The 144179-nt window shown below is 48.9% G+C and overlaps 2 protein-coding genes across 3 annotated transcripts; both read right to left on the bottom strand.

Annotated features, from left to right (window-relative positions):
* Window positions 1-42219: 42219 nt before the first annotated feature.
* Window positions 42220-83522, bottom strand: LOC132250102 (C-type lectin domain family 1 member A-like). The gene is made up of 10 exons (XM_059726300.1): window positions 83408-83522; window positions 63864-63957; window positions 60479-60559; window positions 55276-55410; window positions 49467-49565; window positions 46268-46375; window positions 45304-45443; window positions 44742-44884; window positions 42839-42980; window positions 42220-42352 (listed from the first exon to the last, which is right to left on the bottom strand). Exons 3-9 carry the CDS (start codon window positions 60549-60551, stop codon window positions 42839-42841), a joined length of 840 nt encoding a protein of 279 aa, XP_059582283.1. The 5' UTR covers window positions 60552-60559; window positions 63864-63957; window positions 83408-83522; the 3' UTR covers window positions 42220-42352.
* A 3794-nt stretch (window positions 83523-87316) lies between these two features.
* On the bottom strand, window positions 87317-132334 carry LOC102573503 (natural killer cells antigen CD94). Of its 2 annotated transcripts, none has more exons than XM_059726294.1 (9): window positions 132253-132334; window positions 103737-103817; window positions 98804-98938; window positions 95664-95762; window positions 91213-91320; window positions 90249-90388; window positions 89687-89829; window positions 87920-88081; window positions 87317-87449 (listed from the first exon to the last, which is right to left on the bottom strand). In XM_059726294.1, exons 1-8 carry the CDS (start codon window positions 132263-132265, stop codon window positions 87940-87942), a joined length of 861 nt encoding a protein of 286 aa, XP_059582277.1. In that variant the 5' UTR covers window positions 132266-132334; the 3' UTR covers window positions 87317-87449; window positions 87920-87939. The 2 variants fall into 2 exon arrangements, with proteins under 2 accessions (XP_059582277.1, XP_059582271.1); XM_059726288.1 differs by having other exon boundaries at window positions 103737-103820; window positions 132253-132327.
* Between the last annotated feature and the right edge of the window lie 11845 nt (window positions 132335-144179).

Below are 144179 nucleotides of genomic sequence, written 5' to 3'. Positions count from 1 at the left end.
CTTCCTGGAACACGTGTGTTTGGTTCTGGACAAGACGTCGGACACTGGATGTGGTTTTCCTTCTCTTGGCTCAACTCAATGACTGAAACATCAGAACAGCTCAATAGCATCTGCTGTGATACAGGCTTCAGCAGAGATTTGTAGCCATAATGTTCTCTGTGTCATGGTGACTCACAAGTCCTAGTTGTGCTCCATCAAATGGTGGAGCCATTTTCCACTAGGAATGTGATGATTTTTCAAATTGGGCCCTTCTCGATAGTTTGCCACCAGTTCGCCTTCCAACCCACTTTCTTAGCTTTCCATATAGAGGTCTAAAAGGTAGCCAAGGCCCCCAGGCTCCTTAGATGTTTTTGTCTTAGAAGTATTAGAGTAATTGCTGCATGGGCTTCCAGGATCTCCTTGGGGGCTGCCTTGAAGCTGTATAGGGTGGTGGCCATCAGCGAAGGACAATCTGGTTGTCTTCTGTCCTCTATTGATATGAAACCGGACACCTTTATGTCCTCTATATTTTTCTACAAGAGAAAAATAGGGGACATAGACGAGTCAGGTTTCATCTCAATAGAGGACAAAGGAAAGAGTACCAGAAAACTGGAATGTCCCCGTGATGGCCACCCTAGAGTTGTAGCTGCTCTGGCTTCTAAGTAACAAGCCACAGAGGTATTTCATTGCTCCAGAAAAATATCCAAGTTTTGACTTTTAGTCCTGATTTGGAATCAAAATATTTTGATAAGCACAATTATTTTTTTCCTTGCAGAAGAGAAATGTGATCCCTGCCCAGCTCTAGTAGTGCAAATCCAAAGTAGTCCGCCTACAGAAGACCACACTCATTGCACAGCATCTGCTAAAAAGCTGAAGCAACTGTGGAGGGAGTACTGGAAACTACAATGTTGTTGTTACGTCAAAGCTTCAAGACCACAGTGTCAATGCTTCTGTCCAGCGTGACCCAGAGCAGGCTGCAACAGTGATAAAGACTTGTTCTCAGCTAGTGCAATGGCAAGAGTGACCACTAGACCCAGCCAGGAATGTTTGCCAAAATTATTTCTTGAGAGCAAATTCACTGTCTGCAAAACTAGCATCTTCTGTGAGGAAATTTCAGTTTCAAGTTTTTGCATCAGGAAGATCATAACATTTCTGTTTGTTGAAGTGAACTGAATTGGTATCTGTCAAATCAGTTTGGCATTAAAGTCAGAGGAGCAATGGGTAAAGATGATCCGCTGGAGGCAGGCAAGGGAGTCAGGGCTGCAAAGGTTTCCAGGACCCTGCACAGCTTCCTTCAGGTCCTGCCACAGGGCTGGACCTTGAGGGCTTCCAAGCCCCAGTGCAGAATGCTGAGGAATCTCTATCCTGTAAGACACTTCCAGCCTTGGGCTTCACGTCCTGATCTGGAATGAAGAAACTCTCCAAACCACAGCTTGTTTTTGCACATTTTGAACTTGAGGCCCTGGCCAGCTTTCCCTGCCCTGGTTTGGAAGACTCCTTATAATGGTAATGGTGACAAGTACCAGAAGAGCCATGCAGGCTACTACAGACCTGCTGAGATCCTCCCCACAAAACTCCACAGTGCTCTCCAACCAGAAGCATTGCACTGCTGGCCTATAACAGAGATCTGCACCACAGCCCAAGCTCATATCTTCAAATGAGGCACCTTTTGAAGTAGCAGCCCACAAGTAGGGATGTGCAGAACTGCAATTCTGTTTAGAAAGTCCACCAGGTAAAGATGAAGTTTTCGTGTACAAGAACAACATGGATTTTTCCATATTAAATTTCACTGGGGCTCCAGTTTCTAACCAAAAGCAGCAGGGCTCCAGGCCCCATTCTTAGCTAGGGTTAATCAAACTAGCTCTAGTGAGTCCTACAGAGTGACACCCATTCACATCAGCTAAAACAGACATGTGTAAACTTGCAGAATCCCTAGTAGCTTAAAATAGAAATAGCCAGGTATGCAGGAGACCACACACACACTGTATATGATCTGCTAAGGGGACTGAAACCACTAATAGTGGAAACAACACTGCAACAGTGATGTCAGCACTTTCAGACCAGTGTCATTGCTCTGACCCAGCACAGGCTACAGCGGTGGTTAGTAGGCCTGTGTGAGTAGGGAACTATTCGATTTGGATTCAGATTTAGCCTATTCGGATGCCAGAGATACGTTTTGGAGATCCAAATTGTTTTTTCAATTCAATTCAGCTGAATCACTTTGGAAGATTCAGAACTGATTCAGAGCCAATTTGGAGATTTGGCCATAGAGTATAATGGGGAATCAATGAAATATCTATAACTTTGTTGTCTTTTGGCTCATTCAGATGAAACTTGTTGGGATGGTAGCCTCTGCTGTGAGCATAACACATGCCAAGCTTCAAGGTGATAGGTGTAGGGTTTTCTGGGAAACTGCACCTCAAAGTCCTGAAAGCAAAACTCATATCACATGTGTGTATTAGGCCACAGTGGGGAGAAAACTGCAGGGATGGTAGCTGTTGCTGAGGCCACAAAGGGGGCTTCTCACAAGGACAACTCAGTAAGTCACTTCCTCCATCAACACTGGTGGACAAGAATGCCAAAGAAGCCCCCTCATGCTCAAGCGCATCCCCTGGGGTGCAGATGTCCAAGCTGGGGTGGAACTGAGAGGGATACTACTCATCACAGTTAGAATCAGAATCAGATACTTCCTGGGTCACAGCCAGTGGGTTTGTTTGTTTTTTTTTTCTTGAGGTATATTCTCCCAGGGTGATACTTTGGGCTGAGCCATACAACTGGCCCGGCTATTCAGACAGACCCCCTCCTACAGGCAATAGCAAGTTCCTATGCATGACCCTCATATGCAGGCTGTGGCAGAAGACCACCTCTGTTTCTCCCCAAAAACTGTGCTCTGTGACAATTTGGTTAAGATGGGCCCTGCAGAGGGTACACACCTTACCCTATCTCTTTAAGTAACCTGAGCTGGATACATTCCTGAGGGAGGGGGGAAACCTGCTCCCTCTGCCTACATGGCTGGCATCACATACCTGGGTGAGGGGCTTGGGCTCCCTGGTGGACTAGAGACTGCCAGTCTGCCCAGCAACCAGTGATGCATTTCAAATTGATTGGCTGACAGCCAACAGGTGCTGGCCTCCATTGGACCAGGTAAATCAGGTCATAAGGGCTATATAAGTTAAGGACTGCCCAGGAGGAAGAGGCAGCAGCCATGAGGAAGACTCAGAGAGAGAGGAGGTGAACCATCTGAAACTTGCTCTCTCTCTCAAAACTCATGATCAAGGAACTGCCTGCCTCCAGAGGGAATCCACCTGCCTCTGGATGATACTTGTGAGTAAGCGACCTGAGATCTAACTAGATATACAGCTTGCAGTAACTCAGATGTGTGATCAAAGGCTACCCAGCCATGCCAGCTTGCTCTATGGGATTTCTCTGATATTGCTCTACCCTGTACCCTATTGCAACCCTATCCCTTGTAACCAACAAAGTTCTCCTTTGTACCTAGTATGGGAGGCTTATTGTGTGTGGGTCTAGATTATGCCTTGGGGTCCCCTTGGTTTGGCTAACTAAGGGAGACCACTACTTGTGCTTCTGACTGAGAGAAGCACCCCCAAGTGCTTGAAGTGAGTTGAGTACCCTTGAGGGCTACTCAGCCTGTGTTTCCCAGGGTGCACAGAGCCAAAATAAAGCCCAGCCCTGGGTGGTGGCAGTTTTTACTCCAAGCTAGCAGGTGTGCTCCAGGAAGGGGGTTGGTCAGATGTGAGGCACCCCCAGGGAGGCACTTGGAGCCTGGAAGGTGTTTGGGCACAGTGAGGTGGGTGGCTCAACGCAGGAGCACCCCCTACTGGCCCACCACACAGGCAAGTCCCCCATCCTTTGGACAACAATGTATGGCTCAGCTCTCCATTGGTCAGTGATTTTATGCTTGCCTGTAAGTCTGAGGTTCTGCAGAAGCACTTGATCCCCCTAACTCAAACCCTGTTCTTGCACATGGCATCATAGCCTCACTTGTGGCGTAGTTGATTTCTACCTGTGGCATCTGCAGCTAACTGGTGGGCTCTTCTTAAACAATCTCTTAGTTGTTGGGCATATTGCCCATGAGTCACATGCTGATCATAGCCCTTCTCTACTCCAAAACACAAGTCAATGGGGAGCCTGGGTTACTGCCCAAACATCAATAGATACGGACTAACCCCGGTGGCATTGTTGTGAGTAGAATTATAACCATGCACCAAATGGGCCAGATGTTGACTCCATAAAGCCTTTTGTTTGTGCCTTAGGGTGCCAAGCATATTTAATAGCGTGCGATTAAGTCACTCAGGTTGCAGGTCCCCTTGAGGATGGTATGGGGTGGTCCTGCATCTCTTTATCCCTGCAATGGTGAATACTTCCTTCAATAAGCGACTCTCAAAGTCCCACCTGTGATCCAAATGGAGGGCTCAGAGGGTGAGCTCTCACTGACTTTTAGGTAGCACTAGTTACAACGGGGACCTTCCCTTGGGATCTCGAATCTCGCGATGTAATACCCTGTCAATGAGCCACAACTTCTCCCACTCTTTCACCAGGATACAGGCCTTGGGGGTGAAGATCTCGCTGGGAAGGGGGCAGGGGCACTGAGCCCCTTTCTGTCGGGCCCATAACACATCCCTCACATCAGGGTCTTGCTCCTGCACCTGTCACCATTCCGTGGCTGGCATTTGAGGAAGGACAGTCAGGGTCAAAGTGGTCTACTGCACCTAGGCCTGAGGGATTCCCTCAGGGGGTATCCCCAGGATTTTGCTCGTGCACACTGCTTTTCCCCCAGCGGCCACCAACTCTCAAGCAGGCAGATGACATAGTGCTCAGACTGTTTCTTGGGGTATCACATCTTGACCCATGGGCGGAGCCAACCAGGAGAGCGCATCTGCCTCCACGTTTCAGTGGCCTGCCCAATGGTGCAAACTAAAAGAGTAGTTGGCCAGAGCAGCCACCCACTGATGTCCCATGGCATCAAGCTTTGCACTGGTCAGAATATATGTTAATGGATTGTTATCCGTCCATACTTGGAATATAGTCCCATATAGATAATCCTTAAACTTTTCTGTGACTACCCCCTTAAGAACCAGAAACTCCAGCTTGTGGGCCGGATAGCGAGTCTCACTAGGAACCGAGCTCCAAGTACTGGTAGAGGATGGCCCCCAACCCGGGCAAGCTAGCATCCATGTGTAAGATGAAAGGTCTGCTGGGGTCCGGATATGCCAAAATAGGGGTCTTCATCAGCCAACAGATGACTTCTTGAAATGCCTCCTTGCATTGAGCATCCCATTGGGGTCCAAAAGGTTCAGTGGGACTCCGGGCCTTGCATACCCACTGTGCGGTGTGTAGCTCCTCTTGACATTTCAAAGGTCTCCCCCTTTGGAGTAGAGGGGGAGTGGACTCTGTTCCTGGCTCCTCACCAATCACATTTGCAGTCTCCTAAGCCTGGAGAGCCGGGCAAAGCCTAGCAAGCCCACCACATTTGCACAAGTTTTTACATTTGATTCTTTTCTGTAGATTACTAGACATTAGGAAATTTCAATTTCTGGTTTCAAATGTTTTCTTGTTTTGAAATGTAGTTCGGGTCTAACAAAATTGGAATATTGGAATATTTTTTCCTCCTTTAGTCTTTGAAATATTATGTTTGACCTGGAAGCCAATTTATTCCACCTAGAATACCACACACATTTTTAAAAAAGGGAATTGTTTCAAATCTATTAAGCACTGATCATAGAAGACAGAGAAATCCCATTTGAGTCGTCATTTATTTGGAAAAATAGTCACAATTTGACTCCAAGGACACGCTGCCTAGGATACACTCAGCCATGTGATACTGCTTTACAGTGTGCATGTAGCATGTTAAAGAAAAACAGCAATAAATAACCCTTATTGGTTCTTGTTCTGCAAAGAAAGGATTTCCTTTCATGTGAAAAAAATGTATGGGTTGGAACTATTTTGCACTCAGAATCAGACCAAGGAAATGACATTTCAGAATGTTTCATGACACAATCATTTCCAAAACTAGAAATGCTAGTACAGAAAATTTCAAGATGTTAGGTGAAGCTACGTAATTTGATATTAATACATATATTTACAGTTTCCTTTCAGTTGCTGAATTGGAAAGCCCAAACAGTTTAATAAAAATGTAATTTCCTAGTGAGTAAATGTGCTATGAGAAAAATCTAAATCAATTTTAAAAATCATAAGAGAAAATTGAAACCCCAGCACCAGTATTCAAGTAAACACCTCACAGTGCAATCAATTGGAGAAATGCAAGGGAGAGTCATATTGCTCTTTTAGGCTTGTTTACAACGTATCCCCTTGGATTCTGATCCCAGTTTGAGAAACAAATGCAATAGGCAAATGCCTCATTCTTGAGTGAAATGAAAAGGGTTTTGATGTCATTGTTCCCTTCAATATAAACCCATTTTACAATACTCCTTATGCTAAATTTAAGCGGGTTTCACTAACTTCTTTTCAGACCCCCTATTATACAGAGGACGTGGACAAATTGGAGAGAGTCTGGCGGATGGCAACAAAAATGGCTAGGGGGCTGGGACACGTGACTTCTGAGGAAAGTCCAAGGGAACTGGGCTTATTTAGTCTGCAGAAGAGAAGACTGAGAGGGGATCTGATAGCAGCCTTTAATTATCTGAAGGGTGGTTATAAAGCAGATGGCGCTAGACTGGTCTCAGTGGTGGCAGATGACAGAACAAGGAACAATGGTCTCACACTGCAGAAAGGGGAGTTTAGGTTGGATATTAGAAAAAAAATTTCAGTAGGATGGTGGTGAAGCACTGGAATGAGTTACCTAGAGAGGTGGTGGAATCTCCATCCTTGGCTGTTTTTAAGGCCCGACTCAGCAAAGCCCTGGCTGGAATGATCTAGTTGGGGCTGGTCCTGCTTTTAGCAGGGGTTTGGACTAGGGCTGTGCAAGGCTTCAGTAGCCAATTTGATATGGCCAAGATTTGGCCCGATTCGGCCACCGAATCTCTGAATCTGAATCAAATCAGCAGATCCATTAAAAGTTCCAAATCAAATCAGAAGCCTTTGAAATGATTCAGAGAGATTCAGAGATTCGGCCATAGACTATACAGGCAGTTCTCAATGACACTGGACACAGCTGCCTGCAGCTGATGTGCCCAGCTCTGCTGGTAAGTCTGTTGGGGTGGGCAGAGGGGAAAGGGAAGGGGCATGGGAGGGGGCAGATTAATGCTCCCACAGTGAGGGAGGGATTGGGGCTGGGGCTGGGACAAGCTGCCCAGCCAGGGTGGGCAGGCACAGAACTCAGAGAGGGGGGTTCCCACCACCGCGCACCGCTGGTCTGGGAGCTGCTCTTCTGCTGGCTCCTCCAGCAGCTCTTACTACCAGTCCAGGAGGGCATGGGAGTGGGCGTGTGCCCCCAGATCTGCATGGGGCAGGCTGGACTGGGCTGGGCTGGGCTGGGCTGGGCTGGGTATGCCCAGCCACCTTCTGTTGGGCTGCACTCCTCAGGTTGGCTGGAGCCAGTGTTGCGCTCCGGGCAGCAGGCCCCAGGAGCAGCCCAGAGCACAGCCTGGAGCACAGCCCTGACTCTGCCGACCCTGCAGAGCGCAGTGGAGCAGGGCCTATGTGGGGGCTACAGCCACCTTAAAACTCCTTATAACCCCTGCTGCCAGCATTGCCTTAATCCAGGTGCACGCGCCCGCCCCATGCCCTGCCGCTCCTCACCCAGCCAGGGTGGGGCAGACGGAGTGAAGCCACAGCTTGTCCAGGAGGCATAGGCAGGCTGAAGCAGCTTCCACTGTTATGTGCCACTTGTCCAAGGCATCACAGCAGCACCATCCCACACGTCCCTTCCCTGGCTGGGTGAGTGACAAGAGGGCATAGCCCCTGCTCCCAGCACCTTCTGCCTCCCGTTCAGAGTGCAGCCCAGCCCAGCCTGCCCCGCGCAGATCCGGGGGCACACGCCCGCTCCCATGCCCTCCCAGACCAGCAGCAAGAACCACCAGAAGAGCCATCAGAAGAGCAGCTCCCAGCCCAGTGGCACACAGCAGCGCACAGTGGTGGGAACCCCGCTCCCCGAGTCCAGCGCCCCCTCCGCCCTGGCTGGGCAGCTTGTCCCAGCCCCACCTCAATCCCTACCTTTCTGTGGGGGCATTGATCTGCCCCCCCCCCATGCCCTTCCCTCCCCACTCTGCCCACCACAACAGGCTTACCAGGTACAGGCAGCTTGTCCAGTGTCGCCGAGGACTGCCTGTATAACCTATGGTGAAATCTTCAAATCAGCGCCAAATCTCCAAATCTGAATCAGCCAAATCGAATTGGGATAGTGATTTGAATCACCAATTCGAATAACTGTCCCTCCAAATCAGCTGAATCCAAATCCAAAGCAAATACTTGCTGCTTTGCACAGGCCTAGTTTGGACTAGATTACTTCCTCAGATCCCTTTCAACCCTAATTTTCTATGGGCACTTACACACATACCACAAGTCTGCTCCAACTCAATGCAAGTATGCTCTGACACACTGGAAATCCAGTGCATCAGAACAGACTCAATTAGTCTGATGGAGCATGTAGTTGATGTGCCCAGTTCTGCATCAGATGCAGTTGTATAAGTGGTACAATATGCATCAGCACTGAAAAAATGGCAGGTGGTGCGCCTTGAACTAAAACACATTTGACGTGCTTTAGTTCAAAACGTATTGCTGCCATTTGCATGCTGCACCACTTACACACCTGCACCTGACACAGCACCAGATGTTTTTCATTAGGGCGTATTGCTAATTAAAAGTGCCCGATGACGTGTCAGGAGCCTATGTAAAAATGCCTATGATTCTATTCTATAATTCTGTGAATAACCCAAAATTTGTCTTTTTTCTCCAGTGCTCTGGCACTCATGAGTCTGGGCTTGTCACTTACCATGTGTTATATCTAGTAGGGGTATCATTGTCCCTAATTCAATTCAGCCAAATCCGAATCTGAAGATTCAATGCTGAGTTTGGATTAGATTCGGAGAATCAGCACTTTGGACATAGGCACAGTTTTAAACGTTTTTTCTACATGCCTCAAGGTACCAGCATGGCTCGTGAAAGCTGCAATGCTGGGGCAGATGGAGCATCACACAGGAGTGTGGAGGGGCCCTCCACTTGCTTGGCAGCAAAGCCAGAAGTGGAACAGAAGTACTTCCAGTGGACCGGAAGTACAATCAGCCGTGGGGGGACCCCAGGTCCCCTCCCCAGACCCAGGAGGCACCAGTCACTGAGCCAGGGGAGCACGGGAGGCCCCTGCATGCTCCCCGGCAAACCCAGAAGTTTTTTCTACATGCCTCAAGGTACCAGCGTGGCTTGTGAAAGCTGCGATGTTGGGGCAGATGGAGCGTCCCACAGGAGTGCAGAGGGGTCCTCCGCTTGCTCGGCAGCAAAGCCAGAAGTGGACCAGAAGTACTTCCAGTGGATCAGAAGTATGATCAGCCATGGGGGGACCCCAGGTCCCCTCCCCAGACCCAGGAGGCACCAGTCACTGAGCCAGGGGAGCACGGGAGGCCCCTGCACGCTCCCTGGCAAACCCAGAAGTGGACCAGAAGTGCTTCTGGTCCACTTCCAGGTCTGCTGCCAAGTGCACTGGGGAGCCCCCCGTGCTTCTGTGGGACACTCTGTGCACCCCAGCATTGCAGCATTCAAGAGCCACCTGCTACCTGGAGGTATGTAGACAAAACATTTAAAGCTGTCTCTATGTCCAAATCTCTGAATCTTTCTGAATCTTTCCAAATCAATTTGGAGGGTTCCAATTCAATTTGGAGAGATTAAAGGGTCCCCTGATTCAATTCGGATTCTGCCACCAAATTGGGCCAAATATCCACCAAATTGAATCAGGGACCAAAGCTTCACACACCCCTAATATCTAGATCCTAGTAAGCATTAATAAGCAACTTAGAAAGTTTACTAAGTTGCACATTAATGGTCACTAAGCACCAGAGTCTTGGTCCAGTTCCCATGCAGTCCAAGGCCTGAGAATAGAAATCAGCTACATTTTCAGTTGAGACCACGGGACCCACCAAAGCCAGTGGATTGTGAGTCCCAAACCTATGACCCTAATTGATCATCTTATTTCCATGGAACGGTCCCACATTAACGTACCACATGTTACTTAATATGGTCAAGAAATACTCCTCACTTGAAAAGGCCTAAGTTTGCTACATTATGGGAATATTTAGCACCTGTAACCCCGATTGAATGCTCAGGTGCCAGCATTTTAAGTGCACTTAATGTGTTCTAATGGTAACTTCAAAACCCACTTAGGAACATTGAACACATTTAGAATTTCTGAAGAAATGAAATATTCTGCTCCTAAACCTGCCAACTAAACTACCCTTGTTTGCCTCTGTCTCAGTGAATTTTCATGGGGTTCATTACAGTTCTCATGTGCTTCTTCAGTTTCATTCCACACCAAGGAATTTTTCAGCTTCCAGAGCTATTTGAATTTTCCACTGGATTACACTTTGTTTCTTTTACACCTTACCATTGTAATTGTTAAAAGAAAACACTTCCTGAAGTGAAGCTGTGCAGGTAAAAGGAGCAAAGACAGAACATCTACTTCTATTCCTGAGACGTATGTCACCAAGACTTCTACATTTGCTGATCTAACCCCTACCACTCCACATACGCTTACAGAGAAGGATATAAGGAGCTCCAGGTCCCCTTACATACTTACCCACGGCACCATAGATCCTGGCAGTGATCAACAAAAGCAGGCACAGCAACATTATCCCAAGTATCAGTGGAATGGGGGACCATGGGGAAGATCCTGAGGCCGGCTCTAAAAGACAGGGAGAAGAAAAACACAAAAGAGTTGGCAAGGAAACGCATCCCACCTATGAAGTGAGGGTGGGCTGGAGTGCACTGGAGCATTTCCTGAACCTAGAAGCCAGAATACAACAAATCACAGAAGAAGACTCCTCAAGAGTGTCCCCCTCACTGGACAGTCCCTGTGACAGGACAGCAAGGAGGATGTTTTGGTAGAAGTGTGTGTATGGAGCTGCTGGGGCTGGAAGTCAAGCAGTTTTTGCTCCCTCCCCCAGCCCTACCTCTCAGTTAGAAAACTCTCCCTGGGCGAGGAGATGAATTCCAGGTAGCAGTCCCAGATAGATGCATGTATCCCTGTACAACACGGGTGGAGTTCACCAGATTATTCTGCACAACAGACCAGTGCAGGGTTGGATTCAGGAGATGACCTGTGCCCTGGCAGGACTGTAGGCAGGAGCAATCACAGCCATTTACTTCATGTACTGGAGCATTCTTGGCACAAGGGAGCGAGCAAACAGCACTGAGGGGAGAGCTGGGGTATCTTCTTTCTATCTTGTTCTATCATGTACTACCGTGACATAGGGGAATCGCAATGGCTGAGCTCTCATCTGAGCCAAGTGCACCTGATTGCCACACAGCCCCTCTCTGCCCCACGCAGTACCTGTGTGCCCAGCATGCTGCGGCGTCTCTCTCTGCAGCTCTGGAGGAGTTTCCAGTTTGAGCTCTGATGAGGTGCCCTCCTGCCCACGCATTTCCAGCAGGTCCAGTGCAGCTGGTTTAGACATGGCTAGAAGTGATTCAGACCTGGGCTGGGCTGGGCTGGGTTGGGATGAGAGGAGGAATTGGTGGGTCTGTGGGCACTTGCCCACATTACACCTCTCCTGTTACCACATTATGCTTTTCCTGTGTCCATGAGACAAAAAAATCACCATTAAGATAACTAAATAGCATCTGTGTATCCATGCTGTCAACTGATTTATTTAGATGTTTTTTATTGTGGTAATTTAAAACACCTCTGACATGTTTTATTTTTAGCTTCTGAATTTCTTCCATGAGGGTTTTTTTATTGTTTTAAATTTTCAACATGGATCTGACCTATGCCCGAAAACGTGGTTTTCATAGATTTCATAGACACTAGGGCTGGAAGGGACCAAGGGAAGATCATTGAGTCCAGCCCCCCACCCAAGGGGCAGGAAGTCAGCTGGGGTCATAGGATCCCAGCAAGATAAGCATCCAAATTTACCTTGAAGGTGTTCAGTGTGGGTGCTTGAACCACCTCTGACGGTGGGCTATTCCAGACCTTCGGGGCTCAGACAGTAAAGAAATTCTTCCTTAAGTCCAGCCTGAAACAGTCTTGCTCGAGTTTATAACCATTCAACCTTGTCATCCCTTGGGGCGCTCTGGTGAACAATCGTTCCCCCAGATCCTGGTGAACATCCCTGCTTTGCAACTATTACACCCCCAGGTGCCACTTGGTTTCACTTGATAATCCATGGAAATACATTGAATTTCTATTACAAAACTTAAACAAGACTCCAGGGGCTAATCTGGCAAATTTTTACTGGTGATTTCAGTGGCAACACGTAGCTGGTGCATGGGAATGCATGTGTACCCTCTGAGAGAGTTGGTGCACCCCCTGACAGGCTGCACTCCCCGCTTAGGTGACAGGTGGGGGAACAGGCAGGAGTGCCGGTGCCCCCACAGTGAGCACTGCCCGGGGAGTGGGAACACCAGATGAAGCACTGCAGACACTTCTGGGAGCACCGCGGCCACGTCCAGGAGTGCCACGGCTGCTTCCTGGTTGGCGCAATCGGCCACGATGGGACTCCACCCCCACCTGGGTTGCATGTGCCCCCTCTGACTAGTGTGGCACCAGTTGCCCATGGGTGATTTAGTTCAAGGTTCAAATTAATGAAAAATACAACTTTTTTGGATTCAAAAAAAAATTGTTCCCCATGTTCACGTGCACTTTGTGGCAAAGATCAAATTGTTATGGGTCAGGCAGTTCAAGACTCAAGTTAATTAAAATTACTTTTTGTTGAACTGGGTTTTTGGTTTGGCAGGGCTGGGGGGTGCAGGTCAGGAGTGAGAGGGACCAGCAGGGCTGAGACGGTAGTGTAACCTGGGTGGTAAATGTAACCCAGGTGGTACTCAGATGAGGTACCCCCTCTCCAACTGAAGGTGTTTAGCAGGTGTTAGCATGCTATGGGAGGGGAAACTGCTTATGGGAGAGTAGCTCTCCTCCTATCCCCTACAGAGTAGAGCCAAGACCAGCTGGAACTTAGCCATATACAGTTTAATAGGGAAAGAACAGGATGGAATATAACACATATGTTGGGGGGCAAGGGGACCCTGGGAGATAATAGTACCCCCATCCAGGCACCCGGGTGGAGGGTGGGAGCCAGGGGACCAGAGGGGAGTCAAAGGGATTTTAGGTGAACATACACATATAACAGAGACAAATCAACAACCGACTTGAGGCGCAGGGTTCCCAAAATATGAGCTGCAGATCCCACAAAATCTAAGGTGCGGGAACAAAGAGGTGAGGGGAAACCCCCTCCCCAGTGGGGATTCCCTCTTGCAGGTAAATCAACCCTCTGGTGCCTTGGCCAGGAATCAAACCCAATTTGCCTATGCAGCAGGCAGAAAGCGTACCACTGAGCTATGGATGCCAGAGCTCCTTACTGTAGCTCCAGGGTCTAGAACCTCTAGGATGCTCCACTGACCATCTGCACACCAACCTGCCCAGCTTCATGCCAGAGGAGGGTCAGAACAAACCTGAGCTGCTGCCTCCAGCTCGGGACTTTGGTCCCTCTGGGACCCACTGCACACTGCTCCTGGGAGGGTAGGGGGCTGTGGATCAGGAGTGAAGGACCCTAGCAGTATATGGTGAGGGCTGGGCTAAACTGTTATATGTGGCCATTGCACCAGCTCTGGGGTGGATCTCAGTCCTCACCATGCACTGTTAGTTGAAGCTGTTATACCCCAGAACTGGGTGCATATCTGCCATTCCCATGCACTGTTATATGTGCCTATTATACCCCAGAGACAGGGCTACATCATGCCATGCCTCTGTGGCACTGGGAGACTCTCTTGGACCAGGGGCTTCACACCTCATCTGTCAGCCTTGCTGGGGTGCTGGTTTTAGGGTGTCCCCACTGGTCACCCAGGCAGTTGCCTCATTGCCAGGACAGCTCCCCCGGACACTGGCCACAGTAGCAGGCCACGGTACTGTCTCCTGACACAGGTGCATCCAGCTCTGGAGTATAACCCACATGTATGGTGAGAGCTGTGATGAAATGTAATATGTGGCCATTGCACCCAGCTCTGGAGTCTATCTCCGCCCCTCCCATACTGTTATATGTAGCCATTACACTACAAAGCTGGGTGCATCTCTGCCCTTCCCATGCACTCTTATATGTGGCCATTACACCCCAGAGCTAGGGCCACCCCATGCCATGCCTCTGGCATTGGGAACTCTCCTGGACACCCCTGACCATGTGGACTGGCCCAGGAAGGGTTTCCAGCTGTCATCCCAGCCTAAAAACCAGTTCCTTATTCAAGCCCATATACTTAGTATAGTGTGCATGGGGGGCTGTGAGTTTGTAGGCTGGCATGAACAAACAGCGCTTTGGGCCAGGCAAGACTCTAGTCAGAGATGTCCAGGACAGTCCCCCAGTGGCACAGTCATGGTATAGGGGGGCGTAAGAAGGATTTCCATCTCTAATCCCAGCCCAAAAGAAATTCCTTATTCAAGATCATATACTTATTAGTGTGCATTGGGGGTTATCAATCAGGCCACACTTTAGGCTGTGCAAGACTCTGGTCAGAGGTGTCCGGGACAGTCCCCTGGTGGTACACAGGCAAGGTAAATACAGGATATTAATATACATATTATTTAGTAAATATGCATAGCTAATGAAATTCTCTGTCTTTAGAATGTGTAATTCATTAATAAGAAGCTTGTATTGGGTATATGCAAGCTTTGAAAAAGGAACCAGGAACCAGGAATTAGGACCTGGGAATTAAAGGAACAAACTGAACCCTCATAAACTATAGCATATAGCCTTGGTGTTGGCCACCCTGAAACAGTGGATGGTGAAAAGGCCAGTCACTGCCAGTCAGGGGTCCCTGTCCCACACCATGGGCTGTGGAGTTGGGAGGAGGGGGCTGTATGGTGCAGATGTTCCTTGACCTTCAGTAGAGGCAAGCAGTTTGACATTCGGGGAGCAAACGCTAGCATGTGGCCTGGGGTGCCCCAACACAGTAAATGGTGACAGCAGGCCACTCACTGCGAGCAGGGGGGTCCCCCATAGCCTCAGGGCTGGGCAGAGTGGGTATTGGCAAGGAATTTTGCAAGTGAAATGTTCCTGGGACCTAAGAAATGTGGGGGATGGTTGACTGATGAACAGAGAAAATCAAGTACATGACTTGTCAAGTGCAACTCACAGCTAAGCAGGCTTTTGCCAATTCTGGGAGAGAACCCTAACATGTAGCACTGAGTGCATGTGGTACGAGTTGGGTAGCTCTGGGCAATTAATCATGGAATAGGCCTTTGGCATACCACAAGGTAATGCAGGAGAGGGCATTTGTCTCTTTGGACTGCTTGCTAGGGCATGGCTTCCTCTATTCTTAGTGGAGTAAGCGACAAGAAAACAACAATATTGCTGGCCCCAGAACAGTCACATCACAGAATGGTTTATTGAACCGGGTTGTAGGACTCTGAGAAGCTTCGGGTGCTGATTCAATTCGGAGGAGATCTGGGCCGATTTGGCGGCCAAATCTCTGAATCCAAATCGAATCAGGAGACCAGTTGAAAGGTTTGAATCAATTTGAAGCGGGGACCGCCCCCCCACCACCACCCCAGCAGCAACTGGTGAGTGCTGGGCTTTTTTTTTTTAAAGACTCGGTAGCTGAGGCAGCCATTCACAGGGCTGGGAGAGCAGGCAGAGGATGGGACCAATTCAGAGATTCGACTGATTCAGCTGCAGCCAAATCTCTGAATCAGATTCGACTGAATCAATTCAGGGCAGTGATCTGAATCACCAAATCACCTAAATCTGAATCCAAAGTGAATATTAGCCTCTTCACACAGATCTACTGGGCTGGTGTCTGTTCAAACTCCTGGAAAGCCAGGTCTGGAGATCTGCCTCAAGGCACAGACTGATGAGAGAGCAACCCCTGCCCCCCACCCCTGCTGGTGCCATCATCCAGGGCCCCAGCCAAAAAGCAGCTTCATTGGCACACTGTTAATGTAGACAGAGCAACTCGAAGTGGGTCACCACTCCAGGATTTGGCCAGAGTCACTCAGCTGGTTTTACAGGTTCTGTTGAGGAATCTTAAGGTAATGGTCTGAGGGGGAATGGGAAATGGTCCTCTCCAGTTCTACAGAAGGCACAATATACAACAATCACAGAGAAAACATGACCATGCTTTACAGCCAAGCCACTGTCCACCCCCCAGCCCTGCCTGTGTCCCACACTACCAACCTGAAGCCTCCTGCCCGACCAGCCCTGCCACTGCCTCTTATTCCTAGCTAACCTGCTGCCCCACAGCCCAGCCCGTGCCCCTCACTCTTGACCCACAGTCCCCTACACTCCCAGAAAGAGGCAGCAGTATGAGTATCAGGCAGAGCAATAGCAAGCAGAGGGTGGCCAAAGGGGGACAGGGACATGCTGCTGGGGACAAAAATAGGTTTAGAAGGAACAGGAGTACCAGAGAAGAGGGGCAAGCTTTGGGGGTAGAGGACAGGAGGGGGAACAAGTATTGAAGTGATCTGGTTGTAGGCTGGGAGGATATGACTGCAGGCGCTGATGATCTGCCAATGCAGCAGTTAAAAGATTGACATGCAAATAGATTAAGTGATAAGAAAATTCCTCTCATTGAGCCTGGGCTCTTTCTTTCCTCACCTCAACCCACACCATGCCCCTGCTGTGTAGGGGGTGCTGGAGGGTTAGCTCATGCTGGCCACTGTTTGGTAATCGTAGGGGGAGGAGGAGTTGGAGTAGATTGATTGCGGCCCCCCCCACTCTAACCCCACTTTGGGGGAAGCTGTCCTGGGCACGGGGATCCCTGGTTCCCAAGGAATCTTAATCAACCTCAATAAAAACCCCAGTCCACCCCTACACTGGTTCTCAGCTTTGGAAAAAGTCTTGCTTTTTGACATGAGGATACAAAAGAATGGAGACAAGCTTATTTCTGTTTTACATAAAAATTCCTGTAGTAAAGTTTCCATTCAGGCTTTAGCCTGGGTAGCCTGGGTACATGATACCCAGATGCCAACGCACAGGGAGGCGGCGTGGGGGGACAGCCAGACCCTCTGTGTACACTTGTGTAGCCCTAAGTGTACCCAGCACCGGCACAACAAGCATGCAGAAAAAGCGGGGGGCAGAACTGCTTTGGGACCAGGCTTGGGCAGGGGACAGCCCCTTTGGGAGGACTTCAGTACAAAACCTGAATGCCATTCCAGACTTGGCAGGGTGGGGGGGGGGCGGGCAAGCAGGCTCACTCTTGCAGACCTTTGCATGAAAAGATTTCCCGTCCCACCCAGCAGTGCCCCATGAACAAGCAACAAGCTCCCAGAAAAAAGCAGGAGGCTTTGCAGGGGAGATGGGCAGCACTGCTTATTGAACTCAACCCCCCACCAAAAAAACCCCATGGCTCTCAAGCAAAGCCATGAACAATTCCCCACCAAAAAGCAACCCAGCACGACACAAGAAACCAACCAAAATATCAAATCTTGTCCTAAAATGTCACCTGGCAGTAAGGTAGTACTGAAAGGGCAGGAGTGTAAAATTGTTCTGACGTGCCCCCTAGCACAGCAAAATAAGCCATTGTGTGCTAAATCATGTACATGTTACTGAATTAGTCATCATAAACTAAGAAAGGAAAATTAAACCAGGAACATTTTTAGCGGGTCAATGCTGATTACATGGACAAGCGCCCTGACTGACTAAGTGACTCAGGTGCAGCAGAAGGAGCGGCACAAAACTATGGCTGGGAGAGACACAGTTACCTGCCCTGAGAGAAGTGCCACAATGTGCTTCCATTGTGCACTGAGACAATCCAGGACAATAGTTCCAAATATGCCACAAAATTCAAAATGGGAGGGAGAGAGGGAGAAAGGGAAAGAGAGAAAGTTCCCGTGTAGTGGCAAGATCCTCACCGCTCCTATGAGACAGAAGAGATGGAGAAGATCTCTGACAATATTCCCAGCCAGCTGTGACAAGCACTTGGCAGTTTGGTGCATTTGGGAGCAGTGCAGTGATCTCCAGAGCCAGTGCAGCCACGGCAGACTAGAAAGCAAAGTCTTTCCAGTGATCTCACTCCCTCCAACATTTCCCCACTCCCACTACACACAAACACAACCTGACACATGTCTTGGTGCTTGTTCTGAACCCACCATTTTGCTTTCTGAGGTTACAGCTCCCTCAGTGAGTGGCAGAGAGTGTCACTGTCATACGACAGTGCTGCCTCTGGCCATCTAAAATTCAGCCTTTCTGTGCACACCCAGGCAGCCTGCCCTCCAAATCAACACAGTTCCCTTGGCCTGTGACTCATCCCCAAACTGACCCGAGTCCTTGGAAATAAATCCTCCTCCATCCAACATAGGACAGATAAATCCTCCCCACCCTGATGCTCTCTTACAGCTACAACAGCCCTGGGGCCCAGTGGAAGGGATACCTGCGTGGGTCTCCAGGATGGGGAGCAGTGGCCAGGGTTCAGAAGCAGAATGAAGAGCAGTGTGTCCCAAGAACTGGTGAACTGTGTGAGTGTGGGTGTGCACAGAGACAGGAGCTCAGAGGTCATGAGACACAATGGGTTTACAGTCACCACCTTCTGCTTGAACAGCCCAGCCCTCCCAGGACAGGAAGACTGATGGCCTGTCCCCTGTCCAGCACAAACTGCACTGAAAGCTTCCGCTGCAGCTCTGAGATGTGCTGCTCCTACACAAGTGCACAGAGCCATACAGAGTGGGTGACAGCCAAGGTGTGGGGAATACAGCTGGGGCATACTGCACAGACCTGGGCCAGGGCATGGTGAGAAGCTAAACACAGGTGTGGGGGAATAAAATCAAGATTTCACTCATAGTATAATTGCAGCCATTGAAGAGTTGAATGTCAGAATTAGGTTGGTTCTGGATCTAGCCATATGCCAAGTTCAGGGTAAGCACTGTCAGTTGTATGAATAATTGTGTGATTTAGCCCCCTGGCATACATTACGTTAATGGTGTGATGGGATCTGATCCCAACAATTGTATGTCCTGCTGTGCCACACATGCATGGCAGGACACACAAATTTGGGATCAGGGATCACATCCCAGCTGCACCCTTTCTACTTGCCAGCACAGGAGCAGTGTAGGATCATGATTCTTGGTTCCACTTGTACCAGCAAGTTCAAATCTGGCCACCTGCAACCCTGCAGGCACGGCTGTGGGCACATGGCTATGAACCTGCCACATGGAAAAGCTGATCACTCTCTGGCGCTGCAGCCACACACTTACAACCCTGCATACAGGCTGTTGGTGCTCAGCCTTGAACTTGATGCTTAGGGGAAGCTTGATTTGAAAATACTTGTGCACTACAAATAAGAAAAAGGAGTTGGAAATTCAGGAAGTCCCATGACACAATCACTTCCAAAAATTTTAAAACAGGAGTCTCACACCATTGGGCTAGGTGAGCTCTGTGCTACCACATGCAGGTCCCAGGACTCACCCAGAGCCACGCACCACCATGGGTCTCTGCCTGCCATGGGCTGTGACTGCCCTGAGGACCCCTGCCTGCTGCTGCTGCTGCTGCCACTAGCGGCGGGGGCTATGTGCCTTGGGCAGGGGGGGAAGGTGTGGTGGGGGTCCCACACCCACCCACAAACTCCACACCCACCCAGACACAGACCCCCACAAACCCCACACCCACCCAAACACACTCCCACAACCTCACACCCCTTCACAGCCCCCCCATACATGCACCCCCAACAAATCCCACACACACACCCCATACCCACCTCCTACACGACACCCCAAACACCCCCACACACAATATACAAGAGTAAGACTTTACTTAGAGCTATTATGCTATCACTTCTATATACACTATGCAAACACATGTAAATCAGGACAAAAACATTTTTAATAACATTAAAATATGTTATAGTATATGTTTGATTTTTAGTAAATGAATTGGTTCTTTTCCTGGTTCCAGGATGGCAAACCTGCCTCCCAAAAGAAGTATTTATGGGGCAAGGGGAGGGACTTCTCGTGGAGAAGGGCAAGGGTTAGGGGGTGGAACTTCAGGCCCCAAGATGGCAACCAGGGGACAGGGCACCTGTCAAGGGGCGGGGCTAACCTTTCAGCCCCCAGTGGCTCACCAAAACTCATTAAGTTGCCCTCCAGCAGAAATAACTGCCTGCTCCTGGCATAGGCTGTCCCCTTCCTTTCATTCCTGAGCTCAACACCTGCGATGCCAAGAACATCTGACCCCAGCACTCTTTCCTGCCCAGGCAGGGGGTCGGACTCGATGATCTATTGAGGTACCTTCTGACCCTAGCATCTATGAATCTATGAACATGGTGCAGGATGTGAAAGGCTTCATCTTCCATCAGTCTCTCTGGCTGGTGCCATCTCCTTCAGTGGTCAAGGAACAACAGAGTCTGAGCCCTGAGGCATGTAAAGCCCAGCAGTGTCCCAAGGGACTCAGGGGTCACATCCCCCATTGAGCTCCAGCACACTCAGCCTAGAAAACCCATTCTTGGTTTTCCCCCTGATGATCCAGCTACCTTCATCTTGTTAACAAGTGTTTTAGCTTGGGCTACACTGTCCTCCAGATGGCAGCAAAACAACCCTCATTCCTCAGCAGGGCTCCTAAAATGTGAGGAGATAAATGGAGGAGAGGGTTGCCAACAGAAAAACTGACCTTGGTAGAAGGTATTGGAGGGATGCTGTTGCCATGATGGTGCAGAGGAAATAGCAGGGGCCAGGTTTTGTGTGGGTAATATCTTCTTACTTGACCAACCTTATAGATGGACATGCACAGTTTCAGCTGGGACATAGGTGGCCCGGGCTGGGCTTTACATGCCTCAGGGCTCAGACTCTGTTGTTCCTTGACCACTGAAGGAGATGGCACCAGCCAGAGAGACTGATGGAAGATGAAGCCTTTCACATCCTGCACCATGTTCATAGATTCATAGATGTTAGGGTCAGAAGGGACCTCAATAGATCATCGAGTCCGACCCCCTGCCTGGGCAGGAAAGAGTGCTGGGCTCTAAGTAAAGTCTTACCTCTTGGGAGGTACTGAAGGCAAACCAGGAGATCAGCTAGGTGGGGGGACCAGTTACTGAGGCAACAGGTTGGTGTCAGGATCAGTGGAGCACAAGACATGGGCCCAGGTCCCTGGAAAGCCAAAAGGGAGGTACAAAAGACAGTCCAGGATGAAAACTGAGATGAGAAGCCAGAAGAACCAGAAAGCTGGGTGCTGATTTCCAGGGAAGACTGAAGAGCAGGGTCAGGGAAAGCCAAAGCCACATCAGGAATCAGGAGAATCAGAGAGAGCAGTGAATATGAGGCTTGCCAGAGCAGACTGAGGCTCTCCTCAATGCCTGGTGGGAGCCTGAGGCTGCAGGTGTGCTTAAAGGGGCTGAGCAGTGCTCTAAGCATCCAGTGCAGTTACAGAAAACTGGGGCAGTTGCATTGGCCTGACATCAAGGTCAGGTGTAAAGACTCAAGAGCTTGTCCCAGCCAGGCCTGACTGAACACAGGCTTTGACAGGGAGTGATATAGACAAGATTTGGGTACCAAGTACCTTCTTCAGGTCCCTATTTAGTGCCTGAAAGATTGTCTATATCCCTCCCCCAACAGTGGAGTTTATCCAATAGCAGTTCTCCCCAGCACAAATACCTGCCTTGGTAAAATGATCATTTTATGGCTGTTGATGATCACACACTCATGCTATAGACGGGGACTATTTGTAACACAGTCCAATGTTGTATGCACTTACCCAGGCTTGGGCTTTGTGTCCTCAACTGGGGAGAAAAACTCCCAAAAACCCAACAGTTTTTTTTTCATTTTGCAAAAGTACCTTTCATTTCCTACCAGGAAATTATATGCCATAGTTTAGCAGAATTCTTGTGATGGGTTACTGGAAAAGTGCCTGGAGTAGTCATCTTGGATCTGCTAAAATCAGTCCCATGGAGTCCTCAAATGAAAACTGCCTGCCCATATAGAGATCTGCACCTCAACCCAGGCTCAGATCTGCAAATTTTGAAGAAAACCACAGCAGAGGGGTGTGGAGTACTCCACTCCGCTCAGGAAGTCTGTCATATATTTGCAGGCAAGGTTCTTTGGGTAGATGCAATACTTTTTCTTAGACCAGCTAAATAGTTGGGAATTTTTTCTTTGCAAGCTTTCAGGCACAAACACCCTTCTTCCGGCATAGAGAGAGTCTGCTGGTGGTCTCCTGGGTAGAAGAGAAACCAATATGCAAAATGCAGGTCTGTGAAAAAGCAAATGCATGGCAGTGAGGATCAGAGGGATGGGAGACAACAGGTCTGAGACAGATAAGTGGGGTGGGAGAAAAGGGAAAATACTGAACTTACAGGTAATAGGACATTTTTGTCTTTGATAGATTTTTAGTGTGCGTCCATTCTGGTATGCAGTTGTTGTTTGGTTTCTCCTACCTATTTCGTAGAAGAAATGTCATAAATATGTCATAAATTTGAATTTTCAACGCAAAAAATAGCACCAATGTTAGCATGTGTTATGGCACTGGGGTTGCATGGAAATACTTTCCTGTTTCTAAACACTGTCAGAGTTGTAGGCCAAACTTTCAGCTAGTGTCAGTCAACCTAGCTCTAATGAGTTCAGTCAAGCTAGGCTTATTTCCACCATCTATCTGGCCCAGAATAACCATAGTAAAATTGCAGAAGCACTCGTAGCTGAGACAGAAATAGCCAAGCGTACAGAACACTGCCCACATTGCACATCACCGGCTAAACGGGTTGAAGAAGCAAGTACTGGAAACCACAATGGAGCTGCGATCTCTGAGCTTTCTGACCACAGTGTCGCTGCTCCTGTCAAGTGTGACTCAGAGCAGGCTGCAATGGTTACAAGATTGCTCCACATGTGCACCTGCACAAAGGTGGAGCAATCCTCTGAACCTACCAGTCAGGGGCTCAACAGGCTGTGAGCTGCTGAGTCTTCATATGATTTGTAAGGCTTATTCTTGAGCTCTCTGCCCAACTTGCTGATTTTTAAACCTCAGAGCACCCAGCAGAATCGTTTGTAGGAGAGGCTACCCACAGTCACTGCTCAGATGTGGTTCATATCAGGGGGGTGCAAAAACCCCTGGGACTGTAGACCATAGCACTGATAGACAGGCCTTGCAGTGCGGCAGCTGAACTGCTCAAAGAAAAACAACCGTCTGTATGTATTATGTTGTGATATCTGGCTCCTGCACTGCATCACCTTCTTCTGCTTCTTAAAGGAAACAAAACATCAAAAGATATTGGTAACAATAGATGACGGTAGATCATTTACAAAAGCCTCGAGCTCATGCTCTATTGTCTGTATTAAAAACAAGAACAGGAAATGTTCTGAATGGGCTGTTTTCCTGTGCATTGCTTGGAATGAAAAATTTCCATTTCTCAACTGCAATTTGTTCTTGTGTCAATGCAGTGCACATGTCTGTGACCAATGTTGACCACCCACAAGAAAAACATGACCTTTGATCCCTTTGGAAGAATTTTGTTTGAGCAAAAATGAAATGTATTCAACTTTAGATTCTCCAGAATATTTTTAAAAATCTTTTGAATCCTCCAAAACCTTTTTCCCCGATTCTTTGATTCAAAGGCAAATAAATCCTGAAAAAAACAGGATTTTTCTCAGCCACTGAAGAGTTGTGTGTCAGAATTATATTGGCTTTGGATTCAACTAAATGTCAAGTGCTGAGTCAGCACTGCCTGTTGTCTGAGCAATTTTGTGTCTTAGGTACCTGACAGACATTACTTTAATGCTGTGATGGGATCTGATCCCAACACTCGCATCTTCTGCCATGCTACATGTGCATAGCAGGAAACACATCAGATCCCAATCTCACTTTTTCTATTTCCAGCACAGGTGTAACCTGGGATCATGATCCTTAGGTCCACCTGCACCACCAAGTTCAAAGTTGGAAACATGCAGTCCTGTGTACAGGGCTATGGGTTCATGGCTTTGAACTTGCCGCACAGGAGAAGCTGATTAGCTTTCCCCCATACAGCAGCTGTGCGCTTGCCACACCGCATGCAGGCCCCCGGCACCTGGCTTTGAATTTGATGTACAGGGGGAAGCTTGAAAATCCTTTTGCACTATGAATAAGAAAAAGGGATTGGAAATTCAGAAAGTCCCAGGACACAACTGATTGTGAAAAATGTAAACTGAAAGTGTAAAAACAAACAGTTACAGGATTTCTTATCAAAACTAAAAGATTTGCCATATTGAACTAAGATTTCCTAGTTCCTTAATTTACTGATTTGGAAGCCAAATCCCTTCACTAAAGCTGTCATTTACCAGTGAGAAAACTGCTGATGAGAAAAACGTACACAAGTACATAAAATCAATTTAAGAAACATAATTGAAAAATTAGCACCAAAACCCTAATATTCTATTGTGAGGTAAAGAGTGTCTTGGCTTCATTCTATCCCAGAATATAAATGGGTGTTACCTTCCTTCTTAAATTGATACAGATGATTTAAGACTCAAGTGGCATGAAGATTTTTATATTTACATGCCTGAATCCCAGTGGAAATCAGAATTTTAGAATAGTCAGATGTCTCAGTGAATGTCAGAGTGCACCAAATTCAACAAAAAAAAAAAATCTTTCATCGTCACTGAGCTCCCCCTGACCTTAAAAAATGATATATACAGCCAGTAGATAAATGCTGGAGAAGCAATGCATTGCAGGCACTACTTGGTGAGATGTTTAAGTTATTCCTGATTATGAGTTATTTTGGGAAGGTAATTAGGACAAGAGTTAGGATGGTTTTGAAGAATACCACTGATCCCTTTAGCAAGTATGTGTTCTCTTGAATATGCCTAAGAGCTCAAATTGAATTCTTCCCAGTTTCCCTTCCTACAGTGGTCCTTATTAGAGACATACAGGATTGAAGTAGGACATCTCCAAAAGTTGAATCTGGTAGGGTTCAACTACATCCATGGAGGGAATTATGCTTTTCAGATATAGCTGCTTGGAAAAGTTTACTGCAATTAAAAAGATTTTTTAAAATATTTTGACAACTAAATCTTCACGCCATTTTAGTGGATTATCACCCCTACCACACTTCCGTTTTCCTTTGTTATCCTTTAACAAGAACAGTAGTGGGTAAATGAAAGAAGAGACAGGCTAGGGTAACTCCCTTTTGCAAATGGAAAAAGTGGGACATAGTTCTGTAGATACCCCCCTCTGCACTCAGGAGGTCCGGTGCAGTGTGGGAGAAAGAGCTGGATGGAAGAAGGAGATGCCTGGGGAGACCTCCAGGAACAGGGAACAGGAAGGAGAGAGTAGGGAGATGGGGAAAGAAGAGGGACTGTGATTTCATAATGCCAGACTGCAGGACAGTGGGGGCCAGCTTCTCTCCACAGGCCCTTTCTATCAAGGAGAATGTGCAGCAGGATTCATCCTTGGGTCCAACTCACCCAGACTGGCTTCCAGGAATATCCATGTTTCCTGGTCACCCCAGGCTACGGCATTATAACTCTGTAGTTAAATCATCTCGTACAGCAGAAATAGTCAACCATTGGCACATATGACACAAGGGACATGGACAGCAACTGTGTTTCAAACAGATCATGCTGCAGCTGCTCCTTGAGGCTCAAGAACTTGATGCCAGTGCAAGGTCAGGTGCTAGAGGCTCTTTCCTGCAGGGTCTGGCCCACTGCTTTGCAAATATAAGGAAGTGGGAGGCCCACAGTTACCCTGGGACTGGAGAAATCCATGGAGTCCCTTCCCTCACATGCAGATTAGGCCTGAGAAGGATGTGAGAGAGCAGGATATGTCATCCTCTAACATACCAGATATTTCCATACGGTTTTGCACCTTTGAGTTCCAGTCACAGATTGAGCTCGTACCAAGCTGCTAATGTACGTAGCACAACTTCTAATTCATCCTTCCCACCCCCCACTCCAAACTTTAACCCACCTGCTTATCCATCCAGACATTTCTTACTCACCTCTCTAGAGTCCCATCTCTAGTGCCTTGGATCATGAACGACTCGTGCCCCCGGTGAAAGGGGGGGCACGGCAGTAGCAGGAGCACGACAGCAAGAGCGGCGGGAGCAAGGCGGCGGTAAGCAGGGTTGCTCCCACAGACAGAGCCAGTGATGTCAGTGGCGGGGAGGGCGGGGTGGCGACTGCCGAACGAGGGTTGGTGACCACCCACAGCCACTGCCGGCAGTGACCGCAGTGACCAGTGGGGATTGTGGACCACCCGCAGACACCACTGGCAGTGTAGGCAGCGGGGTTTCAAGCAACGACCACCTGCAGGCACTGCTAACACTGTTGGCGGTGCCTTTTTGTAGGGGCTGCACTGTCACGCTCAGGGGGTGCACATGCACCCACGTGCACCCCCTATGCATCACCCCTGCCTTGGAACTCACCTGATCTCTAAACCACTTCCTCCCACTGCTACTCAATGCTAGATCCAAAATCTCATCTTTTTTCTAAACTTCCCTTCCCCTTTATCACCCAGCACTACTCAGAAGGGTCTCCAGGCCCAATGCTCCACCATGCAGAGGCACCACTGGTGACCAGTAAACCACCTGTCTCCCTCAGCCTCCCTGTCTTGGGCAAATACCTAGGGGGGAATCTCAACCAATGAAGCTTCAGACTGCAGATGACCTGGAGTCATGGCTGAAGGTGTGCTGAAGCATCTCTGACATCATAATGTTCAGGGATGACCTGGGCCCTGGCACTAAGCAACAAGGGACAACCAACGCCCCCAAGTGCCAGTCTGTTATATTCCTACCCAAGACTGGTCCCATGAGAGCTGCTCCAAGAGCAACAGGGGCTGCAGAGTGGGAGACAGAAACATCCCATGGAGACACGTGGGTGCTGGACCTCCTTCTGGGGGCAGGAAAAGAGGTGGTGGATGCAAAGCCTGGCTGAGCTCGGCTGGGCGGGGCCTGGAGGCACCAAGGGAGGTGCAGCAGTGCTCTCACCAGATGGAGAGGAGGGCAGCCAGGGACAGGAGTAACTAGTACATGGTCTAATCTGCTGTAGGAAACACACCCGCCCATCTTTCACCAAACCATCCCCTCTGCAATCTCAGCATGAAGGGGCGATGTGTGCCCCTCACATCTTCTAACACAACCACCCATACTCTTCAGACATCCTGATCAAGGAGTTGGTGATGTCTTGGCAGTTCATGACTGGACTAGGGACCCTGATTGCCTTTCCTCACAGTCACTGCTTGAGGGCACTTGCTCAGGGCAAGGGAACAGTGTGAGGGTAAATCACTGCCAGGTTCCCTGGGCAATTGCAGGAGGCAGAACAAGGTTGCTGCAGCCAATGTGGCCCCAGGAGGACTGGCCAGAAACCTCTGTAGCTTGGCAGGGAGTCAAGGGAGCGTGTCACTTGCACACTGACTGGAGCTGTCTCTGTTGCCTCTGCAGAGTTGCAGAGGATGCTGTGGATTTCTACATCGCTCATTTGGAGTCCAGGGACCATGACCACCTGTGGCTCTGCTGGTCTTTACTGAACAGACCAGCATGGATCTGAACTGGGGCATCTTTGAAGTCGACATTCTGGTTCACAGTAGCATGGAGGAAGCTGACCTGCCTGAGATGTGTCCCAGCTGCACAGAAAGAAGGCCAGGCCCATTGAAAACTCTGACCTCCTTGAAAGCCTTGTGAAGCCTGAAGACAACAGGAAACAGGAAGAAGGAGAACTGCTGTCCCCTGTACTGCCATCCCTTGGACACTAGGACCAGGATTAGGGAGGACCCAGGAAGAGCTATGACATGGCTGGCCTGGTCACAGAAGGTGAAGACATCATCTGGAAAGGAAGCTTCTTCCAGCAGTGAGGAGAGATCTACAGGTAAAGGTTTTCACTCACCATGCCAAAAACACTTTGCATGTGGGTGTGTGAGAGTGTCCTACCCCTGACATTTTTCCAGACCTGGGACCTGAGGACTGGTTTTACCAAGAACAGTAGCAGCCTGGAGCATGGAAACATAAGAGGGCCGTGGACACTAGGGAGCTGGTCCTAGGAAGGAGGGAAGCCTGTGGGCATAAAGGAGCCAATAGGCAAGGAAGGGCAGAGAAGTGAGGCCCTGGTTAGAATCCAGAGCCCTGGCAGCATCTCCTCAGCCAGGACTAGCACAAGGTGGTCTTGATCCAGGCCTGAATGGAGGAGGACATGGACCAGCTTCTCCTGCAGGGAGAGCAGCACAGAGATGTGTCCTGACCCCTTCTCTCATGTCATCCCTGTGGGGCAGAGGATCCTGTATGATTCCTGAATTCCTGCTGGCCATGTGCTGCCCCCAGCAGAGTTCATTCATTCCATTAGGTGGAACATGTCATCTGTGCTGCTGTCGGTTGCTTTTGTACAACAGGGCACAAAGTGCTCTCTGCTACCAGACACACCTCGAAGATAGCTGGGGGTGCACCTTTGTAAGGGGTGAAACTGGGAAAATGCCCCTGGGGTTTGGTGAGCCTGATCCTGTGCAGGAATTCTATTGGCTGTGGCTTTATTATGGAGGGACAAGGCCCACTCCTCCAGGGGATGGGGCGGTGTTGAATCTCCTGCTCTTTCACTTCTCAGCACAATGCTGTAACCACCAGTGTAGAAAGGAGGTAATCCCCAGGCCCTTGCCATCCCTCCTCTTGAAGCTGGCCTCCTGTCCCCCTCCCCCATGATGCCATGTTGAAAGAGAACATGAGTGGGTGATGTTTCATACTCTGAAAGTTAGCAGGTCTGGGGGTCTGTCCTGGTCCCTGACTTCTAATAGGCATACTTTTCTGTATTATACTCCATCCATTTTTGGACAAACATGAATTGTGTGGTGCAGAGGCTCAGGTAGAAAGGATGGCCAAAAAGGGAACAGGTCAATGCCCGTCCTGTGACCTTGTGGTGGGAGTGCTGTGATGGGAAGTTGAGGAGAGAGAGATAAAACCCAGAAGCTGGATCTCCTCCTCCCTTAGGCGAGTGCCCTAAATGTACATCCCCTGGGCTAAGGTAAGGGGGGCTGCTCTTCCTCCCCCAGCATCAAACATTCATAGATGATGTGGCTGTCCCTCTGAGCTTGAGCATCGCAGCTGCTCCCAGCATCACTGCAGAGGCCCCAAGAGTGCATGCTTGCCTTAAGCACCTGTTTTAAGATAGTTAAGAACAGTCAAGGCCTTGTGGGGCTGCTGCTGTCCTGAGGGGTGGAAGCTGGTGTTGGAGATGAAGTTCCTTAGCCACAATTCTTGTGCAGCATATTCCTTACTCCGCTGATGGGAGCTCCAAAATGAAGAAGACGTCTTCATCATATGGACTCACGGAAAGGAAAGTCTAGAGAAATTCCACAGGACTTTGACAGGTTCCACCCATCCACAGACTCCTGCCAGCAACTTCATTTCCTACAGTGAAAGTTTGCAATGGCCATGTAGCCAATAATGGAAACCAACTGACCACTTCAGCTACCTCCAGAGGCAGATCCAGGGAGGGAGTAGTGGTGCAGTTGTACCCTGATTTGATTCCTGCTCCACCCAAACTTTAAACCAACTGCCTGAGAGGGGCAGTGGCATTTCTAGTCAGGTGGTACTGAGGGAGTCAATTGAGTTCATGACTCATTACAAATTACCTGATTCCTGCTAATCTCTCTCCACTCTACAAGTGTTTTACCCTCTCTCCCCATTTTTGTGGTCTTAAGGTTCCACTAGTCAAATTATCTTTTCTTCTACAATGTTGCTGTCTGGTACCCATTCCTGGTCATGTCTCTTTTCTGTTCCATAGTCCTGAAGATTTTTTAAATCTCTACCTAAAATCTTTAACTCAGATGTGGTAGCATTAGCTTAGGTGTAGAAATGACTAACAGTAAAGTATTGGAGGCACCACCAAAGTACTCAAGAAGGCTAGATTTTGTTTATAAAAACTGAACAACAGATGTACATTTAACAATAATGACTACAGGATAAATGCCACAATATTTTTGGACAATTTTTACTTTTTTGCCTAGTTTCTAGTTCACAGTCTCCACAGTGGGAAATCAGGACCTCAGGGGAAGCCTGAATGGTAAGCACTCCTGCCTAGACAGACACCTCACAGGTGCAGGCAGAGAATGACTTGTCAGTGGCAGTGGTTCTGGCATTACATCCTGGAGCCATTTCTCTGGGTCTCCTAATCTGCCACCAATCTTCTTGCCCCTCTTTCCAAGCAGACCTTCCCCAGCAAACTCTTCTGTAAGCTAACCTGTTTGCTGCTCCTGATCCTGAAAGGTTCCCTTTCCCCTGCTTAAGCTTCTTCTGCTCATCAAGCTTCCAGTGAAGAGAGGTGAGAGAGTTTCCAGGCAAACTCTCTAGTGAATTCCCCCTTGGTCTGGACTCTAGTTAAACAAGGGACTTAAGTGTTGGCCAAACAGCTGAGTTTTAGCCACTTGTTGCCCTGTGGGGTCAGGCCAACTCTCAGGATCTCAATATTGCGCTGTTAGACAGGAGGGTGTGACACAATTGCACATATACAACCACACAAATCAATTAGGTGCAAACACACACACACTACCAGCTCAGGCACATGCACATCCAAACCAGCCTAGGCACATGCCTATCACCAATTCAAGCACATACACTACACACCCCAAAAGTTAAACACAGATCACTAATTCATATATCATGCCCACAATGCCATACATATATACACAACCCACCTACACATAGGCAAGTCCCTAACTTGGATGGTACAGTGTGTATGTGTGTGCTTGGGGTACTTGTCAGGTAAGAGAATTAAAGCGTAGGGAGTGAAAGTTGCCAGAACCAGGATTAGAACTGGTGGACTACAGAGAAGTGGCTGAGGAACTGAGGCTTGGGTTTACTTAAGGTAGACTGAAGCTGGAAACTGAGGCAGACAGCTGAGATATTGGGGGGGGGACAGATAAGTGGTGGCAAGGAGGAGACAGCCAGGAAGGAAACTGAGGCAAAAACCTGGTTGCTCAGGGAAAAAGGAAAAGGCAGTGGGGATAAGGCAGTGGCAAAGAAACAGGGGGTTTGGAGGCAGAGAGGAGCTCAGGACAGGTGTTAGAGGTGGCAGTGAACCAGAAGCAGGAGAGGGAGAAATGAGACAGAAGTTAGAGGGGCAAGGAGCAGAGATTGGAGCAGGGCCGAACCATAGTAAAGCAAAATCCAACTTAGGCGTCCAAATAACAGTTTTATTAAACAGACAACACACTACACAGCCCCATGAAGTTATTGGTTCTCACACACACACACACACACACACACAATGGCAGCAGGAGAAAGACTCAGTGGAAGGGTTGGAGTCCAAGTAAGGAAGAGAAGCAGAGTCCAAGTCCTTGGTTGAAGGGGGCGGGGGTGATAGCTACCTATCCAGGCTGGAAAGGGGTCCTTATCCAGTAGGTGATGTCTGGGGCTTGGGGGGGCGGGTTGCCAGCAGGGCCTCTGGGTGGATAGGTGGTGTGGCATGGTGCTGGTCCAGATGGAGAGTGTCCCACTGGGTCTGTCTTCACTGCCCCTTTTTATAGGGGCAGACCTTGTGTGACCCTAGTGATAGGAGCATGCCCAGGCAAGGGTCAGCCCCTGGTGTACTGAGTATGTGTGCTCCATGCAGGGATGTGCAGTTTCGGGTGTCTGTAATGGTGAGAGTTGCTGGTTCTGCAGGGTCTTTTGTATTTCAAATGCTGGTCTTGTCTCTGTTCCTGGGTGAGGTCCGTGGTTCCTGGGTGAATCAATGCGAGGTGATGGCCCAGTCGTTATAGGCCATTCAGTAGAGGCCTGCTACCATTGTATTTCAGTCATTCCCAATCACTCTCATTCATCCAGGAACCAATTTACACGGGAGGGGTAACAGGTCACCTTCTCAGGGCCCATCTCACTGTGGCCTGCCCACCTGTTCCTGGGCTAACCACCCACCACGCTTTGTTGGAATTAATTAGCTAATGATGGAATTAAGTAAGACGCTGCCCATTTCCTGCCCCGATGCCAGGGGGTGCTATCTGCAGCTCCATTCCTCCCCTACACTGCAGCCCAAGCCTCGCAGATGGCATCTAGATGTTATCACAATCACTGGCCTCCTACACTGGGCCCCAGAATCCCTCTAATTGAACCCCACCTGGATTCCTCTCCTCATGCGGTCCATTCCACCTTCATACCAGGCAGCATTGCTCCCTGAATTGCTTCCCCTTCGCATGTGGTCCCCCGGGACCTTCGGCTACTAGTCCTGGCCCACCTCCAGGCCAGTCGGAGCCCCAGGCCCTCAGCTCTGGTCATCCCTTGTGGTGGGTCCCCGGCCCTTTGACCCTTCCAGTCCTGGCCCCAGCATGGACCAGTCAGGGGGAGCTCAGACAGGCCCGAGTCTATGGCCTCACTCTTTCTCCTTGGGGTCTACCTTCCAGACCCTCCAACAAGGGGTTACCCACCCGGTGGTGGGGGTAGGGGTTAAGGCACCCCAACCCACCTTTCACCAGGGTGGTAACTGGCCTGGCATTTCCTGGGGGCTCCCACACTACTGAGAGCCCCACCAGCCTGCCCACTCCTGGCACGGCGCAGTTTTAGGTCGTGTCCAGGACCAGGAGCCTCCTAACCATCCCCTACGGCTCCTCCCTTGCCTCCAGATGACACCTGCAGGCAGACAGTGTTGTTGCCTGGCCACCAGCAGCCGAACTGCCCTGTTTATATGGGCAGCCCCCCGATTCAAAATGTCTGCCCTCATCAGGCACCTGGTGGCTGCCAACTCCAGGCCTTTAAAGTGGCAGCACCCGCAGTGCCCTGCCACAGGTACATGAATCATATGGTTGCAACACAGGTGATGCCCGGGCAGAGGACACAATATGGAGGCTTGACATACAAAATGGAAACTTGACATGACTTATGCTAACAATGAGCATATACATGTGCCCAGTGGGAGTGTAGCCAAGGGTGGAGGGAATTTTGAAGCACTGGTTTGGAGCAGCAATTTGGGGAGAAGAGAAGAAGCTCAAGGAAAAGGTCTGTCCACTTTTGATGCAAAGGTGCTGCCTCCACAGGTCAAATAGAGCAGGTTGGCCTCCCAGAGGTTTCTTCTTGGGCTGCAGCGCAGGCTGGGACCAGACATCAAGTTGCATCAGGTCCCTGAGTACGACCTGTCCCTTGGCTAAACCAGCATGTCTGTCTACATTGCTTTTGGGGAACCACAGTTGGAGAAGGGGGTGTAACCATAAGAGAGCTCCCTGCACAAGATGGGCCTAAGAGAAGAACAGCTCTAGGGCCTGGAGTGACACCCAGGGAAGAGGAGCCTCTCCAAGACTCAGACTGGAGACCCAAAGGGTACAGCGACTAGCAAGGCCCTGACAAAGGAAGCTTCAGAACCTGACCAGGTAAGACTCAGCCTGGACATCCCTGTTTTTAGCAAGTCGTAGGGGAAATTAATGTAGTGAAGGAAATTGAGGGAATGAAGTGATGTGCTTGAGCCTACAGTACCAAACATTTTTTATCTCCAAAGAAAAACCACCAGAAGAGACTTCCTTTTCCTTGATCCATCCCAAAGGGACAAACAAATCCAGAAAGAGTCCACCTTTCTCCCACTATAGCATCCTGGGAAGTTTCCTCTTCCTGGAATATTTGCCCTGGTGTGTTTTTCCTTCTGTTCAGGGTGAAGCTAACTGGTAAATGTGCATCAGGAAAGACTTTTCCTTACCTCAGGTTGGCAGAAGCTGTTAGGGATTCGTCCTTCCGCTACAGCAGTAATTCTGAACCAGGTGCTGCAACAACACAAGGTACTGTCATATTCCTTTAAGGGTACCGTGGGGTGCCACACAGTATTACTACTGTTAGGCATGCAAATACTTGCACATAATGATGGTTTAGAAATAGTATTTAAAGGTTTGCTTTTTGGGAGTTGTCTTATGAGTACACACACACATACATATATGCATTAGAATGCTTCAGGATGGGCAGCAGGGGTTAATTCATTTCTAAAAGCCTGCGTCTTTCACACATGGTTTTCTCAGCCTTCAGAAGCAGACAGGCTGTCTAACGACTTGAGAGTAACACAGGACCTGGGTCCTCATCCCTGTCCCCCAGGAGGGATCCCTGAGGCCACCATAGACAGAGGGCACATCACTAGCCTATCTCATCCAGCCCGCTGGGGGGAGGGGTGGGCCTCAGCATCCCATCTCCAGGTTGCTGACATCTGACACCCAAGAGAGAGCCTCAGAGTGAAGACTTCATCCTGACCAGATGTATCTTGACTCTGGTGACAGCCCGAGGATTGGTAGCTATAGAATTGCTTGATTGTTTGTATTGTTTCTTTTCTTTTATCACTGTGTATCAATTCATTTGCTTATTGAATGGAAAGTTCAAGTTCAGTCTGAGGGTGAGGACCAGACATCTGAGCCCAGAACAAGGCATCTGGGTCCGAAATCCAGAGCCCAGTGGTTAGGAATGGGTGTGTGTACCTTGATGGGTCTGTGTGTCTCTGTGGATCCTGCCTGGCACTGCAGGAGTCTAAGTCCTTTCACCATCAGCTCCCTTTTCTCCAGGCCACCCTGTAGAGCTTCAGGGCTTTGGCTTTCAGGGCAGCCCAAGGGAATGACACCCACAGATGTCACTGGAGGCTCATGCAGTTGGGAGGCTGTTTACAGTCCATGCAAGATCCTGCCTTATGGGTCTGACATGCTGGTCTGGTTTTTTCATAAAAGAGAGTTTGGCTCAGAGGAGCATACATGTCACACAGGCTTGTGTCCCACTGCTTCACCATTGTCATCACCCCCTGGTTTGGGCAGCAGCCCCCAGGCCCACTCCTCACTCCTCAGCGGTCACTCCCCATTGCAGGTCCCTTCTTTGTGCAAACTGTGTTCAGGAGCAGCTGTTCTTAAAGCAGCAGCCAAAGCTTCCTGCCGTAAGGGGTATCTGGGGCACAGGCAGGCAGTCTGAAAGGATCGCACTTGGTCAGTGATTTAGTGGAGTGGAAGCCAAGGTCAAATCCAGGCATCAGTGCTAATCCAGGAGAGCAAGCTGAGGAGTGAGACAAGGCCATGGTTAAGGCAAGGGGTTCATCTAGGTCAGGATGTCCAAGAAGAAACAGGAACAACTGGGAACAGGAGCAAGCAGGTACACCAAGATGGTTGTAACAGGGGGCCTACTCAGGGCTGATCTCCGTGGCCTGCCCACCTGTTCTTGGGCCAACCGCCCACCTTCTCACCTGCCATGCCTTGATGTTAATTGATTCACTGATTGATGTCAATTAAGCGGGAGGCTGCCCATTTTGGTGCCCCGATGCCAGGGGGCGCTCTCTGCGGCTCCTTTTCCTCCCCTACACCGCAGCCCAAGCCTTGCAGATGGCATCTTGGTGTTTACATCCTCACCAGCCCCCACGTTGGGCCCCAGAATCATCCTAACAGGACCCCTCTATGATCCCTCCAAGCAGACAGCCTATCCGCCTTCATTCAGGCTACCTAGCCCCCCAAAACCATTTTCCCCTCTCGGGTGTGGTCCCCCCGGGACCTTCGGCTACCAGCCCTGGCCCACCTCCAGGCCAGTCAGGACCCCAGGCCCCTGGCTCTTGAGCATCCCTCACGGTGGGCCCCTGGCCCTTTTGACCCTCCTGGTCCTAGCCCCAGCATGGGCCAGTTGAGGGTACTCTCTTGTTCGGGTCAGGTCTCTAGCCCCTCACTCTCTCCCAGGGTCTGCCCTCTGGGCCCTTCACAAACACTGGGGTTACCCACCCAGTGGTGGGAGCTAGGGGTTAAGGCACCCCAACCCGCCTTTCACTGGGGTGGTAACTGGCCTGGCATTTCCTGGGGCTCCCACGCCACTGAGAGCCTCACCAGGCCATCCACTCCCGGCAGGATGCAGTTTTAGGTCATGCCCAGGACCAAGGAGCCTCCTTTCCAACCCCTACAGCTCCTCCCTTACCTCCAGAGTGTTCTCAGCAGCCCTCCAGCCAGGCAATGTTGCTGCCTGACCTCCAGCAGCCAAACTGCCCTGTTTATATAGGCAGCCCTTGCCTCCAAAATGGCTGCCCTCGTCAGGCACCTGGTGGCTGCCAGGTCCATGCCCTTAAAGTGGCAGGCACACATAGTGCCCTGGCACAATGGTCCAAGCCTGATGTTCAGAATTTGGAGACAGTTTTAGGAGTAACAAGGTGGCCGGGGCCTAGCAAGGTGATCTGGTGTCCAGACTGCTCTGGTGGGGGACAGGCTATGAGAACCCTGGATAAGGGCCTGTATTATCACCACACCCCTGCCCAGCCCTGTAGGGTATGTGTCACACGTCCTCCTGATAAGGTGTCTTTCACCTGTCAAACATCCAGGTCTGCTCTTAGGACCCGTTGGCATGGGGCTGCAGGGGCCCAGGCACCACCAATGTCTCCTCTGCCGAAGGACAGGGGCTCTCACTGAGAGTTTGAGCAGCAGGACATGGTTGGCACAAGCCAAAGCGCCCTAAAAGCGGCTGTACCAACATAGATTAGACTTCCTGCATCCTCCTTCTCTCCCCTCCACCCCACTCCAATCTTAGACCAACCAAGGACCTACCTACCTACCTCTTCTTTTTCCATCCAAATCAGTTTATCCATCTTCAATGGACTGGCAGGTTTTGTCACTGTCCCTGGTAACTCTGTTCTGGGGCTTTGTGGCTCCACAGCTCAGGCCAGCTGACATCTGGTCATGACCACTGTGACATCAGAGCCCTCAACAGCCAATCACAGGGAGAATTCCCTGAAAGTGGGGCAGGCACGTGAAGCTATTGGGTGTGAAGAAAGGAGGTCAGAGGTTCTGGAAACATGTTAGGGCCTTCCATGTGTGTGTGTGTGTGTGTGTATGTGTGTGTGTCCCCTGCCCCTAAACCCTTCAACATATGGGGTACCAGTAGCAGGAAAAATGCAGAACTCTTTCTCTGCCCCGGTACTTAATACATTACTGAATCCTTGTCACTCTCAGTTCACTCCAGGCTGTAGAGCTCTCTTCCCTGTTATCCTCTTTTGAGGTTGTAAAATGGAACCAAGGGCTGGGTTCCAAAATCTGGTGCATGTCACAGATTTGTGGTGCTCTTCAGAGTTCCCCAGAACCAGGAATAGTCAAAGACTTGGACCAGAATGGCGCTTTCGTTATCATGTCCAGTGCACTTCATTTCCAAATAACTTTTATACAAGGAGTTCTCAAAATCTCCACTCTAAATCCTCACATAGAAAACTGCAAGACACAGTAACAGAAAAACAAAGGGCATCTATACACATGCTCTGGGGCACAGGGGGCAGGGCAGGACTCTGTCACAGGCCGGCTGGGCACTGTGAGTGTATCAATTTAGTTGCAGGCTGACTGGGTGCTGCAACTGTATCAACCACTGGCCTGTTTGGTTCGGGATCGAGGAGGCAGAGTTGGGAGTGAAGCAAAGGCAAATTTATTATAGCTTACACACACAACAGTTAACGGAAAGATAAATGTGATAAGCAGATAATTCAGTATTAAAGAGCTAATAGTAAATAATAACAGATAGTAACAACAGACAGATGGATCAATCTGTCGCAGGCCAACTGGGCACTGCGAGGGTATCAGCCACTGGGCTGTTTAAAACAACAAATAGACAGACACGGGTTGGCAACTTATCAATAGTCCCTCGATGCTAGGTGCACACCAAATGTTTCCAGCAAAGTCAGGTGTCCCCGATCAATGCTGTCGGAGAGATTACCGGGGAACATCCCTTGATCAGGATCCGATCCTCACTCACACTGAGAGTCTGGATTCCGGGCTTGGAACAGCAATGACCATTCTGTTCCCTCCTTCCTGCTGGTCACCTGACACACGCGCTTTTTATACCTAGTCTTATGCTAATCTTTTGGCTTTAGAGCCACTCCCAATTTTGCCCTATAGCTATTACCCTATGGGATTGAAAGGTGTTAAAAATTATCATAAAAGGTTACTACCCAGACTCAGGGTTATCCAATAAGCAAATTACAATGCAGCATTTTTAGGTTTGGAATTAACATTACTAAACTCAACCCTTTTAAGTTTTTCTGAATATGCTTTCTTGAGACGTGCTTTTCCAGTGTTGGGTGTGCCACGCAGTTGGATCCAGTTTTTATCATCAAGGCTGAACCCTGAGCAAAAAACCATTAGGTCAGCTAATCTTGCAGCTACAGCTTCGCCTTTGGGGCCCAGTTAGTTCCACGAACAGTTAGTTTTATCATTTTGGTTAAACTTAGGACAGACAAGTTACATTTGCAGGTTACAAACTTACAAGCTTTATATTAGCTAATATTGCCTATTAGGCAAAATACTGAATGCCTCCAAAAAGCACATATTTATTGCTTATTAATTCCTCTGATTCTGGCTGTCACAGGGTGCGTGCTTTCACTAGCAGTCAGTTCACTCCAAGCTGCACAACTCTCTTCCCTATTATCATCTCGTATGTACTTGCCCTCTACCACAAGCCCCTCTCCACTCTCCGAGGCAAGGAAAAAAAACCCTTTGCCATGAAAGTGGGAGGCTGCCACGATCTTGGGGCCCCCTACCACCCGAGCCAGCACCTGCACCCAGGTCTCAATTGAAGATCCTCCCACTTGGGTAGTTGGCACTTCACCCAATACTTGTGGGTGAATGCCAGAAAGGGGGCCCCTCCACCCAAGCTGACCAGCAGTGGGGGGTCCAGGCCCCACAGTTGTGGACTGCCCCACATTTGCCTGTGAATAGATGCAGTTCCCCCACTGGGGGGGCTGCATAGGTGGGGCCAGGTCTAGGGCCATGGACAGGCTGAGTGGGTGTGCTGACAGGTGCACCTGGTCCACTCAGGTGCCCGTGGTCTGGCCTTGGGGACAGGGCCCTTGCCTTTCTCACCACCAGCTGTAGAGGAGGCTAAAGAGGAGCCCTTCCAACTGCCCTTGCCCTGAGTCCCTGATGGTGGGGATGGGGGCTTGGGAGCCCCTACTGGGGGGCCTGGCCAGGGGAGACCTCCTGGTCCTACTGGCTTCCCTCTAGAGTCCCGCTTGCCCCCACAGCTGGGGTTGCACACATGCCTACCTCTGGAGGATCATTTGGACTCTGCCACCAAGGTGGGAGTTATAGGGACATGCAGCCCCTCGGGAGCCTGGATGGAATCTTCCCCCATAGTGAAGGCCACAGGAAGTTCTGTGGGGGCATCTGCCCCCCTGAAGGCTCCTGCCCTGCTATTGCTCCACATACAGGAGAGGGAAACCAATAAAGAAAAATACAAAAAAAACAGCATGGCTAGTGATTTGAATAAGGGCAGGCTGGGGCTGTGGAGGAAGTGTGGAGGGAGGAAAAAGGGGAATGAAGCTCACTGAGCTACAGCCTCACAGGAAACCTGGTGTGCTATGCCTGGGGAAGGTGTGGAGGCAGGGGACACACACACAAGGGCTAGGGAGATTCAAGCTGGCTTACTCAACCACACAACAAAAACCAGCGCAGGGGGAGTGGACCACAGGACTTACCACATAAGGGCAAACCACACAGGAAAGGCTCCTGAGGTAGGTGTAGAAAGATGACTGGAGCGGTGGAGGGGCTTTTGTTTGTTGAAGCTCAGTCAAGGAGCCCCTTAGATCTCCAGCCAGACACTCAGCAGCAGGGCAGCAAAAGGAAAAAGAAAGCACAGGATCAGATGCAGTGAGGCAGCTGTCCGGGAGTGCCGGAGCAGGTAGGAAATTAGGGAAGTAGTCCAGTGCAGGTGGGGTGTAGGGTAGTGCAAAGTGGTGCAGCAGGGAATCCCCCCCTCTCCTGAGAGGGAGCAGCAGCAGTAGAGGCAATCAGCAGCAGCAGCGGAAGCAGCCATCCAGGTTAGCCACTCAAGGCATGTTTCAGATAAAGGTGAAAGAGAAGGTGAAGTTGGGGTGGGGGGGGGGAGTGGCCTGCAGAGGCAGATGGGGCAGACAAGGCACCTTTAGGCACCAGTAGTGATGGTAGGGGAAGGACCCACAGGCAGCCCAGGTCCCCTCCCTAGGCTGTCCCCTGACTGCGCCTTGGCAGCAGGCTAGAACAGGAATGCAGAAGCTGGGGTGCAGTGCTGGGGTGTGGTGCAGTGCAGTGGGCCCCTCCCTGGCAGCAGCATGCAGCAAAGGATGCATACACACCCCTCCGCCACCCCGTGGGGAGGTGCTGGCAACAGTCGCAGCAGCAGCAGCCCAAGGCAGGAAGGAGCACAGCTAACTTCCCCCCAAAAGCTCCTGAGAGCAAGCCAGCAGCAGCTAGAAACAGCAGCACCAGCATTACCAGAGGCAGGAAGGGGCATAGCCATCTTCTCCCCAGAAACTCCTGAGACTAAGATAGAAGTACCCAGCAGCAGCAGCAGCAGCAGCAATAGTAGGCTGGAAAAGGAAGGGGCATGGCCAATTTCCTTCCAGAGGCACCTTCCCAGAAACTCCTGAAAGTGAGTAGCCCTCAGCTGCTCACCAGGGTAACTTTTTGTACAGGAGCTGGCCCCACCCTCTAGCTACCCCTGCCTGCAGATCTGGGAGGAGCAGGGCAGGCTCAGTTTGCCCCAAGTCCTGAACTTAGGACAGCACAATTTTGCCCCACAAAAAAGTGCATGTTCAAGCAAATTTGTGCCACTGATATTTACGTTGTTGCAAGCACACATGCTTGCATGTGTGGACAGGCCCAAAGATTTCAAAAAGAAATCCATGGTATCAAGAATGTTCTGTTGTGGTTTTCCTGCATTCTTTGCAGCAGCAGAAATGCTCTGTTGTTTTTAGGTAGCCAAGAAAATAATTGAGGGCTGGGGTGTGGTGAAAGTACAGATACTTGTCCAGTATTCTCATATCCCATCCCCAGCCACAGAGCTTTCTGGGAAACAGACCACCTTGCCGGGTCCCTGGACACTTCGGGACATCTAAAATTGTCACCATGCTCTGAACCTCAAGCATGGACCATACTGCCAGTACCTCTTTCTCCTGGTCCCAACTGCTCCTGTTCCTTCATGAACATTTCTTGCCTTGACCATGCCCTCATCTCTCTCCTCAGCTTCCTATCCTGAACTAGGACTGATGCCTGGCCTTGAACTTGGCTTCTACTCCTCTAAATCCCTGACCAAGCACCATCCTCTCAAACTGACTGCCTGTGCCCCAGACACCCCTTACAGCAGGAAGGTTGCTTGGAGATGTGATGCTCCTGAACACAGCGTGCACAGAGAAAGGACCTGTACTGGGTGAGTGACTGCAAAGGGGTGGGCCTGGGGAGCTGCTGCCCAGACCAGGGGGGTGGTGACAATGGTGCAGATTCTGGACACTACCATGTATGACACAGATGCTCCTAGGAGTCAAGCTCTGTTTATGAAATGACCCGACCAGCACGTCCGACCCCTTGAGCAGGATCTGTTATTGACTGGAACAGACTTTTTGTTTCATGACCTTTCAGTGACATATGGGGTCCTCATTCCCTTGGGCTGACCTGAAAACCCATGCCCTGAATCTCCACAAGGTTCCTGGATAACAGGGAACCACTGGCAAAAGGACTCAGACTCCTGCAGTGCCAGGTCGGATTAACAGGGCACTCAGCTGCTGGCTCCTTTCAAAGGTCCTCGGGGCTTGAGAGGCCTGAATTCATGTCTGGAGCCTAAATGTAACCATCCCTATTAGTGTCACTGGGCCCAGGTCTTTGACTTGATGTTTTTAGAGTCTCTCCTCCAGCTCAGCACAGTGTCACCAGCAGTGTCCCAGGAACTCCCCTTGGATGCTGCGGGAGGGACAGTGTGTGACTGGCATCCAACACATCAGAGCAGGCAGTGTCATAGCAATGAAGTTTGGCACCTGAGACAAAGCCCACAGCAACAGCCCACCCTCACCCCGGGCACAGATCCAGGGGGCACACACCCCATCCAGGCTTGCCGTGGAGCGCGCACAGCAGTGGGAGCTGCCCTTCCCCCATCCCCACGCCCCCCAAAACGAGCTGCTCATAGCTCTATCCCGTGCCACACTACGACTGAGCTGAGCCTGTTGGCACCCTTCTGCTTCAGCTTCCGACTGTCTTACCTGTAGCCCCACGTGCAGGGCTCATCAGGAACTCCCTCTGCCACAATGCACAGTACATGGGATCAGAGGTGCCCCCCGCCCAGAAGATCTGGTCACTGTTGCTATTTCAGTGATATGCCATACCTAGGCCCAATGGGGGCACAAGGACGACACAGGCTACAGGCAATCACTGTCAGCAAGTGCCCCAATCCCCTTTCCAATGGCACTCCTGGCCAGAGAACACCCCACAGGTCCCTTTGGAGCATAGACCACTTCTTCTCCCATCAGACCAGTCAAGACACGCACACCCCATTAGTCAAGTAGAGAAATGAGGGGGTGGGGGAGATGTTTATTTTCAGAAGCAAATTCCTGTAGCAGATAGATGATACAGAGTATCCCGAAGGCACCTCTGGAAAGCCCAGGCCTCACAGCTTCTGCAGTTCGGCAAGACCAGATTGTTCCCTGTATACAATGGGAGACATCTGTGTTGGACAGAGCAGACACTGGGGATTACAGATTTCTTCCTTGGGCCTGTGATACAGCCCTACAGACCACTGGCTGCTGCTCATGTGGTTGCCAACAAGCCACAAACCCATCACACAGCCTAGAAAATAAGATGTGACAGAAACACAAGTACCCCATCTCTGCTGGCTCCAACAGTTGCAGGTGGGCTGTTGGGGACAGAGTTTATGTCAAATTACACATGCATAAAGTGAAAGAGTTGAGGTTTGCCTGTGTCTCTGCAACATCCCAGAGTGTCCCAGGCTGTTAGTCCCAAGGCCCATGATGGACTTCAGCTCTCAACTGTTGCCCCTGCAAATGGCAGCACAAGAACCCAGGTTGTTTTCTGGTGGGGCCATTTCATTTCCACAGCCACACGCTCCCCATCCGCTATAGCCATCTCCCTCATCAGTCCCCATTGCATCACCTGTCTCTGGGTCAACATACTTAGCTTTTTCCTGCACTTTTCATCTTCTCACAGATGCAGAAGCGAGTTTCTTCACACCTGGCTGGCTTAAATGCCGCACCTTGGACATACACACAAGTGTCACCTGCATCATTTCCATGACTGGGGACCAGGGAATTAATCCTGGAATGAAAAAATCACAGTTTACAGTTCAGGTCCCTGAGCTCAGCACACCATGACACAGGACCAGGAGTGTTCTACCCTGGTTATACTGACAACTGGGGACCCTGAGGCAACGGTCTAACAGAAGGAAGGTCAGAGATGCTCAAGACTAAATGTGTCAGAAGAGAATCTCTCCGCACATGACCCCTGCACCATCATAGCACATGTACAAACGCAGGTGGAGTCCACCTTGTGTCTGGACCAAACTTCACTAAAGGAAAACTTTGACACTCCAGAAACTCCTCCTGGAATCAAACGCACAGAATGGAGGTATTTGTCCTCCTTTTCCTACAACTAAATCCTCTTCCCAGAGGTGTCTCCAGGCCCCAGGCTCCCACATACCATCCACAGACTGCACAAGCGCAGACACTATCCATGAGATAAATTCCTGTATCACATGACTCTCCTGTGTATACTGCACTCATAATGCACCAGACGCCTCTCCTCTCACTGACCCCAGGGGCCCCATGGATCTAACACTGCCAACCTTCGAGCGATCTCAAATGGCGGCTATTGTTTATGGTGAGTCAGCCTACAAGAGACATGGGAATGGCCTTTAACATGGACAGTTTTATGGAGAGAAAGTGATTTTAGGGTAATGAGCAGCTGTCATGACTATTCCAGCTCTGTGCTGTTGGACTTGTAAGCCTAGTCAGTCACTAGGCTTCACACAGATACTGCTGAAGATGTTGAATAACCCACATTACTGAGATGTGTTACTCAGGGTGGGTGAACAGGGCACCAGCCCTGGTAGACACCTCAGCGGGGAGTCAGAATCACCCTCTACCCCACTGGAGGCCATGCCCTGGCCACAAGAGCAGCCCCATGGTGTTGCTCTTGCAGCAACAGGAGTTAGACTTAGACACTGTGGTTTTGCTGTAAGAGCAACAATTGAGGCAGGCAGACCATACTGCAGTGCCAGCAGCAGCCACAACCACCACATCCGGGGACTGTTTTTGAGTCCATATCATGGGTAAGGCTCCTGTACACCTCCACCACCACTGTCCCACAGAGTTTGCCCAGGGCATAAACTCTGCTCCTTATGAGCCTAACACATGTAGCCAGCATACAGCTAATGAAGTTTCATGATATTCCCTCTAGCATCTCTGGAGATGTTTCCTCTGGCATGTCCAACATCAGGAATAGTGAATGGCAGGGAGGATATTGGATAGGAGATAAACCCCTCCAGAGATATCTGGTTCAGTGCTCTCCCTGTCTAGCATCCGCGTCTGCCACTTTCAGAGACAAGGATACTGAGCTAGATGCACCATTGCTCTGACCCAGTGTGGCACTTCCTATGATGTTCTGGTGGGATGGGACCCTCATGCTGTATGAGATGAGCTCACGAGAAGGTCCCTCACAAGCTAATGGACACGTGCCTTGTCCACACATGCTGTCCTCAGCCAACCAGCTGGTCAATGTGCCTGGATGTAGGCCACAACACAAAGAGTGCCACTGCCTTTCTTCACCACCATCCTTGAGCCCTCAGGCCAAATTTGTTTTACAAGAGATCCAGCACACAACTACAGCCTTTCAAACACCTGGGGCCAGTTCAGACGTGTGCTTCCTGCTGGGGCCTGGCACTCACTGAGTCTATTACAAAGTTCACAACTGTGTTTAACGGACCTGTCTGAGACCCTCAGTCCCATGATGAAACTCACTCAGCGACTTGTGCTGCATTTTGGTGCAGAGTTATGGACACCCTAGTTGAGACAGACTTACAGGCCAGGGGAGAGAGCTGTGCCATCCGCCCAGACCCATGTCTTTGTTTCAGAGTTGTACGACAATCCAGTCCAGAATGGGTAGTAGTACGTAGCACTTCCACGTTCTTCAGAATACTCAAATGACTCCTTCTTGGTGAAAGCCTGATTAAATGGGAGAGAAAGCGAGATCTCTCAGGTGCATGACCACACCTGCAGAGTGCCAGGAGTTCCCTATGCAGCATCACCATAGACATCTGTGTAGAGATTATCTCTGCAGACAGCCCTGGTACCCTGTACCTGCCTAAGGTCCTGTGCCAGTACAGCCATGTGTGATCTCAAACACCCTGCAGGTAACACTGTAGTACCTGTCACACATGCACAGCTAAAGAGAAACACAAAATGCAGATATACAATTAAGCTTATACCTGTGCAAAACACCCACTCATGCCCCCCAGTACTCAGAAGCCCACTCCTTGCATTACCTGGTCAGCACTTGGCTGCAGAAACCCAGCCCCAGGACCTGATTCCCAGCTGACCCTATTCACTTGCTGGATATTATGTCAAAAGTAACATGGGCTCACCAGCTCGTCTTGGCTGTCAATCTTGAGTAGGCTGGCAGAGTGAGAACTGCAGAAGGAATTACACTGTGCCCAAGGTCTGTTTTCAGAGGAAAAGAGGTAGGATCTTTTCTCTGTGTGACTCCACCGCACCAGATACATCTCTGGAAAAACATACACTGCATCAGGCCACCTCTCTCCTTGGGGACATTGCCATCAAGAATGAGGGAATTTCACACCCACCATGTTCCTCCAGTGACACGCCTTGTGTTTCATGGGCCCTATGGTGAGGGGAGGTGCTGCCCCATATATCAAAATGGGGATGGTCCTTTCACTTCCAGGAGCAGCAGCTGCTGCAATGCAGAGAACAGCAGGAGCTGGCTTCCCTGGCTCTCTGTGGGACAAGACAAACTAGCCAAAAAGCCACCACCATCCTGGCTGAGGCCAGACCAATCCCTTGAGCCCAGATGGAGCTAGGGAGGGAAAGCTCATCTCTAGTAGGGAAGGTGGGTAAGAAATAAGAGCACCAAACCCTGATTGAGATGCACCAGTCCCAAAGAGGGACACAGGTCATGATCACTAGGGAAAATGTTTTTCCTCTCCTCAAAGGTTCTTGCAAGTCAAAACATTTTCCTGTCCTAAATTCAGACAAAAGGCAAAATCCTAAAAACCTTGTTAAAATAAAAAACCCAGTTTATTCTGTGTTTTCATCAATTGAACATTTCATTTGTGTAATCTGAAACCTTTCCAGATTTGGACTATTTTTCTCCTTTTTGGCTAGTCATCTTTAATCTTGAAATGAAGGATCAGACCAGGAGAGTGCAATCATTCATTTATGCCTTTTCAGAGCATTTTTTGGACCTTTTGGCAGCAACTCCATGGGGATCCCATACCCCTTGCCCACACATTTTTAGGAAGGGAAATGGCACTTTGCAGGGCCAGGGCAGCCCCACATGAACTTTTGGGCCTCTCCCTTCCCACAGTTTACCTTTATCAGGAGGTTGATCCAGTGGCAATCCTGGAACGCTTCTGTTTGGGTCTGGGCAGGACTTCAGACACTGGGTGGGGTCTTTCTTCTCTTGGCTCAGCTCCATGACTGAAACATCAGAACAGCTCAATAGTGTCTGTTGTGATACAGGCTTAGCAGAATTTGGTAGCCATAATGTTTTCTGTATCATGGCGACACACAAGCCCTAGCTCCACTAGTATGATTTGATGGAGTCATTTTCCACCAAGAATGCAATGATTTTTACAGATTGAGCCCTTCTAAATGATTTGCCAACAGCTCACCTTTCCCCCTACCTCCCCAGCTTTCCATATGAAGGTCTAACAGGTAGCCCAGACTTCCTGACTCCTTAGATGTTTTCTCCTTTAAGGTATTAGAGCTACAGCTGCACGGGCTTCCAGGATTGCCTTGGGGGCTGCCACATAGCTGTAGCTGCTCTGGCTTCTAAGTAATAAGCCACTGAGGTATTTCATTTCTCCAGAAAAGTATCTAGGTTTTGACTTTTTGTCCTGATTAGGAATGAAAATATTTCCAAAAGCACAATTATTTTTTTCTTTGCAGAAGAGAACTGTGATCCCTGCCCAGCTCTAGTCACACAAATCCAAAGTAGTCTGGCTACAGAAGACCACACTCATTGCACAGCATCTGCTGAAGAGCTGAAGCAACTATGGAGGGAGTACTGAAACCACAAGGTAGCTGTTTCATGAAAGCTGTTACTGCTTCCAGAACAGTGTCACTGCTTCTGTCCAGCATGACCCAGAGCAGGCTGCAACAGTGACAAAGCTTGTTCCCAGCTAGTGCAATGGTAAGAGTGACCACTAGACCCAGCCAGGGGTTTTGTGCCAACATTATTTCTTAAGAGCAAATGCAATTTCTGCAAAAGTAGCATCTTCTATGAAGAAATTTCAGTTTCAAGTTTTTGCATACAGAAGATCATAACACTTTGGTTTGTTGAACTGAACTGGATTGGTATCTGTCAAGTCAGTTTGGCCTTAAACTCAGAAGAGTAATTGGTAAAGTTTGTGCCCCTGGCCAGCTATGAGAGAGAGAGCTGCTGCTGAGAAGGAGATATTGGCAAGGACAGCAGCCCCAGGGGTAATGCAGAAGGTGCTGGATGTATGAACCCTCTCATGCCTTCCCCCTACTGCAGCTGCCACTGCAGAATCCCTTCCCAAGTGGTGATGGGAAATGCTGAACTGGGCAGCAAGAAAAGTGGTTGCAGGCAGAACCAGCCTTAGAGGAAAAGGCACCCAGGGACAACTTGTTTTTTGGTGCCCTCCCCTCCAGCCCCCAACCAGGGATCACAGCTCTGCCCCTGGCCCCAGCCCCGCATTGTCACCACCTCATGATCCCAGCACTGGCCCAGTGGGACCACATCCCACTCCCCAATGCCATTCCCTGCCCACCTGCAGCCCCATCCTGTCCACCTGGACAAGCGTGCCCTGCATGCGGGGGTCCATGGAGACCCCACCTGCCTGCTCAGTCCAGCACCCCCAGCAGAACGTGCAAGGCAGATGGACCCAAGGCCAGATAGGATCAGTTGGCATCTCCCCACCATCCCCTCTTCCCCAGCCATGCCAGGGAGAGGAAACAGCTGTGACAGGAGGCTGAGTCTTGGTCAGCACCACCCCCACCACCCTCAACAGCTCACCAAAACTCTTCAGCCCAAAGAATTGCCCACCCCTGGGTTGACTCCTACCGCCACTCCCCACGAGCAGAGCCTCAAGCCCCCAACCTCCATTCTGCTGTCCCCCATTCCTTACTCAGCATCTGGGGCTTGTGCCCCACTTGCCCACACCTAAGTACACTACCACTAAAGGGGTCATGAGGCCTCCTGCATGTCACTGTTCATATACTTGCTGCGTCCCTTATCTGCCTGTCAGGGAAAACCTGCCCAGACTATGTCTCTCAGGATGCATCACACTCAGCCGTCTGACGTGATTGATCATCCTGGGAGATGCAGTCCCACCATGACACCTACAAAGGGCACAGATGGCAAATGCACAACTCCACTCAGGCACTGTGTGCCCCTCCCCAACCCCTGCCTTGCTTTCTGCAGGTTAACGTCAAACTGATTCAAAATGAAATATTTTTCATAGGTGAAAAAGAAAGAAAAACGTACAGTGAAGTGAAGTCATGGCTAAGATTACAGGACAAAGCCAGACTCATCACCGTGTGGTGGGTCCTCCCAAATGTCAGTGATGTCTGTGAGCAAGGATGTCCCATAGCAAAGGACTCCAACTAACAGACCCCAAACTGAACTTACCCAGTTTAAATAGAAATTGTTCCGGCAGGGCACGCAGGGGAGGTTTATATTCTCTCCATCTTAGCATGGCACTGCTTCTGTAGACACCAGAACCTTGGCTCTTTTCTACTTTACTGGTGTCACAGGCAAAGCTCCTGGAGTTACCGTCACACCCCCTTGTTGGCCATAACTATCCTGTCATGCTCCCACTCCAGCCTCCCAGGGTCTCACCCTGTTTCTTCTCACCCACCTCACTTTATTGCTACAGTAAGGAGAAGAAGCTGTGCTCTCAGACAGGTGAACCTAGGTGCTCTCAGTATTCACTCTCCAGCCCTATATGCCTTAAGGAATAAATTGGTGATGTTCAGCCACCCCCAAAGTCACATCCATGCCTCACAGGTGTCACTGTAACACTGAAGCCTCCTGGCCCCATGCCCACACTCTCTTCTTCTCCCTTTCCCTTACTCCCCAAGCCTGGGTCCCCTCTTACATCTGGCCATTTTGCTTCAGCTCAGTTTGAATTTCATTTTTGCATTGAAAATTCAGTATTTTCCTTTACAATTTTTATTTCCCCAAATCAAAGGGAGGACTTGGGGCCTAGGGATCTGGGTTACATAGTACCCAATGTCGAGTTCTTTTCTGGCTCCCCGTCTCTGTCATGGAGTCATGGTTTGTCTTGTTCAAGAAGGCACTCACTAAAGAAAGCCACTACAAAGACACTCCACACCGCTCATGTTTGTCTTTCTCATTAACCCAGTCCCACACCCTGCTTTGAACTGCATGCAGCTCACAGAGAAACCTAATATTGTAATGATATCCTGCAAGTAATACAGCATTTAATTCTCCTCCTCAAAATACCAGAAAACAGTGCCTGCTCTCCATAACACTGATATAACTCCTATCAGATTCACAGGGACCTGTCTCTCTCAAACTTACCCTTGATACCCAGAACTCCAGTTGCTACCAATAAAATCAGGCAGAGGATCCCAAGAATAACTGCAGTGAGTCGCCATTGCAGAAGTGGAACTGAGGGATCTGACAAAGAAATGCAAATAATGCCTCATAAGCATATTTCCAACCTACAAAACCACAGGAAACACCATGTCACAAATCAAATAACCTCATGTAGAAAAAGCTATGTAGGCAACTTTTAAAATGTCTCTTAGAAATAGTTGTGCTGGATGGAGGGAAGGGGAAAGGAATAAATAAGTGGAGTAGCAGAAGTGAGCAATCAGTGAAGGCTGGTAGCATAACTAAGGTATGGCACCTGGGGCAGCAGCCCTGTGCCCAACTTGGGTGGGAGGTGAAAAAATAGGCTCATGATTGGGTTGGTGGCAGCTGAAAGTTGTCCCAGCTGCCCAGTCTGCCAGATGACTTGTTACACCTCTGCTTGAAGGTAATGCCCAGTGGTGGCACTGGACATACCAGAATTAAGGGTGGCATTCTATTGTTTTCTGGTCACCAAAGTGGCCGTATCTTAGTCATCTATGGAGCATTTCTGGTATTTACACCTCCAGAATAATTATATTCCTGGGTGCATAGCCTGGCACATGGGGAGGGAGGGGGAGACACCTCCATATTTTCCCCCCAGTAGCTAAGTGACTCATGCACTCACCTGGAAGACCAACGGCCCTGGATTCTAGGTCTCTCTCACTCAAAAGGATTTTGTCTCTGGGTTTCTCTAACTTCACATCACTCTGACCACCACACCAGATCAGCCATCACCCAGTGCTTTTTCTGATGCTTCTTTTGAAGCTGCCCCACTAGGCAGCTATGAGACAGATGTTTCTGGGAGATATGTAGGGCCAGAAAGAAAGGAGCAAGCCACAGGCTGTGGAGCTCAGTCAGGTGGCTTCAGGCCAAGAGAAAAGAAGGCCCTGGATTTTAGCCAGGGCCTGTCTACCAGGTGGGGCAGAAGTCCCCCATCCCTACACTGCCCCCCCCCCCCCAATCCATTTTTTCCAAGGACTTCCTTAGTGGCTCAGCTACAAAAGGAGCAGTGGAGAAGGCAGTAAGTTGTGGCCCATCTGTGCTGTGCTGGTTAGAGTGCTGTCCTGGGAAGAAAAAGAGGCACTAGTGCAAATCCCCCCAGCATCCCAAGGGAGTGCCCTAGCCTGACCCATGCCCTAGCCTGACCCTAGCCTTACCCATGTAAGCATGCTGGGCTAGGAAGCAAAACAGGCACCAATTCAGACTTCCTCTGGCTTAAAGGAGGCCTCCCACATTGCAGGTGAGTGCATAGCCACTAAGCTATGGAAGGTACATACACAGGATCCTTTTTGCTCTGGGACTAAAGCCAGTAGTCACAGGTTCTGCACAATTCCATTTTCAAGCATCTAAGTCTGCTCCATGTCCACAAGGGGCATGTGTAGAGACTACAACACTACTCAGCTGGTGCAGCTACATAGTCCTTCACACACAGAAGTACACATCCAGCAACAGACTTTCCCTGGATGTGTAAGCACACCTCTAGAGAACCAAAATATGCCACTTAGATGACCAGGAAAGAATAGCATGTCACTTGAAATGAGCTGTCTTGATAAAACTGTCTTAAAACTAACCAAACTGGTGCACTTGGATATTGGTGGAAAATCTAACTAAATGACCATAGGAAAAAAAGCCTACTTATCCCTACCATTCAAGCCTTATATATCACACCCAGAACAATTCTTTTCATTGTTCCAACTACTCTCTGTAGTCAAGGAACTAATAACCCCAGTCATTAAAACAGATTGTGCCATTAGTGGGCACAAGTAGATTGTTGCTCTTAGCTTCTTTGCTATAATCAATGGAGTACAGATGGTATTATCGCTACAGCAGAGTACACAGCAGTGCTGTCCAGACAGTGGGAGGTAACCAAGCAGCAGTTTAAGTGGGAGAATGCCAAGTGGGAGAATGCCAGTTAAGTGGGAGAAGGCCAAAATACCTTCATGTGACCAAGTGTGGACTGTGATGTGATTTTTCAGCCATTCTTGAAGTTGTGGACTAAGATGTGAGCTCAAGTTGCAACAATGAAGGTTTAGGTTGGATATTAGGAAAAACTTCTTACTAGGATGGTGGTGATTCCACGTCGATGGTGGGCAACTTACCAAGACAGGTGGTGGAATCTCCACCCTTGGAGGTTTTTAAGGCCCGGTTTGACAAAGCTCTTGCAGGAGTGATCTAATCGGGGAGGGCCTCCTTTGAGCAGGAGGTTGGACTAAATAACCTCCTGAGGTCCCTTCCAACCCTAATTTTCTATGACTATGATTCTATGATTTTAGGATGTTTTCATTTATTGTTTACTTCTCCATTTTTATTTGCAATAAATGATATGTATATGTTATTAAATTATGTGCATGTTGGTTATCCTGAGTATTCTAATATTATAAAAGTCTATGTCTGTCTGTCTGTCCATAACACTTTATTTGCATTCTGATTGGCTGACAAACAGCCAATCAGAGGGCAAAGAAGCGTTCTGACAGAAGGCATCCTACCGCCATGGTGGTGGGGACACAGGGAATGGAGCTGGGGGCACGAGGCCCTGCTCCCTGCAGGTAACATGAAGGGTGGGGGAGTGGGCCTGGGCCCAACAGGGGCGGGGGAGAGTGGGCCCAAGCAGGGGAAAAGCAGACCTACCGCAGTGGGCAGGGTGGGGGAACAGCAGGCCCAGCCTGATGTAGTCATAGCAGCAGCTGGGTGAGGGAAGGAGCAGGCCTCCTCCTCTCCTTGGGCCCGGGCCCACTCCTCCCCCACCCCCGCCCCCGCTCCTCCCATCCAAGAGTAGGCCCCACACACAGGGGGAGGAGCGGGCATGCCATGGCATCGGTGGTAATGGTGCGGCCAGGGAAGGACTGGGCTTGGGTCGATGCAGGGGGAGGGAACAAGCCTGAACCAGGAGAAAGTTGCCCCGCCACAACAGTGGTGGAGAGGGGGGTCAGTGGGCTTGGCCCGGCCCGGCCCAGCCCAACATGGCAGCTGTGGGGGGAGGGGAGGAGAGAGCCCAGGCCCACTCTCCCACTCCCCCACATCGGCCCCAAGCCCGCTCCTCCTGTCCCCCCACCACCATTGGGTCAGCCTGGGCCCACTGTTCCCCCCCACCCAGCAGCCTGGCTTATCCCCACCCTCAAACCTAGTCCTCCCCTGCATCGGGCCTGGGCCCACTCCTCCCTTCTCCCTGCCACTGCGGCGGGGAGGGGGGGAGCAGACCCAGACCCCAAGCAGCAGGAGGGAAGGGAGAGTGGGCCTGGGGGGTGGGGGCACGGGGCTCCATCCCTGCCCACCCCCCTGCCCCCATCATTCCTGACGGACAGTTGGCTAGTATAACATATAACTGTAAACTGCATCCAACTGGAAGGGCTGGTGGCAACATGGTGGGGCTATTTGTGGTGGGATAGCTCCTATAAAATGCCATAATGTTGCAATATTCAAAGTAAAGTTATTATAGGGCAGCATTTCCCAACCTTGACCGGGCCTCTCCCATCCCGCGGCATACGGGCCAAATGCAGAGGAGCAGGGAGAGAGTGGAGAGGCAAGTGGTCGGGCATGAAGCAACAGTGTGGGGTGACACAGCTGAACACAGCACGCGGATGCAAATCACTGGCTGGAGCCACGTCCACCTGTCTGTCTGTGCATCCATGGTGGCAGCAGGCTGGGGGCATGGCTCCAGCCCAAAATTCCACAGTACACCTGGATGTGCCTCACGGCACCCCAGTGTGCCATGGCACATCGGTTGGGAAACACTGGTATAGAGCACCTAAAAGCCCTAGCCCCCATTGCCCTGTGGGTACTCCTTGGTTGAAGACAGGCTGAGGGACATTAACTTTGCAGAAACATTCCCTCATTGAGGTGTTAGGCAGTCTGCAGTAGTTTTTATATGTTGCTCTCTAGAAGAAGCTACAATCATCAAGGGACTGAACATTCGGCCTGTGCAAAGCGGCTAGGATTCGCTTCAGATTTGGATTCAGGCCATTCAGGGGACAGTGATTCAATTCAGTGATTTGAATCACTGTCCTGAAGCGATTCACATGAATCTGATTCAGAGATTCAGCTGCTGCCAAATCTCCGAATCTTCAAATCACCCAGGCCCATCCCCTGCCCGCTCTCCCAGCCCCAGCAATGGCTGTCCCACCCACCCCAGCTCCCTGCACTTTGAAAAAAAAAACCCCCAAAACTCACCAGGTGCTGCCAGGTGGGGGGCGGCAATCCCCACTCCCCCCCACTGCCCCACACCATGTGGGGGGCTCTTCACAAGCCCTCCGAAGCCCAGGGGCCATCCAGGAGCAGTGAGTCCTGGGGTTTTTCTCATTTGTTTTTTTCTTAAAGGACCAGAGCTAGGGCAGGCGGGGCAGCCATGGGGGGCCTGGGGGAATGGGGGGCAGGGGGCTCATTGCAGAGCTCATGTGGCATGGGGCAGTGGGGGGCAGCAGGGATCACCCCCCCACCACCACCCAGCAGCACCTACTGAGTGGGGCTTTTTTTATAAAGCACAGGGAGCTGGAGCAGGCGGGGCAGCTATGTGGGGGGCTGGGGAAGTGGGTGCAGTTAAGTGGGGCTGGGGGAGTAGGCAGGGATGGGGCCCCCTGGCAGTGGTCCCCCCATGGTACCTCCCCCCTCCTCTAGCCCCCCTCTCCCCTGCCCCTGCTTACCAGCTCCGAGTCCAGCTACAGCTCCCTCCTGCAGCTAGCGGGGACTGTCCCAATTATCAAAGCTCTCCAAATCTTTTCTGAAGATTCAGAGAGCTTCCAATCAATTCAGACCTTTTAATTGGTCCCCTGATTCAATTTGGATTTGGAGATTGGGCTGAATCTCCACCTAATCGAATCAGCACCCAAAGCTTCACACAGCCCTACTGAACATCTGGACTTTGTCTGGCCTTTGGATTCTGTCTCAATGGTCTAAAAGAGGGATGGTAAGTCTCTACTTCTGCATACATTTGCCTAGGCATACACAATGAAGGTCTTGGTGGCTAGACCTCATATGCATACTCCATGATCCAGAGGATCAACAGTTGCCTACTATCACAGAGGTTCATATCCTTAGGGGCACCGTCATTATGGTAACTGGATTATGAGTCACATTAGAAGTAGGAGTAACTCAAAATAAGCCAGGTTAGGAGTCATGGTGATGCATTAGGTCTTGACTCCAAAGGTCTAGAGCTTAAGATTCCTTCAAATATAAATACTTGGGAAGGCAGACCAGGTGGTTTCTTTGGCCTTAATAGTTATGAAATAATAATATGATTGCAGAAGCTGGGAGTTTAAAAAACAAATGATTAATAATGATAATTAATAATTACATTATGATAAACGTGAAACTAAATTGCACATTTGCAAAACTACTCACTGTATATATCCTCATGGGAAAAACTCATGTAATTATTTAGAGAGATCATACTTTATCTGAGAATCCCAATTTTACTATAAAATACAAGTAAGAATCTTTTGCTGATTCATTGTGGAAAAAACCTGACCCCCTAAATGAAAAGAATATACTTAGAAGAGGTTTGATTACAGACAAAAAAGGAATAGCATGGCGAGGAACAGAGCACTTGCATTGTAGAAGCAGTAAAAAGTTGGTTACAAGCTGCAGGGCTGATCTGTGCTAGTGAATATTTCAGATGAGAAGTCCCATAGAGTATGTATCACCTGGCAGGTGAATTTAGTTCAAAAAGAAGAACCCATGAATTACACGTTTTTTTTATTCTGATGGTGATAACAGAAAGATAAGATGTCCCAGGACAGCTCTAAAACCAGGACAAGGTTACCTTTATTTCTCCTCAGTGGGGTTGGGCTTCCCTCAGCCCCTCTGCCTTCTGCTTGCTGAGGCCTTGCACTTCTCTGCTGCTCATATGGTTTCTGAAACTTCAGCTCAGAATAAGTCGTCATTTCCTTCTGTGCCCCTGGTGAGAAAAAAGGAACACGTTGTTTAGACTTGGCTTTGCAGAGGGCAATAACACAGTGTGGCAGGAGACAAAATAGTATTACAGCAGGGCAGGGTTCAAATTACACTCTGACTCTTGCGGGGGGGCTGCGGTGGTGGCAGCTAGAAGCTGGAAGGAGCCATGACCCCCACCCCTGCTACTGCCACCTGAGCTGCTTAGAAAGGTCTGGGGCAGGCCAGGGGCTCACATCTCTTATGGGGGACTCATGGGGGTTCTCGGCTTTTATGCGTGGCTCGCGTGTATTTCAAACCCTACAACAAGGTTCCCTGTTCATCTGTAATCCCATACAGATGAAGAAAAGAATTGGAAAGGATCAGAGAAGACACCTCAGGTCAGTACAGGAGTCCAAGTCAAATAGTCCCCAGAATTATCCCATCTCACTTTTGGGAGAAATGATAACCAAAAGAGGGCACATAAGAGAGAAGTTACCAGTGAATGGGATATCGGCAAAGGAATGACTGTGAATAACTAAGAATTAATAATTAGGGTAATGTGTAAAAAATCATTGTGTGGACAAAATGAAAGTTCTCTTGAAGGACTGAACATTGAGTTTGATTAAATGGTCTGCACTGAGTAGATATGGGAGAAATTGTTGCGGGCAAATGTTAAATTGAAAATAATTATGAAAAATGCAGTTTCACAAGGGCTGAAACTATTGACAAAATTCATAGATTCATAGATTCATGGGTCAGAACGGACCTCAGTGGGCCATCTAGTCTGACCCCCTGCCCCAGCAGGCAAGAAAACAGTCACCAAACCTGGGATTATGTGATCCCAGCCAGGTGCCTGTCCAGTCTCCTCTTGAAGACCCCCAAGGATGGGGCGAGCACCACCTCCCTTGGAAGCCCATTCCAGAGCCTGGCAACCCTGACTGTGAATAACCTTTTTCTAATGTCCAGTCTAAACCTACTCTCCAATAGCTTATGGCCATTGTGCATTTCAGGCCAAACTCAGTAAGGAGTTCTGATCAAAGAATGGGGGAAATGTTTATTTTAAAAAGAGATTAAATACTTTGTTTTGGTGTTGCTGAAGAAAAAGGTTTCAATTTCTCATTTCTAAATTATGTCATGTTACTCTTTAGAATTTGGTCTATATTTATTAAAGGAATGAGGCAGGGAAATGTTAAGTGACCTAAAAACTCTTTCTATTTGTGTTAAACAAAATGTTTCTGATGGACCCAAACCAATTTTATTCATAGATTCATAGGCTGGAGGGGACCTTGGAAGATCATTTGATCCAGCGCCCTGCACCAAGCAGGGAAGACAACTGGGGTCAAGTGACCCCAGCAAGGTGACCATCCAGTCACCTCTTGAAGATTTCCAGGGCAGGTGAATGCACCACCTCTGGAGGGAGCTTATTTCACTGTCAGGACACGCTGACAGTAAAGACTTTCTTCTAATGTTGAGCCTGAAATGGTCTTCCAGGAGTCTGTGGTCATTACTCCTGGTTCTCCTCAAGGGTGCCCTCGTGAACAGTTGTTCACCAAGCCTTTGATGTACTCCCCTAATGTAGTGGTAAGCTGCTACCAAGTCCCCTCTCAGCCTTTCTTTTTCAGGCGAAATAGTCCCAGGTCCCTCAGCCTTTCCTCATATGGGTTGCCATGCAATTAATTTTTCCAGGATTCTCCCTGGGATACAAGTTAGGCTAATTGGCCTATAGTTACCCGGGTCCTCCCTCCTCTGTTCCTTGTGGATGGACATGACAGTGGCCCTCTTCCAGTCCTCAGGGACCTCTCCAGAGCACCACAAGTTGTGGAAGAGTTTCACCTGGGGTCCCACAATAACTTCAGTCAGCTCCTTCAGCACTCTTGGACGAAGTTCATGCAGTCCTGCTGACTTATATATGTCTAATTTTTTTAATTGATGCACCAATTCTACAACAATAGTAGAAAGGTGATAATTCCTACTGTGCTCATTCTGTACCATACCTGGCATGATGTTCCCCTTGACCCAGTGAAATACAGCAAAACCTCTGTTATCTGGCACCCATGGCAAATGGGGGGTGCCAGATAACCAAATATGCTGGTTACCTGAGAGGCTTCTTTGCCTGGTTGGGCAAAGATGCCCCTCCCGCCATGTCCAGTGCATCAGTGTGCCAGGGGACAGGGAGGGGGGGCCCATGCAGGCTGCTTTGCCCCAGGCTATGGCGCAAAGCAGGACTTAGCAAAACTGCAAGTGGGACTTCTGTTTTCACTTTTGCGGTGTCAACTGGCATCAACCGGCATGCTGGTTAATAGAGCATGCTGGTTAATGAAGTGGTGGATAACACAACTGTCGCAGAGCACTTAGGTGCCCTGCTCCTTTAACAAGTGGAAACTGCTAGGGAAAGAGCCCTAGCAGTGAGTGGGGAGCCCCCAGCTGTTGGTTACCAGGGCAAGCAGAGTGACCTAGTGGCCCACACCTGCCAGCGGTCAGCTGACCAGAAGGGGCAGGGCCTGCCTCACATATAAACCCCAGGGCTGAGGCCAGGATGGCAGTTCCCTGCCAGCAGTCAAGGGGGTAGGAGCTCTCCCAGAGCAACCAAAGGGGAGAGGCCTGACTGCAGGTGCAGCCTCTGATACTGGTTAGGGACGGAGCACCCCTGGTGTGGCTTGAATGATGTTATAGCTGGGTGGCTTGAATTTATGTTATAGCCCAGGGGCTTGTGTTTTGTTTGCTGTTTGAGACCGGTGGTTTGGGTGAGGCTATTAGGGGATGGAGGAGGCCTCTTAGGGGACCCACAGCAGCATGGGGACCCCAGCACCAGAGAGGGCGCAGCATTTGGGGTCCACCGACCCTGGCACCAGAGAGGGTGTAGCACTTTGTAGGGCCACGGAGAGCCCGAGCGCCAGTGAGGTGCAGAGTGAGGCAGGGCCGCGGAGAGCCCAGGGAGGACCAGGGGGCCAAATTATAACAAGGCCCAGACTGAACAACATCAGTTCCATCTGCAAGGCTTGGGACGTGGTAAAGGGGTGGTTGGAGCCACGCGTAGCCCATAAGGCAAGGGTGCTCCGAAACACCCATTGTGACATCCATCCTGGAGCAGGACCCACCAGGGGTCCAGGGACCCACAGGGTCCTGGGAATCAATCTCGACCGTGTCCAAGAGGATTTAGAGGCAGCCTCCCTATCAATCATTCGATCAAAGACGTGGCGGACAAGAATCGAGGATGCCCATTGGGCCAACTTGGCACAGCAAGGGGGCCTTGGAAAGATTACAGCCATCCTACAGGACCCCATCCCATGACAGCAACTTTTACTGTACTGAGGCAAAGTAGTCATCCAGGAGTTCATTTTTCTCCTGAGTTCCGATTAACCAGCTGTCCTGAGTTGTTGAGCAATGACCCCACACTCCCATTTGTTTTCTTCCTGTTCCCTACATACCTATAAAAGGATTTCTTGTTGTTCTTGAGTCCCATTGCTAATTTAAATTCAGTTGCCACTTTAGCCTTTCTAATCTGTTCCCTACAACTGTGGGTTGTCATTGTGTGTAGTCCTCCTTGGGGCCTGCCGTGAGCTTCCGTTGTTCATAAGCCTCTTTCTTCTTTCTTAAGGGGACCATGATTTCCCTGTTTAGCCAAGAGGGCTTCGCAGCCCTTCTGCTACCTTTTCTCCACATGGCAATGCTGACAGCATGCTTTTGAAATAAAACACATGGAATGTGTTTTAGTTCAAAAGTGCACCACCGCCATTTATTCTATTCTGATGCACATTTCTCCTCTTACACAGCTGCAAGCATTGCAGTGCAGTGCACATCAGCTGATGTGCAGAGCAGACTCGATTAATCAAGTCAGTTCTGCACTGGAAAAGGTATGTGTATAAATGCCCATAGTGACCCCACAGCTCAGCACTGCTTAGTATGTGTGTATTACAGATACCCCACCAAGGATCCATGTGTTAAGTAGCCCCCCACTCATGATTGCGACCAAGTGTTCTTGTCATAAGTCCTGGGATCCTCCAAAAATTCATAAGTAGATGAGGCATAGGGCAACCTGGTCTGGCTTCACCTCATGGGTGCAGGGCCACACTAATCATATGCGATAGGCTGAGAGAAGGATTCTGGGTAAAGTGTTCGGGGCCCCACCTGGTGATGTTTGCCAGACATTTAAGGCTGCTGAATCATTTGAAATGGGAAAGAAAATTGCAGCTCGGCTGTGGGAGTGAAGAAGAAAGCAAAATGTATGCAATGTAGTGGTTCAGCATGAATTTTAAAAAGTTGGTGCTGAAGGGGATCACGCTCAGTGAATACTACTATATATTTTCATCAGGTTGTCTGTACTGACCTATCTTTGCAGATGGTTATGTGAGTGTGCAGACATGTGGGACTGTGGGTGAGAGGTGTGGGTGCTGTGATGGGAATGATGTGATGTAATGGCAATTAAATGTTTTGGGCTATCAGGTGAGCCACACTACCCATAGGACAGTTTTTTCTGTAGAAGTACTGTGATATATATTACCAAAAAAAACTTTTTTGGCAGTAGCCTTTCATTGTGTTAGGTTCCCATCTACATTTTTGGCACCAGAAAAAGGTCTGGGAACTTGTTCCAGTCTTTTCCTACTGGCCTGGAATTACAGTACCTCCAGGCCACCAGGCCTGGTGTTCATTCACTCCTGCAGAAGTAACTGCCTTTTAAAAAAAAATATGGTTCCCATCGATTTTTGTGGAAATGGGGAACTGCTTCTGTACTTTTCCTTTAGTTGCTCCTCAGCCTTTTGGCTACACATTCTTGGCACGAAGGGAGTGTTGAAGCCTGCTCCAACCTCTCCATGTGCCAGCCTGGTATTGCAGCACCTCTGGACCAAGTGCTCCATCCCTGCTCGGGGAGCAAATGCCCAAATTTTAAGTGTCTCACACACACACAAAAAAGTTCTTATTAACATATTTGCCCGGTATGGGTCATGTGCTTATAGACATGATTAGTGCCAGCTGCATTTAATCAACTCCATTGTTGGGTTCCATTTCTGAGAACATACTGCCAATGTATTTAATGTGGTTTCCTTATTTGCATATGTATTTTTTCTACAGTGATTTTTAATTCCACACCATACCTTTGTCTCCAGGTTTCTGCCTTTTAGACCAATCAAATTTCAAATCCGAGTAGGTTATCACGTGCTCAGCCATTTCCAGTGCTGGTAGGGAGACAGAAATTATAGACTGGGTTTGAGAAGGCTGAGTCAGTCAGGTGGCATTCACTGAGGAGCTGATGGGTTTATTAAACATCCTGACACACTGAGATAGCAGCATAAGCTTCTGCTAGAGCTGAGTTTTCTTATATGGTATATTCTGTAATTACATCCAAAAAGTCCACATGCAAAGGATGTTAAGTTTGCAAAACCAATCAGAAGTTAGCAGATACCAGAATTAGCAGGGCCTACCAGAAGCATAAGAAGATATTTCAGTGACTGAGGCAGAAGTGGCAGTGGGCAGGAAGGGGAAATGATGCTGACCAGTGGAGAGCAGATGGGGCAGTGGGGAGGGGAGCAGAAACTTGCCTGGTGCTGCACTCTGTTCTTAGACAGCAGCTGCTACATGACTCACTGAAGTGACTTGAGCTCAACTGCTGTAGCTGGGGGACACAGTCACAGCACGCTAGTGCATCAGCCTGGCCAGTGCAGACTCCCAAGGGCAGCTGTAGGTGCCCTGTTCTGTACCTGCACCCCATCCAGATACGCTTCAGGCCACAGGGCTACATCTCCCACAGCAAAGCCCAAGGCAGCCTCACTCCACTTACCTTGCTCACACCCCCCACAAATACATTACTGGGCATAGGGTTTTACCTACCCCACTCCCTATAGCCAATCCACACAGGGCTGTTCCTGCAATGGAAAAAAACTCCTGGGAGGAGCAGGGAGACCTATATCAACATTACGCTTTCATTGGCAACCAGGGCTGGTGCCCCACTCACTCTACCCTAGAGGCACTACTGTGACCTACACAACTTTAATTCAGCCCTCTCGTGCAAATGCATCCTGATGCGATCTTTAATTACATGGTCATATACTACAACGTGCTTCATTCAGTTGATGCATTATCAGAAACGCTCCAATCAGAGAGTTCACTGCATACACAAATGAGTTAGTATAACAAGTTATTGGTATAGTTTAATGCATGGCCCCATGTCCTAACTGCTGTACGCTATTGAAACTGTGTCTTGAGTACAGAATTAATCACTTCCTTGTGGGTTTTCCATGGTGATCCAATTGCAGTTTCTTAGACTGGGCCCAACAGTCTATTTGGGATCTCTTAGAGTGAGGCACCTGAAGTCCCTTTGTGGATCTAGCCCTCTGTGTTTTACAGATAATAGTGAATTTATCTTCACAACCCCCAAGGTATTTCATACATTCACTACATAGGAAACTGTGACTCAGATTAAAGCTAAATTGGCCAAACTGTGAAGTAATTCTAGGTGCACAATCCACAGTGGCAGGGGTGTAACTTTGCAGAGCGGTTCTGTTTATAGCACTTGGTCAGTTCGAAGGCTGGCTCCCACTGCCCTCAATGGCAGTCCTAAGTGCTCAGTGCCTTTGCAGAGCAGACCACAGGCTCTCACATCCAGCACTCCAACAAGGAGGAACACACAGGGGGCACATCTATATGTCACCCTACATCACTGTAGTGACCTGCTACAGCAACATAGTAATCACATGCACCTACACATCACCAGCAGCTACTTGGCCATAGCAGCGTTCTGCCCCAATTTAGCATACCGCTATGGCGAAGTAGCAGCTAAAAATAACAGTGCGCCGCATGTATGGTGCAGTACAGGCAATTACTGTGCTGTGCCTTCGTACTAAAGGCAGTACTAAAGCATGGTGCACTAACAATGTCACTGTAGGGCAACGTGTAGACATGCCCAGGGAGTGGCAATGAGTGAAAAAGGTCTGGTTTGTGACATGCCCAGCATCAACCAAGAGCTCTTTGGCAAACGCAGGGGTAGAATCCAGTTCTCCAAGGCAGCACCTGGCTGCTTCACACACCAGTGACCTTTCTGTGCTGGAAATCCCATGTCTCATCCATTAGCAGAGCTACAAGCCAGTAAAAACAGGGTCTTATCATGGAAATCATTGAGCATTCTTTGCCATAGTTGTTACCCATTCTGCCTGTAATAGCAAGGAAGAGTCAAATTATCTCAGAAAAAAAAAAACTTCCTGTAAGAGAACATGGCAGTCTGGTGTCCAGTTTGACAGCACTGTATACAGTTTTGTAGTGGATTATACCAACATAAAAAATGTCATTTCCAACTGACATTTTGAACCAAAAACACATTTGTCATGTAGAAATGCTGCACTGACAGGAAAAAATGTCCTCACAGTAGTTCAACTCCTGACTTTTCAACAAAGCCTCTTTGGAATCCCTTTCATTTTACCTGCCTGTCCTGAATCCTGAAAGGAGCAACATTTTCAAATATCTACAATTGTCTAATTCTGTATTCTGATAACCTCTCTGGGATGCAAAGCAGATCTTTAAAATCCAGCAAAACAAGGCTCCTTTGATGTTATTCAGCTGAAAAATAAATGTTGGAGTGAAATCAATATTCTGCTGTCAGGCAATTTTGGTCATCAGGAAAAGTTGCAAAGTATTGTGATTAGATGGATCTAACTTATAAAGAAGCAAGAATCCATCATTGACCTGCAAAACTCTTGTGCACTAGCCTTTAATGCAGCATAAAAATATGGGGATTGAGCCTAATATGACTCCCATGCTATGGTAATATTAGCAAGGACAATATGTAGGAGCAGTGTATCTCCGCTAACTGCCCCGGACCTCCACCTGACTGGTGTAAGAGGGAGCAGAGTCACAGTGGTAAAGTACAGAGAGAAACCACTTGCCCAAGGTTGCTCTGACTGGTCAGGGCTACAGCTCCTTCATAGAAACAGGCTGAATTCTCTATTGATGCAAAGCAGCCTTGTTCTACTGGAGCCCGTGGAGTTCTGACACCAGCATGAGGTCAGGCCCATTGTGATTTAAGGAAAGTGATACAATCTGAGTCTCATCCCTCCTTGAGGACATGAACTCCTTTCAGATCACTCTCTTAATCTGTCTCCCATGTTGCATCTCATCTGTGAGAGAGGGCACCACACCCTAACCCATCCTTGTGGGGTAAACCCAGCAGTCACAGTCTGTGATTTCTCATCCTTGCAATAAGATGAAAAATTCCTCTAGCTCAGCACACCGCCGCCTTCCTCCTCCCTGCCCCTGACAAATGTCCCACATCTCATGGTGTTCCCATCCTTGCATTCAGTGCAAACACAAAGACAAGCATTCCCCCTTGGTTCCCAGAATACCACCCCAGCCTGTGCATTTTCCCCAATAGCTCAGGTTTCCTTGTCGGGCAATGCCATCCTCTAAAACAACAAATGTAAATAGTTTTCTGACAGAGCAGATGCATTGCCCCACACTCCCTTCCCCATCTAAATCTTTCCAGCCTGGTACCTTTATTTATTCTCCACGGTTCACAAGAAGAGGATGCAGCGTTCTCAGCTGGAACATGAAGTGCTGTGTCTGCCCTCCTCCAGGTGATGAATCCCTGTGAGAGGAGAGCGGATAGTGATGACTGGCTACAAGGGGCTCTGTCTGTAACCCCACAGGAAACGCTGTTTGCTATTTTGAAACACTGACCCTTCCTAGCACAGTGACAACATGGGTCTTTTATCTTCACAGTATCAGAAACTTTCCAGCCTGCATGGGGACACTGAGGAGCTGGGGTTTCTTAGCAATGGTAACCAGCTCTGAGCTCGTGTCCACACCTTGTGGGCTGACATTGCCCAAACTGTTCAGCTACTTCATTTGCTTTTTAAGGCCACATTGCAGTCAAGCACATATGCATGAGCTTAGCTGTAAAACACCTGCGGCTAGTCATATGCTTATAGCTACGCACATGCTGGAGAAGTGCTTTCCCCCATGAAGACAGGGCGCTTAATCAAGTTTCCCTTAAGCACCCGATCTATGTTCAGCGCAGGCTCCAGGTAGCTCAGAGACTTTCAGCTCCTAGGTCAGACTACACACAGTACTTCAGATGTGACCCAACCTTCAGCTGTCTGTCCCATTCATGGGGCAGTTGCTGCATTTCACACTACCAGAAGTGCTCAGGTATTCTCTCAGGGTATATCATAGGGCAGGGCATATCATAGTGAACAATGTCCTGGACATTAGGGCTGTGTGAAATGGCAGCAGTCTATTTTGACCAGTGTTTTGATGTTTCAACTGAATAGTGTTCCATTTCAAATTTTGTTTTGAGTCAAAACAGCTGGTCCATTTCGTTCCATTGAAACATTTCGCCATTTCAACCCTGTTTCAATGTTTCGCCCATAGGATATAATGGGGAAGGTCAAAACTGCCTATAACTTTGTCATTTCTGGCTTGATTTGGATTAAACCTGCAGAAATGGTAGCCCCTTCTGAGGGCATGAAGTCTGCCAAGCTTCAAAGAGGTAGGTTTGGGGAGTTTGGAGAACCTGCACCCCAACATCTTGAAAGCAAAACTCATGTTATGTGTATGTGTTAAGCCACAGAAAGGTCAAAACTGCAGCGATGGTAGCTCCTGCTGAGGCTGCAAATCCTGCAAAGTTTCAAGGAGATAGGTGCAGGGGTTTGAGGAAAACTGTACCTCAAGCTGCAGACAAGCAACACTTGTGACATGGGTAACACTGTGTTAAGGCGCAGCAGAGTGAAAGTTGCAGGCCTCTTAGCCCCTGCTGAGGCCACAATGCCTGCCAGCTATTAAAGAGATAGGTGCAGGGAGGTTCTGGGGCCCTGCACCCCTAGCTGCTGACAGGCAAAACTTGTGACATGGGTACTTGTGCAACTGACTGGGTCTGTCTTGGGGCAGAGTGGGGTGAAAACTGCAGGCTTGCTATAGCCCCTGGTGTGTTCACAATGTTGACTACGGAGGACCAGAATCATAAAATTCTAGTTTACTAGATGGATGCAAAAGTCAGATCACAAATATTGGAGCCAATCCCCTCACACACACACACTCTCACAGTAGCTAGCTACGAATACTAAGCACTGGTGTCAAGATATACCTATCCCCAAGAATTGGAGTCCACCGTCAATGGCCAGTCAAGGCTTCTTTCAGTGTGATGTTGCTTCAGAAGGGGGTTGCTGGCTGATCCTTCTGGCTGGACCAACAGGGTGCTGGTCAGGTCAAAGAGGGCGCCACTGCGGGTCATTCTTCACTGCCTTTTATCCCACTCTGGCAGACTTTGGTGACTCCCCAATACTCGGGTTTACCCAATCCAGGCGTCGTGGACCTCATGGGACATCTCCCTTGGTGGCTACTGGATGGCAGCTGTCAGCCCCAGGGGTCACATCCATGAGTACATGCAATCTCAGGAGTCCATTGATGAATTTTGATTAATTCATTGCCATGATGAATAGGGTTCTGGGAGTGGTTGATCAAGGGTTATTCAGTCCCAAGAGTCAGTCTCTAGCATTCATTAGTTCAAACCAGGGCTTCTGTACCTTTAACAGTGAAGTTTGAAGGAGATCCTGGCTCTGTACTGATTCTTTCCTCTCATTAGTCTGTTGATACTTTCCTCTCATTAGTTTCATAGGTGTTAATCCTTGCTCATTTACTCATTATCATAGCAGCTAGCTACTGTGTTACACAATTGTCCCTGAGTGAATCATGATTGATTGCGTAACACAGTAGCCAGTTACAATAATGAGTTAATGAGCAAGGATTAACACCTATAAAACCAGGGCTTAGAAGGGGCCCACAGAAGGGGCTACCATCCCTGCAAGTTTCATCAAAATCAGGCCAGAAATGACAAAGTTATAGGCTGTTTCAACCTTCCCCATTATAGCCTACGGGCGAAATGTCAAAATAGGGTCAAAACAGCAAAACATTTCGACTTACCTTGTTTTGTTTCAAGGCTGTTTCAACCATATCTGTTTCATTTCAATTTTGCTGTTTTGACCTTGAAATGAGTCAAAACAGCGTCGAAACAAAACTGGCAGTGAAATTTCACACAGCCCTACTGGGCATGCAATGCATTTATGCTGAGGTATTTGTTTTTTATATCAGTTCAGCCAGAGTGGATTAACAATGCAATAGCCCTCTACCTTTCTCAAATCCAATATTAAATTAGCACATGAAAAACGGGCAAGAATTCTAGCCTGCAAGTCTTGCATCCACAGCTTTTCTCAGGTTAACAGGTCGCTCAAGGCAAACAAGCTTGTTATCTGCTCCACTTGCACCTAGTGCCAAAATATTGATGTTGCTGCCCACTACCCTGGACAGCTGGGGCCAGAACCTACTCCAGTTGTTGGGCCCATAAGTTGACTCAGGTATCTAAGTGAAATTCTATTCCATCCTACTCAAATCCCTGGAAAACAGTTCATGCAAAAGGTGTGTGGGTACTCCTCCTCCTCCCCACTCAGTCTCAAAGGTCAGATGACAGTGTTACAAAAGGAGATGCATTGATAGATGTTCAGGTCTCAAGCAGGGTGAAATAGAATCACACAGGTGCAACTTAACTTACGTGCCCAATCAGTGGTATAGAATCTGGTCCCTGGTGATGATTTAGGATGACATTCTGTTCTTCCCAGGCCATCTATAGGGCCATGTGTTGGTCACAAAAGACCAAGTCAGAGGGTGTGTAGCTCAGTGAGGTGGCTGCTGGCCTGTAAGTGAGGATCCAGAATTCTAGCCTAGTCCAGAAGCTTCCCCCATGCTACTATCAACCCATTTTTTCCAATGACTATATTCATGGTTCACCTTTAAAAGGAGCACTGGAGAAGGGCAAGAACAATAGCTGAGCTGTGGTTGGGTTTTTAGAGTACTGTGCTGGAAAGTCAGAAAGATGCAGGGAAGACAAGGGCAGTCAGATTTAGCCCCCTAGGGTGAGGGGAACCTGGAACGCAGTGCTTTCAGCTTCCCAGGTAAGTACCTTGGGCACTGAACAATACGGGAGAGAGGAGATGGCCATGCACAGAAAGCTCTTCTGTGCCAAACTCTGGCAGTCAAGGTTTTGGCTGACTCCATTTTCATGCATCAAAGCTTGTGATGCATCCACTGGAGGTGTAGATATGTATTATGGTCAATACTGGACATGCTTAGTCTGCACATGCACCTTCCATCCAGGAAGAGCACACACCAACTACAGATGCTTCCTTAGCTTGACAAAGGGTATTTAAACTAAGAAGAATTTTTCCAACTATTTGAGTAGGTCTAATGAAAGATACCAGATTTACCCAAAGAACCTTGTCTGCCCATGCTTAGTCTGCGCATCTACATAATCCAGTGGTTCTCAACCTTTTTGTACACAAGGCACTCCTCATTAGACTCCAGGTTTTCCTTGCAAAATGCCAGATCTTAGCTATTACTAATTTTTTTACTACAGAAAAGTAATAGAGCAATCCTTCTGTTGTGAAGAACTCAGACGGACTACAACAGGTCATATTGTTTTTGATGCCATGGATTCCAATTTCAAATCTCTGAGTTTATCTTGTGAATCATGTGTAGATGTTTACACACCTAACTCTGCTACTATTGCATGGCACCCCACAGCACTTTTAAAAGGATCTCACAGAACCCCAAGGTGCCACAGCATCCTGGTTGAGAATCACTGACATAATCACATATAATCATCCATATGCACCAGGCTATTGTAGCAAGAAAATTTTTTGCCTGCCCCCGCCTCAAATGTGAAGCTCCTCCATATGGCAAAAGCCACTTTTGCATGAGTTGCCCCCTTCTTGGGATGCTTTCTCTTTTCTACCTTTTCTTCCTTCCTCTCTCTTTTTCTTTTATTATATTATTGTTATTTTTATATAAGGTGTACTTGTAGTGAAAATAGAGCTTGTAGATGCTTTTACAAATGTACTTTAAGTTTAAAAGTAAGTTGTACCATGTAACAATGTTAGCAAGGGCAGAAATCTCTGTATGGAGTGGGCCCCTAAATGAATCATGGTTGATTGTGTAACACAGTAGCTAGGCTGGATAAACAAGTTAATGAGCAGCAATTAACACCTACATACCACAGACTAAGGAGAGGAAAGAATCAATACAGAGCCAGGAACTCCCTGAAACTTCACTGTTAAAGGTACAGAAGCCCCTGTTTGAACTAATCAATGCTAGAAACAGACCCTTGAGGCTGAAATATCCCCTGGTCAACCACTTCCAGAGCTCTATTCATCATGGCAATGAATCAATCAAAATTCATCAACGGACTCCCGAGATTGCACGTACCTGCGGACATGACCCCTGGGGCTGACAACTGCAATCCAGCAGCTACCAAGAGGGACATCTCTAGAGGTCAATGACCTCTGGATTGGGTAAGCCCGAGAATTGGGGAGTCACCAAAGTCTGCCAGAGAGGGATAAAAGGCAGTGAAGAGTGACCCCCAGTGGCACCCTCTTTGACCTGACCAGCACCCTGCCTGTCCAGCCAGAAGGATCAGCCAGCAACCCCCTTCTGAAGCAACATCGCACTGAAAGAAGCCTCGACTGGCCATCGATGGCAGACTCCAATTCTTGGGGATAGGTATATCTTGACACCAGTGCTTAGTGTTCATAGCTAGCTACTGTGAGTGTGTGTGTGTGCATGAATGTGTGCATGTTTGAGGGGGTCAGCACCAAAGTTTATTTTCTGACTTTTGTATCCGTCCAATAAACTAGAATTTTATGACGATCCTGTGAGTTGGTCCTTTGTAGCCAACACTATACAGTCAGGAATAGAATTTCTCTGGACATGTACATGAAAAAAATTCCCTGCAAAACAACCAAAAAATGGCCACCCAAAAAAAAAAACCGAATGTCACTCCGAGGGCTCCATCAACAGAGGAACTTAGGCACTGAACTGTCAGCAGTTAGACTTCACTGAGACACCTGCCTGTCTCTCATTTAGTTCCATAGGCTCTAAACTTCTCTAGGCACCCATTTCCAGAAGTAGAAAATGCCTACTTATGGAAAAATTACCTAAGGCCTGGTACCACTGAGCTGCCCAGAAACCTGACTTGTATACTGAACTCCATGGGATCCTCAAGTGGGGTGTTCCCCACCTATGCTGCTCTTGGAGCCAAGCTGTAGAGATTCTCAGAGTACATCTAACCCATGCAAATGCTGGTGAATACAAGGCTTCTTGGGGATGGCTATATGCATCCATGTCCATGCTCTGTTGTATCCAACAACTCACACTATTAGATAGCAGGACGCTAATGCTCACTTCCCACTCAGTCTGTCCTGCATTTATGGGCAAAGCTCTCAGTTTCTTCTGCTGCAATTGTTTCACTTTATCACTGGGCTAGAGGAAGAGAAAAACACAAGAGAGACACCCTCCATGGTTTTCCTCATCAGGACATTACTTTGTAACTACTGCTATAGCCAGATTATGGTAACTTCCTGGGAGTTCCCTGGCTGAGTGGCATCAGAGTAATTAAGATTTCAAAAGGTGATTATCTCTCCCTTCCCCAGGAGAACAATTCTCCAATAACAGGGGCAGCTTACAGAAGGGCAGGAGCTACCTTATCAGGAAACCAATAACAAAAAAGCAATAGCTCTGGGTACAGAAACTGATGTTCCTGTAGATGAGCTTGGTATAAATATTGCAAGAAAGAAGATAACACCACTCTAAAATGGAAGAGAAGTATAAAGTGACCTGAAAACAATTAAACCTGCTGCATAGTGCACTTCCAGAGAACTGAACTCTCCTTGATGAAAGCTCCTATTATTTGTATTACAGCTGCTGCAGGAAGACACAGCTTAGATCAAAGTTCCATTGTGCTGGGCTCTGTACATATGGATAGCATCATGATTCTCAACTAGAGTGACATCAAAATCTTTTTAAGGTTGCCATGAAATGTCAGCACCATGAGATGTGCAAACACTTATACATGATTCACCAGATAAACCCAGAGGCACAACACAAACCCACACATGCCTCTTGCAGCATCTCAAACCCCTTTGAGATGCTGCAAGATGCACACTGGGAACAAAAAAATGTTCCCCGCACTGCATATTTGCAGCACGGGGGCAAAATTTGATACCTGGATATCCAGGTATCAAAAAAAAAGTGCAGCAAAACAGCAGGACAAGGCATGGGCCAAGACTGTGCCCAGAGGCAACCTGGAGAAGGAGTCCTCCAGAGAGACGCTCTGGTATTGGGCCAGAATGTCTCTATGGCTTCTCCTTGTGCCACCAACCAAGCATGCTTCTTGAGCGTGCTTGAGAATATAAGTGGGGCAAGGCTCGGAGCTGGCTGGTGAGTAGGTGGAGGTAGGAGGGCCATCCAGAAGAGTGGAGGCTGAAACCATGGGCAATCAAGGTAAGAAGGCAGAGTGGGGGGAGGAGGAATGGGAACTTTCCCCCTAAAAGGGAAACCCAGGTTGCCCTGTTTGCAAATGGCTCTTTGCAGGCTGTTAGTTTCAGCCTGCAAGAGCCACTTACTAACTGGCAAGAAGATAAGGGGCAGAAGCCACAGAGCCCACCTTGCCCAATATCCTGTGTGTGCTCTGAGGTGGGGGACTGTGTAGGGTGGGCCAACTACAGACTGGAATGCCTGGAGTCTCTCACTGCCACTTGTGTTTCCTGCCACCGCACGTGGGCCAGGATACACTGCTGGGGTCAAATACCCCAGCAAGTTGTGCATCCAGTCTCCTTTTGAAGGTCTCTAGGGTAGGTGCCTGCACCACCCTACTGGAAGTCTATTCCGAGTCTGGTCACCTGAACTGCGAAGACGTTTTCCCTTATATACAATCTGAAACCTTCTTCTAGGAGTTTATGACCATTGGTCCTGGTTTTCCCCTGGGGCGCTTTGGTGAATAGTTGTTCGCTTAGCCCCTGATGCTCTCCCCTGATATATTTGTAAGCTGCTACCAAATCCCCCAAAGTCTTCTCTCTTCTCATATGGACTCCTTAAGAAATTTTTTGAGGATTTTTCCTGGGATTGAGGTCAGGCTCATTGGCCTGTATTTCCCTGGGTCCTCTCTCCTCCTCTTCTTCAAGATGGGCACAACATTGGCCCTCTTCCAGTCTTCTGGGACCTCCCCAGAGTGCCACAAATTCTCAAAGAGGCTCACCAGTAGTTCTGTGATGAATTTGGCTAATTCATTCAGCACTCTTGGATGAAGTTCATCTGGTCCTGCTGACTTACAGATATCCAGCCTCTCTAGTTGTACTTTCACCAGCTCTATATTGACTGTTGGTAGGCAATCATCCCTACTGTGACTATTCTGTGCCATATTTACATTCAGGAGGCTATCACTCTTAGACTGGTGGAATATGGATGCAAAGTACTCATTTAGGAGTCCAGTTTTCTCCTTGGTATCGGTGATCAAGCATCCAGATGCATTGAGCAGTGGTCCCACGATTCCACTAGTTTCGTAGATTTCATAGACATTAGGGCTGGAAGGGACATCAGAAGATCATCGAGTCCAGCCTCCCACCCAAGGGGCAGGAAGTCAACTGGAGTCATAGGATCCCAGCAAGATAAGCATACAATTTTCTCTTGAAGGTGTTCAATGTAGGTGCTTGAACCACCTCCAATGGCAGGCTATTCCAGACCTTCGGGGCTCGGACAGTAAAGAAATTCTTCCTTATGTCCAGCCTGAAACGGTCTTGCAGTAGCTTATAACCGTTCAACCTCATCATCCCTTGGGGCACTCTGGTGAACAAACATTCCCCCAGATACTGGTGGTCACCCCTGATAAACTTATAGGTGGCCCCTGAGCCTGCGCTTTTCCAGGCTAAAGAGCCCCATAGCTCTCAGCCTGTCGTCGTAAGGTCTGTTTTCCTGACCTCTGATCATGTGTGTGACTCTTCTCTGGACTCTGTCAAGCTTCTCCACATCCTTTTTGAATTGTGGAGCCCAAAACTAGATGCAATACTCCAGCTGCAGCCTCACCAAGGCCGAGTAAAAGGGGAGAATGATGTCCCAGGATTTGCTTGAGAAGCATCTATGGATGAAAGCCAGTGTTTTGCTTGCTTTACTAGCTGCAGCATCACACTGAAAGCTCATGTTCATCTTGTGGTCAACCATGACCCCAAAGCCTCTTTCTTCCATAGTGCTAGCCAGCATAGCACTGCTGAGCCTATAAGCATGCTGCAGATTTTTCCTCCCAAGGTGGAGAACCTTGCATTTTTCAGTGTTAAACACCATCAGGTTCTCATCCACCCATTTGCTGAGCCTGTCCAAGTCAGTCTGGACCGCCCTCCTGTCTTTAGGTGTGGATGCTTTGCCCCAAAGTTTGGTGTCATGGGCAAACTTGGCAGGTCCTCTTCTGACTCCAATGTCCACATCATTAATGAAGATGTTAAACAATATGGGTCCAAAGACAGAGCCTTGGGGGACCCCACTGGTCACAGGGCAACATGACGATTGACTTCCATCAATTGCCACCCTCTGCGTCTGACCACGGAGCCAATTTCCCAGCCAGCGGATCATGGTGGACCCAAGGCCACAATTGGCCAGTTTCACCAAGAGGTGACCATGGGATACCAGATCAAAGGCTTTTTTGAAGTCAAGATATATGACATCAATCTCTTCTCCCTTGTCCGGGTGATAGGTCACCTGGTCATAAAAGGAAATGAGATTAGTCAAGCAAGACCTACCCGCAACAAACCCATGCTGGCTATCCTTCAGGATGTTGGCGTCGGCCAGTCCATTAAGGATGGCCTCTTTAATAAACTTTTCTAAGATCTTCCCTGGGATAGAAGTCAGGCTGATGGGCCTGTAGTTTGCTGGATCCACTTTCCTCCCATTCTTGAAGATAGGCACCACATTGGCCTTCTTCCAGTCTTCAGACACTTCACCAGAGCGCCAGGAGTTCTTGAAGATCTGTGCCAGGGGCTGGGCTATGATGCTCACCAGCTCTGTGAGTACCCTGGGGTGTAAATTGTCAGGGCCAGCTGACTTGAAGGTATCCAGCCTCTCAAGGTGTTCCTTCACAAGGTCAGCATTGATGGGGGGCAGGGGATCTCCCTCACCTGGACCTCCCTGTCCCGTAGTGGGCATGGGCGTCCCATGGGACTGATGAAAGACTGATGCAAAGTACCCATTTAATAGGTTGGCTTTTTCCTGGGCATCAGTTTTCCTCCTGTTACCTACATACCTATAGAAGGACTTCTTATTGTCCTTAGTTTTGGTTGCTAACCTGAATTCAGTGCCCACCTTTGCTTTTCTAATTTGCCCTCTACAGGTGTGGGACAATCTTATGTAGTTCTCCTTGGGGCCTATTCCTACCTTCCATCATTGGTAAACCTCCTTTGCCTTTTTCAAAAGATCTGTGACTTCCCTATTTAGCTAAGATGACCTCCCAGCCCCTGTGCCATCTTTTTTCCATACAGCTATGAACAACTTCGCTGCACCAAGGATCATGTCCTTGAGAAGCAACGACTCTTCATCCACACTCTTTGTGGAAGAATGCCATCCCAGCATCTTCCCAGACCCTTCTTTAGGTGTTCTTGCTATTGTCTCCTCACCTGCCGGTCAACTTGGTTGCCCTGGGTTATGGCTACTACATGACCTCAGGCAGTTACAGGGGGAGTGGACCTAATCTTTATTGTGTTAGCCTTGACCTCGTGGCAATGGCTCAAGAGATGTCACTCTAGGGGCTGACCGATGATGTTTTTTAAATTGGTTGTCTGGTGTCCAACTACACCTGGCCAGGATTGGATCAGGTAGATGATATCAAAAGGGCTATATAAGCCAAGACTGCCCAGGAGAAGGGGAAGCAGCCATGATGAAGACACACACAGCAGCTGAACATCTGCAGCTCTCTCTCTCTCTCTCTCAAGATGCTGAAGTGAGTAAACTGCTGAAACCTATCTAAATATATAGCTTGCTGTAAAGTAGATGCGTGATCAAAGGCTACTAGCCACACTGTTTGCTCTAAGGTTATTCCTTAATACTTTTCTATCCTGCACTCTTCCCCAAGTCTTCCCTCTGTAAGCAATAAAGTTCTTCACTGTACCAAGCATAGTGAATTTGTTGGGAGAGGCATGCCTTTGTCCCTCCTTGGTCTGGCTGACTAAGGGAGGCTTCTTTTTGTGCTTCGAGCTAAAAGAAGCACCCCAAGTTTTTGCAGTGGGTTAAACACCCGTAAGGTCTACAAGGCCTTTGTATCCCAGGGGACACAGGGCCAAAAACAGACCAAATCCCCTAGGTGGTAGCAGTGGTACCCCCAGGCTGGCAGGTGTGCTCCAAGAAGGAGGTTGGCCAGATGGGAGGTGCCCCAGGGAGGCACTCGGAGCCTAGTCGGTGGTCGGGTGCAGTGAGGTGGGTGGCTCAGCCCAGGAATGCCCTCTACTAGCCTGCCACACATGGTGTTACCAGTGGGATCCCACAGCCTGCTGTCTAGATGGCATAATTTGGGGAAAGGAAGTCGAGTCACTGAAAATGCTTGAGCAAACAAATCTTTAATTTGGCATCAGGTGCACTAGACAGAGTAGCTAGCTAGGATAGCTGGGATGGTGGACAGGTATGATCTCCTGATCATGGATGGCAAAGAAAATGGATGACAGGGGCCTCCTTCCCTGTGGTCCATAATCCTGTAGGGCATTACTCACTAAAACCCTGAGCTTACTGAAGTCAGCTTTTTGGAAGCCAAGAATTTGTACCTTACTGACAGATTTCCCAGCCCTACAACAGACAGTGAAAGTGGTAGCGTCACCTAGGTTGTCCTCTATCCCCAGATCACTCACCAGGTCATCCCCCCAGCCAAAACTAAATCTAGGAGTGCATTTCCTCTGGTTGGCCTGTATACTTCCTAAGACAGGTGGAGCTCATCAATACAAGTCAGGAATCTATGTGATCAGTCAGATCTGGCTGAGTGTTCTTCCCAGGAGATGTCTAGGTAGTTAAAGTCACCCATGACGACCATACCCCATGCTCTCACAGCCTCTTCCAGTTCTCTGGAGAATTCCCAATATAGCTCCTCATCTCCCTCATCTTGATTCAGAGGTCTGTAAGATATCCCTACAGTTAGGTCCCTTTCACCATGTTCCCCCCAACCCATATCTTGACCAAGAGCATCTCAAATTGCCCTTCCTTAGTACCAATTTTGGCTTCCAAGGAACCGTACTGCACCTTAACATAAAGAGCTATACCTCCACCTTTTTTTCCCTATGTGACCCCTCCTATGCAGGGTGTAGCCCTCTATAACTATGGTCCAATTATGGGTAGACACCCACCAGGTCTCCATTATCCCTGTGATATCATAGTCCCTGCTGGAAGGCAGGAGGGCCACTTCCTCCTGTTTTTTCCCCATGCTCCTAGCATTTGTATACAGGCATTTGAGCCCTCTGCTGGAAGTCCTCAGTTTCTTGCCATGTTGAGGGAGCTCCATTCCCTCAGCTCATGCTGAGTGTCCTTCCTGTCATCTCCTGTTGTAATGGTTGTTTGTATGTTGGCCCCTGGGATTGCTCTGTTTGTTGCCCCCCCCCCATCCCCCAGCAATCTCAGTTTAAACCCATGTCCAAGAGTTCCACCATCCTGGCCAAGAAAAGAGCTTTTCCCTTCAGCCTTCCCCCCACCCACAAACCCCACATTCACCCCCAAACCCACCCACCCACAACCCCCCCCAAAATACCCTGAACAAACCCCATACACACACCCCTACAAACCCCATCCCCACCACCATGTCCCCACACCCCTTTCTGCCCTGCAAACCCTACATCCCCCCAACAAATCTCACACCCTGCATGCCCAGCTGCCAGATGGGATGGGACCTGCTGGTGGGAGCCATAGCTGCAGAGGCAACTGCTGTACTGAAGCCCTGCCCCATGCCCACAGCAGTGCTGGGACATGCGGCCCTGGCCTGGAACCATTTAAGGGGTGTGATGGGCTGAGGGGGAGGGGGAAAGGTGGCAGTGAGGGTGGGTGATGGGAAGAGGAGGATTGAGATGGCAGTGAGGTCTGTGAGTGTATGTGATGGGCCAGGGGTTGCAACAGGGGTGTGTATGAGAGAAAAATGTAGGCAGAGCATTCCTAGTAGCACTTGGAGTGCTTGGAGCCCCCCTGCCTCCCTACAGAAGCCTGTATAAGGGGAGGCCAGCCTGGAAGGGAAGGGACTTGCCTAGCCCAGTTCTTGAGCCCCAGTTAAGGGCTTCCCAGAAATGGCATGGAGCCTGGGCACAGATGCAGGGAGCAGAACAGAAAGAGCTGGCACTACTCAGAGCCACAAAGCAAAAGGTGGGACAGCTGCAGCTGGACCCATGTCCTGGTGCTGGGAGGGAGCTACTGCTGGAAGGGAGCGAGTGAGAGGCAGGCAGGGGCTGTGGGTCAGGAGTGAGGGGCACTGGCAGGGCTGTGGGTTAGGAATGAGCGTCAAGGGCAGGGACAGGGGGCAGGGAGAACTCAGATTTTTCTATGATAAAAAAATAAAAGCAAATGCCAAAGTGTATAGATATATAGAATTGATTTGATTATGATGATAGAAGCACTGATAGGCTTCCAAATTTCTTTAAACTGTAAATATATCAATAAAACATTGCCCAGCTGATCTCTCTATATATAGTGGTGTTTCATTTTAATCACAGAAAAATGTGGACTTTGGGTATTTTAATGAGAGCAATTTGGTTGTTTTATCTGAGAATTTGCCATTTTTAAACAGGGAACACCAGGACCCCTGCTGGTGAGGCAAGTGGCAGAACCCAGGTAGAGGAGCATCCCCAGGGCCACCACTGGGGACCCAGATGGAGGACAGATAAGGAGTCTTACCCCTCATCATTTGGGGCCAGGAAGACATGCTTCGACAGTTCAAAGCAGGCCACTGCAAGGAGCACATCTTCTGGGCAATAGCTGCCTAGGTGGCAGAGTAGGGACACCAGAAAACATGACAGTAGTGCTACCCAAAGGCCAACTGTGCAGCCACAGCCTATTGGCAGCTGGCCCAGAGGTGCAGGAGGCTCTTCTGCAGTGCCCATACCAAACCCAGGCTGCCATGTAGTCCCCATCTGGGCCTGGGCAGCATACAGACATGGGGCTGCAGGTCCAAGGGGACAGATCGTGTCAGAGGTGGGAGCAGGTCACAGCCAGGCAGCAGCCCCCACTGCCAGACTGCTGCAGTGGGTAGAGGTTGCAGGGACTACTCTAGGTTAGGGCTGCTTCATTGGCTCAGCTGGCACAAAAGACTAGTGTCACCAGATACCAACTGCCTGGGTCTCAGAAGCTCCTGTCTATTTATTCCATTCAATTACAGTGGGCCATGAGGCCCACCTGGCTAACTAGTAGCCCCTACTGTACAGGGCTAATGGGTGAGTAGAATAACAAAATTCTGGGAAGAACAAAGGCAACAAACAGGATGAGAGTGTTGAGTGGGTCAAAGAGTCAAACTGAAAATGAGTGTTCCTGAGGGTGACACTGAGCAGAACCCCCTGGGCCACACCCACCAGTCCTCAAAGGCATCCAAAGAGCTGATGGATGCCACCCAGTGGTGCTCTGCTCAGAGGCGTGTGCAGACCAGTGAGAGGAAAGTAGCCCTGCAGTCCCTGGGCACCTTCCCAGCCAGAGCCTCCTTCCTGGTCATGTACAGGGTCCACTTGGCCAGGGCCAGGAGGAGGTTGCCCAGGAGGTCCCGGGACTTGGTGGGCCCACAAATGGGGTGTCCAAAAATTAAAAGTTGGGGGGTAAAGTTCATCCAGAACCTCAGGAGAAGGTTCTGGAGGTGGAGAAAGAGGGGCTGCATCCTGGCTCACTTAAGCATCACATGCACCAGTGTCTCCCTCTGCCCACAGAAGAGGCAGGAGGCTGGGTTGTCAGTAAAGCTCACCACATACATGCCCATGGTGATGGCTCCATGGAGGAGCTACCAGCTGAGGTCCATGGTGGCTCATGGGATGAGGATGGAGTACAGGCTCAGCCACTGAGGCACCCCAGCTATGCTGTCACTGAGCAGGTCCTGCCACTTGGTGTCTAGGCGGGATGCGAGGGTGTCATGGTGGATCATGCGGCGCATGAGCATGTAGAGGTAGTGGTGATGGATGGTGGAGAAGTGAACCAGTTTGGTGTCCTCCAACCGGCTCAGGTAGTGGAGCAGGGAGCACCATGAGGCCAGGCAAGGCACTGGCCCTACAACAAACTCCGGTAGGTTGCAGGACATGGGGACGGGGTGGGGCGCAGAGATAGCCATCACGCAGGACCTAGTTGACAAAGGCAAGGGCATCAGGTGGTAAGGCAGATTTCACCTCCTGGACTAGATGGCAGGTTACACGCATCGTAGGGAGACCCATGTGCTGGGCCAGCACAAAGGGGTCTGCCCACACCCACCTGTCATAGTCCAGGAGGTCTCCAATATGGGTGACACCACCCAGAATCAACCTCTGTCACAACCTGGTGCCTCTGCTGTCGGTTCCTCCAACTGGGAGGTTCCAGAAGAGGGGCTCAACAAGCAGGTTGACGCCCCGGATGAGTGTTGCAGAGGATCTGGGGGCAGAAACCAGCCTCCAGGCCCGGAGGAGGTCCTGGTAGAACTCTGGCAGGTCCTGCAGGGAGAAGCCCCACAGGCTGAGGAGCTGCCAGCCATATCAGAGCCCCCAAAAGTGGTGGAAGAACTTTGCCATGTGCCCACCAACACCTTATAGCAGTCGCTGTAGGGCCTGAAGGTGAAACAGAAGGACTGGGCTGCGCAGGCAAACCAGGCTCTGGCAGCCCTTCCAAGAGAGGAGGCTTAGGACCTCTGCAGCAACCCAGTGCTGTCCTGGCCAGAAAAACTCCAGCTATCTCTGGAGCCTGGCCAGGACCGCAGGGGGTACAGGCAGGGTTGTAAGCAGTGCCAGAGCATGGACAGGACCAGCTGGTTCAACACCAGCACTCTCCCCCACAGGAAGAGACACCTCAAGAGTTCCATCAATGCCCAGAGATGCCCCACCACAGTTGCCTCCAGCTGGTGCCAGTTCCCTGGCAGGGAAGGGATCGTGGGGGGACAGGTAGATACCCAAGTAAAGCAGAGAGCCCATGCTCCAGCGGATCCCATAGAGCACGGTGGGAAGAGTGAACTCACCTTCCACCTGTCACCCACCGTCAGGCCAAAGCTCTTGACCCAGTTGACCCAGGCAGGGGAGGCTACACAGTACAAAGCCTGGCAGGCCTCCACCTGGGCGGGAAGTGGGAGCCTCGGTCCATTTCCCAGAGGAGCTGGATGCAACAAACAGACAAATGCACCGCAGGCATGGTAGTCATCCAGAGCGTGAAGCTCTTCACACCTTTCCTGACACTCTCCAAAGAGGGACAAGTTGGTTGGATCAGTGGCCAGGTGCCTCCCCACTTCCAGAATTTCCCACTTGAGCTGCTCCTGGACTGCCTCCCTCTGCTGGGTGTGCCCACAAGTGTAGCAAAAGCAAAAGAGCTGGATGCACACTTTCCCCACATCCCACCATCTCCGAGCCAAGGAGAAAGCTACCTGTTGCTCCTGCCAGGCCAGCCAGAACTCCCAGAAGGCCTCCCTGAAGCCCATGTCCTCCAGCAGACTGGCATTAAGGTGCCAGTAGACCAACCCCAGATGCCCAGGCCACAGCATAGCCTGGGCCCAGACAAGGTAGTGTTCACTGAAAGGGGTCAGCCAGATCCCAGAGGAGTGGGCCTGGTCAATGTGTGGCAAAGAGATATAAAGTTGATATAACCAGAAGCATGCCTTCTCCTCCCCCATCCTCATGTAGGTGATGGCAGGGGGGCTGGTAGGGTAGCAGGCACACTAGGCACCCACCAGGGAGTATTCCATCAGGATCTCCCCAAGGACGTCCACAGTGGCCCGGTTCCTCTCCCTGCCTAACTGGTCTCGCAAGTCCAGGATGACATTGAAGTCCCTGCTAAGGACCAGGCACTCAAGAAGGTTGAAGGTGCCGATATAAGTGGCCGCCTGGCAGAAAAGATCCACCAACTCTGGGTCCTTCTCAGAGGTGTACATGTTCAGAAGGTTCAGGACCAGCCCCTGCACTTGGATCTGGAGGTACAACAGGCAGCCCGGCACCACCTCAATGTCCTGGAGAACCTCAGGATGCAGGCCCAGGGAGAACAGGGTGGCCACCCGGCAAGGGATGCCCATGAAGTGACTAAAGAAGACCCTGCCTCCCCACCTCAGCCGCCAGATAACCTCATTGGCCACAGTCATCAGGGTCTCTTACAAGAATATCATAGGATACCACTCCTTCTGAAGGAAGGAGAGAACCCAGCATCTCTAGAGACCCTTCCTGCACCTATGGACATTGAGGATCATGATCTTAAATGATCTCATGCCTGGTGGGGTTGAGTAGACGTTTTGGCAAGGGCCTCGCATGCCCTAACGCCTGGTGTGGTGCCCGCCAGCTCATGCAGCACCCTCCCATAAGCATAGAGGATGTCTACGAAACTGCAGGCCTGCCTAAAGATCCGGGCACTGCAGCTCTTGGGCTCCTTGCCTTCCCCTACCAGTGCCCTTCCACTGGTGAGGATGCTGTCAAAATCTCCCCAGCAGCCCAAGGCAAGCTGCATCTTGTTAGCAGACCATTAGGTGTACTCACGGTCAAGAAATGCAAGTAGCTTACCCTTGGGGACTGCCAGGACCGAGAGGTCCACAGGCTCGACAGAGCCTGCCGGTTCTCAGGCATCCTCCACCCGGTCCTGGGGATCAGCGGGCTCCTTAGGCACCATCTGAACCCCCCAGTCCACTAAGACCCCAGACTCTGGTTGGGATTGAGAGAGCTCTGCAGCCCCTCGGTACAGATGTGGGGGTAAGGGTGGGGGTAAGACTCCTAACAAGATGGCAGGGTGGAGCTGCAGCCCCAGGGATTCTACACGGGGATCCCAACAAAATCAGACTGTTGATCAGGGGACCCCACTTCGACCCCCTCTGGTGTGGGACCATAGGCTGGTAGTGAGGTTTTTCTGGGCGTCAGGGGAAGAGACCTGTTAGGCACTGGGGTGGCATTGGTGCATACCTCGGGATCCTGGGAGAGGGGACCTTCCGCCTCAGGACTCACTAGGGTGATCCCCAGGGCTCCCACCTTCCCCAGATCATCAGAGGGGGAGGGCTCCACTGTAGGACCTTCCACTGGGTTGGCCTCAGCCTCAGTGCCCCATGGTCTTGGGGGGTAGGGCCTGGACAGCTGAGTGAGGGGCTTCCTCCATGGGCTCTTGCTTGGGACTGTCCAGCAGCCCTGAAGCCTCCTGCACAGGGATCACCCATTTTATCTTTCCTGGGACTCTGCCGGGACTCTGCGGATGTCGGGCGCAGCGAAGGAGGCCCCCAGAAGCTGGGACACTCTTTCCCCCCCATGTGGTGGTCTTGGGATGGCAGGGAGGTCCTCCACCTCAGAGGGCTCCAGCTGTGCCCAGGCCTTCCCTTGGCTTTGTACCCAGAGAGGACCTGCACCCACTCAGCAACAGGGTGGTCTTCAGGTGGACAGGCTCCATTATGAGAAGGTGAGGGTTTGGGGGCGGGGCAGTTACAGCAAGGACATGGCTGGGGGTAGGGGGGGGCCACTCCCTCTCTCTCCTTGGCTGTTGCTCCCCTCCCTGGGACTCTGCCAAACTTGGTTGGGTGCAGGCTCCTCTGAGCTCACAGAGGGGCTGGGAATTGTGGCTGGGGTACCAGGGGGATCTGAGAGGGAGGGGTACTGGTGGCAGGGGCACCCCTCTCACCAGTGGGATCTGCAGATGCATTCTCTGCCCAGCCCATGGGGCACTCATGACGCAAGTGCCCCAGGGCATGGCACCAGAAGCACCACAGGTCCCCCAGCAGATAAAACACCCTCACCAGGGCCCCCTGAAAAGGAATCAGAAGACACCCCTTGGCTTCCAGTCATACTCCCACCACCAGTTGGATCATGACCTAGCAATGGAATGACTACACATGGCAGAGGCCAAGGTCTTGGCACCCCAGTGAGAGGGCCACCACTGGGGAGATAACCCTCCACAGGGTTTGGAGCTGGGGGAGCAGGGTCTAATTAGGGATATAGGGTGGGACATAGCTGAGGACCACCCTGGTCCCCAGCTATTCTAGCGGCTCAAGGGGGACTTACTTGCCTTCTACCATAAGCCCCCTCTCCACCACTTTTTGTACAGTGGCCTCCGAGGCAAGGGAAAAAAACCCTTGCCATGAAAGCAGAAGGCTGCCATGAACTTGGGGGCCCCCTCCACCCAAGCCAGGGCCTGCACCCAGGTCTCAAAGTGCAAGTTCTCCCACTTGGGTAGTTGGCACTTCACCCCATGCTTGTGGGTGAATGCTGGAAATGGGGCCCCTCAACCCAAGCTGCAAGGGCCAGTGGTGGAGGGTCCAGGACCTCCAGCTGTGGGTCACGCTGCAGCTGCCAATTCATAGCTGCAGTTCCCCCGCTGGGGGGAGGGCATGTTGGTGGGGCCAGGGCTAAGGCCAGGGACAGACTGAGTGGGTGTGCTGGCTAGTGCAGCTGGTCCCCTCAGGTGCTGTGGTCTGGGCTTGGGAGCAGGGCCCTTGCCTTTTCTCCTCCAGCTGTAGAAGAGACTGAAGTGGAGAACTTCCAACAGCCCTTGCCTTGGGTCCCCAATGATGGGGGGGGGGCTTTGGCACCCCTCCAGGGGGAGCCTGCCCAGAGGAGGCCCCCTGGTCCTGGTGGCTCCCCACTAGAGTCCCGCTTGCCCCCACAGCTGGGGCTACACACGTCTACCTCTGGAGGGGATCAGTTGGACTCTGCCCCCAGAGTGGGGGTTATAGGGACATGCAGACCCTCAGGAGCCTGGCTGGAGTCTGCCCCAAAAGTGTGGGCCACAGGAAGTTCTGTGGGGGCATCTACCCCCCAGAAGGCTCCTGCCCTGCCATTACTTCACATATGGGAGTGGGAAACCAATAAAGAAAACAACAAAAAATACAGGAGGGCTAGTTAATCCAATAGGGGCAGGCTAGGGCTGTTGGGGGAAAGGGAAAGGGGGCTGAAGCTCACTGAGCTACAGCCTCACAGGAAACCTGGTGTGCTATGCCTGGGGAAGGTGTGGGACACACACACACAAGGGCTGGGGAGATTATAGCTGACTTACTCAGCCACACAACAAACACGAGGGCAGGGGGAGTAAACCGCAGGACTTACCACATAAGGGCATACCACACAGGGCAGGCTGCTGAGGCAGGTGTAAAAAGATGGCTGGAGTAGTGAAGGGGCTTTGTCTGTTGAAGCTCAGTCCAGGAGCCCCTCAGGTCTCCAGCCAGGCACTCAGCAGCAGGGCAGCAAGCAGGAAAAACAAAGCACAGGATCACATGCAGTGAGGCAACTGTGGGGGAGTGCTGGAGCAGGTAAGCAATTAGGGAAGTCATGCAGTGCAGGTGCAGTGTAGGGTGGTGCAAGGTGGTGCAGCAGAGAATCCCCACCTCTCCTGAGAGGGAGCAGCAGCAGTACAGACAGTCAGCAGCAGCAGCAGCAGCAGCAGTGGTGGTAGCAGCCGTCCAGGTCATCCAGTCAAGGCATGCTTCAAGTAAAGGTGAAAGAGAAGGTGAAGGCCAGGGAGGGGGGGGAGGGGTGGCCTGCACAGGCAGGTGGGGCAGGCAAGGAACCCTTAGATGTCAGCAGTGATGGTGGAGGAAGGGCCCACAGCGCAGGTTCCCTCCTGGAACGGCTTGGCGGTGGGCTGGGCAACAGGCCAGAACAGGATTGCACAAGCTGGGGTGCAGTGCTGGGGTGAAGTGCAGTGTAGTGGGCTCCTCCCTGAGGAAAGCCAGCAGCATACAGCAAAGCCCACCCCCCACAGCAGCCCAAGACAGGAAGGGGTGCAGCCAACTTCCCTCCAAAAGCTCTTAAGAGCAAGTCACCAGCAGCAGTAGCCAGAGGCAGGAAGGATCATGGTCATCTTCTCCCCAGAAACTCCTGAGGCCAAGCTAGCAGCAGTAGTAGTAGGCTGGGGCAGGAAGGGGCATGGCCAGTTTCCTTCCAGAGGCTCCTCCCCAGAAGCTCCTGAAAGTGAGTAGCCCTGAGCTGCTCACCAGGGCAACTTTTTATACTGCTGGGGCCAGCACAGGAGCTGGCCCCAGCCTCTAGCTACCCCTGGCTGAAGATCTGGGAGGAGCAGGGCAGGGTCTGTTTGCCCCAAGTGGCACAATCTTGCCTCACAAAAAAAGTACATGTTTAAGCACATATGCTGAGGCACAAATATCCAACACAAATTTGTGCCACTGCTACTTATACTGCTGCCTGCATGTGTGGACAGGCCCAAAGATTTCAAAAAGAAGTCCATGGTATCAAGAATGTTCTGTTGTGGTTTTCCTGCATTCTTTGAAACATCAGAAATGCTCTGTTTTTTGGTGGTCCAGAAAAAAATTGAGAACTAAGGTGGCATTGATTGGATGTTGAAGGCCCTGATGTCACAGTGGCCATGAGCTGATGTCACCTTAAACCACTAAGAACAGTCTAGCTCCATCCTCTTTCAATCTTCCCTTCCAGTAGTTGAAGGCTGCTATTAAATCCAACCTCAGATTTCTCTTCTCTACATTAAATAAGCCCAGTTCCCTCAGTCTCTCCTCAGAAGTCATGTGCCCCAGCCCCGTTATCATTTTAGTTGCCCTCTGCTGGACTGTCATATCCTTTCTGTAGTGGGGGGCCCAAAACTGGATACAGCACTGGTGAGGCCACATCTGGCCCTGCTGGCAACATTCCTATCAACAACGGCACACCTTTGGCTCATATTTAGCTTATTGTCCACTGTAACCCCCAGGTCTTTTTCTGCTGAGTTGCTGCTTAGCCTTTACTGGTGCACAGGACTGTTCTGTCCTAAGTGCAGGACTTGCCCTTACTGACACTCATGAGATTTCTTTTGGTCTTTGGTCCAGTCCTCCAATTTGTCTAGGTCTCTCTGAATCCTAGCTCTACCCTCCAGTGTATCTACTGCTCTCCCCAACTTGGTGTCATCTGCAAACTTGCTCAGGATGCACTCTTCCAGGTCACTAGTGAAGGTATTGAACAAACCCCCTGGGGCACTCCACTTGAGACTGGCTGCCAACTAGACATTGACCCATTGATTACTACCCTCTAAGCCCAATGATCCAAGCATAACAAGCTGGAGGCACATTCACTGACTCCTTTGCATTCGACTATGGTTTCAGTCCCAGGGATGCAGCCTCTCTGGGGTGGTGTGCTCCATTCAATGGGATCTCTCCCTGGGCCCTGCTCTATGTTGGTACAGCCCCTCCTAAGGTCCTTTGGCTTGTCCGAGCCACAGCTTGCTACTCAAACTCTCAGTAGGATCCCCCGGCCCTGGACAAAGGAGACATTGGTAGTACCTGGGCCCCTGCTTCCCCATGCCAATGGGGCCTAGAGCATACCTGGATGCTCAGTGGGTGAAAAATACCTTATGGGGGAGGAGGGGAACATGTGACTCATACTCTGGAGGGCTGGGCTGGGGTGTGCTGAAAGTACAGACACTTATCCAGTATTCTCATACCCCATCCCCAGCCAGAGAGCTGTCTGGGAAACAGACCACCTTGTTGGGTCCCTGGATACTTTGGGACGTCTAAAATTGTCACCACGCTCTGAATCTCAAGCACGGACCACACTGCCAGTACCTGTTTCTCCTGGTCCCAACTGCTCCTGTTCTTTCATGGACATTTCTTGCCTTGACCATGACCTCATTTCTCTCCCCAGCTTCCTATCCTGAACTAGGACTGATGCCTGGCCTTGAACTTGGCTTCTACTCCTCTAAATCCCTGACCAAGCACCATCCTCTCAAACTGACTGCCTGTGCCCCAGACACCCCTTACAGCAGGAAGGTTGCTCTGAGATGTGATGCTCCTGAACACAGCGTGCACAGAGAAGGGACCTGTACTGGGTGAGTGACTGCAAAGGGGTGGGCCTGGGGAGCTGCTGCCCAGACCAGGGGGGTGGTGACAATGGTGCAGATTCTGGACACTACCATGTACGACACAGATGCTCCTAAGAGTCAAGCTCTGTTTATGAAATGACCCGACCAGCACGTCCGACCCCTTGAGCAGGATCTGTTATTGACTGGAACAGACTTTTTGTTTCATGACCTTTCAGTGACATATGGGGTCCTCATTCCCTTGGGCTGACCTGAAAACCCATGCCCTGAATCTCCACAAGGTTCCTGGATAACAGGGAACCACTGGCAAAAGGACTCAGACTCCTGCAGTGCCAGGTAGGATTGACAGGGCACCCAGCTGCTGGCTCCTTTCAAAGGTCCCCGAGGCTTAAGAGGCCTGAATTCATGTCTGGAGCCTAAATGTAACCATCCCTATTAGTGTCACTGGGCCCAGGTCTTTGACTTGATGTTTTTTAGAGTCTCTCCTCCAGCTCAGCACAGTGTCACCAGCAGTGTCCCAGGAACTCCCCTTGGATGCTGCGGGAGGGACAGTGTGTGACTGGCATCCAACATATCAGAGCAGGCAGTGTCATAGCAATGAAGTTTGGCACCTGAGACAAAGCCCACAGCGGCAGCCCACCCTCGTCCCGGGCACAGATCCAAGCGGCACACACCCCATCCAGGCTTGCCCTGGAGCGTGCGCAGGAGTGGGAGCTGCCCTTCCCCCATCCCCACGCCCCCTGAAACGAGCCGCTCATAGCTCTATCCTGTGCCCCACTCCAGCTGAGCTGTGCCTGTTCGCACCATTTTGTTTCGGCACCCAAGGTGGTCACCCCACTTACCCCCCTCTCTATGGCACTGAGAGCAGGGATAGACTCTGTTACCTGTAGCCCCACGTGCAGGGCTCATCAGGAACTCCCTCTGCCACAATGCACAGTACATGGGATCAGAGGTGCCCCCCGCCCAGAAGATCTGGTCACTGTTGTTATTTCAGTGACGTGCCATTCCCTAGGCCCAATGGGGACACAAGGATGACACAGGCTACAGGCAGTCACTATCAGCAAGTGCCCCAGTCCCCTTTCCAATGGCACTCCTGGCCAGAGAACACCCAAGAGGTCCCTTTGGAGCATGGACCACTTCTTCTCCCATCAGACCGGCCAAGACACGCACACCCCATTAGCCATGTAGAGAAATGAGGGGGTGGGGGAGATGTTTATTTTCAGAAGCAAATTCCTGTAGCAGATAGATGATATGGAGTATCCCGAAGGCACCTCTGGAAAGCCCAGGCCTGACAGCTTCTGCAGTTCGGCAAGACCAGATTGTTCCCTGTATAAAATGGGAGACATCTGTGTTGGGCAGAGCAGACACTGAGGATTACAGATTTCTTCCTTGGGCCTGTGATACAGCCATACATACAGACCACTGGCTTCTGCTCATGTGGTTGCCAACAAACCACAAGCCCATCACACAGCCTAGAAAATAAGATGTGACAGAAGAACAAGTACCCCATCTCTGCTGGCTCCAACAGTTGCAGGTGGGCTGCTGGGGACAGAGATTGTGTCAAATTACACATGCATGAAATGAAAGAGTTGAGGTTTGCCTGTGTCTCTGCAACATCCCAGAGGTCCCAGGCTGTTAGTCTCAAGACCCATGATGGACTCCAGCTCTCAACTGTTGCCCCTGCAAATGGCAGCACAAGAACCCAGGTTGTTTTCTGGTGGGGCCATTTCATTTCCACAGCCACACACTCCCCATTCTGCTACAGCCATCTCCCCCATCAGCTCCCATTCCCTCACCTGTCTCTGGGTCAATGCACTTAGTTTGTTCCTGCTTCTTTCATCTTCACACAAATGCAAAATCGAGTTTGTTCACACGTGTCTGGCTTAAACGCCGCACTTTGGACATACACGCAAGTGCCACCTGCATCATTTCCATGACTGGGGACCAAGGGATTAATCCTGGAATGAAAAATCACAGTTTACAGTTCAGGTCCCTGAGCTCAGCACACCATGACACAGGACCAGGAGTCCTCTCCCCTGGTTATACTGACACTGGACTGAGCTTCAACAAGCAGGAGTGGTCACTGGACCACGTCTGGACCAAACTTCACTAAAGCAAACTGTTGATGCTCCAGAAACTCCTCCTGGAATCAAACGCACAGAATGGAGGTATTTGTCCTCCTTTTCCTACAACTAAATCCTCTTCCCAGAGGTGTCTCCAGGCCCCAGGCTCCCACATACCATCCACAGACTGCACAAGCGCAGACACTATCCATGAGATAAATTCCTGTATCACGTGACTCTCCTGTGTATACTGCACTCATAATGCACCAGACACCTCTCCTCTCACTGACCCCAGGGGCCCCATGGATCTAACGCTGCCAACCTTTGAGCGATCTCAAATGGCTGCTATTGTTTGTGGTGAGTCAATCTACAAGAAACATGGGAATGGCCCTTAATATGAACTGTGCTGTTGGACTCGTAAGCCTAGTCAGTCACTAGGCTTCACACAGATACTGCTGAAGATGTTGTATAACCCATGCTACTGAGATGTGTTACTCAGGGTGGGTGAACAGGGCACCAGCCCTGGAAGACACCTCAGCGGGGAGTCAATATCACCCTCTTCCCCACTGGAGGCCATGCCCTGGCCGCAAGAGCAGCCCCATGATGTTGCTCTTGCAGCAACAGCAGTTAGACATGGACACCTCAGTTTTGCTGTAAGAGGAACAATTGAGGCAGGCAGACCATACTGCAGTGCCAGCAGCAGCCACAACCACTGCAGCTGGGGACTGTTTTTGAGTTAATATTGTGGGTAAGGCTCCTGTACACCTCCACCACCACTCTCCCACAGAGTTTGCCCAGGGCATAAACTCTGCTCCTTATGAGCCTAACACACGTAGCCAGGGTACAGCTAATGATGTTTCATGATATTCCCTCTGGCATCTCTGGAGATGTTTCCTCTGGCATGTCCAACATCAGGAATGGTGGATGGCAGGGAGGATATTGGATAGAAGATAAACCCCTCCAGAGATATCTGGTTCAGTGCTCTCCCTGTCTAGCATCCACGTCTACCACTCTCAGAGACAAGGATACTGAGCTAGATGCACCATTGCTCTGACCCAGTGTGGCACTTCCTATGATGTTCTGGTGGGATGGGGCCCTCATGCTGTATAAGGTGAGCTCACGAGAAGGTCCCTCACAAGCTAATGGACACGTGCCTTGTCCACACATGCTGTCCTCAGCCAACCAGCTGGTCAGTGTGCCTGGATGTAGTCCACAAGACAGAGGAGAGTGCCACTGCCTTTCTTCACCACCATCCTTGAGCCCTCAGGCCAAATTTGTTTTACAAGAGATCCAGCACACAACTACAGCCTTTCAAACACCTGGGGCCAGTTCAGACGTGTGCTTCCTGCTGGGGCCTGGCACTCACTGAGTCTATTACAAAGTTCACAACTGTGTTTAACGGACCTGTCTGAGACCCTCAGTCCCATGATGAAACTCACTCAGCGACTTGTGCTGCATTTTGGTGCAGAGTTATGGACACCCTAGTTGAGACAGACTTACAGGCCAGGGGAGAGAGCTGTGCCATCCGCCCAGACCCATGTCTTTGTTTCAGAGTTGTACGACAATCCAGTCCAGAATGGGTAGTAGTACGTAGCACTTCCACGTTCTTCAGAATACTCAAATGACTCCTTCTTGGTGAAAGCCTGATTAAATGGGAGAGAAAGCGAGATCTCTCAGGTGCATGACCACACCTGCAGAGTGCCAGGAGTTCCCTATGCAGCATCACCATAGACATCTGTGTAGAGATTATCTCTGCAGACAGCCCTGGTACCCTGTACCTGCCTAAGGTCCTGTGCCAGTACAGCCATGTGTGATCTCAAACACCCTGCAGGTAACACTGTAGTACCTGTCACACATGCACAGCTAAAGAGAAACACAAAATGCAGATATACAATTAAGCTTATACCTGTGCAAAACACCCACTCATGCCCCCCAGTACTCAGAAGCCCACTCCTTGCATTACCTGGTCAGCACTTGGCTGCAGAAACCCAGCCCCAGGACCTGATTCCCAGCTGACCCTATTCACTTGCTGGATATTATGTCAAAAGTAACATGGGCTCACCAGCTCGTCTTGGCTGTCAATCTTGAGTAGGCTGGCAGAGTGAGAACTGCAGAAGGAATTACACTGTGCCCAAGGTCTGTTTTCAGAGGAAAAGAGGTAGGATCTTTTCTCTGTGTGACTCCACCGCACCAGATACCGCTCTGGAAAAACATACACTGCATCAGGCCACCTCTCTCCTTGGGGACATTGCCATCAAGAATGAGGGAATTTCACACCCACCATGTTCCTCCAGTGACACGCCTTGTGTTTCATGGGCCCTATGGTGAGGGGAGGTGCTGCCCCATATATCAAAATGGGGATGGTCCTTTCACTTCCAGGAGCAGCAGCTGCTGCAATGCAGAGAACAGCAGGAGCTGGCTTCCCTGGCTCTCTGTGGGACAAGACAAACTAGCCAAAAAGCCACCACCATCCTGGCTGAGGCCAGACCAATCCCTTGAGCCCAGATGGAGCTAGGGAGGGAAAGCTCATCTCTAGTAGGGAAGGTGGGTAAGAAATAAGAGCACCAAACCCTGATTGAGATGCACCAGTCCCAAAGAGGGACACAGGTCATGATCACTAGGGAAAATGTTTTTCCTCTCCTCAAAGGTTCTTGCAAGTCAAAACATTTTCCTGTCCTAAATTCAGACAAAAGGCAAAATCCTAAAAACCTTGTTAAAATAAAAAACCCAGTTTATTCTGTGTTTTCATCAATTGAACATTTCATTTGTGTAATCTGAAACCTTTCCAGATTTGGACTATTTTTCTCCTTTTTGGCTAGTCATCTTTAATCTTGAAATGAAGGATCAGACCAGGAGAGTGCAATCATTCATTTATGCCTTTTCAGAGCATTTTTTGGACCTTTTGGCAGCAACTCCATGGGGATCCCATACCCCTTGCCCACACATTTTTAGGAAGGGAAATGGCACTTTGCAGGGCCAGGGCAGCCCCACATGAACTTTTGGGCCTCTCCCTTCCCACAGTTTACCTTTATCAGGAGGTTGATCCAGTGGCAATCCTGGAACGCTTCTGTTTGGGTCTGGGCAGGACTTCAGACACTGGGTGGGGTCTTTCTTCTCTTGGCTCAGCTCCATGACTGAAACATCAGAACAGCTCAATAGTGTCTGTTGTGATACAGGCTAAGCAGAATTTGGTAGCCATAATGTTTTCTGTATCATGGCGACACACAAGCCCTAGCTCCACTAGTATGATTTGATGGAGCCATTTTCCACCAAGAATGCAATGATTTTTACAGATTGAGCCCTTCTAAATGATTTGCCAACAGCTCACCTTTCCCCCTACCTCCCCAGCTTTCCATATGAAGGTCTAACAGGTAGCCCAGACTTCCTGACTCCTTAGATGTTTTCTCCTTTAAGGTATTAGAGCTACAGCTGCACGGGCTTCCAGGATTGCCTTGGGGGCTGCCACAAAGCTGTAGTTGCTCTGGCTTCTAAGCAACAAGCCATGGAGGAATTTCATTTCTCCAGAAAAGTATCTAGGTTTTGACTTTTTGCCCTGATTAGGAATTAAAACATTTTCCAAACTCAATTATTTTTTTCTTTGCAGAAGTGAAATGAGGTCCCTGCCCAGCTTTAGTAGCACAAATCCAAAGTAGTCGGGCCTACAGAAGACCACATTCATTGCACAACATCTGCTAAAAAGCTGAAGTAACTGTGGAGGGAGTACTGGAAACCACAATGTAACTGTTATGTGAAAGCTTTCAGATCACAGTGTCACTACTTCTGTCCAGCATGACTCAGAGCAGGCTGCAACAGCAACAAAGCTTGTTCCCAGGTAGTGTAATGGGAAGAGTGACCACTAGACCCAGCCAGGGATTTTGTGCCAAAATTATTTCTTAACAGCAAATGCAGTTTCTGCAAAGCTAGCATCTTCTGTGAGGAAATTTCAGTTTCAAGTTTTTGCACAGGAAGATCATAACATTTTGGTTTGTTTAACTGAACTGGATTGGTATCTGTCAAGTCAGTTTGGCCTTAAACTCACAGGAATAATTGGTGAAGTTTGTGCCCCTGGCCAGCTACAGGGAAGAGGAGATAGTCACTGCTGAAGAGGAGATGTTGGCAAGGCCAGCAGCTCCAGGGTTAACACAGCGAGTTCTGGACGTATGAACCCTCTAGTGCCCTCCCCCTACTGCAGCTGCCACCACAAAATCCCTTCCCAAGTTGTGATGGAAAATGCTGAATTGCACAGCAAGAAAAATGGTTCCAGGTACACCCACCCTTAAGGAAAATTGCACTCTGAAAGAAGTTGTATTTTGGCATCCTCCCTCCCCACTCCCTCCCTCTCTCAAGTTTGTCCAAGTCCTTGTCAAAGTGTGGTGCCCAGAACTGGATGCAGTACTCCAAATGCAGTCTCACCAATGCTGAGTAAAGTGGAAGAATCACCTCCTTGGTTTTGCTGGAGATGCATCAATGCCTGCCAGTGTATTATGTACCCTACTGGCTACAGCATCACTGCCAGCTCACATTCATACTGTGGTCTATTATTATCCCCAGGTCCCTTTCATTTGTGGTGCTAGTCAGTTTGGTGCTGTCAAGCCTGTTGGTGTATTGGGGGTTGCTCGTCCCCAGATGGAGCACTTTACATTTCTCAATGTTGACCTTCATCAGGTTCGGATCTGCCCAACTTGCCAACCTGTCTAGGTCTTCCTGTATCTGTAGCCTATCTCCAAGCATGACCATGCTCCCCCATAACTTGATGTTGTCTGTGAACTTGACCAATGAGCTCTTCACCCCCACATCCAAATTGTTAACAAAGATGTTGAAAAGTACTGGACCGAGCACTGACCCCTGCGGGACACTGCCACCCACTTCTCACTAGGATGACAAAGATCCATTCACTACACCGCTCTGGGTCCTATGCTGAAGCCAGTTTCTCACCCACCTGGTTGTCTTGGAGTTTAGCCCACACTTCTCAATTTTCTCTCGAGGACATTGTGGGATACTAGATCAAAGGCATTTTGGAAGTCAAGGTATACAATGTTAACCTACTTTCTCATGTCCAGGTGGCAAGTTACCTGGTGTAACAGAGGGCCTTTTCTGGGCCAATTTCCCTGCAGCCCACTCACCTGTTCCTGGGCCAACTGCCCACCTTCTCGCCTGCCATGCCTTGATGTTAATTAATTAATAGTTGTTAATTAAGCGGGAGGCTGGCCATTTCTTGCCCTGATGCTGGGGGGCACTATCTGCGGCTCCGTACCTCCCCTACACGGCAGCCCATGCCTCGCAGATGGCATCCACTGATGTTACTCTCACTGGCCCCACACTGGTCCCCAGAATCATCCAGTTCAGACCCCAATTGGATCCCTCCACTCAGGCAGCCTACCCCACCCTCATTCAGGGCTGCTTAGCTCCCTGAACTAGTTCCCCTCTCAGAAGTGTCTCCCTCCAGGACCTTTGGCCATACAAGCCCTAGCCTCACTTCCAAGGCTGGTCGGAAACCCCAGGCCCTCCTAGCTCTGGACATCCCTCGCTGTGGGCCCCTGGCCCCAGCCCAGGCCAGTCAAGGGTACTCTACAATCAGGCCTCTAAGCCTCTAGCCCCACTCTATTTCCTGGGGTCTACCTTCTGGCCCCTACTCGGGGTTAACCCACCTGGTTGTGGGGGCTGGGGTTAAGGCACCCCGACCCGCCTTTCACTGGGGTGGTAACTGGCCTGGCATTTCCTGGGGGCTCCCACACCACTGAGAGCCCCACCAGGCCACCCACTCCCAGCAGGGTGCAGCTTCAGGTCATGCCCAGGACCAGGAGCCTCCTAACCATCCCCTACAGCTCCTCCCTTACCTCCAGGTTGCTATGGAGCTTCACAGCCAAGCAATGTTGCTGCCTCTCCAGCCAGCAGCAAAATGCCCTGTTTATTTGGGCAGCCCTGAATCAAAAATGGCTGCCTCAATCAGGCACTTGCTGGCTGCTTGGCTGAGGCCCTTAAAGTGGCAGGCACACACAGTGCCCTGCCACATCTGGTTATAGAAGGAGATGAGGTTGGTAAGACGAGACCTGCCCACAATGAAGCCATGCTGGTAGTCATTCAGAATTGTACCTTCTGCAAGCTTATCATAGACAAACTCCTTGATAAACTGTTCTAGGATTTTCCTTAGGATGGAAGTTAGGCTGATTGGCCCATAGTTACCCGAGTCCTCTCTCCTGCCCTTCTTGTGAATGGGCACAACATTGGCCCTCTTCCAGTCCTCAGGGACTTCTCCAGAGGGCCACAAGTTGTGGAAGAGTTTCACCAGGGACTCCACAATGACTTCGGCCAGCTCATTCAGCACTCTTGAATGAAGATGGCAAATGAACAACTCCACTCAGGCACCGTGTGTCCCTCCCCAACCTCTGACCTGCCTTATGCAGGTTAATGTCAAACTGATTCAAAATTAAATATTTTTGATAAGTTAAAAAGAAAGAAAAAGGCACAGTGAAGTGAAGTCACTTGGCTAAGGGTAGAAAACAAGGTCAGACTCATCACCGTGGGGCGTGTTCTCCCAAATGTCAGTGATGTCTGTGAACAGAGATGTCTCACAGGACATGACCCCAGTTAACAGGCCCCAAACTGAACTTACCCAATTTAGATAGAAATTGTTCCAGCAGGCCATGTAGGAGATATCTGTATACTCTCCATGTTAGCATGGCACTGCTTATGTAGAGACCAGAACCTTGGCTCTTTTTCACTTTACTGGTGTCACAGGCAAAGCTCCAGGGGTTGCCATCACGCCACCTTTTGGCCACCCCTATCCTGTTGTGTGCCTGCTCCAGCCTTCCAGGGACACATCCAATTTCCTCTTGCCCATTCCACCTTGTTGTTAAAGTAGGAAGAGGCTGCCCTCTGATATTGGTGAACCTAGTTGCTCTCTTTCTTTCTCTGTCTCAGTATTCATTCTTCAGCCCTACATGCCTTAAGGGCTAAATTTGTGACTTCCAGCCACCCCCATAGTCATGCCCATGCCTTATAGGTGCCCACAGTTCCCTCTTCTCCCTTTCTCTTATTCCCCAAGCCTGGGTCCTCTATTACAGCTGGTCATTTTGCTTCAGCTAAGTTTGAATTCCATTTTTGCACTGAAAATCCAATATTTTCCTTTACAATTCTCATTCCCCCAGATCAAAGGGAGGACTTGGAGGTCTAGGGATCTGGGTTACATAGTACCCAAAATCTTGATTGTTTCTGGTTCCCAGTCTGTGTCATGGAGTCACAATTTGTCTTGAACAAGAAGGTGCTTACTAAAGAAAGCCACTACAAAGACATGTAAATAGACAAACATGAGTTATGTGGAGGCTTGTTTTTCTCATTTATCAGGTCCCACACCCTGCTTTGAACTGCATACAGCCCACAGAGAAACCTAATATCTTAATGATATCCTGAAAGTAATACAGCTTTTCAGTCTCCACCTTGAACCAACAGAAAACACTCTTGTCTCTCCTAAACTTACCTATGATACCCAAAACTCCAGTTGCTACCAGTAAAATGAGGCAGAGGATCCCAAAAATAACTGCAGTGAGTCGCCATTGAAGAGATGAAACTGAAGGATCTGACAAAGAAATGCAAATAATGTCCCATGAATATATTGCCAACCTGCAAAACTACAGAAAGCATTATGTCACAAATCAAATAAGCTTGTGAAAAAAGCTCATGTGGGCAACTTTAAAAATGTCTCCTTGAAATAGCTGTATGGGATGGAGGAGGGGAAGGCGTAAATAAGTGGAGTAGCAGGAGAAGTTAGGAATCAGTGAAGACTGGTAACATAACCAAGGTGGGGCAAGTGGGGCAGCAGCCCCTGGCCCAAGTTGGAGGGAAGGTGAAAAAAATAGCCTCATGATTGGGTCAGTGGCAGCTGAAAGTTGCCACAGCTGCCCAGGTTGCCAGCTGACTTGTTATGCTCTGGCGAAGATAATGGCCAGTGGCAGCACTGGACATATCACAGTTAAGGGTGGCATTCTATTGTTTTCTGGTCACCAAAGTGGCTGTAGCTTAGTTATCTATGGAGCATTTCTGGTATTTACACCTCCAAAGGAATTCTATTCCTGGATGCATAGCCCTGTACATGGGGAGGGAGAGAAAGAGACCTCCATATTTTTCCCCCCTGTAGCTAAGGCCAAGTGTAGACGAAAAGAGGGGAATGTGTGCATGACACCTTAAAGCCGGCTAAATGCTTTTGCACTGCTTTAATGGTGTTGGTGTTTGCATACCTCAGCGGCATATTGCACATTAATTCCAGCCACTGTAGGAAATTCGGTGGTGTAATGCACCTTAAATGACTTGGCGCAGCAAACTAAAACTCTGAGGAGTTTTAATTTACTGCCCCTACAGCCGCAGAGCGAAGCACCGGGCTGCGTGCAGCTTTGTGGCTCTGCAGGAAGCCTGCAGGCAGCCTGGCAGCAGCCCAGGAAAGCAGGCTCCACCCAAGATCTCCCCTCTGCTCCCTCCGGAGCCTGCCTGGCTGCCTGAGCTATACAGAGGCCTGGTGCTTCCCTCCGCTGTGGTGCCCCCCCAGGACCACCTGAGCTGGGTTCCTGCAGGTGGGTGCTGCTTGGGGGCGGTGGGGGCTGCTGCTGCTGCAGAGGGAAGCACCAGTCAGGGACCACTGTGCTCCACTCTGCCAGCCGGGAGCTCGCCCTCCCCTCCCCACCACCAGAGAGGCAGGTAAGTGCACAGGTGTGTGCACAACATGGGGGTTTAAAGGACCCTAAATTGAAGCAGTGTTTTTAAAAACCCACCACTTCAATTTAGGGCCTTGTTTCATCTACACATGCCCTAAGTGACTAGTGCACTCACCTAGAAGACCAAAGGCCCTGGATTCTAGGCATCCCTCACCCAAAAGGAGTTTGTCTCTGGATTTCTCTGACTTCACATCATTCTAACAACCACACCAGATCAGCCAACACCCAGTACTTTTGCAGATGCTTCTTTGGAAGCTGGTCCCTGGGCAGCCATGAGACTGAGGTCTCTGAGAGAGATGTAGAGCCAGAAGGAAAGGTGCAAGCTAGAGGCTACATGGGTCAGTCAGGTGGCCTCAGGCCTAGAAGGAAGAAGGCCCTGGATTTTAGCCAGGGCCCTTCTTCCCAGTGGGGCAGAAGTCCCCCACTCCTACGCTGCCCTCCATTCATTTTTTCCAAAGACTACCTTAGTGGCTTAGCTACAAAAAGAGGAGTGGAGAAGGTTGTGAGTGATGGCTGACCTGTACTGTGGTGGTTAGAGTGCTGTGCCACGAAGAAGAAGAGGCACTAGTTCAAACCCCCCAGCATCCCAAGGATGCTGTGCTAGGAAGGAAAATAGGATCACACTTCCTTGGGGTGAAACGGGACCTCCCACATTGCAGGTGAGATCATAGCCACTGAGCTATGGAAAGTACACACACAGGACTGTTTCTGCTCCTGAGGCTAAGGTCCATAGTCACAGGTTCTGCACAATTCCATTTTCAGGCATCTAAGTCTGCTCCATGTCCACAAGGGACATGTATACTGGCTATGACACTACTCAGTTGGTGCAGCTACATAGTCATTCATGCACACAGGGGTACAAATGCAGCAAGAAACTTCCCCTGGATAGGTAAGCAATAAAAATACCTTTAGAAAACCAAAATATGGCCACTTAGATGACCAGTAAAGAATAGCATGTCACTCTAAATGTGCTGTCTTGATAAAAGTGTCTTGAAACTAACAAAATTGATGCACTTATATATTGGTGGAAAATCTAACTAAATGGCCGTAGGGGAAAAAAACCCTACATATCCCTACCATTCAAGCACTAGATATCACACCCAGAACAATTCTTTCCATTGTTTCAACTATTCACTGTGTTCAAGGAGCTAACAGCCCCAATAATTAAAAATGGATCACAGCATTAGTTGGCACAGATGGATTATTTCTCTTAGCTTCTTTGCCAAAGTTGGTGGAGTACAGATGGTATCATAGATACAGAAGAGTACAGAACAGCACTGTCCAAGCAGTGGGAGGTAACCAAGCAGCAGGTAAGTGGGAGAATGCAAGTGGCCAAAATATCTTCACGTGACCCATTGTGGGCTGCAATGTGATTTTCCAGCCATTTTTGAGGCCGTGGACTAACATGTGGACTCAAGTTGAAGCAACAGAGATTTAGGTTGGATATTAGGGGGAAACTGTCTCGCTTGGAGGGTGGGGAAGCACTGAAACAAGTTTTTAATTAATTATTTGGGTTTTTTTAACTCCCAGCTGCTGCAATCAGATTATTATCCGAGAATCCCAAATGTTACTAAAAAATACAAGTAAGAATCTTTTGCTCATTCCTGGTGGAAAAAACCTGACCACCCTAAAGAAAAAAAGACTATGCTTAGAAGAGGTTTCATGGACAGAAAAGGAACAGCATGGCCAGGAGCAGAGTACTTGCATTGTAGAAGCACTAAAAAGCTGGTTACAAGCTGCAGGGCTGGTCTGTGCTAGTGAATGACTCAGATGAGAAGTCCCATGAGTTATGTATCATCTGGCAGGTAGATTTAGAACAAAATGAAGAACCCATGCACATGCTTTTTATTCTGATGGTGATAACAGAAAGATGAGATGTCTCAGGACTGCTCTGAAACCAGGACAAGGTTACCTTTATTTCTCCTCAATGGGCTTAGTTTGCCATCAGCCCCTCTGCCTTCTGCTCGCTGAGGCCTTGTGCTTCTCTTCTGCTCAGATGGTTTCTGAAACATCAGCTCAGAGTACATTGTCATTTCCTTCTGTACCACTGGTGAGAGAAGGGGAACACATGGTTTAAACTCCGCTTTGTAGAGAGCAGTAATGCAGTGTGTCAGGAAACAAAACAGTATTGCAACAGGGTTCTTCACTGGTCTGTAATCCCACATGGGAAGAAAAGAATTGGAAAGGATCAGAGAAGACACCTGTTGCTGCTCAAGTCAATACAGCAGTCCAAGCCAAATGGTCCCCATAAATATTCCATCTCACTTCTGGGAGGGAGAAATGATAACCAAAAGAGGGCACATACAGAGAAGTTACCAGTGAATGGGATATTGGCAGTGAAATAACTGTGAATAACTAAGACCTGTGAATAATTAAGGTCATGTGTAAAGAATCATTGTGCGGACAAAATTAAAGTTCCTTTGAAGGGCTGAATATTGAGTTTGATTACATGGTCTGTAATGAGTTGATATGAGAGAAATTGTAGAAGGCAAATATTAAAATTGAAAGAATTGTGAAAAATGCAGTTTCACAAGGGCTGAAACTATTGAAAAGTTCAAGCCAAACTCAGTAAAAAGTTCTGACCAAAAATGGGGGAAATTTTATTTTAAAAAGAGATTAAATATTTTGTTTCAGTGTTCCTGAAGAGATAGGTTTTGACTTCTCATTTCAAAATGATGTCATTTTAGTCTTTAGAATTTGGTCTATATTTATTAAAGGAATGGGGGAAAAATGTTAAATTACCTAAAAACTCTATTTCTGTTAAGCAAAATGTTTCTGATGGACCCGAACCAATTTTATTTATTGTTGATGATGGTGATGTTTTCCTTTACTTACTGAATGGAAAAATCCTTAATTCACAGAGCTCTGTATCCAAGCATTTATAGGCAACAAACCCCCCACTGTCATTCTATCCTGGAAAATTAATGAAGCCCTGAAGAACTGGATTCTACAGGAGCTGACACAAAAGGTGATTGTCAAAGCCAGACTAGGCATGTCCATAAGTGATGGAGACTTTTTCCTTCTCAGGAAACAAGAGCAGGGACTGATAGGAGGAAGAGGGCACCATGAGTTCTTCAGACACAGGAGCTGAGGTAGATGTCATCTACCTAGACTTTAAGAAGGCCTTTGATACAGTATCTCATTCTGTTCTCAAAATGAAACTGACAGGCTGTGATGTAGATGATTACACAGTCAGGTGGGTGGTAAATTGGCTTAGGGGTCGCACCCAGAGAGTGGTGGTGGATGGATCGATATTGAACTGGAAAGATGTGGGCAGTGGAATCCCACAAGGCTCGGTCCTTAGACTGGTGCTATTCAGTGTCTTCATCAGTGTCTTGGACAAGGGCGTGGAGAGCACCCTATCCAAGTTCGCAGATGATACCAAATTATGGGACAAAGTTAACACACCAGAAGGTAGGGGATGGATCCAGGCAGATCTGGACAGGTTAGAAAAATGGACAGAATGAAATAGGATGCAGTTCAACAAAGACAAGTGCAAAATGCTGCACCTGGGGAAAAAAAAAAAACACCAACACACTTACAGGCTGGGGGATGACCTTCTCAGCAGCACAGCAGCAGGAAGGGATCTTGGACATGAGTCCAAGATGAACATGAGTCGTCAATGTGACAAAGTGATCAACAAGGCTAACTGCACTTCATCATACATTAGCAGATGCATGACGAACAGATCTAGGGAGGTGATGCTTCCCCCCTAAGCAGCACTGGTCAGGCCACAGTTGGAGTACTCCATCCAGTTCTGGGTGCTGCCCTTCAAGAGGGATGTGGAGAATCTTGAGAGGGTTCAGAGGAGAGCCACGCATTCGGTCAGAGACCTGCAGGCAAGGCCCTACAAGGAGAGACTGAGGGACCTAGATCTCTTCACCGTTCACAAGAGAAGACTGAGAGGTGATCTTGTGGCTGCCTATAAATTCATCAAGGGAGGGCAGCAGGGAATAGGAGATGCTCTTTTACTAGGGCACCACCTGGAGTAACTAGGAACAATGGCCACAAGTTGACAGAGAGCAGATTTAGGTTGGACATTAGAAAGAACTTCTTCACAGTAAACGTTGCCAGAATCTGGAATGGGCTTCCAAGGGAGGTGGTGCTCTCCCCTACCTTGGGGGTCTTCAAGAGGAGACTGGACACGCACCTAGCTAGGGTCGTCTGACCCAAGCGCTCTTCCCTGCCCAGGGCAGGGGGTCGGACTCGATGAACTACTGAGGTCCCTTCCATCCCTCACATCCATGAATCTATGAACCTTGTCCCCTGTATGATGCTTGTGGAGAATACAGCTGTCCCTGCACTTGTTCTACTCAGGATGCCATTTGCATTAACAAGAGATTGTTAGATGAGATGACCCTTGAGGTCCCTTCCCACCCAATGACTCAATTGTTCTCTTACACAGCTCCTGGCAATCTAAGATGGAAACTGACTATAAACTTTTAGGAAAAATTCTGTCATAGCCTTTGATGTGAACACCCCAAGAATACCAAAGTGGTCATTAAGCATACACAGGTTTCAGGTTAAGATATACTTATTTCTTTGGCCATAACAGATTCCAGTTAATACCTTTATCAGTAATGGAAAGCAACCTGGAACATGCTCTAGAAGAACTGCTTTGCTGTTGTCACTGATACAGGAAAATTAAACAGAACTGAAATCTTCAGAAACATGAATTTTGAACGATGGCTAGAGGCAAAAGAAACTCTCATCCCCCATTTATCATTGTAGGACTATATTTCATGAGATGGGGTAGCCAAAGTAATATTTAAAAGGAAAAGAACATCAGTGAGTTTGTATATCATGAGGACAAGAATGCTGGGTTGCATTCGAGATGACTTTTTGAGTATGAAATCAAGCAAAGAGAAGAAAACACAAATGGGTGAATGAGTCTGAAAGATCACACAGGTAAAGAATCAGAACTTCCTAAACAAGTTAAAGAAGAACTTTGGGGACATGACTCTGCTGTTTTCTTTTTCTTGGTAAGCAGAATTTACTTAATGGTGGTAAAACCTATGAAAACTATTTTAAGTTTTTCTACCACAGCCCCTGAATAAAGAGTGCTATTGCCATATCTACTCAAATATAAGACAATTAGAATAATTGTCCCATTAATTAGAATGTATACATTTTCCATATATAAATTTGATATCATTTAGATATAGAAACTAATAATTGGAGGTTTGTCTTGCATTTGTCCTCCTCCAACTGCTACACTAGGGAAAATAAATCTAAGGGGTCAGGTAGTCCCTTTGGCCTCTGCCCTCACCCCCAGTTTCTACCCCCTTCATCCCCTTTCCCCCTCTTCCCTCGATTGTCAGACCCTGTTGTCCATGAACACATGGACTTGAGAAGGAAATTTGAAAAAAACTGACCTTGAAATAAAAACAGCTATAACAATTTACATATAGCACCCATAGACTTACTTTATTCAGAACTAATGCATTTACATTTTTTTAACTGCTGTAAGTTTAAACACTCTTTTGTAGCACTTTGGAACTTATATATAGAGCAAACACTTTTTTAGCTTACGACCAAATTAGTTCCAAATTCCAGATTGACTGATCAAGTTAGCCCAGCGCCAAAAAGCTCATTATTTATCACATAGTTCACTGAGTTGGGCCCCACCAGAGTCAACAGCATTAAAGTCATAGTGACCACACAGCTCAGCACTGCTTATTATGTGTATGTATTCCATATACCCGACAAAAGATCCATGTGTTACTTAGCCCCCCACTCATGACTGAAGCCAAGTGTTCTTGTCATAAGTCCCATGATCCTCAAAAAATTGGTAAGTAGATAAGCCATAGGGCAACCTGGTCTGAGTTCACCTCATTGAGGGTAGGGCCACACTAATTATGTGTGACAGGCTGAGAGAAGGATTCTGGGGTAAAGTGTTCGGGGCCCCATCTGGTGATGTTTGCCAGACATTTAAGGCTGGTGAATCATTTGAAATGGGGAAGAAAAGTGCAACTCACTTGTGAGAGTGAAGAGGAAGGCAAAATGTATGCAATGTAGTGGTTCAGCATGACTTGAAAAAGAGTTGGTGATGAAGGGGATTGCACTCAATGAATACTTCCATATGTTGTGCTCTGTTGGTCAGTACTGGCCTATGTTTGTGGTTGGAGATGAGGGCATGCAGACATAGGGGTGTGGATGTTGCCACAGTTCCCATAGGACAGTTTTTGTAAAAGTATTATTTGTGTATATATAAATAGAAATATATATTTTTGCAAAAAAAATTATCTTTTTGGCACTAGCCTTTCACTCTGTTAGGTTCCAATCTGCATTTTTGGCACCAGAGAAATGTGTGGAAACTTGCTCCAGTTTCCTCCCACTGGCCTGGGAATACTCTAGGCCACTAGGCCTGGTGCTCATTCCTTCCTGAGGGAGCAGCTGCCTTTTTTTTTTAAATAAGGTTCCCATCAATTTTGTGGCAATGGAGAATTGCTTTTGTGCTTTTCCCCTAGTTCCTCAGCCTTTTGTTTGGTTACACATTTTTGGCACTGGGAGAAAGTGCTGGAGCTTGCTGCAGCCTCTCCAAGTGCCAGCCAGGTATTGCAGTACTTCTGGGCCAAGTGTTCCATCCCTCCTGGGGAACAATTGGCCATTTTTTTAAGAGCCACATACATACAAAATGTTCTTATCAACATGTTTGCCCAGTATAGGCCATGTGCTTATAGTCATGCTTTGTGTTGGCTGCATTTAATCATTCATAGTTGGTTTCCATTTCTGAGAACACTGCTTTTAGCAGCAGTTCAAAGATAGACAATGTATCTAATGTGGTTTCTCTTTATGTGCATGCAAGATATTTTTCTACAGTGATGTTTGATTCCACACCGTACCTTTGTCTCCATGTTTCTGCCTTTTAGAATGATCAAATTTCATGTCCGAGTAGGCAGTCAGATGGTCACCCATTTCTGGTGCTGCTAGAGAGACGGAAATTATAGGCAGGATATGAGAAGGCTGAGTCAGTCAGGTGGCATTTACTGAGGACATGATGGGTTTATTCAACATCCTGATACACTGAGATAACTGTAGTAGAGGCTTATACTGATGGATTTTGTGGTATGCTATATTCTATAATTACATTAGAAAAGTCCACATGCAAAGGATGTTAAGTTTGCAAAACAATCAGAAATTAGCAGATACCAGAAATAGCAAGGCCTACCAGGAGCATAGCAAGATATTTCAGTGACTGAGGAAGAAGTGGCAGGGGGCAGAGAGGGGAAATGATGCTTACCACTGGAGAGCAGGCAGTAGGGAGGGGAAGCAGAATCTTGCCTGCTGCGCTCTCTATGCTTGGACAATGTCTGGCTACCTTTAAGAGTGTTGTGTATAAGTTGCTACATTTGCTTAGGGATTGCAAGAAGAAACAAAAGAACTGTAGACAGGGTACTGCTCTCTGAATAAACAAGTGTTATCATTATATAAGCTTAACTCCTTAATCTTTTGAGAACTATGCATGGTACCAGGAGTGGGGTGCAAAGAAAGAAAGAAAAAATAGAGCATCTCAGAATTCCAGAGGAGTTAAAGCTGTACAGCAATGCAGCAGAAAACTGGAAGTAATTTAAGCAAAGCTTCACCATATATATGATGGCCAGTGGAGCTGCAGAGAGGGAAGATTCACTCAAGGGAGCTTTTTTTTTTTTTTTTAAACATAGCAGGCCCAGAAGCTCTGTCTCTTTATAATAGTCTACAACTGTCAGAAGCAGAACAGAAAAGCTATGGCACAGTAATAAAAAAAAGTTTGAGGAATACTGTATACCCAAATAAAATGAAACCTTTGAATGGTATAATTTTCATGTGAGGTAGCAGAAAGAATGTGAAACAATAGAGGAGTTTGTCAAAGACCCCTGACTGCTGAGCCAGACATGCAACTTTGGAGACCTAAAAGAGTCCACGATCATACACCAAATAGTACTGGGTATAAGGAATATAAACCTCAGAAAAGACTGTTAGAGGATACTGATCTTAATTTGTAAAAGGCAGTTAGAATGTTCCAAGCAGCTGAGATGATAAATGCCAGGCTGCAGAAGCTGGAGGACAAAACAGAACAAACTGAACTAGACAAGATTATGACTGCAAAAACCCAAGGCAACACACAAGCAATATAGAGAGGAGGACTTCAATATGAAGCATGCAAGCAGAGGCCAAAGACAATTGCTTGAAGAAACAATGGTCAGCTGCAGCTGCTGTGGGGATTACCACAAACCCATCCAATTCCCTGCATTTGGTAAGTACTACAACAAATACAAAAGATTCAATCATTTTGCAAGGGTTTGCATAAAGGAGCAGGATGCAACACACAAGAAACAGCAGCTACATGCTCGCGCAATGAGGAAAAGGAAGAATTCCTCACTGGCACAATGCAAGAAATGCATTCTTCTGAGGACTGGAAAATCACCCTGGACACCAGTGGACTAATGATAATTTTTTAATTAGATACAGAAGCACAGGTCAATGCAATACCAGAATACATTGTTTATAAAATAAAAAATAAACCTGTGTAGTATGAGAATAAGAAATTGAGACTTAAAGCATATAATGGGAAGATGATTGCAACCAAGGGTGTTTGTGCACTGCATGTTAGACACAAGGGTAATATAGTAAAAGTTCAGTTTGTAACAATCCCAGGAAAGCTAGTGCCAATTATTGGGTTGCAGACATGTGAAATTCTAGGTTTAATTAAGTGAATGGATGCCATTGAGGGACTAGAAAGCAAGAACATAGAATAAGAGTGTTATGATGTGTTTCAAGGCATAGGGAAACTCAACTGAGTGCAAGATAGAATTAAGAGAACCGAATACTCCCACCCTACATGCTCCAAGAATGTTCCCCTTGTACTAAGAGAGAAACTGGAAAAGGAACTAAATAAATTAGTTAACCAAAAGAAGGAGGGAGGCTTGCTGGCATAAAATGCTGTTGACCTTTGGCTGGCTATGATTTCTCTGCACACACTGTTGTTTTTTTGAGGGTCACGGATAGACCGAGCCAATGAGCTGTCTGACCTGGGTTTGGTTCGGTATATTATCATACAGCGGATGGCTAGCCCCCTGTACTCAGTATCTTCTTCCTGGGTGGGAACAGCTTAATTGCCTCCAGCAATGGGGATCCCCGTTTCTAGTATACCCCTATTTATCCTTAGATGGGATGCAGGACAATGGGTTTTGGGTTTCTCATGCATCCCCAGGCCTGCAACTCCACCACTCATGGTTAGTTGTCTTTGGACTCTGCAGATTTTCCCAGATCAAGTAACCAGTAGCCCTCTGAGCACTGCCTTCTTTCTTCTGGATTCAGGTAAGTAGAGATAATCCTCCAAGCCTCAAAAGGAGAGAGTTCTCTACTCTCCTCCTTTGCCCCTGCTAGGGCATAGTCCAAGCATTATTTGTATATTTACTCCTTCCAGTTCTGTCCTTGTCTTCCTCTCTTTCCTGCAGTTGTTTCTGGGCACATTTTTAAACTGCTTCCCATCACATGACCACCCAACCAGAACTGACCAGAGCTGATAAACCTCGGTTTCTGTGATCTCCCTACAACCTGTACTTTCCCTTCTTGTCTGCAATGGGGTAAGTGTTTGTGCTCGGAGTAACTTCTCCGGCACTCCTTATAGTCTTTGGCATCCTTTTCCCAGGGACCTGGAACATCTTTACAGCAGGTAGCATAATCTTCTTATCACAACATAATAGAAAAAGTAGAGCAACCAACTGTTTGGGTTCATTCACTGGTCATAATAGAAAAAATAGATGGATCCTTGAGATTGTGTCTGGGTCCTAAGCAAATGAAGAGGTACATCAGAAAGGAGCATTTTCCCATTCCCATCAAGGAAGAGGTTTTTGGCAATGTGGCAGAAGCTAAATATTTCTCCGTTTTGGATGCTTCTTCTAGGTTTTGGCAAGTTCCCCTAGAAAAGAATAGCACCAGATTATGTACCACCAATACACCCTTCAGAAGGTATTGATTTTGTAGGCTTCCTTTTGGACTGTGTTCTGCATCTGAAGTATTTCATAGAAAGGTGCAACACATTTTTAAGGTCTTGATGGAACTATGGTTTATATTGATAATGTATTAGTTTGGGGAAATACTATGGAAGAACATGACCTGAGACTAAATAAGGCACTAGGGAAAGCTCACGGAGCAAGTCTGAAACTAAACAAACCAAAATGCAAATTCAGAGTCAAAGAAATAATGTATCTGGGAGAAAAGCTCTCTGAGAAAGGGACACAAATTGATCCTGCAAGGGCTCAAGCCATCACAAACATGCCACCCCCTACAGATAAGGACAGGGTGCAAAGATTACTTGGTGTGATCAGTTTTGTAGGAAAATATCTACTGAATTTAGCAGAGCAGACCAAACACCTTAGATCACGCCTACAAAAGCATGCTCAGTGGATATGGGAACATGAACATGAAGCCGAATTTAAAATCTTGAAGGAAAAAATAATGAAGTCTCCGGTACTAAAATACTATGACCCTAAAAGACCCATTAAATTGTCAACAGATGCTTCTAAAGAAGGCATTGGAACAGCTTTGCTTCAAAAACATGAGGATAGCTGGAGACCAGTAGCACATACATCTAGGACACTCTTTAAGTCAGAATGTCTAGATGCACAAATTGAGAAAGAAAGTTTAGCTCTGGTATATGGCTGTAGGAAATTTCATATATTCATCTATGGGAAACTGAAACTGCTATAGTTACCAAAGGTCTATCAAAGAAAGGCTTATCAGACATTCCACCCAGAATACAGAGACCTTTCTTTCAACTACAAAAACATCTACTTATTGCAGAAACATTGTCCAGAGCATATGTCACAATGGAAAATGACAGAATTCCAGACATAGTATATATTAATCTAATTAAAAGATTGATTCCTGTCACAGATAAAATGTGAGCACTAATTGCAGAAGCTACTATGCAGGACACCAAATTGCAAAAAGTGATAACAGCTCTTTATGCCGGTTGTCCTGGAACACATATACCTAGCCCCTACTCTCAGCTTAAGGAAAAGCTGTTAGTACTGGATAGTATTTTGTTCAAAGGCTCATGACTTCTTGTTCCAGCAGTGCTAAATAAAGACTTGTTAAACAAAATACATGAGGAGCATCTAATGCAAAAGGAAAGCAAGGTGTGCTCTATATTGGTCCAACATAAATAATGACATAGAAGATGCCGTAAAGGTTTGTACAACGTGCCTAAAGTACAGATTAGCACAAAGAAAAGAGGTCATGATGGTCGCAGATAGCTCCATGGTATCAAGTGGGCATTGACTTATTCATACATGCAGGGAAAAAATATGTATTAGTGCTGGATTATTCTTTTCACTATCCTGAAATTGCATTGCTTGAAAGCACAACAGTAAACTATGTCATAACTCATATCAAATCGATTTTTGCTAGACATAGGATTCCACAAATTGTGAGAACAGACAACAAACCTTATCAACTGTCTTGAGTTTAAGGAGTTTGCAAACAAATATGAAAATCTGTCACAACACCTCAAGTCCTAAATACCCACAATCCAATGCTCTGGTGGAAAATGAAATACAAATAGTGAAGAAACTGTTGAAAAAAGCTACAGATTCACACACTGATGTTTACCTGTCACTCTTAAATTACAGGGCAACATACATGAAATATTGTCCCCAACAGAAATGCTGTTTAGCAGGAAACTCAAAACCAGGCTGCAAAAGCTTGTGGACAATGCTCATTGGAATGAAAGGCAAGATGTGAGAACATTTTAAAAATTTGACAAACTCCAACAAAAATGGTACTATGACAGGGGTTCTGGGGAGTTACCACAACTGCACAACAAAGAAATTATACTTATTTCAGATGGACAAACGTGGAACCAAAAAGCACTAGTTTCCCATCAAATAGATCCCAGATCCTATAAAGTAGTCACACCAGAAGAACAGGTGTTAAGAAGGAACAGACAAGACTTGCATCTTGTAAAAGGAAAAAAAGAAGCACCATCACAAGATTCACCAAAGGAAACAGAGCTAACATCAAAGCAACAAGAAACAACACAGGAGATTGAAAATGACACAGAAGTACAAACATCTGAACAAGGAAACCTAAAAAGAACTGAACCAATAAGGATTAAGAATGCAGAGAAACTAAGAAGATCACTTAGAGCTAAAAAGCCATGTAGAGATTCTGCACTGACAGGAAAAAATGTCCTCACAGCAGCTCAACTCTTGACTTTTTAATAAAGACTCTAGATTTCTTTTCATTTAAACTTTCTGTTCTGATTGGGAACAGAAAATGCTTTCAAAGCGGCTACATTTCCTATGAAGGCATTAAGAACAATTCGCCTAAATCCTAAAATGAGCAACATTTCCAAATATCTACAATTGACTAATATTCTGATAACCTCTCTGGCTGGGATGTAGAACAGATATTTAAAAGCCAACAAGACAAGGCCCCTTCCATTTTATTAATCTGAATGGTAAATGTTGTAGTGAAATCAGTACTCTGCTGTCAGGCATTTTTGGTCACCAAGAAAAATTGCAAAGTCTTGTGACTGTATGGATCTAACTTGTAAGGAACCAAGAATCCATCACTGACCTGCAAAACTCTTCTGCACTGGCCTTCAATGCAGCATAAAAATATGTGAATTGAGCCTAATATGGCACCTATTCTATGGTAATATTAGCAAGGACAATACGTAGGATGAGCGTCTCAGCTAATTTCACAGGAGCTCTGCCTGGCTTATAGCAGTGTGAGAGGAAGCCATCTCACAGTGCTAAAGCAGAGAAAGAAGCCACTTTCCCAAGTTTTCTCCAGCTCAGGGGCAGGCAATTATTTTAGGCGGAGGGCCGCTTATCCAGTTTTGGCAGGCTCTTGAGGGCCTCACGGGTAGCCCCACCCTTTGACAGGTGTCCTGCCCCATGGTCACCATCTTAGGACCAATGTCCCAATGCCTTTGGTCCCAAGACATTGGGACATTGGTCCCATGTCCCAGGGCCAGAACCAGTGGGCCCCAAAGTGGGACGCAGGCTAGCAGGGGTCTGTGGAGCCGGGCTAGCCTGCACCAGCAGGAAAAGGGGGGAGCTGGCCTGACTCCATAGAGCCCCTGCTGGCCAGGACCCTGTGCTCCTGCCAACCTGCTCTGGGCCCCTCCGGCACTGGCCCCAGGACACCGGTGCGGGCCCCGTGCTCCTGCTGACTCCCGCACCTGCTCACTTCCAGTGCCCCCCAGCCCCGCAGTACAGGCAGGGGCAGTGCACAGCCCTGTCCCCTTGCTTGCCAGCAGGGAAGAAGCTGGTGCTGAGCATGAGGAAAAGAGGCCCCTCACTCGCCCAATGGCCAGCAGTCCCTGCTGCAGCTGCTCGCAGCCCACACGGGGCTGTCCTGAACAGGCACAGGCAGCGCCATGCGGGCTGCAAGAGACTGCTGCAATGGGCACCAGCCATGGGGTGAATGAGAGGTCACTCCCCCCTCCCCCGCACTCAGCACCAGCTTGTAACCCGACTCTGGGCTTGCCTGTCAGGGCTGCGCACAGCAGCAGTAGCTGGGGCCCCCTCGCATGCCACGCCGGGCAGTGTTGGCTGCTGCTGTCTGCCCAAGCACGTGCTGGGCAGCCCACAGGCAGTGATGGTAATGACTGCCTGGTACAGCAGGCGGGCGGGCCGCAGCTGCTGTCACCACACACAGCCCCAATGGGCGAGTCTGGAGCTGCGCAGGACCCAGGCAGGCAGTGGGGCTGGGTTACAAGGTGGTGCTGAGCACAGTGGAGGGGAAAAAACTGTCCCCTCGCTCACCCCGTGGCCAGCACGCTACATTGCAGCCGCTCACAGCCCATGTGGGGCTGCCTGTGCCTGCTCATAACAGCCCCGCACAGGCTACGAGCAGCTGCAGCAGAGAGAGCCAGCCATGGGGCGGGAAAGGGCCACTTTTCTCCACACCATGAAGGAGCAGGGAAGGAGCCCAGGGAGAAGTTGAGCGCAGGGGGTGGGGAAAGTGCCCCCTCCCCTACTCCGTGGCCGGCGCTTCCTGCTGCAGCTGCTCACAGCCCGCACAGGGCTGTCTATATCAGGCACAGGCAGCCCCACACAGGATGCGAGTGGCTGCAGCATGGGGTGCTGGCCACGGGGCAGATAAGGGGCTGCTTCCCCTCTGCCCCCATGCTCAGCTTTCCCTCAGGCCAATTTTCCCCGGGCTCCTTCCCTGCCCAGGGTCCTGCCTTGCCCTTCCCCCACCCCTTCCCTCTTACCTGAGGTTCTGGTGCAGGGCAGCAACATTGTCCCAGGCCAGGAGCCCCTGCTGGGGCTTCCAGCTGGGGAGCCAGGGTCCGGGGGGGGGCCTGCTGTTGTGGGAGCCCACCAGGCTCCCCCTGGGTCCTACTGACCTTGGTTCCTGTAATTTTTGACAGAAACCAAGGGCAGAGAAATATTAAATTTCCTAATTTTTTTAGGGGCCCCCCAGGATGGATAGAATGGCCTCACGGGTTGCACCCAGCCCACGGGCCATATTTTGCCCACCCCTGCTCCAGATGGTCAGAGCTACAGCTCCTTCATACAACCAGGCCAGATCCTCTCGTTATGCAAAGCAGCATTGTTCTACTGGAGCCCATGCAGCTCTGACACCAGCATGAGGTCAGGCCCATCGTGTGTTAAGGAAAGTGATAGAATCTGAGTCTTGTCCCTCCTTAGGGATGTGAACTCCTTTCAGATTACTCTCTTTGCTCATCTCCCATGTTTTGTCTTATCCATGCTAGAGGGCACCGTATACTAACCCGTCCATGTTGGGTAAGCCCAGCAGTCACAGTCTGCGATCTCTCCTCCTTGCAAGAAGATGGCAAAAACGCCCAGCTCAGCCCACCTCCTTCCTCCTCCTTGCTTCTGACAAATGTTCCACATCCCTTGGCCTTCCCATCCCTCTTCCCTCTTCAAGAAGAGGCTAGATAGTCACCTGGCTGGGGTTATCTGATCTCAGTCCTCTTTCCTGCCAGGTATCATCCAGAGGCAGGTAGAGATTACCTCTGGAGGCAGGCAGTTCATTGATCATGAGTTTCAAGAGAGAGAGCAAGTTTCAGATGGTCCAGCTTCTCTCTCTGCGTTTTCGTCATGGTTACTGCCCCTCCTACTGGGCAGTTCTTAACTTATATAGACCTTATGACCTCATTTACCTGGTCCAATGGAGGCCAGCACCTGGGGGCTGCCAGCCAACCAATTTGAAATGCATCATTGGTTGTCAGGCATACTGGCAGGGTCTCTAACCCCCTCCCAGTCATGTTGGCATTGCTTAAAACAATAGGGAGCTTAAGCCCCCTACCCAGGTATGTGATGCCAGTCAAGGAGCAGGTTTCCTCCCCTCCCGCAGGAATGTATCCAGCTCAGGTTACAACTCAGGGTTACCTAAAGAGATGGGGCAGAGGAGTCTGCCCTTTGCAGTGACCATGTTAACCAAATTGTCATATAGCAGAGTTTTTGGGGAGAAACAGAGGTGACATTTTGCCACACGGCATAACACAATTAAACTGCAAATGAATCCCCAATGGCCAATTTTCACCATGTGTACAAGGGCACAGGGATTCCTATTTGAAATCTCTGAGTTTATCTTCAAATCATGTGTAGATGTTTACACATCTAACTCTGCTACTATTGCAAGGCACCCCACAGCACTTTTAAAAGGATCCTGTTTGAGAATCACTGATACGATCACATATAATCATCCACATGCACCAGGCTAAACAACCAGGAATAGAATTTCTCTGGACATGTACATGAAAAAATGCCCTGAAAACAACCAAAAATGGTCACTTTGACACCCAGAAAAAAACAGAATGTCACTCTTAGGGCTTCATCCAAAGAGGGACTTAGGCACTGAACTGCCAGCAGTTGGACTTCATGAGACACCTGCCCATCTCACATTTAGCGAAAGTTCCCACCAATGGGAACTTTAGCTTCAATTTTCTCCAGTGGCTGTGATGTTGAGACTGTCCAGGACATATGTTCATCCTAAGACTAGATGAAAGTACTGTAAGGTGGATACAAAACTGGTTGGATCATTGTGCTCAGTGTGTAGTCATCAAAGTCTAAATGTCTAGCTGGAAGGAGGTAACAAGTGGGGCTTCTCAGGGGTCTTTCCTAGGTTTGGTATTGTTAAATATCTTCATTAATGATTTAGATAATGGGTAGATATACACCAATACATCGGTCCGATATCAGATCAGTCCCAATATGAAGAAAACTGTCTATATCAGATATCAGCCCTATGGGGCCAATAATTTGGCCGATAAATGCCCATGGTGTGTCGTGGAGAGCTGCCTTCAGCTGGTAAGTCAGAAGGGAAGTGGGGAGGGAAGAGGCGTGGAGGGGGGTAAATCAATGCCACCCGCAGTGAGGGAGGGGATAGCAGCAGGGGCAGGCGCTGCCCAGCCGGGGTTGGCGGAGGTGGTTCACGGGATGGAGGCACATCTCGTGGGGTGGGGAGCGACTCCCACTGCTGCTTACACCCTGGGAGGGTGGAGGGGGCATGTGCCCCCCAGATGTTCATGAAATGGGGAAGGCTGCAGCTGCAGGTTAGAGCAAGAGCCAGCACTGCACAGCTGTTCTCGCTGAAGGCTGAGCTCAGAGTGAGCTCCAGCGGCACTGGGAGGAGGCTGCAGCCACCCCAGATTTCACTACAGCTCTGTTCCCAGCCCTGCACTGCCACCCAACCCCCAGTGCAACCCCAACTGAACATCCCGCCTCCACGCAAGCACGGGAAAAAGCCAGGGCTGTGGTGGGCAGTGGTGCAGGGCTGAGAGTGGAGCTGCAGCAAAATTTGGGGTGGCTGAAGCCTCCTCCCAGCACCACTGGAGCCCACTCTGAGTCCAGCCCCACACCACGCACGCCCAGGGGCACACACACACCCCCACCCTCCTGGGGTGCAAGCAGCAGTGCTAGCTGCCCCCACCTACAAGCTGTGCCTGTCCCATGCCCCCCCCACCCCACCTGGATAGTGCCTGTCCCTGCCCCCTCCCTCACCACAGCGGATGTTGATCTGCTCCCCCATGACCCCTCTCTCCCCCCTCTCCTTCCACCACACTGGACTTACCATCTGGAGGCAACTGTATTGGATGTCAGATTGGTATTGGCTGATATGCCTCCTTAAATATTGTCTTTCATTATTGGCCCCCAAAATCTCTATCGGTGCACCGCTGATAATGGGATCAAGTGCACAATTGGAAAATTTGTGGATGACACCAAGTTGGGTGGAGTAGCAGATACTCCAGGGGTTATGTTATGGCTAGGATCCAGAATGATCTGAATAGCCTGGAGGAATGCTCCTTGCTGAATTTCATTTGATTGATTGTGGACAAGAGCAAAGTCCTGCATTTGGGACACCATAATTGCATGTGAAACTATAGACTGGGGAATAAATTACTAGGCTGGAGTACTGCAAAGAAGGACATGGGTGTTACAGTGGATCATAAACTGAATGTTAGCCAATGGTGTTCTCTTGTTGCAAAAAAATCTGACAGTGTGCTGTGTTGTATTAACAGAAGTCACTTTGCAAATCAAGGAAAGCAATTCTTCTGCTTTATTCTGCACTGCTGAGGCCTCATCTGGAGTGGTGCGTCCAGTTTTTGGCTCCACACTTCAAGAAGAATGTGGACAGTTTGGAAAGAGTCCAGCACAGAGCAACAACCATGATTAGGGAAATGGGAGGCAAGAGTTATGAGAAAAGGCTGAAAGAACTAGAGTTATTTAGGTTGGAGAAGAAAAAACTGAGGGGGAAGGGGGTTGACAACAGTCTTTAAATTCCTGGAGGGTGATTATAGGGAGAACAGAGATAGACTTTTCTATGTAGCCATAGGGGACAGAATTAGGAGCCATGGCCTCAAGCTGCAGGAGAGGAAATTTAGGTTGTAGATTAGGGGTGCCTGTCAACATATACAGAGGCTGTTCTGACATGCTGTAATTATAGTGCATCAGACCACGTTCAATTAATTGAGTCTGCTGAAGTGTGCTAATTAATGCCCTCCAGCAGCCTCCATATCTTAGTCAGCAGCATCCTTGCACTTCAAAATGGCAGCGGGGGGTGCTTTAACTAAAGTTTGTTTGACAAGCTTTAGTGAAGGTGCCCCCACCACCCTTTTGAAGCATGGAGACGCTGATACAAGATATGCTGCCAGTGCTTTCATTACAGTGGCTCTTGGAGGTGCTATAATTAAAGCGCCCCCCTCTTCTCCTCACCCCTGGAGCACGTGTAAAAATGCCCTAGGAGAACTCTTTGACTATGAGGGTGGTCAGGCTTTGGATCAGGCTGCCTAGAGAAACTGTGGAATCTTCATCCATGGAAATTTTCAAGAGCAGGTTAGACAGACACTTGACTGGCATGGTTTAGTCAGGGATGATCCTGCCTTGAGCAAGGGGCTGGACTAGAGCAAGGGATTGGCCACATCAAACTATTCGATAGGGTTTAGATGCACCTCCCAAAAAAGCACATGGCCTTCTCCTTGGGCAAATTCACCACACAGCAGCACAGATGGGGGAGGTGAAGCAGGGAGTGGCTGAGGGAACAGAGGGAATGGGGTGGTGTCAAGAGGCTTGCTGTGGTGGCAAGGCACCACCACAGGCTCCCAGAGGGGAGAGGGTAACCCCCCTGGGCCCCATGCCCCGGGAACAGACCCCCGGCAGGGATAACTTACCTCCCACAGGGCAGCCGGAGCAGCAGCTGTGACCGTGGCTGCAGCCGCGCGAACTGGCGTTACACCCACTGTTTAATCAGCTGTTTCTGGTGTGAGAAACAGCCAGACCAATCCCAGCGGCCATACCAGCCACTGCAGAAAAGTTTAAAAGCCCAGCCAGAACTAAGGCGGGGAGAGAGTCAGAAAGAGAGAGTGCTGGCAGGTAGCACACAAGGTGTGCTGCAGCTCCGGCACGGGAAAAAAGCAACACAGCCTGCGCGGCTCCTGCAGGCAGCATAAGGGAAACCTTTGAGCCCCCTGCAGGAGGCAAAGCAGGGGAAGCCCTCCAGCTCCCCATGGAAGAGGAGCTCAAGGAGGCATTGAAGTTCCCTGCAGGCAGCAGAGAAAAGGAGGCATTTGAGCCCCCTAGAGGAGGCAGGGGTAAAGAAGGCAGCTCTGCAGCCCTCTCCTCCTCAGGGGAATATTTCTTCTGAGAAAAGAAAACCCTGAGAAGGGGGAAAAGCAACAGAGACCAGGGAAGGCAGGCCCCAGGCCATCCTACAGGGCCGAAAATCACCGTTAACAGATATCCACCCGGTTGGCGAGTGGATGGGGTATAGGGGAGGTGGAGCCCCGTGGATCATCGTGCCAAACAACTGGGAGTACTGCCGTCTGTTGGGAGGGCCTTCTGGGAAGATATCCACTGAAAACCCCCTCTCAGGATAGTTTAACATCAAAGTCATGGCAGGCGAGTTGAGGGGAGGGGCTACACCCTGAAAGGCCAGGCAGCACGCAAGGCACAAGACGTCACACTTGCTATGGGCAAATCCACTCCCAAAACCACATGACCTCCTTCCTCCCCTGCACATCTTCCCTGGTTACTCCAGTTTTGCCTGAGAATAAGTGGACCCTTAAGTAAAGAGCTCATCCCTTGGATTACGACCAAACAGCCACACAAAGGAGACAGAACCACACCTCACACTAAAAGCTAGTCAGGAATTGTCCAACAATGATGGTTCATCAAAAAACCCTGATTCACCAAAACAAGAAGTTACTGTAGGGACATAACTATTTGGAGAAAACTGTCATCAGGAACAGGTCTCAGCTCCAGGAGGGAATTTCTGGTCAAAAGCAGAAGGACTCATCTATTTGCTTAAATGTCTTTTCTGCAGGTCTACCCAATTAATTCATGCGATGTGGACAGGCTGAGGCAAACCCACCCTGTAAAATCTTACAACCTGTGGCAACTGTGTTCACATGGTACCACTCAAAAGTATAAGCTTAGGACTCCCTGCAGGGCATCCACACCCCTTGATTTTTGCAGGGCATCCACATCCCTTGACCTTTGCTATATGCAGAGTAGGTGAGTGGCACTGGCACTTATTTCCTTGGAGGCATGGCTGAGCACATTGTGTTGACATGCACACAAGAAGGGGCATGCACATGAGAAGGTGCATGTACTTGGATCCCCTCCAGCTGAGTGAGTAGCCTGACCAATGAACAATTGGGAGTGGGGGTTTCTCTTGCTTTTTGGCTCAAAATCTTTGACTGATCTTACTGTCATCCCAGTTCATAATGGAAACATTTTTGACCTCACAACAATTTTCACAGGACAGGAAAACCATTTGCACTCTGCTGTCCTAACACCCATTCCAAGGGCATATCTACATGTGCAATGAATTTGACTGAATAAACACTGGCACAGTTTGCACCAGAGTTTATTATTCCCAGGCACTGTGTTTATATGTGCACCCAGGACTGCAGCATGTTGATCTGGGTTGGAAGAGCCTCTGCTGGCAAGGAGCTCCAGGTGTCAGCCTGCCAAACCGGGGCTGCTCCAACCCAGATCAACGTGCTGCAGAGGAGCTGGCTGAGGTACAAGTGTGCTCCACTGCAGGGCCCTCCAGCAGGCAGCCCACACTGAAGCACCCTCATGCTTCAGCCAGCCCCAGTGACTACATGTATGTTGCAGCACAGTAAATAACATTGTCAGAGGATAGTATTTGTGTTTACAAATACTAATCTACAGTAGCATTTATTCATTTACTGTGACCTAATAGGACTGCAAATGTAGATGCTGAGACTTTACTGCAGAGCTAATTAGGCACCTAAATGTCTCATGTAGATGCATCCCCAGAGTGGCCAGGTGAGCCTCAAGTCTGGGCAAACACTAGCCAAGGGACATCCCATGCATAATACTCCTCATCACTGGAGCACATGAGTGAGGAGCACCGAGAAGCCTGGGCTGTATACACAAACGGCCCAAGCTGAGAAAAGGCTTAATTAGCTGGCAGAAAGGACTGGCAATCAGTTGCTACACCCTTTGGAGCAAGGAGGAAGGGGGCTGAGAAATAGGCTTCTCTGACATGTGTTGACTTCCTGGCACCAATGAGGTGCCAACCAACACACAAGGCTACATTATCCAGTCAAATCTACTCCATCTGTACCTACTGTGGAAACAGCACCTGGGGCAACCCTCTCTTCATTTTCCATTGGGTGTGCCATGCAGACAACAGGCAGTCAGTGAATCAGGTTGTTACAATTTCTGCTCTGGTTTGTTCCTCTTGGATGTTGTTCACAAAGCAGAGGACTTAATTTGCGGTACAATTCTTTCTCTCCCCACAGTCCATTTAAATACTCTATATGGTACCTGCCTTGCACAGGTTTTTCTAATTTGCTGCAGAAAAGACACTTAAGCAAATAAATTAGTTGATTCAATCCCCATAAATGCTGAGCTTCTCTGATTAAATACTGGAACCTGGAATTCAAAAGGGTTTGCTTATCCACAGGCAAAGTATCCATTTAAATACACAGTGTGCCTCAAAGGCATGTGAGCTGTCACAGAAATGCTGTTCCCAGCATTCCTCTGTTATCAGCGTTTGTTGGTGACAAAAGGAACAAATAATGAGCTTTCTGAAAAATAAGCCTGATGAAGATGAACAGGCCCAGAGCCAAGTGATGTATGGGTGAGTGTATTAGCTTATCCATACTAGACTCTTGCTGCTAATTTGCAGAAGACCATAAAAAAACACGCAGCCATGTCCAGGCACACTGGAAATGCAGGAAACCCAGAGTTTGGAACAGCCAAGCAAAAGCTGTCTGGGAAGCCCAAACAGGGTGCAGCAGCAGTGCTGCACAGGCAGGACAGTGTTGGATTGGCAGAGTGGCACAACACAGCTCAAACAGCCCCTGCCTTTGCTGTGCCTGGCTCTTACCCCTTCTCTTTGTCACTAGTACAGTGAAGAAAACTTCCCTGTCTGGCATCAATCTATTTTCATTTCATTTCATTGGTCCAGAGCCCAACAGGAAAGATTTCCATCAACTTCACTCAGCCCTGTGTCATGCCCCATGTGCAAACCCTAGATCCAATTCAAAGCTATGGCACAGGGACAAAGCCACAGAGATCAGTATATCCTCCAAGGTTCAGGAACAGAATCCTTGTGGGATGTTTCCTATTCACCAAAGCTAAATTGTAATTAGCATCTTCTTACTGGGTCCCCTTCCATAGCAGAGACCAGGGTTACACTAGTGATATATAGGAATCTGGGTTTTCCATTTCCCACAGAAAAAAAAAGGGGGGGTGGGGCATGTGGATTTTCCCTTTTAACAGAGAAACATGCAGAATTTCCACTTTTTCAAAGAGCTCTCTGCAGGCTGGCAGAGTTCCAGCCTGCAACGGGCTGGGGGGTGCAGGAGGAGGGCAGGCAGGCAGGGGGTGCCATTTGCATGCATGTACTTACCCCCTACACATAGCTGCCAGGTAGCCTGGAGAGAAGCTCCTGCAGGTAAGTCTGGTTCAGGAGAAGGGGGATTGAGGCCCACATAGTGAGGGAGGAAGGAAGAGAGGGAGGGAATGAGTTGGACAGGGTTCAAGCTGGTGCTGCTGCCCAGCCCAGGCATTGCATGGGGGCTTGGGGCCCAGAGCCATTTGCAGCCTCAGAGCCCTGGCAGGCAGTAGGATGGAGCCATAGGTAGCTCATGCGGGCTCAAGCTCCCCACACCATTACCCTCCCCACAGGGCCTCTGCAGCCCAGTGGGCGGGACCTGGCACAGCAGAGCAGAACCAGGAACCTCCTTGCCACTGCAGGCCCTGTGCTGCCCTGGCAAAGCACCCCCTCGCTGCTGCTGAGAAGGCAAGGGGCAGTTCATCATGGCTGCACAGGGCTCACGGTGGTGGCGCTGAGCTTCCCTGCCCGGCCCTGTTCTGTTCCAAACCATGTGGCACCCACAAGGACAGCCCAGCCTGAAGAAGGAGAACATTGGAAACCTGAAAGCCATGGGGAGACCAACACTACAGAACAGGTAAGCAACAAGAAGGTAAGAAACAATGGGCCCCTTGGGACTCGGAGCGGGGGGGCAGCAAAGGCACCAGTCGCAGGGCTCAAGTGCCTATATACTAATGCTAGGAGCATGGGGAACAAGCAGGATGAATTAGCGCTCCTGCTTGCACTAAACACCTATGACTTAGTGGGGCTAACAGAGACCTGGTGGGACTCATCCCATGACTGGGCGGTACATATTGAGGGCTATAGATTGTACAGAAAGGACAGGTCGGGGAAGAAAGGGGGGGGGGGGGTTGCACTTTATGTCAGTGAGCAATATACATCAACCCTCATCAAGACAGAATCCGAGGTTGAGGAAGTAGAAGGATTGTGGGTTAGGCTACATGGGGGGCAGGGAGAAAGGGATTTGGTGGTAGGGGTCTGCTACAGACCCCCACACCAAGGGGAAGAAATAGATGCGGGGCTCCTGAGGCAACTCTCGGAGACCATAAAAGCTAAAGAGACGGTAGTCATGGGAGACCTAAACTACCCGGACATCTGCTGGGAGACACAGACAGCAAGGTCCCATCGCTCACGCAGGTTTCTAACCTGTGTACAGGACCTCCACCTGACACAGGAGGTGCATGGTCCCACTAGGGGGAATGCCATACTGGATCTGGTATTGGCAACAGGGGATGACATGATAGGGGACCTCCAGATCGGTAACCATTTGGGAGACAGTGATCACCTAATAATAGAATTCAACATAAGACGGCGAGTGGGTAAGGTAACTAGTAGGGTGAAAGTGCTAGACTTTAGGAAAGCTGATCTCAATGCACTCAGGCGATTAGTCAAGGACACACTGCAGAGTAGGAGTTTTGAAGGGATGGGAGCCCAAGAAGGGTGGCTGTGCCTAAAGGAAACGATCCTTCGGGCACAAAGCAAGACGATCCCCGAGCAAGGCAAAAAAGGGTAAGGGGCCAGGAGGCTTCCATGGCTGACCAGAGAAATCCAGGGCAGCCTACGGGCCAAAAGGGGAGCACATAAAAAGTGGAAACAGGGTGAGATCACTAAAGATGAATATACCTCCTCTGCTCGTGCTTGTAGGGAGGCAGTTAGGCGAGCCAAAGCTACCACGGAGCTGAGGATGGCAACCCAAGTAAAAGACAACAAGAAATTGTTTTATAGATATATTGGGAGTAAAACGAAGGCCCAGGGAGGAATAGGACCACTGCTAAATGGGCAGAAACAATTGGTGACGGACAGGGGGGACAAGGCTGAATTCCTCAACAAGTCCTTTGCCTCAGTGTTCCTAAGTGAGGGGCACGACAAGTCTCTCACTGGGGTTGTAGAGAGGCAGCAGCAAGGCGCCAGACTTCCATACGTAGATCCTGAGGTGGTGCAGAGTCATCTGGAAGAACTGGATGCCTTTAAGTCGGCAGGCCCGGATGAGCTCCATCCGAGGGTGCTGAAGGCACTGGCCGACATCACTGCAGAGCCACTGGCAGGAATATTCGAACGCTCGTGGCGCACGGGCCAAGTCCCAGAGGACTGGAAAAGGGCTAATGTGGTCCCCATTTTCAAAAAGGGGAGGAAGGAGGACCCAGGCAACTATAGGCCAGTCAGTCTCACCTCCATCCTTGGTAAAGTCTTTGAAAAAATTATCAAGGCTCACATTTGTGAGAGCCCGGCAGGGCAAATTATGCTGAGGGGAAACCAGCACAGGTTTGTGGTGGGCAGATCGTGCCTGACCAATCTAGTCTCTTTCTATGACCAGGTTACGAAACGCCTGGACACAGGAGGAGGGGTGGATGTCGTATACTTAGACTTCAGGAAGGCCTTCGATACGGTATCCCACCCCATACTGGTGAACAAGCTAAGAGGCTGTGATGTGGATGACTGCACAGTCCGGTGGGTGGCAAATTGACTAGAGGGTCGCACCCAAAGAGTCATGGTGGATGGGTCGGTCTCGACCTGGAAGGGTGTGGGCAGTGGGGTCCCGCAGGGCTCGGTCCTTGGACCGATACTCTTTAATGTCTTCATCAGCGACTTGGACGAGGGAGTCAAATGTACTCTGTCCAAGTTTGCAGATGACACAAAGCTATGGGGAGATGTGGACACGCCGGAGGGCAGGGAACAGCTGCAGGCAGACCTGGACAGGTTGGACAAGTGGGCAGAAAACAACAGGATGCAGTTCAACAAGGAGAAATGCAAAGTGCTGCACCTAGGGAGGAAAAATGTCCAGTACACCTACAGCCTAGGGAATGACCTGCTGGGTGGCACAGAGGTGGAAAGGGATCTTGGAGTCCTAGTGAACTCCAAGATGAACATGAGCCGGCAGTGTGACGAAGCCATCAGAAAAGCCAATGGCACTTTATCGTGCATCAGCAGATGCATGACGAATAGGTCCAAAGAGGTGATACTTCCCCTCTATCGGGCGCTGGTCAGACCGCAGTTGGAGTACTGCGTGCAATTCTGGGCACCACACTTCAAGAGGGATGCGGATAACCTGGAGAGGGTCCAGAGAAGGGCAACTCGTATGGTCAAGGGTCTGCAGACCAAGCCCTACGAGGAGAGACTAGAGAAACTGGACCTTTTCAGCCTCCGCAAGACAAGGTTGAGAGGCGACCTCGTGGCTGCCTATAAGTTCATCACGGGGGCACAGAAGGGAATTGGTGAGTATTTATTCACCAAGGTGCCCCCGGGGGTTACAAGAAATAATGGCCACAAGCTAGCAGAGAGCAGATTTAGATTGGACATTAGGAAGAACTTCTTCACAGTTCGAGTGGCCAAGGTCTGGAACGGGCTCCCAAGGGAGGTAGTGCTCTCCCCTACCCTGGGGGTCTTCAAGAGGAGGTTAGATGAGTATCTAGCTGGGGTCATCTAGACCCAGCACTCTTTCCTGCTTATGCAGGGGGTCGGACTCAATGATCTACTGAGGTCCCTTCCGACCCTAACATCTATGAATCTATGAATCTATGTTGTGCCACGCCAGGTCCCACCTGCTGTGCCTCAGAGGCCCCAGGGGGAGGGCAGCAGGGCAGGGAGCACAAGTCCACAGCCGGAAGCCTGCACCCCTCCCCCCACCACTACCCTCCCACCTCCAATGGGCTCTGCTCCAGTCACGTCACCTATGGGGGAAAGGGAGCCAGGCTCCATGCTCTGCTCCACTGCAGCAGCTGCTACCTCCCACAGGTGGCAGCCAAGGCTCAGGTGCTGCTGGATGGGGGCAAGGGGCTGCAGACCCAGGTCCATGGCCTTGTAGCCCTAGCAGCTGGAGCCCCCTCCTGCAGGGTTGGTCAGGATGTGGGGGCTGTGGATGAAGAGTAAAGGGCACCAGAAGAGCTGCGGGGCTGTGGATGGGGAGTGAGGGGCCTGGACCTGCATCCTGGTGAGCAAAGGAGGGAGGAGGAGCTCTGATTTTTCATGATAAAAAACCCAAAATCAAATGCCAAAATGTATAGGTACTTAGAATTTATTTTATTATAGTGATTGAGGCACTGGTAGACTTCCAAACTGCTTTAAAATTGCAAATATACAAATAAAACATTGTGTTCAATTGATACCTAGATACATATGTGTGTTTCATTATATAGTGGTGTTTCATTTTAATCACAGATTCTGGGTTTTTTAATCAGAGGATTTGTGATTTTCTCAGAGAATTCGCAATTTTTAAACACAGAAAACCAGGATCCCTGGTGATACAGCAGGGGTCAGTATGTATCCACTACAGCTGCAACCAGGACAGGAAGAATGAAACAGTGAGTCAACCACTGACCTGGGTTCTATTCCCTGCTCCTTTCTTTTCTTCCTGTGTGACCTTAGGCGACCCACTGAAGTTAAATTCTATTCTATCTACCAAGGGTCAGATCATAATATGTTACACAAGCAGGTGGAATAATAGATTTTCAAGGACCTGAACATCATGGACTAGCATCACACTTAGGCACCTAAATCCACATAGACATCAAATTGTTGGAGCAGAATCTGTCCCTTAGTCTTTGATCTGCTGAAATTCTCTATCTGTAAAATGGAACAGTGGTGTTGGGAGGACAAATACCCTAAAGATGACCGTATACTATGATAATGAGGATGGTATAAATATCCAAGATAAATTAGGACAGAGCTGTGTTGTCAGAAGTATTATTCTAATTGCTTCCTAATTATTCAAGTTCCTTTACTATATTTTTTAAACACAGACTCTTTTACATGAATTATATGTTCTCATCTATCCAATGGGCACTTATTTATTTATATTTGCTTTGTGTAAAAACTTGTAGCAAACAACAACTTTGCAAAGAAAATAAGTTTAACAGCACTGAAAAAGCCAGATTCTGCCTGGCCAAAGAAAACTCAGGACTCATATTTCCTAAAGCTGTTCATTTTCTTCCTGGGACTGAAGAAAGAACTTGTTTTGTAATTTTTTTAATTCATTGAGTATTGGGAAAGTTTGACTGTAAAAATAAGCTGGGAGTCATGGCAATATATCATCAAATATGCATGGACTCCAAACACCAGCACTGCTATCTAATAAAAATGATCCTAATATTTAAGCTGTACAAGAAGTTTCACTTCAGGGAAATTTAATGGAATTAAATTTTCAGTGTTTCTTTGTAAAACTTCATACATAATCATGATGTGTTTTAGAGCAGAGAGAGAGAGAGAGAATGCATAGCCACAGAGACAATGAAGCCTTATAACACAATTTAGTTCTGCCAGTAATAAATTAACCCATGTGTCATGAGGGCCAGATTGAGAGAGCTATAAAATGTTCTCCTGCAAGAACTGGAATTACTTGAATTATAATGCGGAGACTTGTTCTAGTGATGCTGGATCGGATTATTAATTGTGTGCTCTTTGAAGCCAGATTTTCTAAAGAGCACAGCTCCCAATTAAACATCTGAATGAAACATCATAACACCTACCTTTTATGCAACACTTATCAGTAGATCTCAAGATGCTTTATATTACCCCCATTGCAGAGGTGGGGAAACCAAGACGCAGAGAGGTAACAGGATTTTTCAAAGTTACCCCAGAAGTCAATTGGTAGTACTAACACCAGAACCCAGGTTTCCTAAGGCTCAGCCCTATGCTGTATACTACCTTGTCTTCAAACAAAGGAGTTAGATTTTCAAGCAACAAATATTCAGAGCCAAGGAAAACCCTCTTTTGTTCTTGAAGTAACAACAGCAAGAATTACAGGGAGGCTGAATTGACTTGAAGATCTATCCCTGAGATTTTATTTTTGTCTGTTTGGCTGAGAACTAATTTCAAAGCAGAATTACTGTAATTATTGCAGGCTAGAGATTACAAGGTTTTCATTACTTGTGTCACAGGGCACTAAAATGTGCCTGCTCCTTTATGGGCAGAAACTGCCTAGAGAGAGGGCCCTAAGAGCCACGCAGGACCTCCACAGGTGCAGGTTGCTGTGGCAGCAAACTAATGAGGGAATTAGCCTGCACCTGGTCAGCTGACCAGAAGACAGCAGGGCCCTGGGCACAGATAAACCCCAGGGCAGGGATTAAGGAGTAAATTCTCTGGCAGTACCTAAGGGGGAGGAGCTCTTGTAGAGAAAGCTGCTTGACTGTCTGCTCTGATGCTGGTAGGCTTAAAGGGCTATAGGAGCTCATAAAAGTTCTGGTGGGGAGGAGGCACATCAGACTGAGAGAGAAACTTGCCTTCTTAAAAGGGATAGAGTGTGGACCCTAGATAACTGTTGTGTTGTAGCCCAGGGGCTTGTGTTTTCTATTGTAATTGATACCAGTGAACTGGGTTGAGGCTACTGGGAAAGAGACCTCATTGGGGCACACTACGATGTACAGCCCCAGCACTAGGAGGGCACAGGGACAGGGCTTGCAGAGAGCCCTAGTGCCAGGAGGGCACAATTACTGAGGCTAAGGGTCCAGTGACAGCATGAGGCTGAACTAGACTAAGGCCTCATCATAAGAGACAATGTCTAAATACCATCTGTGCAGCATGGAGCCTGGTAAAGGAGTGGTTTTGGAGCCACACATCTAGCCCATAAGGCTTGGGGGGTTTGTAAGGCACCTCCTAAGTGTGGGACCCAGTAAGGGGTCCAACAACCCACAGGGTCTAGAGCAGTCTGTCAAGACTGTGACCGAGCAGCAACTTGAGAGCAGCCTCCTGATTTAATCATTTAAACCAGCAAGACATGGCAGGTGAGATTAGTAGGTGCCCATAGGGCAGAGCTGGCATGGTCACAGTGCCCTAGGAACATCACAGTCATCCCTGGGGAGGTTGTATCATAACAGCCTGTCAGAGATAAGCCACTGCAGAAGGAAAAAACTAAGCAATTATGTTTCTATTATTTCATTTTCCACTATTAATTGAGAACTTTGAGAGTCAATTTTGCACACATCTGTGTGCAAGTAGTGCACATGAATAAACTCCAGAGATTATTGCTTTGCAGACTTTTGCTCCCAGGTGCATTGTTTGAATGTGCACCCATGAATAATTAACACTGGAGTAATCAGCTCTGGAATTTATTCAGGTATAGCACATGGAGCCAGGTTGGAGCAGTCACAGCTGACAGGGGGGCCCAGGGGTCAGCCTGCTAGCCCGGGGCTACTCCCCCAGGCTCTGTGCTGTGGAGGGGTTGCCTAAGGCATGAGGGAGCTTCAGTGCAGGGCTAGCCAGTGGGTAGCACCCACGCTGAAGCACCTTGGTGCCCCAGCCAATCCCTACAGAGTTTACGCGTTTGCTGCTACAGAGTTGTTGTTTGGGCTCTCTTTTTACAAAAGACTCTTGGCTTTCCCTTACAAAAGATTTCCAAGCCCTCCTGGTGGCAAACTTGAAACCATGACCATGAAAGACTCAAGCCAGGAAGTTTTATTTCTTTTTTTAAAGTCTCTTGTTTTAGGCCAATTTCTTGTTTTTTTGCGGACCTGACCTGATTTTTGCCAATTGGCATTGGCTGCACTACGGTCCTGGGAAAAATCCCTTCCATTTCTCTCAACAGGGACAATCTGGCCTTCAACACTTTCATTTCTTTGAAAGGTATCATAGGAAGGTTTTGCTCCTGAGGAGCTCCTCAGCAAATCCTTCCAAATAAAGCACAGTTCTTAGCAACAAGCAAGCAAACAAAATCAAGCCCTTATGCCCTGTCCCAGGCACTAGAAGGGGAGCCCTTTTGCTCTAGCCCTAGCACACGAGCTTACCTTGCACCTGCCCCAGTTCTGCTCACACCTTGCTTCTTTCATTGGTTACTTTTCTGGGAGCTCTTTAAAGCTGCTAGTGGGCCACCCACTATTTACAGACACCAGATTACGAGAAGCCTGGTTATTCAGGGGCACTGAGTTTCAGGAGCTAAAACACTAGAATCAACTGGCACAGACTACCATCAGCAGCTTTATTGGACTTACTAACTTTAGAGAATATAACATATCTACACTACAATGTATAATGACAATATATACAGATTAAGAGCACTCTAACACTGAATCCACATCTTCCATTAATTTCAAAAGGGTCTGCAAGTGCTCTGCTACTCTGAAATGTTAGCCCAAATGAATTTAAGGCCAGGTTATGTTACCTAGACTGTCTAGCCTTATGCATGTCTCAGGCCATGAGAGTTAATCCAGTTTATTCTGAACCCAATAACTTGTATTTAACTAAAACACACTTTCTGAGAACAATATCCAGCACTGGTTTTAGACTCCAAGAGGTGGAGAACCCACCCCTCCTTCCCTGGGTAGTGTGATTCAGTCACCACACCCCTCCCCTCTCCCACAGCTGCTGTACTGTGAAGCAGGAATCAAAGCAGGGTGCTTCTATCCTGGGCAGAAAATCATCTTCCCCAGTTTATACATGCCCCCCCAATTTCAGGGAAATGTTTTTTTGAGAGAAAGGAGCATTTGCATTTAAGAAAATTTGGTATACTATGACCAGGTCAAACCCTCTCAACTGGGAAACCTAGGAAATTAAATGATATCATCTGGATGCCTTTTGAAGACCAGTGTTTTCCCTACTTGTTAAACTGACTCAACAGATTTAGAACAATAGAATTCTACAGTGAGGAGGGCACACAAACTTGGGAAAGCCATATTCATAAATAAGTTATATTATGTGAAGCTCCTGCCCCAGAGACTTTTGGCAGTAGTCCCAACTTCAGTCCTCTTCTCGCAGTTATTAGTAGCTAGTGAATAGCCACTTCCCTCATCTATTAAAACCCATGTAATTTGTTCTCCGAGCCTGTGGGAGTCTGAATTTTGGAACTCTTTGCCCTGTAATGTGAGAACTGGTCAGAGGGTGTTGCTCCCTCCCTCAGTTAAAGAGACCATAGCTCTGGGGCTGGGTAGGGAAACTTTCACTGGAGTCCCTCGGTGGGGGGGGGGGGAATAAGGGCTGCTTTTGTTGGCTTCAGTCTGAGCAGTCTCAGTGCTACTCATCAGTGGCCATATGGAGCATCTCGGCTTCATATAGAAGAGTCAGCTGCATAACTGTCCTAAACCAGAGCCTTGCCACAAAGGAGACATTCCTGGGTGGAGTCTCTCTTTGCCTTTTTCTGGGCTCCTTTACTCCACCACATCATGCTGCATTTCTAGGTAGGCTGACTTCTCACCCCAGACACATTTGATGTACCAGTAGTTCTTGAGCCCATTCATTATCCAACAAGGATGATAATATTTTACAGACCCTCTATTCAAAACATAACTGCCTTTTACCCCAAATACCCCAAACCTGAACTCTGCCCTCCTATGCTTATGCATCAGTGTACAGATTTCACTTACACTTACTTTCATCTCTAGATTCTGTCATGGGACACCAGGGTCTTATGCCTGACAACAATGTGATGCCATGTAATGTGACACAAGTGTACACATAGGATGCTAAGTCTGGATGTCCTTTAGCTTTAAATTAAAGCTTCTCACACTCATTTCTTTGTTGCTCACCAACCTTTCCATTGCACAGAAGTCTTGTTTGGCACTCTCTTGCTATCCAGGAGTAACCAAATCTGAACTCATGTGACAGAGATGTTCTCTGTGCACTTCAGTATCCACATAATAAAGGACCTGGTTCCCAATCTGATCAAAGCAATTTGCAGAGTCTGCAGCCAGTGCCAGGGAGCCAGGAGCGATGTTCTGAGCTCCTGCCCCAGCCTCTCTCTTTCTACAAAGAGTAAATACAGTAAAAAAGCCACTTCTGTTGCTTTCATACTTGAAACAACTACTGTTTCCTAGTAGCTTGCCTAACAGTGTGGGCCTGTGGATCTTTCCTGTGGATCTAACCCCACTTGAATTGTCTTTGTGTCCTCACTTTGACCTGATGGATAAAGTCAGGGGTTTCTCCTACAGTAACAATGCAGGACTCTACCACAACATTTCCTGGGTGGTAACTGAACAATTGTGTAACACAAGTACCATCACTGGGATCACTGTTCATAACAAAAATCAACTTTTGGTGCATGTACTTCCTACTAACCTCCAAGGGTTTGCTTCTGTTTTTCTCTTCCTCCTCTCCCTTGCTGGGCTTCTTCTTTGAACCAGACAGCTGGTCTGCACTCTCTGGGGCACATGTAGAAGTATCACCAAGAAATGCATCTTGCCCATTTGTTCCCATTTCATGCATACTGGATTCCCAAAACCAAGCAGGTAGCTGCCTCAGAACATCCCTAAGCTTGCACCATTGCCTCAGGCATATTGGTATGTGCTCAGGGCAAAGCACACAGAAGTATCACAGGCAGGTCCAGAAGGGGAAGAAAGGCACATATAATATATTTCATTCTCACTGCCCAAGCTCACTTGAAGGGACAGGTCCTGTTATTGAGGCCCAAAGATGCTTAGCTCTGCACAAGATATTCAGCCATTTCTCCTTGCCTGCCAGCTTTGTGGCTGAAGCCCAATTTTAACAGAGACAATAACAGGTGGTTACCTGCTCTTGACTGGGACAGGCCTGGGCTGTGCAGGAAAATCTGCACATGCATCCCAGAGCTGGCTGGAGACCGCCCAAAATGGGAAAGTCTCTAGCCACCTCCAGGCTTCATGCGCAGACATCCCAGCACAGCATGGAGCTAGTCAAGACCTGTCCTGGTCAAGGGCAGGTCTCAGCCAGCTCCAGGTTATACAGGGAACTCTATACAGATTTTTTCCAGCTCTGCAATCAAGGAACTAGGGCTTGGAGCAATCTCCCAGCTACCACTCTGCAATTCTGCCACCACAATGCTGCCCAGCAGGGGTGCATTGTCCCTGCCCAGGCTCTACCAACTTCTGGGGGTAGAAAGCAATTTCCTGCCCCAGGCTGCCCAAATGACTAGGAGCAAATTTGCTCTTTGGTCATTTCTTTGGTCATTTCTTAAAAATGGGTGTGTATTTAGCAGCCAACATCCACTTATATTCTCTTGTAACCCATGCCACTTGCGACTCCCTTGCAAGGAAACTAGGAAAGTAGCCCTGAGATTTGATCAAGGCAAAAGTTCGTGATCTACTCCAATGGCTTTCACCCTAGAGCTACTTTTTCATTTTATCAGAAAAAAAATCCATTAGCTCTTAGGCAGTTATTCTCAACCAGGGTATTGTGGCACCCTGGGGTGCCTTGAGATCCTTTCAAGGGTGCCACAGGATGCCTCACAGTGTTAGCATTGTTAGGTAAGCAAACATAATTAACAAGCTGAACACAGAGATTAGAAGTAGGAATCCATGGTGTTTAAAACATTTTGGCTTGTTGTGGTCTTTTTGAGTTCTTTGCAACAGAAGAATTGCTCTAGTATTTTTCTGTTTTTAAGAAATGAGTGAAAACTAAGAGGTGGTAATTTTGAATGGGTTTCTTGAGTCTAACAAGGAGGTACCTTAAGCCTAAAAAGGTTGAAACCACTGCTGCAAGGCAATTACACTTTTCCTAAAGCCAACTTGAATATAGGCCTCTTCCCTTCGCAGAGAACAAAGCAGTACTTAACTGATGGTACAATATTGCAGAAATGAGGAAGAAAGCCAAAAGAAAAAGAGGTTCTCATAATTATCATTTTTCTGTACAACAATCCCAATTACACTGTAAACCACATCATTTACATCCCTGCAATGCAGCCTTTAGGTCTACATAAGTCTTGAGACATTTAATTTCAGTGTACATTCCAAACCAGGCCTATAAAGAACAAGATATTTGCTTTATGCTGATGCAATTAAGGGAACTTATTTCAATTCTGCAGCAAACAAGATGCATGTAAGTTAATAGCCTGAAGTGTTCAGCCTCCAAATGAAATAAGACTCTTATTGCTCTGCTTTAATAACCTGTGAGACAATTCCAAGCATTTATATCAATTAAAACATGCAGACCTCATCTGATTTCCAGATGATAGTTTTCTGATGGGAGGTCATTTATCATTAATTCTGTAAATGGGTAAATGTTCACATGCCTTGCTCTGCCTTTGTATATATCAAAGTAATTTATGTGTAAGTGGCATTGTAGCAGGGCACTGGGATGTGCCTGTTCCCTTAAGGGAGCAAGAAACCTGAGAGACTGCTTGCAGGTAGCAGAGGTGAGGTAATGGGAGGCTCACCTGACTGGAAGAAGGCTCAGGATGGAGCTATATAAGCCCAGAGCCTGCACTGATCAGATAGTCTCTCCCCAACCACCTTGCAGGGAGGACCTCCTGGCTGTAAGGCGAAAGTGTCTGTCAGGGGTGGGCTCAAGGCTTGAGCTATCATCAAGCCCAGTGAAGGGGGCAGTGCAAGGCTGCAGAGTAGATGGGGGCCAGGGGCCCCGTGCCTGAGAGGGGCATGGCAAGATAGGGTCCATGGGTGCAGGACAAAAGGAGCGCAGCCATAGCTGCTCAAGTGCCTGACAGACAGAGGTCAGTGACCCAGAGACTGAAGGAGGGCCCGGCACCAGAGGAGCACAACCACAGCAGGTCAGGAGCCTGGCAGACAGAGTCTCAGAGCCCGGAGACTGAAGGTAGTAGATGGACACTAGTGCCTCTAAGGTAGGTCCAATGCCGTGGTCCTAGGCTAAAAAGCAAGAGTAAAGGAGGAGAGGCTGAGGAGCCTGAAGCCCCAACAGGAGAGAACAACATTACAATGTCATCCATGAGGTTTGGGGGGTGGTGTAGGAATGGAAAAGGAGCCATGCAATTTACCCCTAAGGCTACAGATGCCCTACAGGGGCCTAATCAAGCCAGGAGGGAACTATTTAGATTGAAGCTCACTCTGAGACCTGTTGGTAGCCTCCCTTATCACTCTTGAATAGTACAATCAAGGCATGGTAGACAAACAAACTAGAGGGAAAGGTCATACAGTTGGAGCCAGACAGGAGCTGCAGTTCCACTAAGAAGTGTCACGGCCGCCTCAGTGGGTTTGCAACCTGTTACAGTGGTGCACTGACCAGGAAACAGCCATGCACAGGGGAAGACCTGCATCCCTAAGATGGGATTCATCATCCCGGTGGGGAAGGGACAAAAGGAAAAGTAAGGACTGGAGAAATCATGGCAGAGACACAAACTGTAGAGGGATTAAAGCAGGAAACACTCACCTGGCAGTTGCATTCAGAGGACGTGGGAGACAGAGCTGCCTGTCTACAATGGGAGCTAGAAATAGAGAAGTCCAAACATGAGCAGGCTGAAGCAAAAGTGGCTGCTTTAGAACTACATCTGCAAATCAGAAAGAAGGAAGGAGGGTCAAAAGAAGTTAAACACCTGATTGCAGCCAAGGCTGAAAAGACTCAAGCCTTGAAGTGGCTCATCTTGAATGAGGCAGAAAAGAGTAAAGAGGGGAAAGAGAAGTTGCACTTGATGCAGAAGGAGATGGATGCCTTGACACCAAGGTTACTCGAAGCCCACACAGCCCAGACAACCAAGAAGTCAGACCTTACACAACAGGGTGAAGAGTTAAAACGCCTTTTAATTACTATAGACAAACAACTGCAGAGTTGAGAAGACCAAGTAGAAGTGTTGCATGAGGAGGTAGAGGACTGGCAACAGAAATACTCCCAATTGGAAGAGTCTGTATGAGAAGTACAGAGAGTCAGTCAAATAACAGACCCAAACAGCAGAGAGAGAGAAAGTGATGCCAACAGAGATAGAGAAAGCCAATGAATGAATGAGAGAGTTTAAAATGCTTCAGGACAAGATGCTGTCCCTTGAAGCAAAGGTGAGGGGCAGAGTAGAGGATTGTGATGTCTTGCAGGCCCAGGTGCAAAAGGCAGAGGTTGAAAGGAAGCAACTTGAGGAAAAGATACAATCTATGAGGATCCTTTTGGAAGCAGATGAGGTGAGAGAGGCAGCTATATGTGTGGAAAAAAACCAACTACAGTCACGTGTACAAGCCAAAATAGAGCAGGACCTGTCACTAGAGCAGGTGATCAAACAACTACAGGAGATAATGGACCAATTGACCACAAAAATTGGGGACACCCAGGAGAGTGAGGCACAATGTGTACACTATTGAACCGCACTCACCGAGATGGAGGGGAAGCTGCAAACACTGCAGGAGACCTTAGGAGAAAGAGAACAGAGGTGGGAAGCCAGACTGGCAGTGGCTGAAGAAGAACTTCAAGGGGCTTGCAGCCAGAAGCAGTCTTTGAAAGAAGTGATAGAGCCCTTGAGAGGGGAGCTGCAGACTACAGACCAGCTGAGACAAAAGGTGCTTTCACTGGAAATACAATTACAGGAAACCCTCACTATTCACGGGTTTGACATTCACAGTTTCAAATATTTATGAATGCCGAACCCACATTTTATATACAGTTTATACACTTACAGGAGCTCCTCGGGAGCTCTGCACTTGCTGCTGCCAGGCTCCTGCCACTGCTGCACTCCTGCCATCACCGTTGGAGCCGGGTCTCCCCCACTGTGGGGGCACTGGGTTCATGAATGCAGACTGTGTTCATGAATGCAGTGCCTTATTCAAGGATTTCACCATTTGCTGGGGATTCGAGAACATATCCCTCGCATATGGCGAGGGTCGCCTGTAACAGAATGCGTACAAGCAGCTAGAGCCGGATGCCAGGATCACCTTCAGGAGATAGAGGTTTTGAAGGGGTCCTTGACCAAGGCTGAGAAACAGATAGAGGCTGTAAGGCTGGAATCCTTGAAGTCCCAGGAGAGTAGAGAACCTGTATGCTTGAGCCCAGGGAACCCAGGAGATGAGCCAGGACCAACCCAGCAGGGGAAGAACACTGTGGCAAATAGATCCTTGGGTCTAGGATTCACACCCATATGGAAAGAAGCCCTGCCAATGATGTTGGAGTGCCTGGACCAGAAATAGGACAAGTTGGCAAGCTGGGAGAGCTCACCAACAGGCACAAGGCTGAGATATTGACAATGACAGGCCATATCCAGCAATTAGAGGTGGAGTTGCTAAGGATCTCAGCTAAGCAGAGGAGAGGATTGACTAGGACACGAAGTGGAAGTAGTGATCAGTTTTACCAAGACTGCACCCATAGGAAGAAATACCTAACACCAAGAGGCCAGAGAACAACAGCAGGTCAACCCCAGGTACAACCTGGATTAAATAGGTGCTTAAAAGGGACAGTAACACCCAAAGTCAGAAGAAAAATAAGCCTATGGTGGAGACCCAAAGGTGGGAATTGCAGGACAGATGTCAGGTGAAACTTCAGAAAAGGTAAAGCCATACCAGAAAAACAGCCATAGGGTAGAGCCACTAAGTACCATGGGGAAAGGCAGCATAAAGTGGAAAGGACCCCGAGGGGGAGTTGCAAAATGGGAATCAATGAAGGAAACCGGGGTAACCCCACATAAGATGTGAGGCCCTTCATCGCTAGAGATAAACAGGCAGGGGGCAAAAGCCTGGAGGGAGGCCTTGGATATATGTCAGCAGGTATCCAGGTTTTCCATTTACCACAGGAAAACAGTAAAATGCAGATTTCCCCTTTTACTAGAGGAAAACACAGGTTTCTCATTTTAGCAGAGAAACCCATAAATTTTGCAATTTTACAATGAGCCTTGCAGGCAGAGTTCCAGCCTGCAAGGGGCTAGGTGGGAGTGGGAGGAGAGCAGTCAGGCAGGGGGTGCCATGTGCATGTATATTGCATGGCTGCCAGGCAGCCTGGAGAGCAGCTCCCACAGGTAAGTGGCAGTGGGGATTGAGGCCCCCATAGGGAGGGGGAGAGGGAGTTGGGCAGGGCTGAGACTGTGGCTGCTACCCAGTCGGGCAGTGTGTGGGGCCACAATGGGCAGCCACAGGGCCCTGGCAGGGAGTGGGACAGAGCCATGGGTGGCTTATTTGGGGGGGCAGGGGGAAGGACTGCCTCTCAGTCACTGCACACACTCCCAGGTGGGCAGGGGGTACCCATGCCCCCCAGATCTGTTTGCGGGGTGGATGCACACTGCCCAGTGCAGGCTCTGGCTCCCACCCTGCTGCCCTCCACCAGGGTGTTCACAGCCTAGAGGGTACAACCCAATGCTGCAGGGAACAGTGAAGCCATGCAGGAAAGCTGTTTGCTGCTGCAAGCCCCACACTGCCCTGGCGAGATGTCCCCTGGGCACATGGCAGCAGTAGGGGCAGAAGCATGGGGTTATGACCCTTACTGGTGCTACACATTCAGGGGACACATTGCCAGGGCAGTGCAGAGTTCGCAGCAGGAATGAGCTGCTCTGCATGGCCCTGCAGCACCAGGTCACACCTGTGGGGCTGCAGAGGCCCTAGGGGAGGGCAGCCATGTGGGGAGCTCGAGCCCACAGTGACTAGCCTGGCCCCACCCCCATCTTGTGCACAGATCTGGAGGGCATGGGTCCCCCATGCCCCCCCCCCCCCGAATGTGCACAGCAGTGGGGAGCTGGTCCCCCCTACCTGAGCCTGCAGCAGGCAGCAGGGGAGAGTGAGGGGAGCCAGGCTCCACTCTGCTGCATCAGCCACCACTGCCTGTTGGGAACAGGAGGCTCTGAACCTGGGTACCTGGCTTCATAGCCCTAGCAGCTGGGAACCTCCTCTGGCAGGACTGGGGGCACAGGGATTGTGGGTGTGGGGCGAGGGGCACCAGCAGTGCTGGGGGAGCTTGGGAAGGAATGAGAAGCATGAGCACAGCCAAGGGGCTGTGGGGGGAACTGAGGGGCACCAGCAGGGCTGTGGGGGGGAGTGAAGGCCACAAACAGGGCCAAGGAAGCTGTGGGGGGGAAACCAGTATCCCTGTATGTCAGCAACCTTGCAGGTACAGTTAAGTGGTGAACTGTAAAAAGGCTATTTAAAGATAAAGTGGGGGGTGTTGCATATGTAAGATTGTATACTAGGGCTGGAGGAATGCCTATGGCCTAAGGAAAAATCAAGTTCTGGGGCAAAAACTATGTCCAGCAAGCCCGAAAGTTCAGTGGGATCTTGGGGAAAGACTTTTGGACATACAGGGAAGCATAGGGAGGCAAAAAGTCACAGGAATTTTCCATAGAGGGAGAGAGCAAGGGTGTACAAGTACCTGGTACAATCAGACCATGGGGAGAAAGAAAACTAGACCCCCAGAGCTAGAAAATAGTCAGTGTCCTAGAGTGGAAGAGAACATTTCAGCTATCAGGCTTGTGGTCTCAGCTGAAGAAAAGAAAGAGCCGGCAGAGGTCTGCTTTGAGGTGGGAAGCCCCAAGAATTGTGCCAGGGAGCTGGTATGGACCATAGGGACAACCCCTTGGAGGAGGGTCAATGGTGTGAAGCTGATACAGAGGACCCAAAGGGGGCTTGTGGGGCACAAAAACTAGGATGCTTCAGACTGACTACCTTGGAAAATGACATCAGTGACACCTAAGGAGTCAAGAGGGGAGACCTTGATTGGTCCTGGGTATAACTGAAAACTACACCCTACTGGGGTTTGGTGTCACAGTGGTGGGACTGCTCATAGCAAGGCAGTCCCTAGAAAGTGCCACTAGTGCCAAACCTCAGGGAAGGGCAAGTGTGGGGTGCACTAAAACCCCAGTCCCTACTGCCTGCCAGGTTATCCCTGTGATGGGGAAGAGGCTAGGGAATCATTACCCTGAAAGAGAAGTTTCTACGGACAATGGAACAGAGAACCCTGACACCTTGGTGACCTGTGAATTAAGGGAGGGAAGGGTGTAGTAGGGCACTGGGATGTGCCTACTTTAAGCGAGCAAGTAGCCTGAAAGATTGCTTGCGGGTGGCAGAGGGGAGCTAGTGGGAGGCTCATCTGACTGGAAGAAGGCTCAGGCTGGACCTATATAAGCCCATAACCTGCACCAGTCAGGCAGTCTCTCCGCACCCACCATGCAGGGAGGAGCTCTTGGCTGCTAGACAGCAGTGTCCCTGAAGGAATCTGGTTTATATTGAATGTCTTTGCAGACCAGGGAATTAAGGCAAGTGCCCTGGGTTGAAAAAGAGTGGGCTTTTACAGGCAAGTCGCATTGATTTTGTTAATCCCAGAGGATTGGGGTGCCCACTAGAGAAGCTGAGAGCCCAAGAGCATTGTGTATATAGTCTAGGGAATAGCCCCAAGTGGGAAGATATGCCCATGAGGAGATAAAGAAAGTTTGCCCTCTTTAAGGGGCAGAGAGGGCTGTTTCAGCTGTTGTGGAGTTTCTGTTGTAGCTCCAGGGCTTATAGTTTTGTTACCTTTTATACTGATGGTTTGGGCTGGGATTGTAAGGGGAGGTTTTGGAGGTCCTGTTAGTGCCTGCGAGGCATGCGATTGCCTTGAGCTCTATCAGGGGTGGGCTTAAGGCCTGAGCTATCATCAAGCCCAGTGAAGGGGGCAGTGCAAGGCTGCAAAGTAGACAGGGGTCCAAGAGGTGCACAGTGAGACAGGGACCAAAGGCCCAGTTCCTGAGAGGGGCATGAGGAGATAGGGGTCACAGGCCCAGTACCAGTGGAGTGCAGCCATAGCAGGTCAAAGGCCTGACAGACAGAGGCCAGCAACCAAGTGACTGAAGGAGATAGGGGCCAAGGGCCTGGCACCAGAGAAACACAACCATAGCAGGTCAGGAGCCTGGCAGACAGAGGCTCGAGACCCGGAGACTGAAGGTGGTAGATGGATGCTAGCACCTCAAAGCCAGGTCTGACACCATTGGCCTAGGCTAAAAAAGTCTAGCGAGAGTAAAGGGGTCGAGGCCAAGGAGGCTGAAGCCCCAACAGGAAAGAACAACATTACAATAACATCTACAAGGCTTGGGGTGTGGTGTAGGGGAGGAAAAGGAGCCACGTAATTTGCACTAAGGCTACAGGTGCTGTACAGGGGCCTAGTCAAGCCAGGAGGGAACTATTCAGATTGAAGCTCACTCTGAGACCTGTTGGTAGCCTCCCTTAATCATTCTTGAATAGTAAGATCAAGGCATGGCAGGAAAGCGAACTAGAGAGAGAGGCTATAGATTTTGAGCCAGACAGGAGCCACAATTCTAGTAGGAGGTGTCACAGCTGCCACACTGGGTTTGCAACTTATCACAGGCATAGGAGAAGAAGTCTGTGGAGTTTTCCACTTGGGACTGAAATAAACATTGTGAACATTAAAGATTTTGGGTTCAATATCCTTAGCATCAGCAGTTTGTTTTAATGTTTTGCTCTTTCCATTGTTAATTCTTTCAGAAAGAGACAGAGAGAGAGGGAGAGGGGATTCCTCAATGCTTCCTAAATTTACAGTGTAGCAATTACACAGCAGCAGCACTGCCATGATGTGTAAGAGAACTTTATCTAGAAGTGCCACCAATTAATTACACTCTAATTAAGACAAGGATCCAGAGATATACAACAAGAAGTTAATTGTTCATTAGTTTTTTTGAAGTTTATTGGTCCTCTTGAAATAACCATGCAACATCTTGTTTTCTCATGACAGCCCATTGAAAAAGAGTAATTTTACACCTCAGAAGAAAGTAGAGCTAGATTCTATTTAATCTATTAGTTATATAAATGTCCTTAGGCATCGAAGTGCAATTCTATTCCACCCTGCTCAAGACCCTGAGAATTCATTAATGCATCTCCTTGTATTACACATCAACATCTTACCCTTAAGATTGAATCACAAAAAAGCAATGAGGAGGAAGAGAAGATTCTACCTGTCTTTTTTCAGGGACTCAAGCAAGCTATAATAGACTCACATTTAGGCACTTAAGTCCACTTTTTATACACCTAGTAGGTGAAATAGAATCTGGTCCATGTGCTTCTAATGTAGCACAGAAACTCTTTGCCACAAGATGTCATTGATGCCAAGCATTTAGCAGGACTCTGAAAAAAAGAGTTGGTTGTACACTTTTGTAATGGAACATGGAAAATACATATACACTTGCTTCTAAAATACTGGAATGCATCTGTTCTGAAACAACAGGGTATTCTTGATTTCCACTAATATTTAAGCAGATCATGCTGATATTTATTTCATTTCCTGTTTCTACCATCCTAAAATTGGAAATTAAACCTGTGATTCATTTTCTCACTTGGTTAATTCTCTGAATTTGTTCCAGTGTACCAGCATTGGTACTCCAAGAGACCAGGTGACCAGGAAAGCAACAAACAGGGAGAGTAAACAGGACAGTTTGCAAGCAGTTTGCAAGTCAGTTCGCACGTCAGTTTGTCTCCCCCCTCTTTGAAGGGGAGCCTGTAAGGTAAGATTTTTTTTTTTACATGTAAATAAGACTGACTAATATACAGTTTTACTTTAAGCAGCTAAAACTCAGCATTTAGACCAATACTTCAGCACCATTTTTAACTAAAATCCAGAGTGAGGGGGAGTTTGCTAGGGAGTTTCCTTGGAAACTCTCTCACATTCCTTCACTGTAAGCATGCTGAGAGGAAAGATATTTTCAGGGAAAAGGGAACCCTTCAGGATCAAGGAAAAGCAAACAGGCCAGCTACAGAGGAGTTTACCAGGGAAGGTCTGCTTAGAAAGAGACAGGAAGGAGAAGCAGCGAATTAGAAGACCCAAGAAGATGGCTGAAGGACGTTGCAATCCCAGAGCCACTTCCACTTCCAGCTCTTCCTCTGCTTGCACCTGTGAGGTGTGTGTCCAGGCAGGAATGCACACTATCAAGGCTTCCACTCAAGTCCTGTTTTGGAGCTATGCAGACTGCTAAGGCCCACCCCCCACCTCCCCAGTGGGATGGGTAAGACAGGCTGGTGGTGTGCCTTCTATCCATGGTGTCCTTGGGTACCCTTCTCAGGTACCCTTTGCTGCTCTGAAATCCCTCCTTTTGTATGCTTTTCCTCCTCTGATAACTCTTTGTTCCTGGGCACCCATTGATTGGTTTCCCTGTAGACGTCATACTGTCCACATTCTATTCTGTCAACATATTCCTTTATTCCAGCAAACCCATTACATGCCCACATCTTAATTTGGTTAATTTACTGGTCTCGTAATTTGGTGTGGTCACCAAAACTGGAAATCCCAGGGACTCTGCAGTTGGGCACTGTGAGCTAATGCCACCTTATCTCATGTTATGGAAAAGCAAACCTCTAAATATCATTTTCTAGCCATCAAGCCCCATTGGGGCATGGGGCTGGGAAAATGTGCAGCTGTTTTCCAGCCCCAAGCCTTAATCTGCCGATTGAGGTGCAGGGCTAGGAGGCAGCTGCCTCAGAGGTGGGATATCTCCCCCACCCCCCGGAACCCAGGCCAGATCCCAATGCCCCTTGTCAGTCTGTGGCTGACATCCAAGGGAGCTGAAGCTCCCCCTGGCTGCTGTAGGGGGATAGAGCAGGGCAGGGGCAGCCCTACACTAAACTGCTCCAGTCAGGAGCAAATTTGCTCCCAATGGGCACATATATAGATGTGCTCTGAGGGAAAGCTTGTTGTGCATTTTTAAGCTTATAGTACATTAATAGCACATGTAGACACTCCCATTAGGTAGCTTTACTGAGGCAGGGTTCTCTAGTGGATCATGCACTGGGTTGGAATTCAGGAGATGTGGCTACTAATTTCAGTGAACTGCTATTTTACCACAGGGTCATTCCCACCTCAGTTTCCTTTTCCTGCCTTGAACATGTACACTACAGCATCATTAGGGCTTGATTGGCCTTTCAGTGTGTACAGCACCTAGCACAGAGATCATAGCTAGAATTCCTAGATCCTCCTGGAATTTGAATGAAGTAATGTGACTTTTCAGCATCCTTCCCTGAAGGAGTGAGACTTGTTCATTTTTCTCTGTTGCCATTTCAGCGATCTTAACATGTGGCAGGAGAGGAGTTTGATTACAGCGTTTATGTTTAATGTCTTTAGAATAAATCAGGTCTCTGAATCAGCTGGCTGTGCAGCATTTTGCATATGTTTGGAATATAAATGAAAGCCATTTCATCCAAGTATTGCTTTGAGTTAATGAGCAATAACACATCCATAATATACCATTATATTCTGGATGGCTGCTTCCTTCTGAGCACTGAGTTCTAGGTGCAGCCCATCCTTTGGTTGGGTTACTATGGTCCCTCAGTCATCCCACCTAGGAAAATACTGCACTAAGTAGATGAGATGTGATGACCCTCTGAATGAGGAACTGCAAAGGACTCATTTGAATCTTATTCAGTAATGTTAATCTCCCTTTCCCAAACTCAGTTCTTTGGTTATCTGCCTCCAAATGAAGTAAATGAAGTAAATGTACCAACTGCGTTTGCAAATGTAATGGAAGAGTCTTAGACATCTAGTCATTATCACCCATTTGCAGTTCAAAGACTAGCCTGGAACAGGAATATCCACAGCCAGGGGCAGATCCAGGGGAAGTGCAGTGGTACAGTTGCAGCCTCCTTTGATTCCTGCTCCACCCGAAGTTTAAAACCAACTACCTGGCCGTGACAGCAGCATTTCTACTAAAGCAGCAGTGAGGGAGTCAGTTGACTTCATGACATATTATAATCTACCTGATTCCTTCTAAACTCTTCATTCCAAAGGTATTAACAAACCTCCCCTCTTTTAATAATCTTGATGTTACACTAATCAAGCTATTCTTTCTTACACATTTTTACTGTTAGATGTACATTTAATTTTAATGACTAAAGTACTAATGAAACAGCATCTTCTGATTATTTTTTGCCTAGCTTGTTGTGGGGGTTTTTTATACATGATAAACGATATGGTAAACTAATACACATTCCAACAAAGATATACTTGTTTTTGCCTCAAGGTTAAAAAGAATAATATAGCCCTAAGCAGTTGAGGTTCTTTGGGTGAATTTGATATCTTTTATTAGATCAAGTAAAATAGTTGGGAAAATTCTTCTTTACAAGCTTTCAGGAACAAACACATTTTTCAGGCAAAAGAAGTGTCTGCTGTTGTTCTGCCCGTGTCCACAGCACACTGACAAGAGCATAGTATTAAATAACAAGTTAATGAGAAGATAAGGACAAGCTGCCACACAAGGTTCAGCGGTGGCTTGGCTCCACTCAAGAATGGTTGGCACAGTGGTAGCATCCTTAAACATTCTGGTGACTAAATGCATCATGTTGAAAGAAAGTCTCAGGACTTAGAGCACATCATGCCGGGGTTAGAAGAGGCAACTGAGGTCCAAGGGGAGTGTGCAGAGTCCAAGCATAGGGGAGCCAGAAAGCCAAAAGATCTATCTGGGGAATTGAGTCAGAGATAAAGAAGGTCAGGGAGAGAACAGAGTCAAAAGGTCAGCTGGGTTGGGCAGCCAGAGAATCTTTCAGAGAGCCAGTAGAAGCACAAGCCAAGTGCAAGGCAGCTTGAGTACAAGGTTGAAACTTGTTGCCCAAACATTTCCACTTCTGGGTCAGGGGGTTTTATAGGGAGGGATAAAGGGTCAGCTGACCCTGGCTGGCCATTCTGGTTGCAGGTAATGAGTGGATGGCTACTCCCAGATATCGGGTTCTGACCACCTATGTTCAGTTTACCATTCAGCTGAGGAAGTGGCATACTGGAATGAGTAGTAGCACCAAGCAGGTCAAAGCTAGGTTCAAGGCCTGATCCTGAAAGGGAGCAGGTCTGTTGTGTCCCAGGCTGGCACTCTATCCAGTAGGTAGCAGGGTGCTGGGGCTAGAGGCTTGCACTCAGTCCTTGGCTCTGTGCCAGGTGACCTTGGCCAAGTCATTTTGACTTCTTTTTGCATCAGTTTACCCCTCTGATCAATGGAGATGAGAATGCCAACTTTGGTCATGGACAGCTTGGAGGGTTGTGTCTGAAAACTGAGGGAGAAGAGCTGGGTTATAATTTAATGGGAGGTGAGCCCCTCAGTGATGCTGACTTAGCCCCACATGTGCCACCAGTTTTGAAGGGCCCTCACACTCGCACATGCCCTTCTGACATTCTTACGTAACCAAGACACCTCCTCGCTAGCATTTGGTGGTTCGGCTCCTTAGTTCTCCACCCCTGCCCCTCACCCTTCACTGAGAGTCCATACCCACGTTTGCTGGTAGCTGCCCTATACTTTGCTCTAGCCCTGTGCTGGTGCAGCCTTTCCAGGCTGGAGTATGCAGGAAAAGTGACTTGAAGTCAACTTCGTACTCAACTTCTAGCAAAAGGCAGGTCAGTGTGGCACCTTAGGGACTAACTGGTTCAGAGAGGCATGAGTTTTATAGGCCACAGCTTTGTCATTCATCAGATGCTTCGTCAATTTCCCCATCTGTAAAAAGGGTGATACTGGTCTCCTTTGTAAACTCCTTTCAGGTGGATGGGACAAAATTACCATAAGTGTGCTCTATGAACACTGGTTTCTAAGCCCAGGGGGGCCATGCCATCTAGAAAATAAATACCATTTTACCCTGGATGTTCATCCTTCCTAGGATAAGCCCTAGGGCTCATCCTAGGAAGAATCAACATGGGACACTCATGCCCAGACAATAAGAGATCCAGGGAACAAGATGGGAAAGGGACTAGTCTCCAGCATAGGAGTCTGTGACTTCATGTGCTGGTGCAATCTATGATATCATGGGTGTGACACTGCAGTCCCCAGGTCCCTCCCTACCAAGCACACCTGGCTTCAAAGCCCTGTACTCAGCTGCTGAGGAAGACCTGGGGTGAACAGGAAGTTAAAGATTTCCTTGGGTAACAGCAAGGGCTGTTTTATCAAAGCAGCAGGAGAGAAGGAAACACAGTGACACCGAACCAGGAAGCTGGGAACCTTGATACTATGTTCCCTGTGTGGTGGGCCAGTAGGGGGCAGTCCTGCATCGAGACACCCATCTCACTGTGCCCGACCAAAAGCCAGGCTTTGGATGCCTCCCCAGGGGCACCAACTTCTGGTCAACCCCTTTCCTGGAGCACACCTGCAAGCCAGGGATACTACTGCCACCACCCAGATTCAGGTCTTTGTCTGGGCACTGTGCCACCCAGGGTACACAGGCCCTGTAGACCTTGGAATCTTGGAGTGCTTCTATTTCCCTGAAACATAGAAAGCCTCCCTTAGCCGAGCAAAGGGAGCAAAAAGGCTTGCCCAATCCCCCTCAAACATGTACAATAAGGTTTGTTATGATGGGTAGCTTTACTGGTTTGACAGGGAAGGCTTAGGGAAGGAATACAAATCAAAAGGAACTTTGAAAGAAAACAGCCTTGAGCAACACAGTATACAAAACTCGTGG

Source organism: Alligator mississippiensis, chromosome 1 (assembly GCF_030867095.1).
Source record: "Alligator mississippiensis isolate rAllMis1 chromosome 1, rAllMis1, whole genome shotgun sequence".
Classification (NCBI taxonomy): domain Eukaryota; kingdom Metazoa; phylum Chordata; order Crocodylia; family Alligatoridae; genus Alligator; species Alligator mississippiensis.
The sequence above is the reverse complement of the archived record's forward strand: the minus strand, read 5'-3'. Positions and strand labels throughout refer to the sequence as shown.

Coding starts and splice junctions, on each gene's coding strand:
- LOC132250102 (XM_059726300.1), bottom strand. CDS start 60,551: ATGGCTGAGCACGTGATAACCTACTCGGATTTGAAATTTGATTGGTCT. Junction 45,444..46,267: donor GGATCAACCTCCTGATAAAG/GTAAACTGTGGG, acceptor ATGTTTTTCCAG/AGATGTATCTGGTGCGGTGG. Junction 42,981..44,741: donor ACAGCTCTCTCCCCTGGCCT/GTAAGTCTGTCT, acceptor TTTTCATTCCAG/GATTAATTCCCTGGTCCCCA.
- LOC102573503 (XM_059726288.1), bottom strand. Junction 91,321..95,663: donor TGGAGTTTTGGGTATCATAG/GTAAGTTTAGGA, acceptor CTGATGTTTCAG/TCATGGAGCTGAGCCAAGAG. Junction 88,082..89,686: donor ACAGCTCTCTCCCCTGGCCT/GTAAGTCTGTCT, acceptor TTTTCATTCCAG/GATTAATCCCTTGGTCCCCA.